This window comes from Cyrtonyx montezumae, unplaced genomic scaffold, assembly GCF_038088225.1.
Source record: "Cyrtonyx montezumae isolate F1298 unplaced genomic scaffold, pur_monq_1.0 scaffold_4, whole genome shotgun sequence".
NCBI classification, from domain to species: domain Eukaryota; kingdom Metazoa; phylum Chordata; class Aves; order Galliformes; family Odontophoridae; genus Cyrtonyx; species Cyrtonyx montezumae.
Window position 1 is genome coordinate 20,570,609 of NW_027072045.1, and position 104,361 is coordinate 20,674,969.

Here is a 104,361-nt window from a genome sequence, read left to right on the forward strand (position 1 = left end):
CTTAGATGTAGCAAACTAATGCTCAGCTATACATGCAATGGGGTTTGGAGCTTCTGCTGTGTTATGTTTAGAATTCAGGCAGGAGTATTTCTTTGAGAGGAAAGATGTTAACTCGTATCTTCTAATTATCAGCTGAACACAATGGAATAAAGACAATGTCAAGGGATGGAAGGGGTAGGAGTCCATCAGATTCTACAGCCATAAGGAATGTTTCTTCTTCTTCAGTAGCAGTTTCATGTCTTGTCATTTCTGAGATTGATAATTTACAGTATACAAGAGCGATAGGCTTGCATGGAATATAGTTAAATTTGGACCTTAAAAAGCAATACAGTAGCTGAATGTCCAATATGTTCAGTTTAGACATTGATAGAAGATTTTTATTCAGAGAAACTGTAATGCTTGGTCAAAAAATTTAACCAGAATGTGCCAACAGTACACTTCACCAAGATTGTGATGCTGGAAACTGGTATGCTCCATAGCCATAGAGCAGATTGATACATGTGGGGAAAAGAGCCACGTCTTGTCCTCAGTAGCATATTCCAACTCTGAAGCAAGATGTCCATGCCTGGAATAACAACTGTGTGCCAGCAGCATAACTGCATTTGAGGAAATATCAGTGTAAGCAAGACATTACCATTGGTGTTTACCTACTGGAGAGGTTGGAAGGCACTGTGTGCTTTGGAGCTACAAAGTCAAGGCGCTGACAGGCTGATCCCAGCTCCTTTCCACTCCCATGCAGCGCCCTGCCCTGTTCAAGGATGACTGGGGCAGGATGCTGTGGCTACTCATCAGCTCCTTGCATTGTGGCATGACCCCCAGCTTGGGCCCGTGTTCACATGTGCAGAGGAATGGGAGCACTTGCTGTCAGTGAAGGTCACCCTCCCTTAGTGAATGGCAGGTTTATTTTATCTTCTGTGCCAGCCAGATTTTCCCTACTTGTGACCAATAGCAGCAGCAGGAGTTATGGAAGCAAATCTGAAGGTGTTGAGTACTGGCCAGTCACATTCAGGGGGATGCTGTAGCCTTAGCACTGCTTCCCTTCTCGTCACCCCCCTGCATCTGAAGACCACTAATTATCGGTGTTTGCATGCACAGTATTCGAACAGTGCTGACCTGCTTTGACAACATCTTGGTTATTCTGTTTCTCTAGTACCTCAGTGGGCATGAGGCCTAAAGAAACTGTTTCAAACCAATACTGCAGGGGATTATGGAAGCACAGGAAAAGTGTAATGTGTCCAAGGGTCACGGCAGTGGTAGACAAGTTTCTTGCTACAGGGATCATCCAAAGATGATGATGTTTTGTACATAGTTAAGTCAACTTTTTAAATCCAAGGGCCAATTAAGGGGCTTTTGAAAAAAAAAAAAACCTCATAAATTAGCATGTTAGAAATTCACATGAAAGAAATGTGTTCTTGACTGTACTTTTGATCCTCTAGTGGAAGCTATGAGTTTCAAAGGGAGAACATGAGGTAAACTTCATTCTTATATTTAATATTACAGGACAGACCGAAGAAAAGTGTGGAAAAGGCATGCCAGGAAAGCATTACAACCTGCAAAAAATGTAGGAGAGTGGAAATATGTATGGAAATACATGGACAGTATCCCAAGATGGGTCTCTGAAGAAACTGCAGAGAATGCAGGCAAGTAAAAAAAACAAACACGCTAGAAAGGTTCTGCTGACTTGACTTCACTGTCAGCAACTGCTGTTTAGAGGTTACTTGTCAAGTAGAAATTACAAATTTTCCTTATTTATTCAGGTGTTCATCTAGTTTCTATCTCACCATGTTTGACGTCAGGTGCTACTGGTAAAAAAAAAAAAAAAAAAAAAAAAAAAGAGAGGAATATCAACATAACTTCCACTTCCTTTAGAGATGTAATTTCCTCCCTATTTTCTAAGTGACCTAGAGCTAGTCCTTTAAATATACTTGGCTTCAAAATGTAAGACAATTTATTTTTTCTGTCAGGATAGTGAGGGGTTTAGATATGAAGTAATGCATCCTTATACTTTGCAGCTAATACCAATTTCCAGCTTTTTCCTGATATTTTGTTACCTCTGCTTACCATGATCATCTTTGTAAGTGAGTTACAAAATACAGAAGCCACATAAAGACAAATTTTAACAGAGCACATTAGATAGAGCAAGTCACATAAACAATGCCAGACTCTGGTAAGTCTCTATTTACAGAGCCTTCCTATGATCCTTTCTGAACTGTTTAAGAGATTCTAGGGCAACAGATAAAGTTCCTTCCAACCGATACCAGCCTTTCTCTCAGTTCTGCAGCCACCCTACTATTATCTGCTTACATAATATTACCACATGTATGCACATTTACTTTACTGAAAACAACAGAATGGAGAAATAAGTTCCAAAGATTTTTAAGTAAAAATTCTAATGAGAAAATGAAGTGCTTCAGAATGGATGCAATACTATATTGTAATTCCATTGCTATTTGAATGTTTTGTTTGTTACTTGACCTTTGAAATTGTACAAAAATCTAAAAAATCTAAGATGGTTAAGAGAACGTTTCAGAAAATATTTTTTTCAGAATAAATCTATCCATAGGTCTTTGCAGGGTTTGTTATTATACGTATACATGTTATTCTATATACAAAGGCATTCAGATGTATTTCCCTTCACTTTTATCAGTGTATCAGTTTTCTAGTTAATTTGTTGTTTTCAATTAAGTGTAACACAATAAGAAGTAGAAGGTGACTTTGTTGTCTAAGTGACTAGAATGTTGGCTAAAACTGGGCAGCTGCACCATTTCTTTCTAAACCAATTCCAAATTCAATTAAGTTTCTATTTTGGGGGCACAAGTAATAATCTGTGATAATTGCATTACAGTAATTTAAACTTCATACTGTTTAATCTCATGTAATTTAAACGCATCTGAGGAAGACAGCTAGAGCTACAAATTTTGTTTCCTAATATTGCAAATAATGTATGTAAATGGAAACTAAATTATAAAACTTTGCTTCACATTACTTTTATGGCTATGTAATGCTCTCAGATTGGTATTTCTCAAACTACACTGAGAATTTACAAAATTGCCACTTAGCATATGATTAGCACCTGTTATTTGAGTCCTCATAATTCTAGAAACATTTAGGTTTTTATTTTGTCAGTCAATTAAAAAAAAGAAGAAATATTAGGGAAAATAGTGAATTTGCAATGAGATCTTGCTCAGGAAGCAGGGAGAATGATATGTTCTCAGTTCACAGGTTCCATATTCTCAGTAGGCATTACATTCCAGATCAAAGCTAGGACAAGTCTGTAGAAAGAAATAACTGCATAAAAACTGAACATGTTATTTTTGTGGTTAAACAAGCGCAGAATATTAGAAAATGATGATGGGCATACAAGAAAGTCGAGTAATTTGACCCTTTTGGCTTCTGCTAGATTGCATGCCCTTGAATAGGAATTGAAGTTGAACATCAAAAGTACATGAAAGATCTCCAAGGAGAACATGGAATCCAGCATGTTCCTCAGTCAGACAGTGCTTACCTTGAAATGGCTGTGATTAATTTGTCAGTCAGGAAATCCTGCATAACAATAATGTCATAGCAGAGCAGATCAGTTAGATTTGAGTTTCAAGGAATTGATAAAAGTCATTATTTTCCTTAATTTGTTTCTGTACCCAGCAGATTGGTTGGATTCTCAGTTTTTAACAAATGTCATTCTGATCTGTTTGAGTCTCCTTACATACAAGCAACTGGAACACTGATGTGGGGATACAGTGAGCACATAGCTGTCTCAGTCGAGTGAAACAGCTCCTGTAATAGTTTCTGATGGGTAGTTACTGGTCATCCTCAAGGTTTTTGGAGTCTGCAGCAGAGCTATGGAAAGAGCCAAGGCTTCAGCCAGCAGCCTTTTGCTGAGCTGGAAGATGTCTGTGTATGTTGCTACCTCTTTTCATTAGCTTTAATATAAAGCAACCGTGTAGCGGTGTTTTAAGTATAATGTATTCCCTCCTGCCTACCTTGGCTGAGTCTCTGAATTCCTCCTGATGCTTAACCCTACTGTTCAGATCCACTCCCTTCCTGTGCTTTTTTTTCCAAGACTTTTTCTGTAGTGTGAGGCACTTAACAATGACATTTGGACTTCAGAGTGCTGAAAAACATCTCAGATATTTTGTTTCAAGAAAATTAAACTAATACTACGAGGCTCTGTGAAAAAGTCATATCTTTTTGATGTTTAAGAGGGAAAATGCTAAACTGAATTGTATACATAATGGAACTATTTTTGTCTAGGAGTATATCCTGCATGAAATACATAGCAAGACATATAGACAATGAACCATTTATGAGCCATTTGTTTTAGATAAGTGTTGCATATATATTATCATAACTGTACAGATTTGAATTTCATAATGGACTAATTATCTGATATTCTTAAATAACTTCTGTTCACTGTACCATGTAATGTTAACATTCATATTTAGACTGATGGGTCTGCTTGGTCTTGATTAATACATATATATATACACAAACACAATTTTAAAAGTATCCAACAATATATAATCACAAGTGCTTATGTAAAAGCACCTCTGTGCAGTATGACAGGCCCAGGAAGAGCCATGGTAACAGAGAAATAACTTTCTCATTTCCTTTGTGTTAGATCATTTACTGCATGATTTGAATTTCAGGGAGTTTAGTAATGACTTTTTCCTTTCTTTCCTTGTCAACTAGAAATCCAGTTGATTACAATTACATGTTTTGAAATGCAAAATGACAATATACATTGTGACAAATACTGCAGCATTTCACATTTTTTGTACAATCTTGATCTATTTTTGTGATCAAATTGTAATATAACCTTACTTCCAGTGGATAAGTAAGAGAGGGAGGGTTCAAGGCTCTCTGTGTATTCTTCTGTTCTGCCAACTATACCTCAGAAAGTGCAGGAGCTAAAGTTTTTATATGACCCTCTATACAAATGTAGAAATGTGAAAAATGTTTCATTTAATTTTCTCAACCAAAGCCAACTTCAGTTGGTGAATGCAACAAGTCAGCCTGCACAGTAAGCACTCATCTACCAGCTAATTGAAAAGACAGCAATGTCTCCTTGGAGTTTGTGTTAGAGACAGCTGTGTTTCCTGAATTGCTGCTATTTGTACTGAAAACGTAAACACAAGTCAATGGATTTTAGATATTAGTCCTTTATTATTTCTGTTTCAGATGTAACATAGGAAAGTCACAAGATTCTGCATTCAGTTTTCTTTAGAGAATACAACAAGCAACAACTTGTTTTAAAATAAACATATATCAGAGAGTTTCTTCAGTAACTTCTAGACGTAAGTATATCTCTTTGATTAAGGAATAATCTGACTGGATCTGTGGATTGTTTTTTGTTTGTTTTTAATTCAAAATCCACAATTTTTTGAAATTTTGATTTTTTTTTTCCTCTGAAAATATAGACTCAAATTGCAAAGATATTGCGTTTACATCCATTTTATCATAGTTTCTCAGAGGACAGAATAGAAGCTGACACTCCTCATCTGAGATACCACCTTCTGTGTTTTTGGAAACAAGTTAGGTATAAAAAGCAGAAAGATAGGGAAGACATGAAAATTGAGACCCACAAGTTTGACTTCGACATTTTCAAACACGTTTGCAATGTCATTGTAATATTAAATTAAATAAATGATACTCTAGAACATCTGGCAAGATGAGCATGAGTGAGGACTGATTCTTTATCACGTAACTTCTTTAAGCTTTACTAAATCTGAAGCAAGTGTAGCTCCCTAGTGGTCATCTATGAGAGTTCATAATTAAGTGTGAGTGAAAAGGAGAATATTTTAACGTAATAATAAAAAAACACTGTGGGAGGGTAGTACAGTAACCAGAAATTCTCACCTTCTGAATTCATTGAATAAAGAACTATTACTGAGGATTATATCACACACCGAAGCTCCCCTACTGAGTTTGACTATAATCACTGATACATAATGCACAATTTTAAGGAAAAGTTAATTTTAGAATATTAGAAAAGCATGCTCCAAACAGTTGTCTCAGTATGTTTGCAGGTGTAATTGTATAGGAGAACAGTGTTTCCTTCATCTATGTTCTGTGTAATCTACATTTCTATATATAGCTTTAGTATATATGCATCTTTTGATCATCAGTGCTTACTTGTACTTCCTACTATGCAGTATATCGATTTTATTCTCTATGATCCTTTTATTCTGTCAATTTGCAAACGTACTCCATAAAGCTTTGAAGATTAATCCCATAAAGGTCATACTTAAATAGTGAAATTGTGCATTGTGGCGTGTACAATCTTCAACAATTAAAATATCTAAAAATATCTAAACATGTATTTTTGTAGAAGTGATGAAGCACAAGCTAATTTTTCAGAAGAAGGACTTAGAGCTGCTGATTCATGACACACCAGGTAAGCGTGAATATCTTATTATGTATTACACTTTGGTTGGAACAGACTTCATTTAAGAAGTTAAGTTTAATTCATCTCTGCTGATGTCATATTACACCCTTCTTGTTTATTAAACAGAAAAGGCTTAATTTTAACAGTACAGAAGAGTGATGTTCCACAACTGACTGAAGAAGCAATGATATATGCTGAATCAAAATCTAAATATCTGAAATCACAAATTACTCCAATTTCTGTTTGGTGCTTAGTCTGCCTATATATAAGCAGGTCATCAGCTCATTCTAGTGGAGTCCTATTTCTTTGGTTACTAATTTGTTCTGAAAGCTGCCTTCATTTGTGAAAGTGCTGTCCCACATTTCCTGCCATAACAAAGTCTTCCTGCTGGCTGAACAAGAATAGACTAAATAATCCTGCCTGCTGCCAGAATTCAACAAGACACAGATGGAAGTTGCAGTCATCAGATGTTTAAGCAGCAGAATACACCACTTCTAGTCATTGGTACTGAAGTGTTTCAGTGGGGGGATAAGTTTGTTTACTTGATCTCTTCAGTTGAGGCTTGAAATGGAACCCCTGGTGGTGACTTGCTGTACTTAATGGACCATCATATATCATTAGGACTTCCCTTAACTTGCAGTCATGGAGGAAAAAAATGGTGTAATAAGTATACAAAATACAAATCTTCTTTCTTAACAAAAAGCCACATCTGATAAAGTGTTATAGAAATACTGAGCAAGCTTCTGTGTCCTACAAATAAAACCCTGAGGCTAGAACTGAATGAATCATAACAAATGTTTTGCTAAATGCCAAAATATCTATGGGAAGCACAACCTTGTTGGGTAACTGAGCACATGTAACTTTGAATAAATTCAGCAGTGTCATGTATTATTTGAAAAAGATGGAATAAAATGTTGAAATCGATTGACCTTGTTCAGGCAATGATAAGTAAGGAGTTTTAAGCAAAAGTAAGGGGGAAGAAGAAACAACAGAGAAGTGTTAAGTGGAAAGGTTTTTATTGAGCCTGGGGTCTTGGCTAGATAGGAGATCACAAGACAGTTTATAAACTGCAGGAGATAAAGATGCTGAGTGACCAAAGGATTAGAGACCTCATTCAAAAGTTCTCCTCAATATCACTTATGAGCCAACACAGAATCACAGGATTGTAGGGGTTGGAGGGGACCTCTAGAGATCATCTAGTTCAACCCCTCTGCCTAAGCAGGTTCCCTAGCCCAGGTTGCACAGGTAGGTGTCCAGGAGGATCTTGAACATCTCCAGAGAAGGAGACTCCACAGCCTCTCTGGGCAGCCTGTGCCAGTGCTTCATCACTCTCACTGTGAAGAAGTTCCCACACACATTTGTGTGAAACTTCCTATGCTAATGAGATATTTCACTAGAATGAACACCCAGAAAGAAACTTCTATGGATGTTCCTTTATCTCTTTCTCTCAATCTAACTGGAAGAAAGAACAACCTTATAGTTCTCCTGTGTAATCACTTTGCTTTTGATAGTCTGTCATAAAGGAAAGTAAAGAAGCAAACAGCAGTATCCTTTCTATGCAACAGGTAGCAACAATTCTGTAATCCTTATCTGGAAGTTGGTAGCTGGAAATAAGGAATTTCTTTTTTAGTGTTTTATAAAAGGTACTGGAGTACCAGCATTAACATGTGATATTAGTATTTGCCCTCCGATGTTCCTTACAAAATATGTTTCAAGGGAATTCATGCTAGAATAAGCTCAGTTTTCTCATTTCCTAATTACTATTCATTGTGAGTTCGAGTTGTGAATTTGTTTCTTATTGGTGAAAGGATAGAATTCATTTTTCTTAAATGCTGTTGGTGGCTGAGAAGTATAGAGACTTTGGGATACATTTGACCAGAACATGCTTAAATCTGCTATTGAGTATAATCCCTTTTTATATTCTAGAATAATGAGAGTGTTGAAGAGCATAAGACTTGAAACAATTAGCTTTATATTATATATATATATATATATATATATACACATACAACTTTGCATAATCTTTATCTGTTGGCCTGTCTGAACTTGTTTCTGATCAAGTCATGTCCTCATAAAATAAACTTTGATTATTTGTTTGTTTGTTTTTATGTGTATATTTAATTTCTTTGTATTGTATTTTCTCTCTGATCTAACTTTGCCCTTATTTTGGGGCAATTCTGTGTTCTTTTTCTTGCCAAACAGCACAATATTTTTAAGCATTTAAAATGAAATTTTCAATACTCTCAGGAATAGTATTTTTCTCAGTATGGAGTTTTCTTTGCTCTTTACACAGAGAGAGCTTTTGGTTACTGGCATCCTTGGAAAATGTTCACATCCTAAGCAAGATATTTTTTATTAACTCTAAATAGAATGTGTTTTTGAAGTCTGTATTTTCTCGATTTTGTATATGTATTTTTTGCTGGAGGTGTATTAAATTATTTTGAGTCAAAGCTTTCAAGACTGTATAGTCTTACTCTCTATCATATGGTAAACAACTTCATCATCCAAAAAAAAACCAATCTAACTTGTGAAAATTAATAACTAAGCTATGCTTCATCACTCTTTCATCCAAGATAAGTGATTAGTTTTCTCTACAACAAAGCCTAGATAACCAGAACTTGGCACACATGCTTGGCTGATAACAGTGAAAAACAAACAAGAAGACAATGACTGAAGTTTGAAAAGATTAAAAACAGGAATTGGCATGAAAAATTGTTTGAGGAATATCTGTCTGATGTATGAAACTTGTGTTCTAGATTCCTAGATATTGTAATCAAAATAATTGCTGTAGTTAATCTTTTGCATATGGTGATCTAACTCATTTATTTCAATTTACCACCTTAGTAGCATATTTTTATCTAAATTATACTTTATTCAGTTCAGATTGTGAAACATCCAGTTTTTTCTTTCCAAATTACTAATTTCTTGATGCTTTACCTTCCAGCCTTTTTATTTCAGATAGAGTAGGGATGTTTGTACACATCCTTACGGGAAAATTTTCAAGTAAAAAAACTCTTACTCCAAAGTTAAGTTTCTATGGGTGTATTCAGGTTAATCCTTATTTTTAAGAATGTTTTGTACTAAATTTTATTATTTCTTTACCCTTCCAATATTTATTTCAGTACCTAAACTAATTCTCAGAGCACCTGCACCACTTTAGCACTGATCTTTAAATCTGCGATTATGAAATTGATCTCAAAACCTCCCTAGTCTGAGAAGATGCACTTGCATTGGCAACATTGAGTTCCCTGATCAGTTAGAAAGACTTCAGCGAATCTATTACAGTGTCATGGTCTAGCTGGGCTCAAGTTTCTTCCTTGTACTTGTTTGATCCACGAGTAGTCCATGTTTCATGTGGGAAGAGAATAGCAAGAAAAGAGCTCATTTAAGTGGAGAGTAGAAAAAAACCCACGCATTTTGAAGTACGTTGTACTGAGAGTTTTTGTTTTTGTTTTTAGGAGGTTATGACTAGGATGACCTGAAGCAGGTGAAGAGACAGTCAGCTCAGCTTACTTTTTCCTTACTGTGCAGGGTCCTCACAAAACTCTCCATTGTTTCTCATCTCTTGTGACCACACCATTAAGAAAGGTAGGTGCAAGTCCTGCTTATTGTAAAACTGTGCAACTAAGAAGACAAAGTTTCTGTCTTGTAATCAATAGAGTACATGTGTATGTCTAAAGTGCCAGAATCTTAATGGAAGGTTTAATATTAAAAAACCTCTGAAATGTAATTGCTAAGCAACTGATGTCTTTTAATATCATTAATTCTGTTACTTAAATATGAAGCAGTACATAAGTCAATGCTTCATTTCCCGAAAGCATTTGCTTTTTAGATATTAAATGTGGAGTTGTATCAATATTTTGAGTATGAACAGTAGTTTTTAGTTCTTATCCTTTCTTGAAAGCAGTACAAAATGCAGCTCTAAATATATGCTGTTAATGCAGAAAACTTACAGCACTTGGTACTGTAGAGTAAAAATTGCAAGAATGGTAGTTTTAAAGCATGTGTACGAGGATGCAAATACAGCAGTCCCTTTTCCTAAAAATCATTGCCCACCTGAAGATTGTGATTGCAAAAATTGCTCTGTGGCACTGAAATAACAGGATTTAGATAGTAGCAATCAAATGTTAAGCATGCAGCTACTGCAAATTGTGAATGCCTTAGAAGAAAAATTCAACAAATTGACTCTTTGTATGGATGTGAAGGATCATTCAAGCACGAGCATTTGAACATATATAATTTCATAGGCTGTGTCTGGAAGACCAAAAATTAATGTCACATATTTATGAATCCTGGAATTTATGTATGCATATATTTGTGCAACTACATTTTGTTGTAGATGTTCAGCGTGTGTTTAGGCTTTTTATAATACTGGAAAATGTGTAGTTTACTTGGCATTGAGATACTGTAATTGTAACTGAGCTGATAAACAGCTGCACCATTTTGACATCCTCCTGCTCAGGTGCAATCCCTAAATGATAGCAGCTAGCTCTACTCCAATTCACAATTTCCAAAAATAAGAACGAAATATATGTCTAATAATTCTAAAATGAATGAATGGGAAAGGTGTCCTTAAAGGAGAAAAAAATGGATCAAGATGTGCATATATTTACTTAATGTTTATTCTTGACTGCAACTTTTCAGTCAGTCCATTATACTATTTTTTATTGTGTAGCATTGAAAGTCTGCTGTAAGTGATTGCTCAAGAATGAAAGATTCATGTACACTTTAAATTACAATGTACACACAGGCACCTCTGTAGAACATCTTACACAGCAGACCATAATTAGATACCGGTTTCCTAAAGTAGACAATAAAGTGACAGCTGGGAATTTGGAAACAACGCTAGAAATTCCAGTTGTGATTTGAAGAATGAATATGAAGTCAGGAATAAAAAGTCTTTTCCTTGTGAATTTCAGATTTTGGAGTTACTAATAAGTTCAGCATTACACATATTGACTCTGACAGAGGCATGATTCAAAGTCATTATGGTCCATGGAAGTATTTTCATTGCTTTTATAAGACTTTTCATCAGTCTTTAATGTAGTATTTGCACTGGTTTAAGCACTAGCCTGCAGTAATTTGAACATTCTTTCTTTTATTACCAGATACTCTGTAAGTCAGATAATGACACACACTTAGTTTCTATTATACCATGTCGTAGCTGCATCAGTTAATTAGCTATCAGCTGAAATTCCCTTGCTTTTCCAGCATAGCTGTTCACCATTTTTAGATTACTCATTTAGATTAATTATTTAAATGTATCCAAAATAAAGTGCTGTGGGGAGAAATTTGAGCTCATTTTAATAAATGCTTATCAGGCTGATGGGATGTTGCACACAGCTCTGCTAAGGCTTCTGCAAAACAACAAAAATCGCTGAGTAAATAACCAAAAGCTCAATCTGCCTCTGGTTTTCGTTTTGTCATTTATCAGTGAAACTGCATTCAGAAAAGTTAACATGAATTTACTTTTGACTCAGTTTGTATTTATGTAGATTATTCAGTCTTCTCAAATGATGCTGAGTTTAGCATAACATATACATGTTTAATGTGGTGTAATGAAGCAAACAATATTCCTGCTCTCTTACTTTACGGAAAGTGTGTTAATGTACTACCTCTTATTACTGAGATTTTCTAATACTAAGCTTGGTTTACATTGCTGTTTTTCTCACAATACAGCTTCTCTGTGCACTTCTTGTCACAGTTAGGTAGATAAATGTATATTCGACTAATCCATCCTGTCTGTTTCTTGGCTGCTGATCACAAAGACCTAAGTTTAGTAAATTGAATGTTAGCGCAGCTTTGTCTGAACAAACTGTGAATTCAGAGCAACTGTGAGCTCAACTGCAACTGGGCATTCACTCTAGCTAATGAGTCAAACAGCAGAACAGGATATAAAGATACAGAATTAGAGGGGCTGAATTTTGCAGTTTTAATGGCTTACCAGAAATACTCCTGTAATTACCAGGCTTTTTAGCCTTTGCCAAGCCCATCACCTAACACTTGAGGAATAGAGGCTTCCAAGCATTTTGGACACCTGCCCCGTTTCTGAAGGCCTGTTATTTTCAGGGGACAGTACAGCCACCCAACTATGAGCAAGGAAGAATGCGTCTGGGAATACCTGTGTACTGAGGCTGTGACAGGGAGTTGAAATAAAGTCTACATTTGTCGTGTTTAGTTTCCAAATTTGATGTGATTTTTGAAACATGACATAAATTTTTAAAAGCGTTTCTTACTTAAAGGAATAATTTAAAAGCTGTCCAGGATGAAAAGTGGTAATCAAGCTGTCTTGATTTGGTGTAGACTCATTATGGAACATGGGCAGCTGAGGAGAGCCAACAGCTCTGGCAATGACTTTCTCGATGCCTCTTCAAGACCAGATCACTGAGCAGTGCTACTGCATTCAGTGCTGACATGGCAGCCACAGGAAAGAGAAAAAGCTTCTGGTAACAGCTCCTCCACTGTAAACCTGTGCCAGGCTGTGGGCCTGCTGAGAACAGAAAGACAAACAAAAACAGAAATACGATACGGAGGAAAAGAAGGAATCTCGGTACAGAAAAGAAAGTTCTGTAATTTCTCTTGCTTGCAACTGTGTTTGTTCTTTAAAAGAAGATGTAGTGCAGTTCTGCTCATTAATTGGAGTACGTTTAGAGGATCTGTGAGCACAGCTATTTGGAAGGTTTATAACATCTTCTCATTTGCTACGATTAACTGGTGAAAAGTTAGAGAAACACGACACCATGCAAAATGTGAGTGGTTATTCCCCCTTTAAGTATTGTTCTAAGGAGCTTTCAGTAATAGGTCACTGTATCTAAATCCATTCCAATCTGGTAGCAAATGCGGGCTGCTCCTGGTGGAGTGGTTTCAGAAAAAATTCTGAAGAATTGTTCATGCCTTTTTTTGCTTAAAGGAAAATAGTGAGGCTGTGTAATACATCACTTAGCTCAATATTTTACACTAAATCTAGAAACATCCATACACAAGTCAAGCTTTTCTTTTTCCATAATACTAACAAGCAGGAAAGAACATAAGGGAAAATGTGTAGACATAAGAACTCTTCAGTATCAATTGTTGCTAGTAATGAGGGAGAAATTTATTAACTATCTGGAAATTCTCAGCTACCATCCTTACCAGTCAAAACATCGGGGAAAGAAAGTACATTATTTTCAACTGAATGTACGGCTTAATGGCTTAAATTTGAAGAACTTTTATTTATTATTAAAACAATGTAAAGCGCTTACACTAAAACTCAAACAATTTGATATGAAAATTAAAACTTGTCTGGACTTAACTGGAAGCACTGTCATTCTGACCACTGTCAAGTTCTGCAGAAATCTGAAGTTTCTACGTGGCTAGAAGAAAGAAATTTGATTTTAACTTGAGAGAAAATCTGACAATTTCCCACTACCAAGTTGATAAAGTATTATAACTCTGATGCAAATTTGTGTAACATGAGAGATTGAGTGCTCATGAAATGAAGTTGCTCTCTGGAAAATACAAGTATTAAACCAATGAAAAAATAGCTGTACAAGAGTGGGCTGCTTGAACGTTATGAAAAGCCATATAATCCATCTCTTTGTCTGAAGAAAGGATAAGAGAATAATGCCCTTAGGGACTAATCCTTAAAACGGTGTGTTTTCACCTCTGAAATTAGGCAAAAAAAATTTAAACCTCTGTGATTCAAGCAAGGAACACCTTTCCCCCATTTGTCAGCTTTTTAACACTGGCAATGACTTAATTGCTCATCTACCCGCGGCTGAAAAGGACATAATGAAAGAGAAAAGAGCCACACTGGTCACAAACAAGAAGCCTTGTACCAGCAGCATGGCTGCAGTGGCATGAGTCAAGGCAGGCTTACATTTTCCAGACAGCAAATCATTCACTTTATTAGTCTTTACGAAAGAAAAAAAAAAGTCTCACATAATTATATACTCTTTCATCTTTCTGAATATTAGGGTTTTCTTAGAATGTCCTTTAACATACTTTTTTCCCAGATAGCTTGAGTTTCTCCATGGCTTTGCTTTGTTACTTGTCATAGTCTCACTGTAAGCAGCCTAGAGAGCATGGCAGAAATGTCTCTCATGAAACATTAAGCAAGCATACCATACTGGCATACAATTCTTTTCTTGTCATTGTCTTCTCAGGACACGTATTTAAGTATTTCTCTTGCTTTCCACATTTTGTCATTTAGAAATGTCATTGGCAAGAGCATCTAATGCCACTCTGTGCAAATGTGATAAATGATTTTTTTTTTCACTTCTGTTCCTGAGAGCAGAAGTGTCAAGGAGAATACTACAGAAAGATAGAGAGGGAGACCAAGATAAAACTAGCAATTTTCTAGCCAGAGGAGCCTTCCACTTAGCTAGTCATAAAGACAGAAGTCTAGATATATCTCTAATAAGGCCAGCATTAACACACCATAATTATTTTACCTTAAGGTAATGTCATTCTTCATCATGACACTGCTATAAATAGAATATCATCACATTTTCCAATAAATCAAATACATTCTGAAATTAGGTAAGGTAGTAAAGTTTGTGATTCCTCACAGTAACACATAGCAATTTATATTCAGAAGTTTCAGAAGAGAAATGGCATTTTCTCCTGAAATTGTAATTAATACTCTTTCAGTATACCTAAGTCAGTACAGCTGCTTAGTTGAAAAGGAGACTTGACTACTGTCTAAATTATCCTACCTGTAAAGAAGGAATCCTCTGCATAGCACAGAAATCTTTTTGTTATCATGCCTCTTCCTATCAGGTAATTTTACAAAGCCTGGTTAGGCAAATTTGCACAGAAAACAGTATCTCTTTTCCACCTAAATCATTTCATTAAAGTCAAAAGGAAGACTTAAAAAAGATATTACTCAGCTAAGTATAGGAATTTATTTAAGGTTATAAATGCACACATCCATAAGTTTTAAACATATTCGGGTTTGGAGTTCCAGTTAAGGTCGGTAAAGTTCAAATTTTGTGTTTTACATCTGTAGTAAAAGATTAGAGATACCTTTTAGTTGTTAATGGTCAATGTCTAATGGTAATAGAACAAATTTTTAATAAACCTGTAAATTTTTAATTAACCTGTAAATGTTTACTATGCCCTGGAATGATATTATAGATTCGTTTTATTTGTACTGTATCTCTTTAACCTATTCAACTTCCTTGATTCAGCTACTCATTGGGTCATGAAGTATTAACGATCTTGAAAAATACGGGCTATGTTGTCCTACAAAGACAATATTTTAACACTTTAGAGGCATTGAGCAGCCCTGCTGAGCCTTCTCTTAAAGGTAATAGAAGACAAAAGATTAGCTTATTATAGATAGATGCCTCATAGGGTAATCAAACATGTTACAAAAGTAGGAACTTTCTCTTTTCAGGGTGAGAGTCACTGATAAGGTCCTTGTTTAAATAGAAGAAATTGGTGTAGCAGATGTACAATAGCTTACACTGGTTACTTCTACCATGCAGATAAATTCTAACAGATTAATGAGGTTCAGAGATTTGGTTTGCAAGTGATGTGGGTACCCAAAGGGTTGCAGGTTTTGTTTTGTTTTGTCCACAGCTGAGCTATTCAGCCAAGTTATTGCATGGCTTATGGTGATACACTGGTGATAAGAGCTACAGAACTAGAAACCCATTTGAACTTTTCATTTGGAACAGCAGTACTCAGCTGAACTTAGATATAAGTAAATTGGCAAATTAGCTATGCATTTTTATGCTTTGCTCTCATGTGGGTCACTCAGGGAAAAAGCATGGCCTTGCTCAGCAGGTTCCTGGAAGCTGCTACTCTGCTAAGCTTTGCTGAAAGTAATCTAGATGCATTGTGTTTCTGGGTCCTCCTCATTGTCCTGTTCCCAAAAGACATGACTGCTGGTGGAAAAATATTCAAAACTGGTATTATTGAAAGTGACTTGAATCTTCAAAAGCTCTGTGTCGCCAATCTGTTGGACTGCTTGCTTCTCTGAGGAAGTCACAAAGAGCAGTGCTATAGAATAAATAGCATCTGAGCGTTACAAAACCATTACCTGGAATAAATGATATAAAGGGAGAAGAAATGCTTAGGCTTGTAAATAATAAAATCCTGTCACTCAGACTAGGAATTGGTAGAAATGAATAGAGTATTAAAAAGAGAACAATGGGCACTAGCATAAGTGAAAAGTTAGAAAGTGTTAAAATTTCTGACTGATCTGTCTGCCCCTCAGTGATTTGTCACAGGTATAAATGTGCATGTTGCTTAATATACTGTCTGCGTATCAGATTTAAGTAACATTTCAAACTGCGATACATAAGTGATGTTCCCATTGTGGTTTTACTGCAGCGTGGTAACAAATTCAGTGTCTTAGCAATCCTGCTTGGATTCCATACTGCAGTTTGTCAGCTGCGTGACTTTCTTCCATCGTTCCTTTTGTCATCAGTGAAAATTAATTTTCTTGTGTTCTGCCCTTCTTATCACTTTTAGAAAAACAGAACAACATCTGCTGTGCAGGGACTCACAAAAGGAAATGAACATTCTTTCTTACTGGAGGATGACATTAACAACAATAAATCCTCCCAATATCTTATTTATCTATCATTTAACAGTCAGTTCACAGATATGTATGAAGAGGTGTGAAGTATACTATGATTATCTAAACACTGGTTAAAAAACATTGGCAGAAAAAGATGTTTTTTAGAGCTTGTCGTGTATATATGAAGGTTTGGAGGGATCTATTCCATATTTTTCAGAATAATTTTTGCATTTAGATTTGCAATTTAAACTAATATATTAAAATTAGGCTTTTAAAAAATGGATATATTTTCCAGAATTCTGGAAACCCACAGCTCTCATTGTAATCTGTGAAAACTTTGGGGTACCAGACATTTGAAAAAGATGATATATGTCTTTAGATTCCAGTAAAAAAATGCTCTGGAGTGCAGTCATTGCTTTCCCTACTGGAACAATTATTAATAGAAAAGATACTGTGCTATTAGACCATAAGGAATACCTTCTCTAGTCTAATATATTTTTGCATGAAAGATATTCAAACCACTGGTTATATATGAGGGCTACTCCAAAAGTAATACCTTGTATTTTATTATCCTGACCCATGATGTCAGAGGCAGATGGTGGTGGTATAACAGTAGTGGCTGAACTCTCTCATTGATATCCCATTACATTTTGTGGCTGTGTGGCAGATAGCAGAAGAGGAACAGCCTGACAATATGGCATCTGACAGGGAAGTGGATAAGAAGCAAAGGTATGTCATGGAATTTCTCTGTGAGGAAAAGGTGGCAGCCACTGGAATTCATTGATGCTTGCTGAGCACTGATGGAGACCAGATAGTGGATGTGAGCACACTGAGACAGTGGGTGCCACATTTCAGTAGTAATGATAGTACAGTGGGCTGCCTCTGTTGGTGCAGATTTTAACGAACACAGCATGCAGGTTCTTATTCATGGCTGGCAAAAATACAGAGCTAATGGTGGTGACAGAGTTGAAAAGCAGTGTTTTGTAGCTCAGAATTTGTTCACAAATACTGTTTTTGTGTTCTTTCTATCTGTTGTAGTTTCCATGGAAATAAATATGAGGCATTACTTTCAGAGCAACTTACGTTATATTAATGAGACAATACAAGGAAAATGTCTAACAGAATAGCAGTCATTCTTATTATACTGAAGGCACAAAACTCTCATTTGATGAGACGTGACTAACAAGTACTTGAGAAGTTGGGGGCTCTGTCAAAATAAATGAGCCTATTTTTGTATCTGTTATCATACTGATATACATTTGGTTCACTCTCTTTGGAAATATTTAATGTTTTAAAATACTTGTTTTGAAAAATCTTCATATTTTTGGCAGCCACCTTTTAAGATCAGTTAGGATTCGTTACCAAATAATTTTCAAAGACCAAGGTGCATTTTATGGAAATGCAGCAAGTTTGATATACAATGAACAGCAATGCTACCAAAGACTAATGACAAAAGCTGATTGTTTAGCTGCTTGCATAAACTAGCCAAATTGTGAAGAGCTTTAAAAAAGAAAATCAAACATTTTGGTTTAGACAATCACGTGGGGAAACTGTATATGGCGTTTATAAAAGGGAAAACTTCAGCAGTGTCATCGTGTATTTGAGAGTAAGATCCAGAGGAGCAGCTCATTTTGAATAACTGTCCTTCCACTGCATAGCAACCAATGAGTGTGTTTCAAAGGAATGAGTACAGCCTCTCTATGCTGGTTCAATCCACAAAATGGCATCTGCCACGACAAGCCATGAGTCTATTCCAAGACGAGTCATAACTCTTTCTAATACATGAAATTATGGAATAAGTAATGGGATACCTTGTAGAACACCAAAACATGTTGAAGGAATGATTTCTAGAACTGCGTGGAAATAGATTTGGAGTGGAAATCCACATATTTTAAATCTACCTGTAAGCTCTGTAAAGATTAGGCAATTTAAAATCACTAAAAGAGACCACACAAAACTGAGAGTGATGTTAGCTCCTGTTTCATTGTATTGTTTTTATTCAAGTTGCAAAATCATTTATTATGCACTCATTAAAAAATCGTGTGTTCCCTTAATATCACTTCAGCACAACTTGTACGTGTCTGATCTAATCTAAAAGTTTAGATGAGGGTTACTGCAGAAGAACATGGAATTTGTGCAAATCAAGGCTAGGCATTGTGCTCTCCTGTAGATAGCACTGAGCACTGAGAAGCTGTGGACTGAGATGCAAGCAAAGCCACTCAGGTACATGGGCTTGTGACCATGATTTTTCTGTACCTGCATTGGAAATATTCTGCCAACCAGTTATGGGAAGGAATCGAGAGGGGAAGGGGATCCCAGATGTATAAAAAAGTCTAAAATAAATGAGACTGTATTTATTATTTGTGCTTCCATCTAACTGGTAATAATACGTCTGTTTTCTTTTTGAATTTTTACAGAAAATGACATCATGTTGTCATGGCAGGTAAGAAAAATTTTTAAGGCGTCTGATAAAAAGTATGTGAAATGTGAATTTCCCAATTGTTTGTAGTCGTTATAAGGAGTAGTGTGGTATATCAACCTGAACTGTGCAGATATGCTATGCTACATTACAATGCCTCTTAGTATAAGATATTCATTTCTCAAGTTTGTGTCCAAAGGAGCACAGCAACAATCAATGCTTTGGCAGATGAAAACAGTATGTTTTTCCTCTTTATTTGATTACTAAAAAGTGTGTAAATATTGATTCTAGATTAGAAATTTATATGCTTAGAGAAAAAACTACAGTGAGGTCATGTTACTATTGAAGATAGAACTTCTCAAATGCAATTGTTTCTTCCTCTTTTTTAGTAGAGCATCAGCAGGCATCAAGTGTTTGTCCCAATGTTACAAGGCTTAGCTGCTAATAGAAATGTTGGAATATATGCTGAAGGAAACATATGGCTTTGTAACTTAGAGAAGGATTTATTTAGTAGTAAAATTTATTTAGATTGCTCATTAATTCTTAAATCAGCTTCTGGTTACAAGTATTTACTTAAGTTTATGCGACATAAATTGCATGCAACTAATGCTCAAATTATTCACTATGAATAATGTATTTTATCAAATATAGGCCTTTAATATGTTTGCAGTTGATTTATAGTCAGTTTGTATTTTCTGTGCTTGTGCTTAGTTTTTTCCAAGTTGTTTACTAGTTTAGGTTAGGATTGGAATTTTACATAGCTGCAGGTATTCACTATGCCGTTGCAAGCTGTATGATTTATTACTACTGGTGCTTTTTTTCCTCCTCCTTGAAAGTCTCTGTGAGTACACCTGCCCAGCAGCCCCCTGGAATGTTTACTGTGCAGGTAATGGAAAAAGAATTGTAAGCTGATTTAAAAAGTTATTCTGCTTCAAATCTTCTTCTGCAAATATTAATTCATGCAATGGCTGTGCTATCATCTAATAAATTCTTGTTCATTCCACCTATATGAAAGTGTATTTGTCCAAATATTCATGATTAAATAATCTCATGCATAGATTGGCTTAGTTCATATTAGAGAATTAGAATGAACTGTGAGAAATGTTCCAGAAGAAAATCCTTTTATTGAAAAGTTTTGTTTTCTGAAATAGGATTGTTTCTTTCAGATCAGTTTCTGAGACATGGCTGGAAACACTGCTCATTGTGGACCTGTGGGTCCTGGTACAGCCCTGTTCATCCTCACCCTCATGACGGACCTTTGGAGCCTGAATGGACCCAGGTAGTTCTTCTGATTCTTTTAATGGATGAGTTTCAAACTGTGGTGGTTGAAGTTTCTTTCACTCACTGCTCAACCCCTTGCTTGTTTAATCAATGAGTGCTAAATATATACTGTGCAGATGAAAGAGCTGTAATTTAATATTGCTTGTGTTTTGTCCTAGAGTGATATTAGCTTGCAGTAATGACACTTGAGCAGAAAGCAATCAAGTGATAACGCCAGGCAGTATGCACTGTCCAAAGAACTTGCAGGTCAAACTCCTTGTGTATGTCTGATGCCTGCATCCATCTTCGGCTGAGCACAGATCTGGGGCTGCACAGCTACAAGTGCAGCTCAGCCTTCCTGGTGTAGAGCTAGCCCTAGTGAATGCTTGTGCCGCTCTCTGTGGAAGGTGTGAAATACAAAGCTATGCAGCTCTTTAAAGCTTCCACATGAATTTCTGAAGAGTTTAGGCAGAAATATGCTCTGCTGCTTCCCTCTGTACTTTGCTTAGTGCTATCATGGCTGTCTTGACTTGTATTTGAGTGTGATTTTCCAGTATAATTTTCCTCTCCTGGTGAAGAGCTAAGCCAGTCCTTCACATGACTGGAAAAATAAAAAATCCCTGTCTGGTAGAATACTGCTGCCTATTAATATTTGTTATGATTAATATGCCCTGGATCCGTAGTGAAGAGACAGAATTTCAGATAATTTCTCTAGCTTCTGGGTGTTCTCTCACAACTTGAGCTGAGGGAAAAGCCAAATGGTGGGGGGCCCTGAGCACTTTTCCCTGTGCCTCAGAAAAATGACTCATGGATTGCTTTCCATGGATCAGTGGCCATGATGCTCTGCTAGGAGACTTCGTTGCCAGGACAACTGTTGCCAAGACAGACTGGCTTTCCTTGGGAACAATTTCACTTAGTTATTTCTGTACAGCAAACCTTCTTCTGTATCCACTGTTTGAGAAGTTCAACTGTGTGAGAAGCTTTTGGGGTTCTAACTGCTGGTGGAAATTGAGAAACAGTAGGAAGGGAAAGTCATTCTAATCACCAAGATGGGGTTTGCAGTCTTATGTGGTCCTGCACAAAGTTCATGATCTCTCAGAATATGTATGCGCTCTGCAAATACAGGCCCTGAAATAGCATTGTGAGTCTCTTCAGTACATAGTATCAAGGGAATTCCAGAGTTTACAGTTCTCTTCAACAACACTTAGTTGGGAATAGATCAGGTCCTTAGGGATATTCTATATTTCAATAAATCTGTATAAAAATCTTACAATTTAGTACAGAGGCTGTGATTAACAACGTATGTATGCTGAAAGCAGCAGATTCCCTCACCTCACACTGATGTGAAAATCTCATTTTTTAGAGTTACTGACATTCTCTCAAAAGATCACTCTGTTTCCTTTGAAATTTCTTCTGAAAGGTTGCCTTTGCTTCACTTTATTAAAGGTATAGTGTTAATATGTGCAAATTCAATAATCCCTTTTTTTTACAGAGGTTTCTGAAGTTTATGATTAAAAAACTTTACCGTTCTGGTGTTAGCTTCCAATTTTTGCATTGAATAATTCAATTTCATTTGGAAAGCTTCTTTGAATATATCATAATATTAGGTCATATTAAACTCAGTGGATGTAGTGTAATTAAATGAATAAGCTATTCTCTCACGAAGTGCATATACCTACTGACCACTCTTGTTGCTGTCTGTCCACCAGAGGTCACTTCCCAGCCATTTAATCCTATGCTGTTGCCTATGCTTTCAGTTCAGATGATGAGCTTCTCTTGTTTTGCCCTGTGAAATGCTTCTGGATCAGCAGGGGAAATGAAAGTCTTTGAAATTCTGCTAATTACTTTGAATCCTTTCTAGAATCATTAAGACACAGAAAGATAAGAGGAAACAAGAGAAGTGCAGGGATTTGATTGATCCCGTAGCTGAGTGGCTAGTCTCAGTAACTGTCTCATGCTTTGCAAGATTTACTGTAGATATTAAAGAATTTTCAGCGCAACCTGATTCTACCTGGTATAATCAAGTCTATTTGGGATTGTTATCTGCTCAGTCTTCCCAAAATCCTTCTCAGTGTGCACTTCAATTGAAAAACAAAATGTATTTACTGCTTCTGAAACATCAACAGTGTTTGAGTCTCTTTCAGTGCATAGTTGGCAAGGGCTGTGTTTGACAAATATTTCTTGGGCGTATGAAGAAAGCCCTCTATAATTCTTTACTGAATAGCCAATTAAAAGACACAACTCATTCTATATTTTGGCGAAAGTGCCATTCTACATATTTTGTAGCTAAACTGAAAATCTGGAAATCTGCTGTGATGTTTCATGAGATGTTATTTTCCTCCAGAATCTCATGTTCTTAAAGCTTACATGTCTTTTAGCTCAGCTGACTATAAGTTCAACCTGCTCGTTTTCAAGGAGAAGGAGGAACTTGGTATACATATTCTTGGTATTCTGCTCTCTAAATGAGGAAACTCTGTGAATTGTGAACTTTGTTGGAAAACTCAAGCAAACCTAAACGTCCTCTAAGATAAGAAAATTTGTTGTTTTTTGTTTGGTCTTCTTTAGATCCATCTCACTCTTACAGCTTCTCTAAATTCTCCATGTTCAGTTTCAAAAACTCCAAAGTGTGGATCAGCATTTCTGCTGAGAATATTCATAACAAGAAACAGGAAATATTTTTGTTTATAAGTGTAGTTCCTGATTGAAGTGCGATCATTTAAAGTTTGAGAGAGGAGAAGGTGGTATCAGCTTTGTACCTAGTTTATCATCTGTCTGATTATTATTAACACCCATTTGTTGGGATAATCCCCCACTTCCTGGGATGTGCTTTTTAGGTCTCTTACGGACATACTTCAGTAACATAAAATCAGAGTTTTATACTTTTTGATGCTTGTACTAACTGCTACAATGAATGGCGAGACGAATAATAATTACAATATAATTTGTGTTCCTTTTTTATCAGTGTTATTTTGGCTTTTCTTTTTTACGATGGTATTTTTCCTAGCATGTTCTGCTGTAGAAATTTCCACCTCTTTCACAAGTACTGGAAAATTTTAAATTGTTCTTTATATAGACAGTGGGTACAGGAAATCCAAAGATTTTATCATTGGTGAGGATTGCTCCAAGGTAGCAGCCCAGCGCTAGAAACAACTATCCATGTAGTCTTTGTGTCTGACTGACAATTAAAAAGAAAGAGAGCTTCAGCTCTGCTCCATCCTTCTTACTGTGAAGGAGTACAGCTGCATAATAGGTTACACAGGCAAGGAATAAATCACTATTAATTCAGGAGAACAGGACAGCTTCCACTTCAGATTTTTTGTAAGGATTCTAATTATACTCACTGTATGAGTACCTACTAAGAATTGTGCTCCATAATGCCTGGTCTGAGTTTTTTTCTGAAATAAGGTTTTTCCTAGGGTCTTGTTCTTCAGAACTCTTTAATCCTACCTCTGATTGCCTCAGTGAAAGGTTTGAAATACTTTGTAAGCTCCTGGTTTGGAGATAAGAGCACACTGTTGCTCTAACATCAAAGTAAGTCAGTGAGCTGGCTGTGCATTTCTATCCATTGCTTCAGCCATACACTCCTTTGCCAAGCCCCTAGAAGCTGTCACCATGCTATGCTGTGATGAAAATAATTGGATGTAGCTTCCACTTCTATTATTGCCATACAGTGTTGCTGCTGGTGAAGAGGATGCAAAACTGATGGCTCTAAAGGCGACGTTGAGACTTCAAAAGCCAAGTCTTCTAACATGCTGGGCTGCTTGCTTCTCCAGGAAAATTTGAAGAACTGCACTGTATACCACAGAGCAGACGGACATAAGACAATTTCTACAACCAAACGACATGCAGAAAGAAAGTATATTTGAGTGTCTAAGCAGGGAGGAACTTGGTACTCAAACTAAATACTTCTAGAGGAAGGGACGGCTTTATAGAAATAAGGAGATAAAAAAATGACAAATCCAGCAAAGAAAACCTTCTAATTATTTTGATTACTGAATTACATGCCCTTAGGATTTTTATACGTCATTTGACTTAGGAATGTGTAATAGTCCTGAAGGCATGGATAATATATATAAACATGTTGACGTGTCACTGCTTTGTAAAATATCTGCATCTCAACAAGATGCTTCACATTATGTTTAGTGTTCTGAACTGGTGAGTACTAGGAGTAGAGTAGTTGCTGAGAATCCTGTCTAATTCATACTTTTGCAGGCAAGGAACAGAGAAGGGGTGGAAAAATAAACCAGAGGTTTTTATGGATTACAAGGTGACAGTATGAGCTCTGGAAGCCATGTGTTGAGAGTATGGATACCACATTCTAGTTCGTAGCCAAAATACCTAATTGATGTGGAAATTCCAAATCTTTTCTTCATGGTGTTGGCTTTTCAATGTTTTTATCAAATCATGGCTGAAAAATCGTGCTGCTTTGAACCAACATTTTCATTTTATTTTACTAATACAAAATTTATTCTAGCTCTTGAACAGAAAAGATACAGAGGCCATTGTGAAAAGGTATAATATTTCTGTCTGATTCAACTGCATCAGAGAACAGCCTCAGAAATGGGACTTGGGAACAAATCAATCCTGTCACTGCCACAGCGATGGAGAGTTTGAATTGACATTTTCTGCTGGAGATGTCTATCAGAGCTTCCTCTAGGTAAGGAAGTTTTCTGCAAGCAGATTTGCTAGAGCCATCTATTCCTTAGAACAATATTTTACATTACTTTAATTTCAAAGGAATCCATGGGGATATATCCAAAGACAAATTATTCTTATTACTGTGCTTTTCATGCAGGCTATTGAGAATTTTAGCTTAATCACTGCGTCACTATCTTTATAGGAAGAGAAGGAGTAGGTGACTTATTTAAAGGTTTTAAGATTTGTTTCTTCACACAATGTTGTCTTTTCAAATCCCACCACACAGACGTATATATTTGAGTTGGCCATTTTTTTGTCCATGGATGATTCAGAATATATTGCAGGAAAAACAGTCACTGCAATCAAGCAAGATCCAAGTCTTTATTTGAGAATTAATCCATTGACTGAATACAGGGTAAAAATGTTACGGTCAAAACCTTTCAGATATTCTGATTTTTTTTTGTTGCTCTTTTTTTTTGTCTCCTTTATTTCCTCTTTTTTTTTTTTTCGGGGGTGTTGTTTTGTTTTCTTTTTCATTTGTACTGTGACAGAGTCAATATATATCCAAGGCCAGGTAAAGAGCAAAGGGTTTACTCCCAGAATGTCATACGCAATTCCTGTAAATAGGGGTGCTAAGGTTGAAGTAGATGATCACTAGGATTGTGCAAGACAGAGATAAGCTGGTGATCCCAAAATAAAGCAAAAAATTACAGCTTTTAGTGGGGATTTTTTTTTTTCCTCTTAGCAGGCTGGTCCCTCAGATAAAAATCCAGCAATCTTCTATTTCAATTCTTCTCTATGTTCTCTCACACTGGCTGTCAGGAAAGCCAATGAAGTGATACGATTTTCACTCTGCACTAAACAGGTCTAAGTGCTGGTAAGTAAAACTCTCTTTTGCTGTGATAAGTATTTGACCATAGTGAGTCCTTGCAACCCTTGCATGTACAAGCAGACTGCTTAGAAAGTGGCTGCCCTAATGGTGAACAATAAACTGATGATGAAGACTGTTAGCAGGGTGTGATCTGTCCATTTAATCCTATTCTATCCCTTAGTATTCTCTGTACTAATGTAATATTTACTTTCGAAGAGCAGTTTCCCCAGTATTTGACTTAATAGGGCTGTCCTTTTCTGTCAAATTTAGGCTTTCAGGGCTGATGACTCAGAGCTGTCAGCTCCAAGATTAGGACTGTTTTGCCTCCTGGCTGCCTCTTCCAGAATCATTTCTCTGCTCTTTACCTTCATTGAGTGAATCATGTCATAACATACTTTTTGTGGAGGAATGGTAGAATTTTCTGAGATATATCTCTTGAAATAGGTCTTCCTATATCACTTCCAGAACTAGCTATCACCTAAGTATAAAACAAGCTTCATTTCAGGGCCTGATTCTGATCTTTCTGCTAAAATATTCTGCAGTTGTTTAAGCCTTGGACTCAAGGAGTGTTACTGCACCCACACTTGCTATGATACTCCATATTGGAATTTCCACCTTCTCTAAATTTAAATATAGATTGCAAAATCTGCGTTTCCTGTTTTGGCTCCCTAAGGTTTCCCTGATATATTGGAAATATTTTCCCTTTTTCGGTGCTTTTTTGTTTGTTTGTTTTAATCTAAACTAACATTGATACAAACTGTCATTAATTTATCTGTGAATTGATATAGCTGCCAGGAAACCCTGCCACCAATTTCTTAAAGGTAAAAGAGATGCTTTGATTCTCCTAGAGTAAAGATTTGAAGTGGTCATCTTGGAAAGCTTTAGAAATAAACACATTGTAGCTTCAGAAGGCTGGCAGCCTGAAACAGCAAAGGTCTGTGTGACAGGGACTCCATAGTGACAGTGTTCTCTGTGAGTGTTTGGTTTCAATTTTTATTTTGTTGGACCATTATTATGAACTTTTTCTTATTATCTTAGTGAGAGATAGAAGTGATATCTTCCATGGTACCAAATAATGAGCCACCAATAAAAATCCAACAGAAAAAACCCTTGGATGGATGATGAGAGCTGTCTTTTGTCCGTTTTGATGGATTAAAAAAAAAAAAAAAGGATTCAAGCTTTATTATTACTGGTTATCTAAGTAATTTCTCTTATTTTGGCTTAGGCAGTTGCTCCAGGTGTGGATATGAGCCTACAGAGAAGTATGTAGAAAAGTGGTCCTTCTTAAACTGCTTTCTTTTCCCAGTGATAATGTTCTCACAGTAATACTCCAGTGAGTGCACTTTGCATTTTACTTTATCAGATGAAACAAGACAGGGTAGGATGTTCCCCATGAGAAATTGTTCCTGAGGCTTAAAATAATAATAATTAAAAAGAAAGTGATTAGCAAAATTCATTCTGGATATGATTTTGTCTCCTTTTCCCCAAGTTTAAGACAATAGTTCCTTAAACATGTTTCCTACTTTAGGTTGACTGGTAGAACTGAGAGAAAATAAAGCCAATTGACTCAATACTCTTTTACCCTTTAAGTTTGTCAGATCATGTTTGTGGTAGCTTCATTTTGCTGTTGTTGTTTGTTTGCTTTTGTTTTTAAACACAAAATTAGATGTGTTTCCATCAAATTTAACCATCATATTAAAATTGAGGAAATTATTTTGGTGCAGCTTGTCAGAACATAGTGCAGAGGTTTATCTTATGATGTTATTGCCTGTCACAGTTCTGCTCAGAGAGGGCAGCAAAGTATTGCGATCTGGGATCCAAGAGAACTTTATCTCTGAGGCATAATGCTGAAGAAATAATATATCTTTATTAATATACAGGGTGTGCATGGAGAAACTAAGAGGCAATCAGATCATGACAGTTTAAACACATCTGAAATTTTTGTCCTTTAAGCTATCAGTTTTTGCTGGTACTGAAGATATTATCTAAAGAAATATCTTAATCACTCTAAGTTTCAATGTAAAGTAATAAGCTTTAGTAATAGCTGTGGAGAGAAGAGTCCCTGCAGAGATGAAATAGCTGTAAAGTTTAGGATTCATTACAAACTGTCATTCTGTATGAATCATTTGGCATAAAGAGAAATTATTTAAGTTCAAACTTACCGTGAAAAAAAAATACATTAAATGGATTTGCAGCATGGTGAAATGGATGATATTTTCATTATACCTTGACATTTTCAGATTTTTGTAAGCTTCTCTGTTTGTCTTGTGGTTTCCGTACATAGGGATACAATCAGAGGCTAGATGAAATGGTTCAGACACTACCTTCTGTTCTTGCTCTTTGGAACAAAGATTGAAGTATATCTCCTGGGCAATGCAGGCACCTCTTTCTTAGACAACCCTTTAAAATGATGATGTAAATGGAGAAATTCCTGATACAACTCTGCTTTATTTGTCACAGATCTGCGGACTTAGCAATGACTCTTCTTCAGCCTTTCAGTGCCTTACTACTTTGTCTATCAGTGATGATGGCAAAAAGTTCAGTTGACGCAGATAAAGCTGAAGAGAAAATGTATTCCTGTCCTATCATTCAGTGTAGTGCTCCTGCAGTCAATGGATTACCAGGTAGAGATGGAAGAGATGGTCCTAAAGGTGAAAAGGGAGATCCAGGTACAGAATATTTATCAGTAGTGTATTTTTGACACTCCTTTTCATCCCTTTAGTCTTACTTTATGCCTTTTCTATTCTTCCACTTTTCTACTTTTATTTCTGCCCTATTAACCTTCTGTTGTTCCTCTAAGTTTGCAGAAAGCTGTCTACAAAGCACTTGCTTGGATGTAATAAGTAATTAAATATAAATAAACATACAAACAAAAAATCACATTTTCACATCAGCCCATAAAACAGAGATAAAATGTGATTTTAATCTCAATGTACCATTTGTATTCTGAGCCATTTACAGAGTTTCTTATATACCACACTAAATTACGTCTGCTTTCCTTTCCAGGGGCCAGCTCGCAAAACCAGAAGTCATGCTTGCTAAAGTTGGTTACTAACTGAATGATAATAATTGGATTGCTTCAAATTAACTAAGTCCCAGCAACTGAATTCCCCCAAGACATGATTTGACAGCAGTTGCTGCAAACAAACAGATCAGGAAATTCTTTTTGTCGCACACTAGAACTAAGTCACCACCTTTCCCAAAATATCAGATTGTTTCTGAGAAAATATTTAATAAGTACGCTCAGAACTGTATATTTACTTACCACATCCTGTGCTGTAAAAAGGTTTTTCCTCATATTCATATGGAATTTCTTTTTCTTTCAGTGGGCACCACTTAAAAGAACCTGCCCCCAGTTGACTTCCCCACCTTAGATATTTATAAGCATCGATAAGACCCCCTCTTAGTTTTCTCTACTGCAGGCTGAGCAGTCCCAGGTCTTTCAGTCTTTCCTCATACGAGATGCTCCAGGCCATTAATCATCTCTGTGGTCCTTCACTGGACTCTCAAGCCAAGCTATGATTCAATGATAAGACGTAAGACATAAAATTTATGTGGAGCGTATCACTGTTCTGTATAGACGTTTTCAGTATCACATACCCTCAGTACGCTCCCTGCAGTTTCATGGCTGAAATAGGTTAAGCCAGCACTGCCTGATTAAATACTGCATCAGAGGTATGCTAAACTTCACTATGTTTTATCTAATTTTATAGATAATGTATTATAATGCACAGTTGGATTACATATAATGGTTTTCTGATTTTAGAATATGTGTACCTCTTCAATAACAAAGAATTTATTACATTGGATTTTCATTTTCATAGATACAGTAAGGAATATTGCATCACAGTGATTTTTCATCGAAGTAGTGCAGTTCCTAGCAAATGAATATTTTGACAGGAACAATTTTTGAGTGGAGGTAGGGGTGGTGTTTGACACAATGAACGTTTGAAAGGCATGGACAATGACACAATGAAATAATACTGGCCACTGAAAGTTAATATAGTGTTGTAACACCTTGAGGGTATTTTTGTTAGGTGTCTCATTCCTCTCCTTTCTGCTGAGTTAGGACTTCTGACCGTACTCCATTTCTTGGTTTGTTGCTGTTCAAGGTATATATTACAAATTATTATTATTTTGAGGTAAAATGTATTTACCATGTGAGTGATTTCTTTTTAAGCCTCCATTCTTTCTTCAAAAAGTTTTCACCTTGAATTTGAGGATATTTTGTGTTTTGTGTACAAACCTCAAATACTGAGTATTTTCTCAGAAGTATTTCATCATTCATAAAGTGCAGGGTAATCTTACAGTACATCACAGAAAACTTAAAATAACTAGTGAGTATTAGGAAATCATAGGTGACCAAGAAATCCTCTAATGCTGTCAATTATTTCCTCGATTGGTATGAATACAGGGACTTTATTTTGTTGTTGAAGTGCTTTCTCAAAGCAGAAAGACAGATAGCTCTACCAACATCATCCATTTTCTGTTCACTTAACAGTTTCATTCCTCTTTCATCTCTTTACTTCCTATCCTCAGCTGGGCTTTGCAACCATCTTTCTAAGAGAGTCTTCAGTGTTTCTGTATCTTCTGCACACTGTTGCTAGTTGTTAAACTATTCCTGAGTTTGGGACTTTCTCCAAGCACTAATGAAACATGGTGAGGGAATACTCTAAGAAAACATTTAAGCTATTTTCTCTCAAATCAAATTCTAGGAGAAGGATTGAGAGGTCTGCAGGGTTTTCCTGGGAAAGCAGGACCTCCGGGATTAAAAGGAGAGGTAGGACCACAAGGAGAGAAAGGTCAAAAAGGAGAACGTGGAAGTAAGTAGTAAAGGTCTCATGTTTCTGTAATCTATTTTTCAACCTTCTAGTGTACTATCATTAAAATATTTTTTTTAATGTCTGGTGTTCTTGTAATGTCCTTTGTGGAAAGGTGTGATTTCCAGAAGTGTAAGGAGCAAAAAGAGAAAATGCCTGTTACTTAGGAGATGAGTTGCCCAGCATAACTTGGGAAAAATAGTATGTGGAATGAGTCACTAGTTTTTCATTGTCTGTGTCAGAAATAACAGATCTTCCAACTCATGTTACAAAAGGCATTTCCCTTCATTTCTTTGTCCATGCATTTTCCTCTTTAATTCATTTTAAATGCTTAAATTCGTGTTTTGCCTTTGAGAACTGGTCTTTTCCAGATGAATTGATGAGCTTGTCAGCTCTGAGAATTCAGAGCTTCCCCAAATGTTCATCCTAGTCAGAAATGTGGTGCTCTCAGCGGCATGATTTCCCAGGCAATGATTCTGCAATGTGGCCTGTGGTTTCTGTGCTGGAAACCAAATTCTCATGTAGAATCACATTAGACGGAAGACAGCAGTGGTTATTTTTAAGATAAATCACTAAATAATACCTTAATCCCTAGTTGTTGTAACTGATGACCTGCAACGACAAATAACAGCTTTGGAAGCAAAAATCCAGGTACTGGAAGATGACTTAAATAGATATAAAAAAGGTAAGATACAATCATGTACTGCTTTTCTCTTTTGGGTGGTGATATGATGGACATATTTGTGCTGGAGAACGAACTGAGAATGTTAGTGTGAAACAAACATTGCAGATGTGTCTTGTGTTGACCATGTGATGGTCATTAATCAAATGCTTTCTCACTGCATACATCCTTTACGTCCTTCCTGAAATGACCTGCCAAACTTCAAGGATCCCTTTGACAACATATATCTCAGGGGCTTTGTTACACGAGTTGCAGCATCAACTTCTGCTCTCTGGTTGATTGTGCCCTTAGTGTAATTTCTCTTCAGGTGTAAGTTCTAGATAAATTCCTCTGAGTAGATATGGATTGGGATGCTTTCTGTGTAAACTCAGCTGTAATCTCTCAGGAGATACTGTTTGAAGAATTTCTAAGTATGTTTCATTAGTGCATTACTAATCCTGGTACAAATACCACATTCAGAAAGACGCAAGTTCTATTACTGTTCTTAAGTTAATTTTAGAAGAAATTCACAAGATTGTAGTATGTCAGCAGAATAAAGTCATATAGCTCTGCATCATCCTTCCAAGGGTATGTGTCTTCACTGTGGAACACACAACTTTGAAGTCATTATTGTGTGTATAAACTAATACAGCAGCAAAATGTTGAAGAGTGCGGAGATGATAACTAGATGATGGCAGTAATTTCTTCAGCCATCTCCCTTTCATTCTCCCATGCCAGTGTATCAACACTCTATTAAAGGGTGGTAAAAACCTGTTGTAGCTTTATCTGGCACAGGAGAGCAGGAGTGATTTCCTTGCCCGCAAGTACACTGCACTGCTACAGTTTCCATAATATCAGAGAAAGTTTAAATATGCATATGTCACAGATTTCATACAATTACTGTGAGTTGATAAAATCCCTTAACACTAGCCCTGGATACGTGTTAAAGACAATCAGGTAAAATAAATGCCTATCAGAGGAAGCAAATGTCTTTCAAAAGAGCTGTTGCAACCCCAGTCATCTACTGAATGAACAAGAGCCTCACTTTCCATTGTTTTCTTTTTTTTTTTAATTGAAATTCTGTCAGGTATGTGAATTATAGATGTATATTTCTCCTAAGATCATTTACGTTTTTAAGACAAATATTCAGTTTCCCAGGCTCACTAAAGCTGTCCCTGTATGTCTTCTCTGTGCTCTCTGGTTTTAAACCCTGAATTTCATTACTTATTTTCATATTATTATATTCTTAGCTTTAATTTCTGTGATCCCAGGATAAAGCTAATAGGTACGAAAGATCTCCTAATGGCAGCTCAGTTCCTCTGCATGAATTTTAATCAGACTCTGATTTTTGCATTGAAACCTGGCAGGTTTTTTTTTTGACATGCTTGCAATTTGATTTAGGGCGTAAGTTCCTTCAGATCTTGGTTCAGGAGCTGTAATAATATATGAACTGGGAACAAAAAAAAATAGTAAAAATGATTTGTGATCTAAGCCTTGTGAAAATCCTCTTTTATTAAAATGTGGATTTGATATATCCAGTGTTAATTCTGTTGGATTTCTGTTGGATTTCTGTTGGATTCTGTCTACTACTACAAGTAGTCCACTTGTGCTAAATAGCAAAAAAAAACCAAACAGTTATAATTGAGATATTATGGATTAATTAATTTAGTATCTTCAGTTTGTGGTGTTTGTTTTTTTTTTTTAGCCATGACTTTAAATGGCATCGTGAACGTTGGTAAGAAAATGTTTGTCTCAACTGGAAAGAAACATAATTTTGAAACTGGAAAATCCCTTTGTGCAAAAGCTGGAAGTGTACTTGCCTCTCCTAGGAATGAGGCTGAAAATACAGCTTTAAAAGACTTGGTTAATCCTTCAAAGCAAGCTTATATTGGGATATCTGATGCACAAACTGAGGGCAAATTCATGTACCTGAGTGGTGGACCTTTAACTTACAGCAACTGGAAACCTGGAGAACCAAATAATTTGAACAATGAAGACTGTGCAGTAATAGAAGAATCTGGAAAATGGAATGATTTGGACTGCTCAAATTCAAATATCTTTATTATTTGTGAATTGTGAACATTTGATAAATCTAAGAAAACTCAGCTTTCTTCGCTCAGCTATGTGGTTCATGTAAAAGTTTGTTACTATATTGGTGAACAGAATAGTCAGAACCAGATTATATTTATAATGGTTTGGGGTTTTTTTGACATGCAGTTTTGAATCTCCTAGTGAAAGAGACTTATTTGTTCACTCGTTGTGAATTAATGTGTTTATCACAAGATTTGCTGAGGACCTTATGTTTATATTACAGGCTTCAGAATTGTTTAACTCCGTGTCAGCTTCAGTATAATCCCCTGGACACAGTAGCTACTAACATTTGAAATGTATTTTCCACTTCATGTTCTAGCACAATCTGACTTCTTAGCTTTATCTGCACTTGGTGAATCGAAGAACTTAAAATGTGAGCAAAAATAAATTTTACACATTTAAACCATGGATCTCATTTAAAAGCATGGAAATGTTTAGTTAAAAGAGCATTTCAGATCTTATTTATGGAATATAATGAGCTGGTTTTTATCAAATTATTAGCTGATTAAACTAAGAAGTGGTATTTTTGCACCATTTCACTCATACGTTCGAAGCCTAACATATCAATCAAACAGTTTTTCATAATGCAGAACTGTGGTTCAGAGAGATCATGACTTGATCTGGGCCATATTATCATCACAGGTGTGGGAATATGGTTTCCTTAGAGTCTGAGAAGAAAAACATGTCATTTTTTCTTCTGCATTTCTGTCAGGGGCCTACAAAGCTGACAGCAGCTTTGTACTGGAAATAATAATAGGCAAATTCTCTTCTGCTGGTAAAAATGAAGTGTCTGTCTACAGCCAGTGTGATTTGGAATTCAGCCTTCACAGGAGACCTGTCCTGTTTCTCTCTCCCTGCAAATCTGTATGTAACTTTTCCACCTTCTGCTCCTGTGAGAAGTATTGTGACCTAGTAAGTGACCAACAACCCAACAACCTTTTCCTGAAGTGCGTCTCTCACCCTAATTGTGCTCTTGCACACCAGCAAACGCACAGAAGACACGTACTCTGGTGTGGGGTTTTTTTGTTTGTTTTGGTGATTTGTTGGTTTGGGCTTTTTTTCAGTTTTGTAGATGCAAAGCCAAATGCCGCAGTATACATCTAGATTTCTTGGTCAGCCTCACAACGGAGATGGAAATTGTTGCTACAGAGTCTGCTGATATGGAGATACATTTAACTGTGTTGTAATGCCTGCAAGTAATAAAAAATAGCTTTTTGATTTGATCAGATAGTAAGCCCTCAACCTTCTCAATACAGAGGCTCTATGTGGAGCATGAAGAAACTGCTGCTCTAATGCATTCTCCAGAAGTTGTCAAGTGTAAAATAGTCTTCACTGAGCTCAGTTTACAACAGTTCTGAAGTTAAAAAATATCATACTTTGTTGCAAGAGACATTTCAGATGGCAGAAAAGAAAAATAATTACAGATTGTTGAAGGATATGAATTTTCTAGAGCATGACATATATGCTAATTTGCATCATATTTTCCTTGTTAGTGACAGTGTCAACTGCATTCCTTTCTTTCACTAATTGGTGTCCTGCAGCTATGAAAACAATAACTTTCAACATTTTGCCTGGGAGTTTTTAATCAATTCTTATTATATGAAAATGCAGGATAAGGTTCAATATTTAAAAGACAGATTTGGGTTAATTTAGGGCAAATAAGACACATTCTAGAGACTTGAATACAGCATTGTCATGCTTCTGTGTTTAGAGATCTGTGGTAATTCAGTGTCCAGTGTATTTACTTGGAAAGAGTAAGTCAGTCTGTTTTGAGATTATCTTCAAAAACACTGTGGTATGTTTTGTGACCACTTCATTTGAAGCTGGGCTAAGAGCAGTGCCTCCAGAAGGTCAGGTGGTAAGTCACTGTGTCTTCACTGCTGATTTGAAAAAAATCTGGATGTAAATGGCTCTGTTTTCCTGTTGGTGTTTTATAAATTTAATTTCACCTCATAATGCTAAAAATGAACTGTCAAAATCTTTTGCTGTGTGAGAATTTCTCTTTTAGACTGCTTCTACAGCTTCGATTGCTTCGAGAGAAACCATTATAGAATGATGATATAAGTTTTTGGGATCTGTAGTGGTTAGGAGACAGTGGTGAGAAGAATAATAGTACTACCTGTATATAAATATATGTTTGATGTTTCTTCACACACAGTGATTTTAAAATAAAAATATTCTAAGTAATTCATGTCTTTATCAGAAAATATTTGAGAAATACTATTCCCAATTGCCATGTTAATGTTTCAAGAGTCCAGCTCTGAAATGTAGGTTATGCTAATTTTCATATGATTTTGCCCATGGAATACACCTTTTTGAACTTTGTGGTACTTCTTGCAACTTTATGTTAAGATTGTTTGTGTTTGGAGAACAGTATGCATTATTCAAATGGAATCTACACAGACTGAAAAACCGTTTTCAGGTAAGTGCAAATATATCCTTGTGCTAAAAATACTGAAAGTGAAGTGTGTGAACATTTATGTTGTAAGCTTAGGTTCATACAGTCAAAAATTTCTATATATTTTTTTTGTTCTGGTTGTGTATGTGAAAGCAAGAACAACATATAAAGGAAGTATGAACTCTTTTTCTTGAAGTAATGCATTGTCTTTTGAGTCCTTGAGATCTCTGACTTGAGTAATATTTTTTAACTCAGTGAGGTACACCTGGTGCCCAAAGTTATGACCTTTCTAACCACCCATGTTAAGGACAATATTCATTCTTTAGTGACAATATTCTTTAATAGATGAACAACAGAAAGTAAGACTGAAATTGTTTTTCAAGAGGCTTAAATTAGCATCCCTGATGACCACTTAATTTTGCATTAATTAGAAACTAATCTGTATTTGCTGTTATACCTCTGATTAGAACCTCTCATGTGGTGCTAATATGACCTTCACAGAGTGTCTGAGCAATTCAGGATGAGAGAAGCGTCTGTTAATCAGCTGCTGGATTTATCTTTCTAAAACATAGCACAATTTCAGGCTAAGTACAGGCTTAGGAAGAGCTACTATTTAGGAAGAAACCATTATTTCTGAGAAGCTCATTCCTTTTTATTTTTCAAGTGGCACTTTTCAGTGGGAACTACAAGACAGAAACAGGAAACTACTTCAATCAGTAGCAACTTGTACTTACTGTTTTATTTATTAATCATAGAATATAAATATGGGGGAGGGGTTGATAATTTATGCTTAGTGTAGGGTAGAAATTTGCCCTTTACTCTGGTTTGTTTACTGCTCTCAAAGAAGGTATTGTCTTTATGAGTGAAACTAGCAGAGAATTGTTATGTAGGGAAGACTGTGGCTCTAGTACTACCAACATGACTCTACCTTTTAGCCAAGGAAAGAAAAATAATTCTTAGGTTGTAGTTTGGCCAATAATGTCCAGGGATAAGAAGTAAGGCAGGAGACTCTGGAAACAGAAGTGCAATCTTAAATCTTTTTTAAGCTTTGCCAAATTTCTCTGTACTTGCAGCAGGATTGAATCCTCTGTCTTCTCTCTAGGGAATGACTTTATCATGAGGCACCTGCAGTTAACATCTCTTTTTATGGTGTGTGACCCTAGTGATGTTTTGGGCACGGGTAGCTTGAGCTGTTTAGATCAGTGCTTCAGGGCAAACGGTTGCAAGACCTATTTCCTGGCTCTGTTTTTTTATGGTTTGCTTATGTCTAAACCTGGCAGCACAATTTGTCCCATGGAGCTGAGCTTGTACTTTAATCCTACAAGAGGTGTCTTTGCTGTGGAAGGAAGGCCGGCATCCTCCTCCGGCCCTAAAGAGTTTCTGTACAGATAAAACTTCAGGCAGCAGCAGTTCACACACGACAAAGTAAATAAAATGTGAGAGAAATGATCAACCACCTTTTTGATGTATGGTTTCAGAGAGACTGTACTTGAAGATATTTCAGTGATGTCCCCAAAGAAGTGAGTAAGGAGCTTTCTATGCTCCCTTAGGGTCAGAGCTCTGAATCTCTCCTGTCCTTTCATCAGCGCTGTGTGACTACACTGTCTTGGCCACCTTTGCCTTGTGCCTGAGAAATGCAGCTCCACCCACTCCAAGAATTACTCCCAAGCATGTTTTTTGTTCCAACAAGAGGCGTTCAACTGCTACAAGCTACTTTAGCTGAGGTGGACACAGCACTTCACTAAATTTACTTGGAAGTCTTGAAACCTCTTAATCAAGACCAAAGTATTCCTTATTAGGTTGCTTATCTCTTACATTGCCCTTTACAGGTTCGGTGATATCTGCGCAAGGGTGTCCCACTCGGAAGTAGTTTGATCAATGCTGTTTTGCTTACAGACCACAAAAATTTAACTCTTCTATCCCCCTTATCCACTCTACCCTTCATATACAGCTAAATGTATATATATGCAAACAGATAAGCAAAGATAAGGTGGGAAAATAGTAATGTGGAAGGAAATGTGATACCTTTTAAAAACTTTTTGCTGCTTTACTTTTTATTAAAGGAGGCACACTACAACCAGAATGAAAACAAAGGTTCCTTTCAACATAAGCCATTCTATGATTGTATTCTATGATTCTATTATATGATTTCAATATTACTTCCTAACCCTGCTAAGTAAATCATACTTTTTGCATCAAAAGTTAGTAAAATTATCTTGAAGAGTCAGATTGCCCTCTGTGTGCTGCTGTTTTCAAGTACCTGCTATTTAGGTTTTTTAAGGTGAATAGCTTAAAATTGAAAAGGCTTTCAGTTGTGAAGTTTTACAAAACAACCATTTTCACCTTGCTTTTTTTTTAATCTCACATTTAAAAATATAGATTAAGGCATAATCTGTATTTTTAACAAGTAGGGATTAAGTGTCAAGAATCACAGAGCAGAATGCTGTACAGTGAGAAAAGCTGCCACTCATTGAATAATAGTGGCTGTGTATGTTGTTGAATAACTGTTTCTGGTGTCTCTAAAGTGCTTAAGTGCATTATGTGTCTGTTCACTGAAAACTGTACACTGTCCTCCATCTTGTGTTACTGGGAGCTCTCCAGTGGTTTTGAATTCTGCAGCCCTGAAGTTTCTTTGCCTATTGCACTCTGAATAGTTCTGAATTTGGTCTTTACTCTAGTAAATTGTGTGAATCATTGAAAATGTAATAATTTACATCATATATCTCTGTTACAGTGGCACAGTATGTTATTTTGGAAAGGTAAAAAGACATAAAATGTGGAAGTTAATGGACAGATGAGCCCCCACTTAACTGGAAACAGTTGGGAAAAATAGATGCTAGCGAAAAGCAGTGAACCGGTATGGTTGGAATCACAGTTGTTCTCTGCACGTTTGAAAAGATAATATTTGGAAGCTAATAGTGAAAAATCCACTTCAGCTTTAGATGATTGCTCAAGATAACAGTGGAGAGAGACTGACCACGTGAAAAGGGTACTGTGTGTGCTCAGCTGGCTGGCCCTCACACCGGGGCTGTATCACAGGAAGGAGGTTAACCTCATGCAAAGTGCCATTAAGCCTTCATGCTCAGGGGCTGCACCCTCTCTTCAGTCCAGAGAGATTTCTTCCTTTGTGCAGTACACACACAGCTGCAATTGCACAGCCCAACCTTGAGGGCATGTGAACAGACCTCTGAAAAGGCACAGTTACAAAAAGACCTGTGCTGTGCTCACTTTTCATGTGGATACCCTGAGACAGACTGGTAAGGTGGAAAAACAATGAGACTACTAGTAAGCAAGCATATTTGAAGCTCTTTTTGTAGGTTCCCACTCCTGACAAATGATCACATTCCTTCCTGACAGCTGCTGATGTTCCTGTTGTCTCTGTCAGAGTGCATTCCCTCAGAAAACAGAGGTTACCAGATATTGTAGAATCATTGAATCAGAAAGGTTGGAGAAGACCTTTAAGATCATCCTATCCAACCACTCACCTATCACCAATATTTCCCACTAAACCAAGTCCCTCAGTATGACATCTAAACACCTTCAGGGTTGGTGCCAGTCCCCTGGGCAGCTCATTCTAGTACTTGACCATTTCCTTGGAGAACAAAAACTATTTCCTAATGTCCAAACCAAATCTCCCCTGGTGCAACTGGAGGCATTCTCTGTAATTCTACTGTTAGCTAAATGGGGGAAGAGACCAACTCCCACTCCACCACAACCTCCCGTCAGATAGTTGTAGAGAGCAAGAAGGTCACCCCTGTGCCTCCTCTTCTCCAGGCTGAACAATCCCAGCTCCCTCAGCTGCTCCTCAGAAGGCTTGTGCTCCAGACCCGTCACATCATATCCTTCTTTACAGGAGGAACACTACAACCTGCTTCCCTCTCATGATCATACAGAAGAATATTTAGAAAACAAGCAAGGAAATAATTGGTGACAGATTCGAGAAACCACTGAGGACTTCAGGAGCTGGGAGAGATTTAGGAAAAAAAAACCAAACAACCTGGAAATATTCCTAGTAGGAAAGTAGCTGCTTTAGTGATTTTGTATATGCATCTGACAATACCTGCCCCCTTCCCCTCCCCCAGAAGCAGTCAAGGCCAGGCTGGATGGGAATTTGAACAACGTGGTCTAGATGGAGATGTCCCTGTCTATAGCAGGTGGTTGGAATGAGATAATCTTTAAGACTCCTTCCAACCCAAACCATTCTATGATTCTATTTTGGTCTAGGTTCCAGGTAGACTTCACTGTACTCATAGCATATGTACTAGATTACTGTGAAAAGTGTTGATTTAATTCAGCATGTGTTTGAAAGCTCCTATCTCTGCTTATATTTCCTGACCAGTTTGGGTAGGTCAGCAATCTGTAACATCTTGGCTAGTTTCTGCTGCAGAGATAATATTTGAACAAGATAATGGTTATGCAGCTGTATGTTATGTGCATAGTTTGGGATCTGAGGCAACAGAACAGAATGAACACAAATTGCTGGTTATTCTTTGCATTTCAAATGGAAAAGGTATGGAGATAAATGCAGTCTGTTGCATATTTGTCATGCTTAGTAGAATGGACCTGAACTAACTGCCTAGCAGTGTGGTGGTGTGTGGCCCCCTTCCCTGCAGTGTTTCAAAGCAAGGCTGGATGTGGGCCCTGGGGAACTTGATCTAGCTGTGGTGTCCTTTTTCATTGCAGGGGAGTTGGACTAGATGACCTTCAGAGGTCATCTCTAAGGCCTATGACTCTGTGAAATGTCCCAGGCAGGCTGTAGGTCAAATTGCCCCACTAAGAACACAACAGGTAACTGAGATGCTTATTGATAATTTCATTGCTATTCTCTTATTTTACTAAGAGAAACAATATTTAATATTCAGGATCTCATATAAAGCTGCTATACAGGCTGTAAGGAGTGACCCTCATAGAATAAAAAAATATATATGTTGTTAGTTAAGTAGTTGACATTCACGGTTATTATATTTCTCAGGGTTATTAAACATTCCCTCTAATTTGTCATGCAAGCTGAGTTCACTGTGTTTTAAGAACATACTGAGCAGTTTTAGTTTGAATTGTAATGGCCTCAAGCAATATTCAACATCTCCCATCTCTCTCTAGAGAGAATCTGAAGTTACAGGACTCTGTTCATTCCCTTTTGTTTTCTTTCTGTGTCTCTGGGTCTTCATCTGTTCTTTCTTTCTATCTACTTACTTAGATGAACTCCAGGGGGCCTTAATTAGCTTGCTAAGAAAGAAAATATACTACAGAGTTGAAAGAAAACAGATGGGAATGTGTTTTTTAATGCAGCTTGCACTACAGGTTGCAATGGCCTGTGCCTCAGCGCAAGGGAAACACTAACAGTGTCTGTTATCCTGTTCAGTGTTTGAATACCCACTTTTTCCTCTATCAGTATCTGATTAGGGAAAATAATTTTCTCCCACTGATTTCTCAGGGCTTTGACCTCTGAATTTTCCCTTTTCCTATTGTCTTTCTCCTCAGCTTGTTATATTACTAAGGAAGTTTCTAAAGGACAGTTAAGTATACAGTTCCCTTTGAAGGTCACTGGAATTTATGTACATGTGTTACATCTAGACTAAAGTTAATTTGCATATTCCTACATTATTGTATGCAAGTTGTGCTTTGAATCATTCAGTCCAGTATTTGAAAACTAAAAATTCGAGACATTGGTGCTGTTTTGCTTTGTTCAAAGGGGCTGTTTTACTGAATAGAGCAGTAAACAAGAAAATAAGTACTATTGGATGTTAAGCTGTTTAAAATATCATATTTTTAGCAGCCTGAATTTCAGTTACATTGTAGCAGTCTTCTAATCCTCACAAATGACTATATGTGGTTTCTTGTGTTAATCTTTCTGTTTCTGGGGTCAGTGTTAATGTTTTATAATCAGATAATTTATTAATAATAATTTAATGTTTTATAATCAGATATAATTTAATATTTATCCATGTCCAAAAAAATAAATTCAGTGTTTCTCTGTACTTTGGCACTATTTAGAATCTAAAATGTACAGTTACAAGAGAAACAGCAAACAGGTGCGATATATTAACTGCTATATGCTTCAAACAGCACAATTACCTAAAACATGGCTTTGCATTCAATTTCTTGCAAAGTTCTATGCAAAAATGAAAACCTGTAATACCTATTCTGTCTTCATTTTCAGCTTATAATGGAGTAACAACCGTGAAAAATGGGATTTCCTAGGAATTCATTACCAGTTGGGATCCCCTCAGTAAGGTGCAAAGCTTCATTTTACTGTGACCATCAGACCTGAGAAGCAGCTTGGTGAGTTTATTTTGTTTCATAACTCTTTATTTTCTGCCATATGCATTCAATAAGGTGTTTCTCCCAGCGACCTGGACTTTTAATTGCAATGTTTGCAATGCTTTTGGATATATACGTTGTAACACTTAACAGTGAGGCATTAGAAGGGCCATTTCCCAGAAATAATAAATGTAATAACAGCTTTAAAAGGGTTTTTTGTTATCTGCAGACAAGATTATCTTATTTTAAATTGACAACACGGGGCAGGTGGCTGCTTATAAGAGAAAGATATGAATTATGAGCATATGCTTCCAAGGCAGTCTTGGCCAGGGGCTGTTCAGGCATAAATTGCTTCCTATTACCTCTTTGCAAAGGAGGGATGAGGTATAGTTCATTTCCATGGGAACACAATGTAGCAGAACACCCCCATGATTACTCTTTGTATAATGTCCTGTAAAAAGCTGATGTTAGCTGTTATGATGGAGTAAATAACTGACACTGCCATGGGTATTTCTGTTGTGTTGCTGAACAAGGACTAGGAATTATCTTCTACACTGTAGTGCAGAATTCCCCAAGCTAGGGCCATATGCTTAGCAAGGAAAACAAGGAGGAATTATGAGGGTGCTCCAAAAGTAATGCCTCCTGTTTTATTATGTTGGTCCATGGCATCACAGGTGGATGTTGGTGGCATAGCAGTAGACCAGTGCTAGCTCCAGTGACCTTGGGGATTGCATCTCTCTAAAAGACCATTTTCACAGTTAAAGAAACAACAAAGTAAAGTCTTTCTTGAAAGATTCTTGGGTTGTGCGACGCCAACTGTAAATCTGTAGTTTAAATCAGTGTCTTCAGTTGAAAGAAAGGAAGAACCAAAAGTAATCTCTTAATTTAGGTCAAGTGGTTCTTCTGCCTAGCACAGTTTTAAACTTCTGTTTGGAAAGAACCACGCCTGCTTTTTTTCACAAAATCTGTAGAAAACCTAGTCACTCCTTTTCTTGATAATATGGTTTGAATTTGATTTTCCTACAATAGAAATTAAATTGAAAGTGATGATATATTTTTCTCTATCAAATTACTTGATGTCTTTTTTTTCTTTTCGTCTTTAGCTTTCTGTCCTTTGCAAGAATACAGTTATGCAAGATCTGCATGAGAGCTGTTCCTCCCCACAAGTTTCTTAGCCTGTGGCTGCTTTCTTGTCTTTGTGAGCCTTTCCATTTTTTTTTCAGCAGTTCTTTCTCCTCCTTCATCCACCTGCTTACTCACTTGGACATAGAAATCTCTGCCCTGAAATCTTTCCCCCCAGATGACACTGTATCACTAAGCTGACAGGATGTTTGTTCATAAATATAAATATGCCTGATCAGCAATTACACTCTTCTGTCTGATGCTTATCTAGAGTGGCATGCATCTAGAGTACACAGCAATAACACAAGTTTTAAGGCCTACCAACTGTAGAACTTGTGTTCTTTCCTTATTTAAAGATATAGTAAGTTATCATTATCTCTACTTTTTCATCTTATTCCTGTAATCAGTGCACTACAAACTAGTATAAAAATTATTTTATCAGTGTTTCTTATTTTCCTAAGGCAAGGAAACTGTTGACCTTCCCCTGTTTACTGTATGAACTTGTCTTTAAATTAAGCTGGAGGTGGAGAGACGGTAGTGCCTGCTTATTGGATTGATTCCATACTTAAATGTGGCATAAATTTAGTTCCCAGTATTTCTGATGAGGATCTATGCTGGTGTTAACAAGGCTTCTTAAAAACTGACTATGGGCACCTAAGTCTGAACTTATATAAGATCATTAGAGCAGATAGGTTGCAGTTAAAATACTAGCCAAACATCAAACATGGGTGTTTCTTTGATGAAGGCAGAGATGGAGACTACTTGCTATGCAGACTTTGTGCAAGGACAAGGTAAGGCAGATGATTTCAGGAACTTGCAGCACAGTGACATATTTAAGATAAATGTTCCACAAGTTACTAAAATAAACTACTGTGCCTATACAGCACTGCATTTTATGTGACAGTGTGCTGTATAGCTTAATGTAGATTGGACTATGATAAGGTTTTTACTAACCAGTTCACTTCCGAACAGTGAGCTGAGCAAAATGGAGAGTTCACATAATTTTCTGATTAGAAGTTTGAAGGTTATATAGAAGAAATTTGTATCAGTTTTGAAATGACCTTGGCAGTTATTAGTTATCAAACTGCTTTCTTGAGGTTTGCAAGCCCAGCTGCTACATAAAAAGCTGTTTTTCTGGCTATATAGCACCTTTGAAAACCAGATCAATCTTTTCTCAAAATTCTCCATTGCTAGCATTTGAACAGGCTGTGCTGGGGCTTGGGTTCAGTTTCTTGGTATTACCCACGTAATGCCATACCAGCATAATTCATGTGGTCAGAGAACCTCAGAAGGAATCTTTTTTGTTCTGCTTATGATACAATGAAGGATGCAGTATTAGGATTCTCCTGAAGTCACTGGGGTACCCAGGCTGGGTTTTGAGAACTTTGCCTGTTGCCACGTAGACTTACCTGTAGACTTCAGAATTCTGAGCCTTTTAGCTATTCAACAGGGTCTCCAGGCTATAGAAAAATAAAATATTTGCTTTCTTTCTTCCTTTGGTGTATTTGTTTTCCCTAATTCCTTGCTACTTCACAAAGGAAAGTAAATCTAATGGTGTGTAATGATTTAACACCTTACCAGCTTCTATTGTGCAAGTATAATCTGGCTCATGATAGAAGAATTTTTCTGAAGTGTGTATTTATTTTAAGCTTTTGGTACTAGGTAATAACTTGGCTGATAACGGCTTAAGATGTATAAAAACTTGCCACATTTTACTCTTGCTACATTTCTGTGAACAGAGAGAGTATGTAGCTGTTGATGTTTTATTGAATTCTCCGTTTAACATTTCCTATTCTATATTTAATCTTGTGAACTACAGATTGTGTTCAGTGGAAGAAGCAGTAGTAATTTGCCAAGATTTATCAAGTTTTTGCACTCTACCACTTCCTGAAGGGGGGTTGTGGTGAGGAGGGGGTAGGCCTCTTCTCCCTGATAAGTAATGACAGGACGAGAGGGAATGGCCACAAGTTGGAAGATTTAGATTAGACCTCAGGAAGCATTTCTTTTCTGAAAGAGTGGTCAGGCACTGGAATGGCCTGCCTAGGGAGGTGGTTGAGGCACCATCCCTAGCGCTGTTCAAGAAGCGTTTAGATGAGGTGCTAAAGGACTTAATTTAGTAGTTGGGTAGAGATAGTGATAGGAGGATGGTTGGACTAGATGATCTTATAGGTCCTTTCCAACCTTATGAACTTATGAACTTATGAACTTATAAGTTGCTTATAGAATAAGGTTGCATGCATATGCAAAGGGATGTATGTGGACAATGGTAACCCCAAGCAGTATTAGCTATTGCAACTGTTGTAAAATTGCCTAGAAACCGGATCTATGAGATCATGTTCTTATAAGTTAGATTCGCAAGAATGTGGACACCTAATCATATAAAATATTCCTTGACAAAATCTAAATTGAGTTTATTCTTACCTTGCAGCTGCAGAAGTTTTTCAGAGCTGTAAGTACTGTGGAAGACTGCAGCCACTTGGAAACAGAACAATTGATGTCTTTATTGCACTGACTTTCCTGCTACCTGTGTCATTCCCAAACCACAGCAGCATTAACAAGCAACCTATTTTACCTACTAATAACTAACCTACATTTTATACACTTAATACAAATTCTTTTCATCTACTTTAGTTTCTACTGGTGGGACTAGATGTTTTAAAAAATGATTAACCTGCATTCAAACACTTGCTGCATATCAAGTGGAAGGAAGAATTTTGAATATAGATCTTTGTTAACAGGCTTTAAGAGCTAATCATTGGGGCGGGAAGGGGATTGGTATCTTCTCAATTTGTTTCTTAAAAACTTTGGTGGCTGCATCTCATTTTTGGTTTTTGTAAAAACGAAAAAAGTAGTTACATTATCAAATAGATTAATTGGAGTTTTATGCCTTTGTATGAACATGCAGTTCTGGAGTTACCTGTTCAATTGTTTTTTCTGTATTAAAAAATGAAACTTGAACTTTTTCTTTTATAAGAACATACGGTTATATTTATCAGCATTTAAAATTTCTCTCAGCATTTGCATAACAAGTGTGTAAGCAAAAGTAAGAAGGCTCATTTGTGCCCTGATTATCCAATCTCTGCTTCAGCACAGCACCATTGAACAAGAACCACGCTATATAAAGGGGCCTTGTGAGAATTGCTCATTTTGACTTTGAAGCAGAAAGGTAAGTTGAATTTGACTTTTCATAAATCACAAGGAACTTCAGCTAGTAAGCAAATCTGTTCCATTCCATTTCTGTGGTCACATTTACACTTTAATGATTTTGTTTTTGCTTTAATAGTGTTACGTGTTGTTCTGTTTCTTTTTCCCACTTATATTATTAATTTTACTAGATGGCGGAGATGCCTGAAGGACATCAGATTGTAGTGACTGATGAAGATCATTAAAAGTAGATTAAAACTTAAGAGCTGTCTTTCCATTTTATTATATAACTGGTCAGAAGTCTGTCTGTGCATCATGATCCAATTATGAGCTGAGTCTAGTAGTTCATTTAAAACCAATTCCCCAAATGATCCGCATCACAGGAAAAGTACCTGTTGTAATTGCATTCTCTTATCTTGGTGACATAAGTATGCCCAGCTACCTAAGGTAGTTTCTGTTACAGCCTTTTATAATCTGCTCTCCACAGTCATTGACCAGCGATGTCAGAGGGGTCTGCTAGCCTTCAGCACAGGAAATGTTAAACAAACTGAAAGAACTCAGATTAAGTATGTTAAACGTGACAGTGCTTTAATACGGCATGCAAGTTCTCAGGTTGATTAGAAATGTACTTGTTTAAAGAGATAACCCTGGCCACAAGGAACTGATGCTATTACTTAAGCTTTTCTCAGTGCATCCATGCTAAAATTTACAACATAAATGAATATTCCTATGTTCAAGGGTATGTCTCACTGAACTCAGTTTGATGAGACATTTCTCTAAACAAGCAAGTAAACTTTGCCCTTGAAAATCCTCAGTATTAATTTATACATAGAATAATGTTAAAAGCCTTTTACAATAAAGTCAGCCTGGCAGATTAAGCTGTACTACATCTTTTTAAAGCTCAATGCAGTAGCGTATATCCATTCAATAATTGGCACTAATAATAAACTGAGATTCTAATTCTGCTCTTCACATATGTTTTGAAAGAAATTCCTCATATTAACCAGTGATTGCCCATTTGTTAGTTAAAAGAGTAGTCCATCTAATTCACGTGAATTGATAAGTGTGAAGTCATGATTTGTATGACAGTCAGCCCATCCAGGTTATCTCATTAAAACTGGATATTCATTCTGACACCTTGAACCTGCCTATCTCATTTTTAGCTGAGTAATGTCAATAGCTGAATACCTCCATGACATAGCATTTAATTTTTCATCAGTTCAGGTTTTATAACCACACGACATTGGCCAATGCTACATTGTAAAGCACTCATCTGTGGTTTGAGAGCACTTTATACTCCTGATATCTCAGCACAAAGATTATAACCTTAAAATTTTACCAGAAAGGGTAAATTAAGATGAGTGGGCCTATTGCCAACCAGTAAATGTGGGTTTTGGTTTTTATTTGGAACACTAATTCTGACATTTTCCAGCTTGTTGAATTTTGTACAAAAAAAAGATAGTAAAACACTTTAACACATCACCTATTTCAAATAATTGTGCCTAAATCATATTGTGTTTAAAGATATTGCTAACTAGCTCCAAACCATCACAACAACCTCTGTAACCAATCATTCCTTTCAGGTTAATGTCATATATGTCTATGTTTAATTGAGTGATTATAGATCTTACAGACAAGTAATGGGTTAAACTTGGTCAGTTCTACACAAGCTCATTTCTCAAGGATTAATCTAACAAATAGTCACTAATAGCAAAAATGACAATTTGCTTCCCCTACTCTCAAACGTGGAACAGTCATTCTGTAGTAAGTATGTCAGTCAGTATCAGTGTGGAAAGATTTCTGTGGATAAGATATGGTAGCAAAACAAATCATATCTCTCAAACTATATTTATTTGAACCGAGTAAAGATTATAAATTTCAAGAAGGGAACAAAATAAAAGCTAGTCAATTCTATCAGCTCATGCCTACATTTTTTTACAGAAGTACTGCCTGACAAATATGTGCATTTTCTTGCAGGTTTCCTGAACAATCATGTTGTCTTACTCATCCTTCATGACTGCAGCAGCAGTTGCTTTGCTAATGCCTTGCCATGCACAAAACTGTGCAGGAGCTCCTGACCTACCCAATATCCCTGGAGTTAGTAGACTGCCTGGCCTGGGAGGTAAGAATAGTGATGTTCTTTATGTACATGCACTAATCATTACTCTTCATTAAGGAAATAAATCTTTGTTCTCTTTTCACTCAGACCAAATAAGACAATAGTAGATGTATTAAAATGTCCAGTGACTTCAAATTCTAGTAATTGTGTGATTTTTCTGCTCTGATCTTTTGGCTCATAGTTCCAGCCCACAGCAAACTCCTTTCTTGGAAAAACTCCTTGTCCTGAAGGCTAAACAACTAAAAACGTGGAAGGTCATACATTCTTAAACAAATAGCACTGTTAGGCAATGGGAAAAACTGAATGGAGAAAACAGTTGGCTTGATATTTCTCCTAGAAGATAAAACTTCTCTCTTTGACGGGAGAAAAGGAAAAAAGCCCAGTTTATCAATATCTAAACATAGAAAAGTAATATATGTACATACAGTGTTTTTCTGTTGCCTTTCGATAGGGAATCGCTTCTTCTACACCAAAAGATTTTTTGTTGGAATAAAATATTATTCTAGTAGGTATTTACAAGTGTAACAAAAATGTGCCTTGTATTTTCTGTGGCATTCAAAAATGATACAAAGAAAGGTAGCTTTCTAAGGAATATAATTTGCATTGTGTGACTCTATTTCAATCTAGAAATACTTTGGGTCCATTACCAGGCTGAAAGCAATAAGAAAACTTATTCATAATCTCAAACTGCAGTTTGTTAGACTTAAGTTCTACTGTTTGCTGAACATCTCCAGATTTTTACACCTTAGAAATATAATTATACTTTTCTTTTCCAGGTCTCAGTAGACACGTTGGAGGCATATTGTGGCCTTACAGGAAGCAGGAACTTCCTGAACGTCAATGGCTACAAGGACAGCAAGGTGAGAAAGGAGTAAAATGGGACAACAGTGGGTTTGCAGAAGTATGTGAATGAGGCTAATCTCTATATAATTTTTTGTCAGAAAAGTGACTCCTTAATTAAGTCAAATATGTTATTTTTCACTAATGGGAACACAATCGCAAAGCACCTTGGTAATACTTTGGTATATTTTGGATCTTTGCTACCAGTGGAAATATGTGTGAAATAAATATATACCATTACAGTTAGTCCCAATCTTAAGCATCCAGTGCATTTCAAACCATCTATGTGGAAATATTCCTGTATCTGTGTTTACAGTTCCCCTTAAAATGAGGAGTAGAAACACAAAGCATCCATTCAGCAAAACAACAAGAAAATTATAATCTAAATTTTTGCTGCCACAGGAAATCAACATTATCTACAATCGCCCTTGTGGCAGTTCAGTAACGATTATGAGATTGAAACAAATTCTCTTAGCAAAGCCATGGAAAATCATTTTGTCTGAGTACCTTTACAGTCTTATAGATATGACAAACTCCAAGCTATGAAAAATATTTTATTTCTTTTATAGTTTTTAATAGGTTTTCTCTGTGTATAAGTCAATTTGTGAGCTTTTCCAAGGCTGTGGGCTTTTTGTTTGTTTGTTTTTTCTTTATTTTAGTATGGATTATCCAGAAAGTGACAAAATATTTTTAAAAGAATTGTTTTATTCTGTGTGTAGTTAAAATACACTATATATCAGTTAGTTTTGAAAAACAGTGATTGGATGCAGTGACACATGATATTTCCATAACCATAACTTAGCTTTTCCTGACTGTGTACCCTATATTTTCACCTGTTTAGGTATATTGTCTCCTTTTGATGCTGAACTCCACAATGTTTTACTGAATTTAAGACAACGACTTTTCCAACTTGAAGGAGGTATATTTTTCATTTTTTATATTTTAGCTCTCAATCATTTCAAGTGCAGTGGGCAAGATTAATGACAGAATCAAGATGTGTAAAAAAGAAATCACACTTGAAAACGTGGAACTACATTCCAAAACTAGAACTTGCTGTGAAATATCACTGAGATGTCCAAGGAATGTTGTAGAGCTAGTACTCATTTCCTGTAGGGCTACTAAGTTTTGGCCTTAGGTCAAGTAGACCTAAATCTTCAAAGATAATGTAGGTTTTATATTCCCACTGCTGACAATGTAGAAGAAGATGTACTCTGTCTATACCATCTTTAAAAAGAGAAATTGTGCAGTTGGTTATCTATTAAGACTGTTAAGAATTAATTGAATTTGCTGAGATGCTATAATAATGCTCAGTACAATTAAATGTCCAGTACACAGCACAAAGCTAGTTTGAAAGACAACCTGGAGTGATGCTTTGCACTTTACAATGTTCTGCATTTTTGAATTGTGGGGCAAGATGTACTTAGGCATATGGGACAAGGAGCAATAAAGAAACGTACTTTCACAGAAGAGAAAACTGCAGACTTCTCACAGGAGCACTGAATACGTTTATTCAAATTTGATTCATATTTTTAAAAAGTCTGAATGGCTGTGCAGTTTCAACACAGATTCATGGAAACTCTTTAACCTTTTCCTCCATGCTTTCATTTCTGTCTACCAGCAATGAAATCATCAAAGATGGTGGAAATGTACTGAGTACACAGAAAGTATTATCATTTCTTCATGTTATCTATTTGAAACGAAATTGATCCTCTTTAGGGAGTACACAACTATTTTAGAGCTGATATTGTGCCTGGCATGCTTGTATTGGAGGAGACCACGGCAGATGGTCACAAGCAGCATAAGAATAAACTTACTGAAAAATCAGTAAACTGGTAGAATTTTGTAGATCTTTTTTCCTCTTTATCCTGCTCTTCACTCTCATTCCTGCCCTTATCTGCCTCTCCTCTGTTCCTCTTACCACTTCTAATTTTCTCTGTCTCTTTATTTCTCTGCTAACTCTTTTCTTTTCATGTTTCAGCACTTGCTTTGAATGGGAAAATAACAAAAGTAGGAGAGAAAATATTTGCCAGCAATGGGAAAGAAGTCAATTTTTCATCTGCACTAGAATCCTGTGAAGAGACTGGAGGAGCTCTTGCAACTCCCATGAATGAAGAGGAGAATAAAGCTATTATGAGTATTGTGAAACAGTATAACCGATACGCTTACTTGGGCATTAAAGAGAGCGACACTGCAGGTCAATTTGAGTACATGAATGGCAAACCTCTGAATTATACCAACTGGCAACAGTATGAGCCTAATGGCAAGGGGACAGAAAAATGTGTAGAGATGTACACTGATGGAAACTGGAAAGACAGAAAATGCAACCTGTACCGCCTCTCAATCTGTGAATATTAGAGAATGACCTTTCAGGCACCTGAGAATTTGGGGTCTATAAAATACCCTGTGCTTCATTCAGACTGATGCAAATTTCTGCAATTATCCTATGTCAGAAAATCTAAAATGAATCATATTACTATATTTTTATGCTTAAAAAAATACCAAATGTAGAAGGTGATTAACTTAATTAAAATGTGCTTAATCTGATGTGTTTGTCTCTTCTTTTGGAGGGCTAAGAGCTCAGAATTCATTGGTCACAGCAGACTGCCTCTGCACTAGGTCAACATGAAAATTAGAGGAGAATTCCAAAAATGAGGTTTAGATATTGGAAAAAAAATGAAGATAAACTTACCTTTGTCTGGAAACACTATGAAAACATAGTGAAAACTTTTCCACGTAATTAATAGCTTTTACCTTAACAGACATGAACAGATTTCACTGGACCAATGGTGATCTTCAGATTTGAGTATCTTCTAAAACTATAAGGCTCTCCTAGAAAGCCTTGAGTGATCTGTCATAGTGAAGCATGCATTAATACATTTAGCATCCATATTTAATCATCTTTATTAAAATATTAACAGTACTGGTCGCAATTAGTTTTCTTTGTTAAATCAGAAGCCATTCTCTGTAAAACCCTGATAAGCATTGCCTTTATGTAAACATATAAAAACATACATAAGACACTAAAATTACATCTTATTCCTAAAACATTACAGTCACTCATAAAATTATGGCCATTGTTGTGTTAAAATGCCACTTGTCGTCTCCCACACAACTGATCAAGCATATACTATTTGAGGGGAGCAGGTAGGAGTGGAAGTTCAATCAATTCAAATACAAACTACAACTCTACTGATGTCATGCCAAGAAAACACAAAGACCATGATTCAAATCTCCTAGTATCAAGAAGGATTTTTTCAGAAAGTGCTTTTCCTGCCACTTAGTTTCAGTAGCTGGCTTGGGCAGTGGGAGCTCAGAAGAGGACTAGGAATAGAAAATTCTCACTCACTTACCCTGCAGTATGGAAGTCCTGTGCTCATACTGGTCTCATTTTTCCCACAGTCTGAGGGAGAAAAGAAAGTACTGGAATTAAATAACATGCATAATACCTTTTGCTTCACCTTTCCTCCTTTCTCACAACTTATTCTGTGAAGGGAGCCTATATGAACCTGGACTTGACACCCATGTCCCCAGGGTAGTAGCTCATGGCAAGGAGCTGCTGCAGTTCAAAAAATATCCGGGTAATGCTCTCAGACATAATCTGATGTTTGATTGGTCCTATGTGGAACTGGAGTTGGACTCCATGATCTTCCTTATGGGTCGCATCCAACTTGGGATATCCTATGTTTCTATGATGTGGAAGATGAGGGGATAGTTTTCATCAGCACAATGCTCCACTCTGAGAATCGATGTTTAAGTGGGAAAAACACAGTGGCATGCTGGATACGTTTCAAAATGTGAATGCGCTTTACAAAACAGTATTCTTGGAGACCCATAACAACAATTGGAATTTTGGGAAAAATTTCAAATGGGAAGGGAATAGATCATACTATTAAAAAAATTTGGACTGTCATGTTACCTTGAGTAAAGATAGGGTTAAAGTAATAGCTTTTACTTTTCCTATGTCTGTCTCTAACATGTTAGAACACATCTTAGAAAAATTTGAAGTCTTACTTAAAACTACCTCTACCTTTAAAATTTTAGTTATTAATATAGATGTCCCACTAACTTCTATGTATTCCATTCCTTCGGTTTATCAATTATTTGTTCTCATAATACCAGTGTATACACGATGGCTACACAGGGTCGTTATTAAAATCTTTGACATGTAAAATCTTACATAATAGCTATCTCTAAGGTAATTTCTAGTCTAGAGTGATATCATCTTTTATGACTATGTAATTTAATTGGATGTTCTATCTTAAAAATACTATTAACAATTTTGAGCACTCAAAAATCACTTCTCCCTCTCCATGTACCAATCCCTCCTACATGTAAATAAACTGATTTTAGATTACAGCAAGTAAGTACCTTTCACTATCTTCCTGATCTCTATGAACAAACAAATAAATAAATAAATAAAGGGGTTGGGGCGGGGGGAATGAAAACAAACCCCACGGTTCATCAGAAAACTGAGCTCCAATTCAATCTTGCATGAACATACTAAATGTCAGGATGTGACCTAGGGTGTCAGGGCTACCTTACCTTGTAAAAATTGTGACCAATGCCACCTTTATAAATTCTAATTTTGAAGCCAGACTTAAGGAAGATTAATTACAATATTGTTCTGTCCTTTTCCAAGAGACAAGGTGAAGAAACACCAGTGCCCTGATGCCACAAAGCCCTACCAGTGCTGCAAGTGCAAGGTAAGCTTAAGGTTAATCATACACTTCATGTTTATTTGCAGCTTTTCTTTAGAAGACTGGTAAGCGGAAGAGAAAGAAGAAATATTTGCTGGTTTTGAAATCACGCTGAAATGAGGTGGAAAGACTGATAGTCCTTTCCGGAACTCTCATGAACTAGAAGAAAACAATGTTCTTGAGAATATTGTGTAATGGTAGAACAGACATGTTTATCTGGATCTTGAATGAGAGTCAGATAGTATACTTCAACATGACATTTACTTACAATCTAAAATTGTACTAGCCTACGATTATACAAACAGACCTATTTTTAAAGCGTGATCAATACAGCATGCTTGGAAGTTAGAGCAGAATAGCACCTTTAAAAATGTTAAGGGGATTGGATTGAGTTTAAGTGCCTGTTAGGAAATCAGAGTTCGGTGGAGTTTGGCTCAAAAGCGGTAGGCCAAGTAAGGTGCTAGGTGAAACCTGAATGTAACTTTTACTCATCTCTGCTCCTGTGACTCAGGAGATATGAGCCTGTGCTGCAAGAGCACCTATGCACTTGAGGAAGTTTCAATGATTGTAATTATAGTCATAAGGACTGCAATGAACAACTGAGCTTTCAATTGCAGATAGTGGAGGACAAACGCAGGGTATACAGAAAAAGTTAGATCTATTTCATAAATATGAAGGGGGGTGTTTTTTTGTTTGTTTTTTGTTTTGTTTTAATTTTGAGCACAGACCACAGTGTGTTAAGGTAAAATGTGATTAAAGTCTTAATGCTGCTGATAAAATCAACAAAATGCTAGGTTGAAGGTTGCCTTCCCTGGTGGCTGCATCTTGCTGAATTCTTTGCTACCTAGTTCTAAAGTTCAGCAAGAACATCCTCTGTTCTCTGACAAGTGCTGCTTAACACCAGAATTGAGAGGGGAGACACTAAGTCCCACATGCTCTCTTCTCATTCCTATATTCCCAGGTATAAGGGAGCTGTTGGGGACAATCTGACAAGGATTTTGAAGAGAGAAAAGGAAATACAGAAAGCAAGGGACAAAGTGGTAGGGAGGTAGGATGGAAGCAGCAGGAGAACAGCACAAAAGCCGTGTAAACAGAAAATGTAAATGGAGTTGGGGTCATTTAAATACAAGCCAAGACAATCTTAAAATTCTCCCTCCTGATTATCTGTGGTATGAAAATCACCACGAAGGAGAAATATATAAAGCTTTCAGGAGGTTAAGTATGTAGAGGAAAGGCTAACAAACAGGCTAGTGGAAGGAACATGTACCCATTTTGGTAAACTGAAATTCAACTGTAATGTCTATATTTCTCAAAGCAGGTACAAGAAAACAGCGTTGACAGACTTCTGTTCTCAACATGTTTGATATGTATGTATACTGAACCAACTCTTAATCATCTTGATTAGTTTTATAATGATAAATGCAGAAACACTCAAGAAAATTTTTCACAATGTTCTAAAACTGTCCTCTGTTAGGTCTATATCCCTGAATCTCAGTGAGTTTCTGCGGCATGCTGCTCAAAGCAAGATCAGAAAAAAGTTTACAAGTTATTGTAGTTGTATAGAATATTAGTCTAATTGAGCATAAACAGTATAGCAAAAAAGCAAGTATTTTCAAAATAACTTGCTCCTGCTAACCAATATGCTGATGAAAAGCAAGAGAAAAAATGTTTGCCATTTATCAGATACACATCAGTTCTTGGACAGAAGTGTACCAGAAAAATTTTGTCTCCCTCCAGGTTTCCCAGGCTGTAAGTCAGTATATGAAACTCAACAACAGGGGACAAGCCTCATCTCCTCTTCACACCTGACTGACCTCTGTTTTCTCTCACATGTGGTTGAAGTTCTCAAGCTGTTCTCACCACAGATGCAAACAGTCTGCTAGTGACCTTTGCTTAAGCTCATCTGGACCCCAGGTAATTGCCTCAGTTTCTGTTTGTTTCATGAAACAACTAGAAAACCTCAGCCAAAAGAATGTTAAGAGGACTAAGTCAAACACTCAAGATATAGGAACTGTAAAATCTGACAAGAAACTTTAAGCAAAGATTACTCACACAAATTTATACTGGCTCTCTTCTGCTGGGGTACGTACAACTGGTACAGCTTGTTTATTTTTCACAGGGCTAGTGCCTTTCTCAGAACACTCAAACAATGCTGTGGGGGAATTAATCTAGTTTCTGTGGGCTCTATACCATTGACAGAGGACTCCAACTCAGCTGAGCTAAGTGTGAATGTGGAGGGTACACGGGACCAATGGAAGGGGTACTGAAGACTTGCTTCAGTATCGTCTTAGGCCAGTATGGACATTGCTTTCCATCTGTCATCTGTGTCACCTGCTAGCCTTCCTGTTACAGCTGGATGCTGCTCTAACAAACAAAGATGTACTTTTTTGAACTTGAACACAGCCTGAAACCCCCTTCCCAAAATTCCCTGTTAGATACAAATCCTCAGCTGAGAGGAACTTAGAAATGCATGGCAACATTTTCCATTGCAGTGACACTCCATGCTCTGAGGCATCTGTACAGAGCTCCTTTTTCCTTCACTAAATGGCCACTATACTGTTGAATAAAACTGTATTACTTACACTGAACAGTAGAATTGTTATTTATGATACATAAGCTTCCTCTGGAATATCCTGTCTTATTAGCTCTACCTAAGCTGCAGATGTACCATTGTTTTCTCACTTTGAGGCTATGCTACTATCTATTTAGGTGCTGTTAAATTACAAGACTTAAATTATTACACACTGAGTTCTTATCAGCAATAGTGAAAGCAATAGCACTGTAGGGGTATTCCTGGTGCATATTATACTTCAGGTTAACTGTTGATTTTACCTTATCTTCACTGATATTTACAATTTGACATTTACAGAGCAATTCTCTGGAAGTATCGGGTATTTCAAATAAGTATTGAGAAATTGCTTCATTCTGTTCCAAGGGTTTTTCTTTTCCATTTTGTTTGTTTTTTTAAATATGTAAAAATGTTCTACAAGTCAGGAAAGTACCCTCAAATATGTTCCTCACACTTTTAAGTGTGTTCAGCTCTTGAAGTAAACAAACCCCTATCATTCAAGTTAATGACATTTCTATTCATATAGAAATTCGTATCACATTACATGCTCTTGGTATTTCCCATAGACAAGAAGATGAATCTCAAGTCACTTGCACTATAAATTAGGCCATTTTAATGAGCCTACCCTGTTTCATATCAGAGCTACCAGGTAAGCTGAACATCTTTCAAGAGGTTTCTATTTCAATTATCTTAAATTGCTCACAAACCTTTCCATTTTAGAGTTTTTCTGTGTCAACGTTTTTATTAAAATTTTAGCATACTGTGACAGAAGACATCACCCTAGGTGTTGATATTTTAATAGATGGATGTTAATAACTGTTTCCTTCTTAAGTAAATTGAGAAAGACCATGTGCCCGTTCACCTTAACCTGGCTTTCTGCTATTGAAGCAGATAAAGCTGTTGCTCTTCCGAAAAATTAACACTGGGACTGTAGCTTCTTCCATGAGAAAACATGCATACAATGGTATCGGCTGTATAAAAATGGGGTGGGAACGGGGAAGTTTGAGGTTCTTTTTCCTCCATAAGCTCATAAGTAATACAACTTAGCAACTATCAGTGACATTTATATCACTATAAGATAGAAGAAACTTCAAAACCAGATAGCAGAATACAGAATTTCTTTTCTTACCTTTTTTTTTTTAAACAGGGCTCTACATTGGAGAGTAAAAGTTTGTTTTGTATTTGGATTTAAATAATGTCATCACTACAGCTGTTCCACAAATTCTTGGGAGTTACACTACTTCTGCTTCCCTACTGTGCTCAAGGAAAACCAGCAAGAGTTTTTCCAATGCCCGGTTTCAGAGGTGAAAAAGGAATATCTCAAGCTTATTTGCCAGGTGCCTGCAGTTACCAGTGCCATTTTCATCTACAAGTACTGTTTTCTACCGTTGCATTCCATTTCTATGCTTCATAAACCCAGTGCTATGTTGTATGATAAGATGTGGGCTCTAGTTGGTAGAAAATAATCAGATCTTCATATATTTCCTGTATGACATAAGAGGTTTATATCTCTCCCTCTCAACAGTTCAGCTCACATAAAGAAAAAGGTATCGTTTCCCGTAATACAAGGCACAAGAAAATTGTTGATGCTGTTAGGTTGTAACTGTGGGGAAATGCTCAAAGAACCTGAAGGATTCTTTCAGCAGTCCCAAAAGAGAATTAAAATCAAATAAGCTTACTGTGCAATTGCTAGTCTTTTGTGGGGTGCCTTAAGATTTGCAGATTAAATACTAACCCAGCCCATTCGTTTAAGTTTTCCATAAGCATCGCTGCTCTGGCAAGTAGTTACCACAGATGTATTCCTTATCCTTACAAAGCTCAATGTGTGAAAAGATTTCTAGTTTACAGCAGTAATCTAACATGGGTGAAACAAGCTTGGAAAGTTCACATTAATTTCACACAACTACCTCTGCATTATCTTAAAAGCCAAGATGCACCTCAGGTTGAATTTTTAATAACAGCTGGTTTTGTTTATAGGTTTCCCAGCGGTTGCTGGTAATGAAATGGACAATATTGTCCTTGAATTAGAGAAACGAATTTCAAAACTCGAAGGAGGTAAGTTATCTAAATCTACTTTTTACTGTAGTTCGATTAGGGAACACAAAGAAAACAAATGACTAAACATCTAAGAGAAAAGGCAGATTTTCCAGTTTCCTCCGTGTTCTCTTCATGTTGCTTGATGATATATAGAAGGGTTATAACTTACAGACTCAGGGAAGAAGAGCATGTCGGTTTCCATAACAAGTGGGAGATGCCTAGGTGATAGCTCTGAAGTATGAGGGCAAACGAGTCAAGCTTATCATATTCCTGTCTATGTAAAAGTGCTCCATGAGCCTTTCTTATGCCCCTACAAAATGAAGACTAAAAACATCTCAAAGTATTCACAATCATGTTGTATCTAGGTTTCTACTCACTCAAGGACTAACAAATATCCATATATTCTGCAGGCCATCTCAGAGGGCTTATACAGTACAGAGCTAGAGTCAAAGGCATTAATCCACATAATTGTAGGGGTTGGAAGAGACTTCAAGTACTTTACCATAATGGAAAATTCCTCCTCATTTCATTCCCTCCTTCTCCAACCTCTTGTGCTTTTCTTATTTCATTGTCTGTATAATTATGTTTCTTTTTTTTTCCCTCCCCCCTCATCTTTTCAGGTTTATTCCTGCTTTTGGGGGTCGCCTCTTTTGTCTAGTTTTAATCTTAAATTTTGTTTTCTTCTCCTTTAATTAATTCTGGATTTAATCTGAAGTTCTGAATGAAAATAGTGAGAATTGCATTGTTTTGTAGTCAACTTGCTGCCAATTGTATGAAAATTAACAACTTCCACCTGATCTTGCAGTCCTTCGCTTACAAGGGAAGATAACAACATCTGGAGGAAAAATATTTGCTACCAATGGGAAAACAGCTGATTTCCATGCTACAGTGAAAACATGCCAGGAGGCTGGAGGGTGTATTGCATCTCCAAGGAATGCAGATGAGAATGCTGCCATTCTGTACTTCGTGAAGCAGAATAATAGGTACGCCTACCTGGGGTTAAAGGAATCGCTAATCCCAGGCAAATTCCAGTTCCTGAATGGTGCTGAACTGAGCTATACCAACTGGTATTCACGTGAGCCTTCTGGTAAAGGAGAAGAAGAATGTGTGGAGATGTACACTGATGGCACTTGGAATGACAAAAAATGCAACCAGAACCGCCTTGTTGTCTGCCAGTTTTAGTGCTTCCTCCTGTTTGGCAGGGTACATGGAACAGCCATTTACATCCCTTGTTTCTTCATTTGTATCTAGTGAACTCAGCATAGCATGTAAAAATAAAAGTCACTCATTTCAGACTGATTTGGCTTTTGAATAAATATGAGCCGTAGGATTATAGGCCATTACTTATAATCAGAGCAGTGACCATTTTGTCCCATCTGTTACTGTCCCCTGACTCTCTTGATAGGGAGCCTGTATTCTCTTAATCTGCTGACTTCTTACAAGAGAAAAGAGTAGATTTCCTCAAGTGACTTGCAACCAGAAAACCTTCCTATAGCCCTGTACAGCCATGAGCTTTAAAGTTGTATTTTGTTCTCCTTAGTTCCAGAATTTTTCTCACTGAATCTACCCATATAGACACTGCTGCTACCACAGCTATTGCTCAGCCTGCGTTTCTCTACCCTTCTTCACCTGTAACGTTTCCCCTGAAAGAACAAATAAGCAGTGCTGCTAGGGTGGCACAGAGCTGTGAGCAAGATGGAGTCTTTCTCTCCTTAGATTTCCCATGGGAAAGTTTTAGAGAGATTGTCTTTAACCTTCCTATTCCTGAAGTGGTGGCCAGAAGCCACCTGGTCTCAGCACCTCTGGCAACTCCTATTCCCTTTTTCCTCTGGCAACCTTCCTATTCCCTAACTCAAAGCATTAGCAGCATAGAAAGATCAAGGTGCCACACATGGGAGCTGAGCCTGGTGACATCAGTCGAGCCATGGCAAGAGCAATTTATTTCCGGTGAAAGGTAGAGGGTTCAGATAACCCCAGCTGATTTCTAGGCATCACTGGCAATTTCATATATTCAGAAAACTTGACTGAGATTTCCCAAGGGCTAAGCTTGTTAGGGGCACCTACATCTTGGAAACAGCCAGTATTCTGTGTTTCTTGCAGAATCCACTCAGAGCTTGCCCCCTCTTGTAAAAGCTAAAGGATTTTATAAGTCAGAGCTTTCTAAGCAACTTTATTATTGGGTTCAATCACCTACCAAAGCTGGGCATTCCCACCTATGGAGTTGCACAGTGCAACAGTCATACCAAGATATGTTTATTAATTCTTCTCCTTTAGTGGTAGACTCCAGCATAGCTTATATAATGTAGGTCCTGCACAAGCTCTGCAAACCATGGGGCAAGGGCTGGCTGACTAGAAATGCTGCGATGCACATTGCACCTAATGCCTTGGTATCAGCTGCACCCACTCACATGATCATTGTTAGTCTCAATGTGGTTACAGGGAGCTGAGCAAGGAAATGTAGCTGTAGAGCCAGACCAGCACCTCCCACTCTCTGGTTGAAGGGAGACTGAACAAATGTACAAAGGTAAGCAGGGAAGGAATGCAAGACCACAGCTGGTACAAACAGGGGGGCCAGAGAGGGGGCTGCCTGCAGCCTCTTGGCTGTGCACATCACTGTAATTCCAAAGCAGCAACTGGCTGTGCATGACAGGCTGTGCATGACATTCCTGATCTGGCTTAAATTCAATTACTCAAATGTTTTGAGTACACAATCTCACCACCTGCTCAATGGAAAAGCATAGGAGACCCTGGCATCCATTCAGCCCCTTGCTTGTTGTCACGGCATGTGAACCATTCTTGCTGCTATTCTCTGCAAACTAAGTAATTTATCTTAAAGGTACTTATTTAGAATGATTAATGTTTCAGGATTAATATTACACCAACACATATTTCTGCTTGAACAATCTGGTACCTCCACAAGGTACCTAAATTAATCACTCTGGGAATATTCAGATTCTTTATCACAAAAATGCATATGACCATTTCACTGTTCCTGGAATAGTAAAATTATCCAAACATATAGAAAGATGATTTGTAAACAAAATCCTCAGTGTGCAAAATGCATCTGTTTAGCATGTAATGAGATCCACAAGCTGATGACCAGCACCTTGTTTCTAGACATCATAGCCAAAATGTAAAGTACTGAATCCTATAATGTAAGGTCTAAACAGACTGTCATGTTGAACCCAGTTTGAAACAGGTGTGCAGAGGACAAATGGGGATCCAAAAATCCATGGGCAATCTTTCACTTTCAGACTATATTCTTACTCTTTCTTACTCACAAATGTTTTACAGCTTTCCAGTATCTGTCTTCACTCATCAGCTCACCCGCCCACAGTCTTCAGCTTTGCATGACTCCTGTTGTGAAACTACCTCGGCCACCAGCACAAGGAAATCCGAACACAGGCATCACCTCACGCAGTAGTTTTCCACTCATCATATTCCAATACAGTTCAAAAGCTCACAGCGATTAACATCAGCCTGAAAATAATGTTGGACCTTTCAAACACTTAAAACCACGGTAAGTTTTTATTTATGCTATCTATCTTGGAAACGTGAGTTTTGATTATCAGAATGTCTCCCTGCCCAGCTCCAGGGTTCATAAAATCATCTCAAAATCAGAACAAATTGCAATAATGTGAGAAAAAAAATAGGGTGTTGCAAGTCTATGAACATGTGCCATAGCAGAAATGTTTGCCAGCCACACACTGTGTGGGCATATTTCCCCTATAGACTCCCAGGGAGATAGGCAAAGGACTTTGTAGATTACTCTGCAGCTGAGAATGCTAACCCTGTCTGGTCACTAACTCTTTGTGTTTACTAGACAAGGACCTAAAACTTTAAGTGAAACAAATATTTCTCACCTTGCTTTACTTTACTCCTCCCAGCAACCCTGACAAAAGTAGGTAAGTCTGGAAGCAGTAGTCTTGACCTGAGAAAGCAGTGACTGATTTTGTCCAGATCAGCCAAGCAGTTGGATGCCTACTTTGTTTTCAAAATCTGAATGAGGAGGCAGCACAGCCACCATTATAATTGTAGAAAGACAGGAGTACCCAAGGCTGGCAACAGTTTCATTAATAATTACTTCCATGTTTAATTTCAGAAACCTTTATGAACTTATTTTAAAAGCCTAATCCAGTTGGATTATAACCTTGAACACTAGCTGCACTGTTAACAGCATTATGGGTGTACATCAACGCCACCCAGCTTGCTGACAAGCCAAACTCTCTGACACAGCTCATATTTTCCAGTCAACAGAGAGCACCACTTCTAAGTGTGATAGTAATGTCATCACTACTAGGCTGATGCCCATTAAAATCTTGTTAACCTTGAGAGAGAGAAAAACTGTACGGGAAGATTTCAGGAAAAGAAAGAAAATAAGGTACTTTGTTTTTATAAGGTCACTGAAGTAACATCAAATATTGAAGGAGAGGAGTTAACAGTTTTGAGGAAGAAAAATCTTAATGATTTATTCTCCCTTTGTACAGTGAAAAACAGTCACAGAATCATGGAATCATCAAGGTTGGAAAAGACCTATAAGATCATCCAGTCCAACAATTCACCTATCACCAATAGTTCTCACTAAACCATGTTCCAGTTTATTAGGTAAAGCAAAAGTCATGCATGAGCAAAACAAAACAAGGAATACATTAAATACTTCCTATTGACAGGCAGATGTTCAACCATTTCCAGGAAACAGCTCATCAGATGTAATGATTTCTTGGGAAGACAAAGGCCATAACTCCAAAGTATCTTCTGTGCTCAACACCCCCCCCCCCAAAAAAAAAAAGTAGGTCACAAATGTTTTTATTTCTATAAAAATACTCATGACATGAAAAATCAGACCTAACAGTCACTTTTGATAAGATTTAGAAAGAAAGCTATTGTCAGTTAGGTGACCTTTAGGTCTGAAGGGATATACCTGAAGTCTGAACTTTGGTCTCAGTAGGTACAAACACATGGCTCTTCGGACAGACTGACTTGACTGTTCCTACCAGAGGGTTTCTAACCACAATGCAGTCTGGCCATCATCTCATCCCTTATCACAAGAGAAATGCCAGCTGGAGTACTATGTCTAGGGCCAGTTTTTATGGACTGTGCAGCAGTACCTTTACCACATTATGCAGCAGAGCCAGAACTGCTTAGTGAAATTTCTGCTACCATGTGTGTAGCAGAAATGCTAATTCAGAGCATAAAACAGTGATTGAGCACCTGTTAGGAAGGCAGGGCCAACCCAGGGCAGCTCAGGTGCATGCAATGTACTTGAGTGAAAGCAAGGGGTAGAGCCAGAATCCAGCCCTTTCCAGACCTCATTTAAGAGTTGGCAGTGAAGGTGAGGGTATTTCCCTGGAGATCCCTGTGTACCTGAGGCCTTCCAAAGGTAAGCAAATTTTTTCCTTCATTTCTGAGCCCATGGCTATTGCATTTGAGCAAGTCCTCACTTGCTGCAGCCAAGGACTTTGTCACTGCTGTACTTTCCATCACACTACAGCATTACAAATGTGTTTTTCTGCTTCCTGTAGTAGATCTGCTGCCACAACTTTTCAAATATTAAAATAACTACAAGCTTGTGTGTAGCAGGTGTTGAACCAAACTACCTTGTTGGGGGTCATGTGTGTGAAGAACCTTTTGAGTCGGGATAACCTTAGGGATGTCTCTGAAGGCTGCACGTGTTCCTCAGTTTATAACCCAGCTTTCAACTAGTTATTATGACAATATATTGATTTCTGAGTAAATAAGATGGTTTTCACAGAGAAAGCTCAAGTGGTTTCCTAGCACAACAGGTATCTCCCAATGACCACCTCCCGGAGCAGACTTTTTTGGTTTTATTTATCCTAAGCAGACTGTGGTCAAACAGAAGTGCTTCACCCTTGTTTTGAAAAGGATTGTGCCACTTTAAGAAGCAGCAAGTGGGAGGTATGCAGACAACACTGTACAAACAAGTACCTGGGCACACCACTGCACTCACCTCTCAGTCTCACATAGCTGAGGGAACAGCAACCTCACACTCCCTGTTCTGCCTTGCAGGCTCAGCACCGCTTTCTCCAGCATGCACTGTGGAAGCTAGACAGAGGCCAGACTGTCAGACAGAGCTACTCAGTATCATCTGTGAGACTTGCCAAATACTACCTTGAGGAGACTAAGGTAAGTGGACAAAATATCAAATCCTATGGCAACACTCAAATTGGTCGCTTCACCTGCGTTGTACTTAATTCTCATAGTCAAGATAAAAGTTGTAATTCATGTAGTCTGTGTTAGGTTCACTCATACTTAAAGTCAGTTTACTAAAAGGAGTTACCTCTACAAGAGCACTTTATATAGCAGTTATTTTCCTTTTTGAATCAAATGACCTTCAGGTTGTATGAGTTCCTTAATAAGTGTTTCAGAACAGATTTCTGAATAGGAAATGTTTAACTTAGTGCTGTAAGTAGCCCCTCTGCAATACATTCAAGGGACAGAAAACATACACACAGAGAAAGCTAAGATAACAAAGAAAGCTTGTTAGATGAAACATGGATGAATTCACACTTTCTGCATATTTTAAATGAAAGAACCTTGCTACAAGTTTGCCTGCTTACATGGAAAAAGTGAGGTGAGACATACTGCAACGAAAAGCATCATCAGCCAAATCCTAGCAGCATTCTGTGTTACTTTTGCATTGTTAAATCTGTTTGGTCTTCCTCATGTCTGTCCTCTCAAGGTCTTCTCCCAGATTACATTTCAGCAGCTAAACTTGGAACTAAAGTTGGAATAGTTCTAAAAATGAATACTTAAGTATTAACATTTTACTCAGATATTCCTTCTAGAGGCTAACCTAATCTAGAGGACAAGCCAATTCACGAAGTCTTTAATCTTATGATTCTCAGAATATTTTCAGAACATTCCTGGTTTGAAGGTCCTGGTCCTTGTGAGATCTGTGTAGTATGATCTTTCAGGATTTGCATAGTTTAAATATGGTCTTCTCTCAAAGGTACTGAACTAATGACAATTATTTTTGGACCTTTAAATGACATTTGATTTAAAGTAATAGTTCTTATGACTACCAGTCACCCTCATTTCTAGTTCATCTCCTTGCTAGAACTTTACCATACTGTCCAGAGAAGCACCATAGGAATTTATCAGTCTGCAGCTGCACACTGGTACAAGGAACAGTAGGGACACTACAGCAGTTGTGGCCACTCCAGACAACCAGCTTAGACCCATCTAATTATCATTAAGTATTAATAGTGAGTTGGCAGTTAGGATCAGGAGCTAGCAGACAGTAACCCTTGTTTGCCCCACTCCAAGTCTGATAATTTCAGACTCCAAGTTAAGGGAGCATAGAGCAGAACAAGTTCATTGCTGCTGGTTTAGCACTTTTGACTTGTTCTTCCATTAAAAGGGCATGTCTAGGAGAAGAGATGTTCAATCTGCTAAACAGGAAGCATTGTGCAGCATTTAGCTTTGCTGAAGCAAGAGTTAGTGCGTGCAAGCAGCTCTCGTGTAGGCTGTAAGACCTCTACCCACAGAGAGCTATAAGCCCCGATCATATGAAACCAGAAATACAATACCACATCTGTTTTTATCAGATATTCTGAATTGGCACTTTTTAGTATGCCAATCTATTGCTACTAAAATAGCAAAAATGTTTCAGTATGGAGATAACTAGTAGTCTGTAATACAGAGTATTTTTTTTTTGTATTATTGATCAGGGTTCGTCTTATATGCAACCAGGAAGGCAGACAAGGGATTGTGCACCATAGAAGTAGGGCTCACCTCACTTATTTTTGCAAAGCATGACCAAAGAATTCCTGAAAGTTATACTACAGCTACATTATTTAGAAGTTTTTGAACTGTCCATTAACAGTGAAAATCCACGTTCATATTTACTAAGACTATGCTTGTGGTGATTTGAAGGAAAGCAGAATGGCTGATTCTCAGATATTACTAAGTAGTACAATGAGTGGCCTAGAACCTTTATAGCTAACTGTCTGATGGCAGATAAGCTTCAAGGCAGGAAGTTTGCCTCTTCCTGCCTTCTCCCACCAATGTGAAAGGGGACAAAGAAAAGGGGATTAAACTGACATAATCCTTGTAAAATATCAGCAGGCTGCTACTTGCTCCAGGGGAATCCAGCCCCCCCATAGGAGTTTGCAACCAGGTCTTCACACATGACAGCAATACTCAAGATCCATATGTCTACATTTCTGAGTGTTTTCTTGCCTAGTAGAATGTACAGTGCAAAACCCTGATGCTACTGCCAAGACTCTCCAGTAACATTAGAAATAATCTCAGAGCATGCCATCCAGCCCCAATTTAAACATTGAATTCACCTGTTTGGATGTTAATCAAGGGTCTAATTTCCTCAGTGTGCTTCCATAAATACTCAGTCACCCAAGCTTATATCGAAGTATAAGCTTGAAGCATGTTTATCCTTGCTATACAAATAATTAGACAGATTTTTATTTAGTAAAAAGAGCTTTGAGCAGTTCATCACTTGGGGTTTTCTTTTCTGTTGTGAACCCCAAGGTTCCCCCTGCCTGAAGTTATTTATCTCCAGAAAACATCTAAGAGTAGCAGGATTTAGAGAGAATTTTCTTTCCAAAACTGTGTAATTCAACCTGTGATACTGTGTTAGAAGAGATTAAAGAATTTAAGTTTTCTCTTGGAACTGAAGATGAGGGAAGGCCAACAGCCTCTGCCCACATTCCTGTTTGTCTCCCAGTCTTTTGCTCTCAGGTGGTTGTTTTTTTTTGTTAACAATAAAATCAATCACTTTCTGGAGAAATGAGAAAACTCACTTTGCTCCTATGAAACTGGCAGTGCAGACTGATATTCTCCTTTTTGGTGGCTGTACTTACAAGTACCCCCAAGAATTCACAACTTATTTTCTTTGTTCCCAGAGGCTGGTCAGTACTACTAGAGTTTTGACACTTAACAAGTAGAGAGGAAACTACTACAAGATGGTTGAGCATTCTGAAGTTTGGAGAACAGGTTTTATAAATAGATATTTCTGATGTCAATTCAGATGCCTCCCTGAAGCATCTCACTCAGGGACCTTCTCAAATTACAGTGACCCCATGAACTTAGGAAGGCTATGTCAAAGCTTTACATTACTTCTGTAAGGTTGTTCCTTTTTTCTTTTTTTGAAAAGTGTTGCAATCTTCAGCATTTGGCCTCATCACACTAAAGAAAAATAACCTCCCACCCTGCCCCCATTGTTTTAGGCAGATAAATACACTTTGGTTTTCAAAACCCCTTTCTTACTATTAAAAAAAGAAAATGAGATAGCTGTGTAACATCTTCATTGCAGCTGAAATCAAAGACAACATGGGCACAGCAGCACCTGCAGCAGGCAGGACAAGCACTCCCTAAGTAGTTCCAGTTGGTGGGGTAGAAGTCACCAGGCAGCTCTGTCAGCTGCACCCTGCCCTCATGCCTCACTGAGAGAGAACAGCCTGACCAATTCAGTCAGCTCTTGTGCTTGCATGGATTTATTTTCTCCTAATAATAAAGAGTAAAAGTTTTAAATTATATGTCCAAACTATGTATTTTCTATATTGTAGCAGGCTGCAGAGTGGCAGCTAAATACCCAGACAGTTATGCAAGTATTTGTTTCCTGCTTAAGTAGTTGCAAGCGTTGTGTGCTGCAGTCTCAAAGATATTATCAGTCTTGAATGGATCTGTGTTAAGATAAGGGTAGCAGCAATACAATAAATGTTTTACAAGGTCTACTTCAGACTACATTAAACAGGCACTTGATGAAGTATACCAGCTTCACTTCCAGAGTTCCATCACAAAGTTATAACAGTTTTCTGTGGAGGATGTAAGAATAGAACTGATTTTTTCGTTTCCTAAGGACCAAGTCTGTCAACTGTGCTAAGAAATCTTTAAGATCCAGAGGGGTTTAAACTTCAGAAAGAAAAGCCTTTAGTGTATGTAGCTTCAGACATACCTGAAACCAAATGGGAAGTTGAAGGTGCAACCAAAAAAACCACACTTTTGATAGGCCTTCTTTCCTTCTCAAACACACTCCTTGTTTACTGCTCTAGAGAAGTAATATATTGCATTCCAGTTATTCCATTACTCTCCAACCCTCACAGAGAAGTTAAATATAGATAAATACATATATAGACCTATGTCACCCTTCATTGCAAAATGTTTTGTGGTTTAGAATCCAGATTTGATATGCTAACATGCTGGTTAAGATACTTAGTTGAGATAAACTTGCAAAGCATCAACAGCTGTGTATTTATTATGAAAGAAACAACACTTATATTCTAGAGAGGTGGTGGCTATTTTTACTTCTCATTCATAGTCTCAATCAAACCCAAGAAGTTGCTTAGAATATCAGCAAGAGTACTAGTTAGGAATGTTTTAACCACACAGCCTGTAAGAACCATCTTGTTATCTGATTGCATTTCCAGATCTTATACAGCTGTGCTGAATTAACCAGGCTACCTGACACCAGCTTCAGTACCTTCTAGATACTAAGTACTGCAGTTAAGCAGACTTGCTTCTTATTGCACCTATCTACATTTAAGAAGCATTCCAGTTATGATTTTTTTATTTATAAGTCAACTTAGAACATGATATTAATGTGTCGTATGGAGTAGGTCCTAACAGACCAAAGCAAGCTCCACATGCACCCTTGGACTGTGATGCCTTTACTCAAAAACTAAGAACACAAAGTTTTAGAAAACAGGATAAGGAGAAACATGAGTGCAGGGAAGCAGAGAATAGGCTGGTGAAGGACATACTACAAGACTTAACAGAGTTATTAATCATTAGCATCAGCTTACCTAGCTAAACCTATATAGCTGTCAGCTTCTGATGGGAGAAACAAGACCCTCAGCAAACATACTGCTAATTTTTTTAAAGCTTTTATTTCAGCCTTGACTCCCTGAAATTGTTCCATACCAAAATAGATCACTTCCCAGTTCCCAGTTGCCTCTGCAATAACATCCTCAGTACTATTTTCTAACTACAGAAAATTTCAGCCCATCAGAAGTGCCAGGGCTCAACAAAACATAGCTGGGACCTCCCAGTGAGTACTTCCTCCCAGTCTCATGCAGGATTTTCTCTAAACTTTGTTTCATTAGCAGGAGTGCTAGTGCCCCACAGCAACCACCCTGTGCAGGCATAAGGGCACACCTTCACCAGGGACCAAGCAGAGGGGGGCCTTCTCCTTGTGTCTGTATACCAAAGCACAACTCACCTTCAAGAAACAATACATCTCAGCAGGACCTACCTTCATTCTCACCATCCAGGATGCTCTCTATTTCCAACTAGCAATCACTGTAAGTTTGTTATAGGCAAGTTTACAGAAATGCTCCCCTCATATACATCATTTAATGGAGGGAGCATTCTCCCCACTATCACAAGTCTGCTTTATGAGGTCCAGCTGTGCTCTGATTTAATTTTGTCCCTTAACTATCTGTTGATGAGGGATCACTACAGGAAGTGGGGACAAGGGATTTCCCTTACAAAAACACTGATTAACAGCCTGTCCAAACAAGACAGGAAAGATGGGAAAGAAGGACCACAGTAAAATAACATAGCAAGGCTCAAAGTGGAAGTAGGAGAAGGAAACAGTGGCAAGGTGATATCAGTGCCTGAGAGAGAAACAAGATATCACGAAGTCAGATCGAGGAGAACAATGGGGCAGAGAGGGGGAGGAGAGGTCCAATTATAGTTCCCTCCCACAGCTGTGGGACTGCAAGGAAGCAGCAGGAGGCAGCTCCCCAGGCTCTCCTTCTACAGCTGCATCTTCTGGAGTTAATGGCTGCACACTTACACACTCTCATACATCCCAAGAGGGAGACCAAGAAGAAAAAATCTTAGTGCTATAAGAAAGGCCTGACTATCACAGCAGAACAAGTCTGGCAGGTGATGTTCCAGAGCTGTTCTGCCACAGATAGTTGCTCAACTGGCAGGGAGACAGCCACTCTATGTATGCTTCAGGCTCTGAGCTAGAAACTACACCCATACCCTCTGCAGCATTCCACAGCTCTCAGGAGTTGACATTAATCTGAACTGTAAACCCTGGCACAGGTTTGTAAGGGTTGAGGTTTCCGGAAAGGTCTCAGCACTGCTGCAAGGCAGGCACAGAGCCTGCACAGGTGCAGCTGAGCCTGAAGGAAAAAGTAGTTTTCCCCTTTTTCCTGAAATAGGCTGAGCTGGTACATTGAGAGATTAGGATACAAGTACAAAAAAAGTCAATACTAAAACACTAGAGAGCTAAGGCTTGCTTTCAAGTAACAGAGCCCTGCTCATTTAGCAGCTCAGTAAAGCTCCAACTAAGGCCTGCCTAACAGGCTGTTAGCCTTCCTTGAGGATACAGTTGCCCGAATTCTGCAGGATTTGATATCAAACAGCTGTTATTCTTCCTCACAGACCATAATGAGAAGTTCTTAGTGATGCTGTTATATCAGGTACAAATTTCCTGGCAGGTTTCATTTGTCCTGCTTTAGCCTTTTCTTAAATTTTTTTTGTAAGGTTCAGGATTTAAGGACAAAAGCCCACTACACCACCCTCCAAATAGCCCCAGACAAATCAACAAACCTTGGATGCTTTCTGGAAAAGCCTCTTGTCAGGATCATGGGATGAGGGAAATATGTTTCCACACAACAGCAAAAGCAAGGAGATGTGAGAAAGCTCTCTTCCCTGAGCAACGCCTTTATATGTGGGCAATCATGGCCTTCAGCTGTGTGGGGCTGTGCTGAGTAGCAGCACCTGGCCCCTGCTGAGCTAGGGCACACCTGTGAGCTGGTGTTGCTCCTTGCCTCTGAAACGTGACTGAACTCAGCTGTTCAATGGGAGGCCTTATTTATCCCCATCTGAGCGGTCCATTGGCAAAGGATTGCACCAGGGTTAGGCCTGGTATTGAAGGATGCAATTAGTGTTTTTCTTACACCAAAATCAGCCACCACCACCTAGCCAGGAGGGAAAGGTAGGCTGATGTTCTGCAGGGACTCTTGAAGTGACAGAGGCTGATGAGAAAAAGAGGGAGCACTATTCTGGGGCCCAGAGCTGGGGAAAGTGGGCCTTCCCATCAGGTGCTGGGGGCTGCATGTCTCTGGGAGGTAAAACTCCCACACCAAGAGGGTCACCGTTTTGCTCAGGAGACAGGTTGTGCTGAGCTGCACGTTACCCTGACTGATATCAGAAAAAACATGTGGTCCACCCAGCCTGATGGAGATTGTCTAAAGCTGTACTAGACTAAAGCAGGAAACTATTCCTTTTAAATGCAGGAAGGCTGTTTGAAATTCCCTTCCCAGAAGGTGCTTCACTGGACAGCTAGATGGCAAAATCCTGATGTGATCCAGTCTTCAATGACAGAACAACAGCTTTCCTCCAGTCTCTTCTCCCTCTCCTTGTTCTCAGACCCTTTATCAGCCTTACTCTATATAGTCATATTTATTTTCCTGCTTGGTGGGTACATTTTTGTCTGTACTTGTTGCATAAATGTTAAAAAATATTGGTGATATACATTTTTAAATCGTTTTCTTTAATGTGATAACTGTGGACCCTATGTTGAAGATAACCCCCAGAGGCACACTTCAGCTTACCCCAGCATACGCTGATGGGAAAACTCAGAAAAGAAAAGCCAGTGCTCCACTCTGAGAAATGAAATTGAAAACTAGATTGAAAAGTGCAAGATTTGACATTTCATAATGCTAGATAACACTGACCCAGCACATAATTGTTTGACAGCTCAATGTCACTCCTCTGTTATACAGCCCTTGGCTAAATAAAGCAAGCACATCTGTACAGTTGTAACCTCTATTTACCAAAAAAAAAAAAAAAAAAGAAAAGTAATGTGGTGTATTTTCTGCCCTTTCAGCTTCATACTCTTGGCATGGAGGAGATGATGGTGGAAACAATCCTGTCACCATGGGAAATACTGCTGGTCATTTGTGCTGCAGTTCTGATCATGAGCTTCCTTATGGTCCTGCCCCCTGCAGTAGTGGTCATCTGGAGAATGAAGCATGTGCCTCAAATCTCACTGCATGGCTCAGTGTGAGCTAGCCACACGTTTTTTGAAAGGTTGTTTCAGAACTGTGAAATCTCTCAGGTTCACTGTTACTGCTCAAGGTCCATCTCAAACTTACTGTTTTCCTACTTGGTTACTGTTAAGTCCGAGTAAAAAGAGGATGTGTCAAATTTTGTCTTCATTTGATGCAGCACTTTCCCTTCTATATTTTGGCTGCACTGTATTACTATTGGTAATATATTAATTCCTACATTGATGTCTTCCCTTTCATTATAATGAACTGAAAAGTAAGCACTATATAGTATTGTATTTCCTTAGCTAATAACTAGTACAGTCTGCCTCTCTGTAGTTACAATGCAAATATTAACAAAGCCTTTGAAATCACTGACAAGTTGTGGATGTATCAAAGTAAGCAGTACAGTCTAGGGAGCTGGTGGTTTAGTCTGATTGTACTGTGAAACCTACAAAAATGGGGAATGGTGCAACAAGAAAGCATCTCATGCTTATTTTTCTCATTTGAAATTCTTGGCATATAATATTTCTTGTTGCTTTACTGTGATATGAATGTTCTCTTTGCTAAATCCTGAGTGTCAGAATGCAAAGCCCTTCCCACTCCAGGGCTGGAACAGGAGGCTTAACCCAATGCTCGGACATGCCCACCAGATGCCAGCTCGCAGGTAATGCAAACATATGACAACTATTTCCCTGAATCACATTATGCAAACCTAGTCTGGAAAATAATGTTGTTAAATTTACTTTAGTTTTTAACTGTTGTACAAGCTTATTGGTTCAACTGCCCCTTCTCACATACAAATAGTGACTTGGATGGTGGGAATAGAACAAAACAACTTCTCTGCAATTTTATGGCAAGAATACTTTTCAGCTTAATATCAAATTCATGCAATATCATATTAAAGCCTTACAGCCCATTTCTTCCACATTAAGTGAAATTTATTAGTAAGATTTTTTATGCAAAGATTTAATAGTTTCTATTACTTTACAAGAACAATGGGCTTGAGTTCATTATTAAGTCCAATACTATGTTTCTTTTCCTTTGTTAGTTGTTTTAGAAAGTTGCTAGATTAGCTCAATAAAACACAGAGAAAATTACTTTTAGTACCAGTAGAAGAATGATGATGGAAATTGCTCAGTGCTTCAGATAGATATTGCATTTGAGCATCAGCTGATAATGAATTGGCTGGAAATGAAAGACTCGAGGACATTATAACTTTGTTTGATACAGACAATTTGTTGGTCAAAAACAAACACCTATCTCTGAAAAGCGTTTGCTTTTCTTTAAGACTACAGCATTTTTCTCACAAATGCCATGACTTAAACTACTGCCTTACAGTTCGTATGCGGCCAAAGCAGCCACTATATTCCTTGCTTGGTGTAATTGCTACACTATAATGAATAGCATTTGACTGGCTGGTTCTGAGCCCCAAAACAGCAGGTGTATTTTTGCTTGCAATAACTGCATTCTAAGCCTGAAGTGGAGTGTGTAGTTTTTCCTAAATAGTATTACATATTTGAATCATTTAATCAATTAATGTGGATAAAGATCAACTAAACGTCGTGTATACTGTAATTGCTGTCTGTGTCTGAAAGATTCACAAGAAGAGGGTGAAAGTAAAGAGAAAGCAAATGCAAACAGACAAGTTGGTTGTCTTTAGACTCATGGCTTCAGTGTTTGCTCAACAGACGAAAAGTAAAACAAAACTCCGAGCTCAGATTCCACAGAAAACCAAGCACGCAACAACTAAGCTTTCTGTTTAGATTTCATCATAATTCACATACACGTCTGCTCTGTAGCAACAGCTCCACAAATAAACTGCATTTCCAGTGCTACGTTGTATCTGGTCTTCACTTGTGCTGAATGCCAGGTGATCAAAAACCAGGGTTTTTACATTTCATTCTCTTCATCTTTGGGTCTCCAGTGTACTCACACACACTAGGGATGTGTAAGGAAGTGTCAAAGAGGGAGTACTCACAGAAGGAAGTGGAGTAGAAGCAGGAACAAATGTTTTTTATATTTCATTAAATAATAAATGACAAAAATATCATTTGATCATATGTTCATATTTTAGTTGCTACAAATTTGGATGATGAGCTAAATTTTTTGTTAACGGTGGTAGCAGTGTGTGCCTCAGTGTAGACTGGGTTTGGAAATACAGTAATGAGAGGGAGACCAAGGAGGGTGAATAGCCAGGAGCTGTGGATTTCTTGAACTAGGCCCAGGAACTGCCCCAGCACAGCTATACTCACACCAAAGCATCTTAGCCAGTCAGACTTGCACTCAGTCCAAAGCCCCAGAGCTCCACCCTGATGCAGCCTGTCCCAGCCATAATATCAGCTGGACCTCAGCTGCTTTTGTATTCCTCCTCTGAAGCTCAATCACAGCTTGCAGTAACCTCCGCCTAAGAAGACATGATGGAAATTTGTGATAATATAGAGCGATCCCATTTCTCACATATTGTGCTGGACTGAAATGTTGCATTTTTCCTGCTATTGTATCTAGATTCTGCAGCAGGAACACAGAGCGCTTTTAGAATGCTAAAAATGCTCTGAACTGTGGTTAATTGTACGTATTTGTGTGGGGCATCCTCAGGCTTATAAATACAAATGGAAAGATTTTTGAGCTGTTCTGCCAGCAAACTGCAGAGCTTCGTGTTCTTAGCTGGTGTGAGCCACAGCACCCCAAACACCTTTACACACAGTCTGATTTCACCCCCAAGCACACAGGCGCATGCATGGAGTTGTTTCCCATAGCCATGGTAGTTGTGACTTGCATGGTTTTATTGGTCACCAAAGCAACAACAGTGATTAATTGACAACTGTGAAAGCAGCTAAAAGTATAACTCTTCCTCCATAAAAGTGGTCTTTCTTTACAGAAGATGATCTTTGAAAACAATTATTGTGTTTAACTAATGACTGCATCAATTGAATGCAATTACTATGAGCATATACTAGAGCTATGTGACTAGATTTAGCGTATGCATCTGTCCCCAAGAGCTGAGATCAAATGGTGACTCTGATCTCTAATCTTTTAACTAAACCCAAGCTGTATGTTTACAGGTCTTAGAAGGGATTTTACTGCTCAGCTTTTCTTGTTAAAATACATCCAACCACAGCCAGCCACTTGGTCAGTGGTAAAAGCATGCTGTGCCTGCCAGCCCATCCTGCTAATAACCGCATATTAGACAGTCTGCCTCCTTGTCGTGGTTGGAGGTGTCTATGCCTTGCTTAGCAAGCTCTCCAAGGAAGGTGTTTGTCTGCTCAGGCTCGCTGTAGGCTAGTGTGTGCAGGCAGCTGCTGTTGTCAGGGAAATAGGCAGATTCAGCTCCACTCACGGCCCTCTCCGAGGCTGGAAAGATCAAAGTGAAAAAAAGCAGCTGAATTACTCAGCTAAACATGGGTGTATTTGTCCTGAATTTAAACAATAACCAGCATTCCCATTTTCCAGACTAGGAGGTTCAACTTGGAGTAAAAGTGGCTACAGAACTGTTTTTTTTCAAGCCTTAGGAAATAAACTGCTCTAGTAACAGTGTACAGACAACAGTAAAGTACTTCACATGAAACGCAGGAGAAAGGTTGGTCTTCTTCCGTACGTGTGTTCATGAATATTTATTTTTAAATTATGGCAATAGCAGATTCAGACAGATGTTTCGGGTCATGGACTGCTTTCTGGAAGCAATGAAAGCATACTTAGAACCCTTGGGCTGCCATGTGGCATGATCATACTGCTGGTTGGGAACAGCTGCTGGGTTTTATTGTGTGTACACAGAGCAAGTAGTGCAGGTGGTGGCCAGTTCGGCTGAGGTACTTTGAGTACAGTTGCAAGATAAACTGCAGCTTCGTCCTGATGTTGCCAGGCCAGCTGGTTACACAGTCACTGTGCCTCACAACATTTGTGTCGAGATGCAGCATCCCACAAACATAATGGGTAAAGTGCTTTTTGCTAGTCCAAATTTAAATAGCAATGCTCACCAGTGCAGACCTTTGTGGTGGTTTTAAAACTAGCAAGCTTTCTGGTCCTGTACCTGATCAGATGAGGCCAGTCCAGCGTCAGCTCTCACAGACTCACATGTGCTAAGGAGATTTTTCCTCCTTCTTTCCTCCTTTTTATCCCCTCTCTGAGCTCCGCATCCCCATGCTAAGGTGTCTGAGAACTACTCACGTTCACAGACAGCCAGTGTCTGCTCCCCAGTCAGCTGAGTAGTCCAGGTGAACCCAGTGGTACTACCACAGGTTTCATACAGCCTGCTTCTTCTGAGGAACGAGAAGTCATAACCCTTGGGGAACAGGGATGGAATAAGCACAAGTCAGCATGCATCACAGTAGCAATAAGTGAAGAAACATTCAGCCAGCAAAGGTCAATACAAACATTACAACTTCTCCCTGTCCTAAAGGGGAATAAAGTGTCACTAGAAAATAAAGCAGTACACGATAATAAGCATGTATAAATTAATGAATAAAATCAGAGAGTTAGTAGCAGTGAACTATGACTATTACCTTGTTGCACATGGGTTTGCAGTACTCAGTTTTGCCGATAGTGACGCACACTATCCCACCATTCTTAGGGGCTAGAGGCTGCGGGCACTGAGGTAGATGCTTGCAAACTTTCACACGAGTTTAAAACATGAAAAAAAAAAAAAATGAAAATGGGTAGACAGGTCTCTTCCCAACCAAACTATATGCATAGTCACTGACCTGGTGTGGGTAATAACTTTCCACTACCTGGCTTCGGCAAAGCAGGCATTTTTGTTTGCTCTAAAACATTTTTTTTTTTATTTTGTCAATCCCCAATTTTTCCATCACTCGTTGCTGTGAGAACAAGGTGCCTGACAGCCCTAGTTATGCTTTAAAGGAGGGTCAGGCCTTTGCATTCACAGCAGCAACATTCAGTGCTGTTGGAGTTAGAACTACCCAAGCATGTCCCAGAACAACAAGGCTGAGGTGCCCGCTCCCAGGCCCAGAACTACCACAGGGCTGCCCTGCCTCCCAGATGCTTGCCAGAGCACCAACAAGCAACCCATCTCTCACAATTCCCTTTTTTTTATTATTTTTTTTCACTCAAGAAATGCAGAGGCTTAGCTCATGCTGACTGCAGTTTAAAAAAAAATAAATCCCATAGTATCTTCACTGCTGCTTTGTTCAACACTCAAAAAAAAAAAAAAAAAAAGAGAAGTGTAGCTGCAGTAGGGGCCTCACATTTATCTTGAACAGGTTGAAGAAGATTAAGACTGTCTTTCAGTATCCAGATAAGGCGATTGAGTGAAACTCGTCCATCTTTTTTGGCCATTTCAGGAATGCATGTTGAATATTTCTATGGAGTTAGAAGGGAAAAAACAATATGTTGAATAGGAAAAGCCTTGGTATTAATTTAGGAATAGATAGGGTTCTTTCTTCATACTGGGACTGACAGAAGATTTCTTTGTAAACAGTTGTATTTACCTTCTTTCTGCATAATACATTGGTTTGTTATTCCTGTCTCTGGATGCTAGTGTCTCACAGACTTCCTCTGTGTGTAAGTAAATGTAGATATTTGTGAAAGTGTGTAAACAAAGAAATTTCTGTAGTTTTATCTAGCTGTTGCTCTATGTAAGTATGAGTATGTCTTTCAGTCCATATGTATGTGCCTACGCATATGTGTGGATAGAGAAAAACTGTGGGAAACTCCACAAGTGACTGCCATCTCTATAATAGACACCAATTCGTTTGTACTTAGACATAAGAGGAAGTCCAGCTCTCAGCCCTCTGTCCTCAAGCACTTGTCAACTATGTATAATGAAACTTTCAGAGACATCAGTGCAAGTGATGAACATTGGTCACATATACCTTAAAGAAATACTCTTTCTACCATTTCTGCCAAGGTTAACTGGCTGGTCTCTCCATTATGGCATACTTATCCCATAGAAGTTAGGGTACAGTCATCAAGCAGAGGCTTTCAGTGGCTTCATTTGCATTTGATATATTTAACACTACTTAAGGGTTGAAAACATTACACAAGAGATAAAAGAGATGGTTATTCATGTGCAAGCCCCTCTGTATATGTGAAGCAAAGTAAAATTGAAAAATACATGTATAATGCCATTTTTGACTAGCAGTAGTAGGATCAATGACACATCAGGTCAATACCTGTACTCATAGTTTGCTCTTCCATCTCCTCCCCTGCCCCCATGTACAGGAGCAGACAAAGAAGACGCTGGCAGTGCTCTCCCATAAGATTATCCCACCACACGGGTATACCCCACAGGGCCCTGCTGCCCCTACCACCAGCAGAAGGAGTGCATGGAACTGCACAGCTTTTGTCCTCTTACCTGAAGGCTCTGAGTCACATTGTCTATGGTTGTACTGTCACAGTCACTCTGACTGGCAAAAGCTCCAGTTTCAGACAAATCTGAAAGACATACAGATATGTGTATATGTAGTTGTTTAGTAAACCCTTATGGCGTCCACATAAATCCCAAATTTCACATAACAGTACTTGTTTATGAGAATTGTGCCACTGAGCTGCAGTTCTAACGCTGCCTTGTATTCCTGCGGCAATTGGATCTTAAATGTCACTAAACTGCACAGACAGTCAGCAATCTAATTGCATACTAGTGGCTACCTGGGGCTGGGTTCCCAAGTAGGATATTTCCTTTCCGTAAGATAGACAATTTTTAAGTAAATTTTATTCATATCGAAAAACAATATTACCTCACCTGAAAGAAACCCTGCTAAACTTACAAAAAACAGCATTCTCCAAAGCGGGAAGGAGCCGAACGGCATTTTTGCTGCAGGAGATCAGGGGCTGGCTACCTGCTGCTGGTGGAGCCTGGAAGCTTAAGTGTTGGAGCCAGGCAGACTGCTACATGTAAGTAGGTGGCTGGTTGTTTGCACTATGCCTGGCACCAGCACCGGGTGTGAATGCAGTATTGCCTAAGCTGCTGGGAAGTCACTGGCAATCGGCTGAGTGCTTTGAGGAGGGCAAGGGGAGGGTCTTGTTACAGCACTGTGATGGGCTGGCTTTGGATTAGTTACTGTTGTATTATAAACTTGGTTAGCGCATGCTTTCCTGCTCTTGTTCTCTTCCTGTCTCCCTCTGTTGATATATCCATCTCCCGAGTTAGCGGTCTAACACGTGCACATTCATCTAGAAGACATGATTGCACTGAAGGGCCTCAACCCTCTATCTCACTTTGCAAGAGAAAGCTCAGAACAGCAGACAATGTCTAAATAGATTTGGATCAAGGAGCTGTGCACTGTTATCTGGTGGCATCCCGAGTTTAGCCACTTAGGAAGGAGGGCTTCCAGTTTCCATATGTTTTCCAGCCCACGTTATATAAACAAAGCAGTGACCCATGCAGGAAAAAAACCCCACAAAATTCTGAAAACATGAACCTGTTCTCTAAGTATATCATATCAGGAGCATGGTACTTCCAGACGTAGTTTGTATTTTTTTTAACATGTCCACAAACTTTGTACATTCTTATATCCATTCGTAGAAGATGGCAATTAATTAGCAAAATTACTACTCGATCATTTGATCATTTCTACCTTTTACTAGCAGATTACTTCAGTGATCCAGATACTGCTGACATGCTACCAGTGACTGGCTGACCACCCCTTTTGCAGAGGGCAGGTGTCAGTGCCCAGCCTCTCACCCAGCGCCTGCCACACAGACCCTGCAGGCTCACCAGGCTGTCCCAGCACTCCAAACATCAAGTGTGCTCTTGGGCCTCTGAAAGTATGTAGCCAACCTACAGCTCACATTTTGTGCTTTTCATCATCTTTCCTAGGGATCACACAGACATTTTAAGAAACAACCCCTCCAGACACACCACCACCACCAAATTCCTTAATGATTCTTCTTGTTACTGTTAGCATTGAACAGTTCGTTTTCTTTCTGCAGATATTTGTTTTGGTTAAAACAGAGATTTTCTGCTTTCATGTCAGGTTGTGAAACTTATTTATTTATACAGCAGTCTTTCAGGTGTCTTTGTATTTATATTATTTCCTTGTTTGCTTCTTAGTTGCAGTATAGTCCATTAGGAGATCCTGAAGCAGTGGAAGCCAATGGCAGGGCCTCCACTGTGCTGACAAAATGTGCTGTCTTGTCTTTGTCTCAGAGAGGACTCAATAAAGGGATGCAGGTAACCATAACACAAATCCACAAGACAGTTCTATGGCAGCATGAATGGCGACAGCCTTGTTAATCATAAAAAAAAAAAAAAAAAAAAAAAAAAAAAAAAAGCCTGTTTACATTACTGATAGGCAAAAGTTCACTATCAAAACAACTTTTTAATACCAAAAACCAAAGCTTATGTTTCTAGGCAGACTGATAGGACCTAGCCCCAAGCAATTTATGTTTTTGAGGCTTATGCACCCACAACAATCTTCCTCCTTGAATGATCAGCAATATGGAGCTGGCAAATAATTATCTTGAAAATTTTTGCCAATTATTTAAGGTGCAGCTGTACATTAAGATATTTTTCTGCCAAAATGTGTACAGGGGTCTGATAAAGCCCACTGATTAATGCTCTAAGTCCTGAGGTGATAGGATGCTACACACAAATCTACTACTCATTTTGCTCATCTCACAGTTCATGTAGCACATTAGTATGATTTATGGAGTGGAAAATCTTCTAGCTTGAACATACAGTTGTGTTTGTGACAGACTGAAAGAAGAGAATAAATGACAGTTTTTCTTTAACAGTCATCACAGTCAGGTACTCTCCACCTCAACATCTGTTTGGGTGACACTATGCAACGAAAGTCAATCTGGACAGAAGCATGATTTGGCAGGACTTGTCCAGGGCAGAATACCTAACAAGCTGCTGATTAAATCATAAAGCTAGAGTGTAATGATTCTTGGGGCCGTGTGTAGGTGAACCTTGTACTGTAGCATTAAGCTCGTCCTTGTTGCCTGTTGACAAACAAAACTTGTCACAGAGGATAAAGGACCCACGTCATCCTGAACTAAACAAACCTGGGATTAATTTGTGGTCCTTCACAAACAATTTACTTACTCTGTTACTTTAAAGGACAATATAATGCAATAGCACAGCAACAACATCCATGTCATCAGTCTCACTCGTACCTAACCCACCATACTCACCAGGTACCCAGAGCTGGTACAAGGCAAAGCAGCCACCGGCTCCATCAGCAGTGGGGGTGCTGGTACCCAGATTTAGCAGCCGAGTACCTGCACAAATGTTGGAATGCTTTCAGTACAGACTTACTCCTTCAGCTGTGGAGGGATGCACAGCCATCTAGTGGTTAGTTCTTTGAGGAGAGACTGCTGGATAGTGGTCCAAATGTCAGCCTCACAGTGTATGACATTCTGCAGTTTTTTTCTCTGCATTTTTTATTTTATTTCAAATTTAGATAAAATATATTACTCTGTGCAATAAAGCTAACACTTGGGAGCAAACAGTGGAGAATACTGTCAAATGCAAACTGAAGAGTTAAAAATGTAATACATTTTCAAGTTTCTATTAATAATAAGGATTAAATAATAATCACAAATGTAGTTAAATATGAATTCATATCACAATTCCAAAAGCCATTAAAATTTAATCACGTTAATAAACTAAAATCCTACAAGATTATTAGAGGCAAGGTGGAGCGGACTGTTACACTGTAAAGCTAGAAAACAGAAAAACAGACACCCTTACATGCATGGTAGGAAAAAGCTTTTTATTGTATGATTGTTTTGTAGTAGAACACGTTTCAAAAACACAGGTAATTGAAACACAACAGTAACAGCACATACTTGGTGAAGGAGATTTAAATATGTATCTGGTAACATCTTCCACAAAAGAGGTCAAGATACACTTATGTGATATCCAGCCTTATCCCATCAAAGCAGTCCCAGCTATATGCAATGCTAGCTCCAGTAAGGAAATTGGACCCCAGAATTTTCCATTGTCTAATTATAGGCAAGAGATTTGTTAATTGTCAGTCAGTTGGGAAAGTCATCCATTCTTTTGCCCATGGAAGGTTTGAGGTTCAGCCACTGGTTTGAGTACCTGAGTCATACTTTACCTTTATCGAAGGAACCAACGGAGCAGCAATAAAAAGTAAATTCTGTTTTGTTGTCATATGTTGATTAAAAACAAGATTCTGCCTTTTATATTTTAGATAATGAATGATACTGAGGGCTAAAATATATATATATATATTTCCAAGAAAATATCCTTTTCTTTCTTCCCATTTAAAACCTAAAATTCCTTTGGTTGAATGCAAGGCTGTCAAATTTGATTTTTGGAAGCATCATTGTCTTAGTAAACTTCTCTTCCTTTCTGTTTCTAAAAATGGACTACAAGGGTCAAAACACAAGTGTTTTAGGCACCTCCCATGAGAATTCATTTCTTCCAAAGTGACCATAACATGCAGTCTTCTGGTAAATGGGCTTTTTTAGATCCAAATCCCTGTGTGAATAATTAAAAAAATAATAATAATAATTAAATTCTTTCTCTTATAATATTCATGGTATTTATTAATATAATTCTGACATAGACATCCAGTTCATATCCTCCTTCTAGGAAGCATATTTTGAAGATGTAAACATATCAGTGATTGTGTCCAAATGTAAACTAAGTCAGAGAATCACAGAATTCCAGATGTGGCCTCATCATTGCAGGGTAGAGGCTGGAGAGAACCTCCCTTGACATGCTGGCCACAGTCATCATAAGGGACCCAAACCATAAAACTTACAACAAAATATAAATGTGAACTCCTTTAGGGGCTACAGAAAATGTGAATTTCAACAGAAAAGAGGTACATTCCATTCATTTCATAAAATAAAGCCTATTTATTTTTCTTAGCAAAATAAGCTGAAATATATATATATATATATACTGTAGCAGAAATGCCAAGTCAGGGATTGAACCAGTGATGGAGCACCTGGTGGGTAGGCAGGGCCAACCCAGGGTAGTTCAGGTGCACACAACGCAGCTGAGTGACTGGAAGGGGTGGAGCCAGGATCTACTCCTTCCCAGACCTCATTTAAGGGTTGGCAGTGGTGGTAAATGCTTTCTGTTAGAGGTCCTGGTATACCTGAGAACTTTTGAAGGTAAGTGGGTTCTCACTTTTGTTTCTGTGTTCCTAACTACAATATTTGAGTATATCCTTGCTTGTTCCAGCCTAGGACTTTGCTATTGTGATGTCATTGCTGTGCTTTACCTGATGTTACAGCATTACATGTGTCAGTTCCATATAGTATGTAAGGTCAAAGGCTGAAAGTATATGATACTTGAATGCAGTGTCTATCATCTTAAAATGTGTGGTATGCTGGTGCCTCATAGAAACTATCAACTATGAAGTCTGACAAAAAGTCTCTATAGAAGTGCATGGAACAGTCCTGTGCTAGCTTAAAAGAATTAGTTTTATTCTGTAACATCTAACAGTTCTGTAAGAAATCAGCTGTAAGATGTGATCACCGAGGTGTTTCCTTATTTGTGTGCTTTCGTACCTGACAATAACTCCAGGCCGAAGATCGAAGTTTTTGTGCACAATATCCAGCAGCTCTTTTTCTGTTTTTTGAGAGGTTCCATAAGTGAATAGTGAAATTGAGAGTGGCTGAGCTACTCCGATGGCATAAGAAACCTGTGGCAAAAAATACAGCATAGTTAGCAAATAAGCATTGCACTCCGGTAGGAATGAGTGTGCAAAAGTTAAAAGCACTCATTCAAGATGCTTCTTAGGAAGACTGCCCTGTATTTGCACAGTGTGTATTTACAGAGAAAAGGAAATTTTTTTAAATGCTTGCGTCCCTGGATAATTTTCTGCCCCATTACTCATACTCATTCCCATGACAGTAAGCATCAAATAGTTTAGCTCAGAAAATGTCTGGAAGAGGAGTTAATAAAAGGAAAGCTAAGCAAAAAAGGGTTAGCTTCAAGGAGATGTAATGTGGCTATCAGAAAGTCTTGCTTCCATCTGCTGCAGTCCATCACTGAGTCTGTTGCCAGTACAGTGTCTGGTATGATGGTTATTAAAGGTAAGGCTGGAAAGGTACAACCTTTCTGAGAAGAGTAACAATAAGCAAAACTGTACCTGAACCAGAACACGGCGACAGAGTCCAGCTTTGACAAGAGATTTGGCCACCCAGCGGGCTGCATAGGCAGCTGATCTGTCCACCTTTGTATAGTCTTTGCCAGAGAAGGCACCACCTCCATGAGCTCCCCAACCACCATACGTATCCACAATGATTTTTCGTCCAGTAACGCCAGCATCACCCTGAATCAGTAAAAGAGTTGGAACATTTTACATTTTACAATTTTATAACTTTCATACAAAGTTATGCAATTTTTAGAAGACTATAGTGTGTAAGGAAGTTCTCCATTTATAGATTATTTTGTGATAGCTGAAGGGGATAAACTCATCTCACTCTGTTACAACGGTGGCTATGTGTTCTTTAAAGCCAGATTTGTAGGACAAGTCAGTTGTGAATGGTGTTTGGTAGTCAGACAAAGCATTTCACACATAAGTAGCTAGAGCATTAAGTGTTTGTTTCAAAAGCATAGGTATAATATAGAAATTTTGGTTTGCAATTGACCTATCTGCAACACTCAAACTGAATACAGAGTATTGTTCGCAAGCTACATGACATATTTGAACCAGTGGAAGATTTTATGCTCATTTGAAATCTAAGTAGACCAGGTTTTCATATCTTATGGCTGAAATCTGAAGTTGTGTGAATAATATGCAATATAGTTATTATTTACCACTAAAAGGTATGCCTATGCAACCTTATACCACATTATATGGCTGCTAGCACTCAACACGTCTGATGTGGTATCATTACAGAAACTGTCAGAAAATTATGTGCTAGAAATATGTCTAGTTTCATATTATCTACATACTTATTTAAACCCTACACAACAGGTACGGAGAAGTAGGTAGATAGAGCTATCCTGATTGCATCCTTACAAGTACCTCATATTTTTGTTCAATCTCAGTTTATTGATCAATTTCTGAGCAATTGTCTGACCTCAAACCTAATAAATACTTCAATATTTGACATTCAGCCTCCGCCTGTAGGTTTGAAATTCTTTTTGTGGAGAATATCATGCTAGTAAAATTCACCTGCTGGAATGTTTGCATAGCAAACAAGTGGAAAGTCAAAGTTCTTCATAGGAAGACTAAGCTTACATAAAGAAGAAAACCTTTGGCACTATTTTCCCATTCTGTCAAGATCTTCATATGAATACGCCTTCTAGGTTCTTATAGTTTGACTCGAACATTAATTTCTGACAGCACAGACAGGTGCAGTGAGAACACCTTATATGCCACAATGACTTGAGGACAGAACTGACTGAGAGGAAGGGAAATGGATAGGTAAAAAGGATACATTAAAAAAACCTTTTAGAAGAGTCTGGAAGTGCCCACAAAAGCATCTTCTGCACTCTATGAAGGGCTGTAATAACCTCATGCTACCATCAGATGATGCTGTTGGGAAAACCGTGATACCAGCAAAAAACGAGTACAGAGTTCAAGGTTATCACTGGACTCGGAAACAATGTGAAGATCCCAAGTGAGTCAAATTTCATCCGTAGATAACAGAGATGAAGTTTAAGATAGACTTCCATATCTTGTTTTGTTCAAAACAAAACATACTGGTACCCAGAAAGCTCCAGAGATAGCAGATGGGGAAATATTTTTTTTTTTGATTGCCACAACACTATCATAAATTGCACAAGTCCACTGATGATAGTGCTTGTAAGGCCATGGACGCACGAGCAGACTGACCCATACTAAGTAAACTTATGTAGGTTCAAAAAGCTGCAAACACGTAATGCAACATAGCTGTGTTTGTACCTGCAAACATAAGAGATACAGTTTCCCAACAAGAGATTGCTGTTTGGCTTATGGGTAATAAAACTTCCCTTTTAAGTGGGTATAGTTCAGTGCACACCTCAAACATTTTCTCTGTGTAGTTCTCTTAAGTTTGTAGCTACCGTTGTTACACAAGTAGCTTTTTTTCCTAGTTACAGTTCACTTTCAGCTGCCCACTTCTCTTTGATCCAGAACACCAACAATACATGAAGTTATGGTGATACAATTCATTTAGCTACACAAAAATGTTTTTAGTGCAATGGTTAACTTCTTCCTACCTGTTGTATGGCACTAATGTAAAGACAGCCACAGAAATATTTCTGGTAAATTTCAGAAAATGAATGAATTTAAATGACAACACCAACAAGTTTATTTGGAGTTGTTAGGAACTTGCATCTAATTTCAGGAAGGAGCTTTGGAATTTTGCTGTGACAAAGGCAAGAACTTAAAACTGTGAAACTGCTTTCAGAAACTAAATCTCAGAAGTCTCAATCCTACAGAGTGTGAAAGTTCTGTCTGACTTCTATAAGAGCATGATCAAATTATCCCTCCTTGTTCCCACACTGCCTAGATAAAGCAAAAGCAACATTAGTTTTCTCACCAGAGCAGTTTGACAGGACTGATCTTGAGAACAGATGAGCACTTCAGCACTCACTGTTGTGGGGTAGAACAGTTCAAGCCATATTGATATGAAAATCATGTACACTGTACAAGATGTAAACCTACTCTTGTCTATCTCTGTGAGGTGTACATTCAATGAGAATTATTTCATACAGTGCTGAATTCAGGCCTATGAAACCCAAAGCTGGACTGTATGTTGCAAACACTATGTTAAATTTGACCCAACTCATTTTCCTAAGTCACAACGCAGTGAATGACACGACCATGCCCTCAAAGCTTACTTTGGAGTACAGCACGTGAAACCCTGATTGCCTCTCCCATCTACAGCCACAGTTAGAACTTCCATTAGACAGCTTTCTTCTCATAATGTAGAGTGGATGTGCCAGGCAAGCTGAGCTTCTCTGTTAAGGAATAAACCCACTGGCAACAACAAGCTGATAGAAACATCAAAATAAATGCAAACCTGAGGTCCTCCAATAACGAATCGTCCACTAGGCTGAAGGTGATAAATAGTTCTCTCATCCAAGTACTTTGCAGGGACAACAGCTTTAATCACACGGTCTTTCAGGGTTCTGCGCATATTCTCCAGAGAAATGGTTTCATCATGTTGTACTGATATCACGATAGTATGGACACGCACTGGTATGACAGCTCCATTCTTCTGAATATACTGAACAGTGACCTGAACAAAGCAGGGGGAAGGGAAAAAAACAACAAAAAAAATCGCTGTAAAATGTATCCAAACTCATGCTATGCTATTTCAAAGAGAAAAAACTGTAGCAAAGTGTCTGTGCTGACATTTTAATGATCTGTACTCATCTTTTTACCACAGTAGGAGAAATTAGCCTTACTTCTTCATTCTTCCTTTATGCATTAAGGGAGGAAAAAAAGAAAATCTGCTATTGTCTATTTGGTTTACTGTGAAATTGTCCAAAAGGCATCTTCTGGTAGAGATTTCCAGCAGAATTCCTGCACCTCAGAAATCTACGTTCTTAGCAGTTCTTCAAAAAGACCGGCCTTCAGTTTTTCTGCTGCTTTTTTTCAACCAGCACTGAACGCTTAGGTCTAAAAGATTAAATGTTCCCTCACTTGTATCAGACTGCTATTAGCACTTAACTACAAGTTAACCATTTTCCAACAGTCGAGGAGAGTATTGTAAGCAGTGGAAATTCTTTACCTGCTACTTGTAGCTTATACAGTAGCAATCTTGGTACTCTAAATACCATTTACTTTTTCTTTAAGAATATCTAATGCTTTGGAAAAGAAAGATGAGATAATTTTCAAGAACTATTAGTACCTGATAGGATTGGTGCTCTGTTGGTAAAGGAGAGAAACCAGCATGACAGCAACTTTTACCTGTGTCTTGGAGTCAGGCCTCAGCCATGGAAGCTCTCCGTTGCGCCTCAGCTCTGCTAACCTGGCATTCAGCTTATGAGCAAGAATAATTGTTAGAGGCATGCATTCCTCTGTTTCATCCGTTGCATAACCAAACATTAAACCCTACAGGAGGAGAGGAGAGATTTCAATCGCTGTTAAAAAGAACCACAACCAAAGGCAGTGAGATTCTGTCTGAAACAAAAAGCAAACAGCACCCTCAGGTTTACTTTCTACTATTTTACAGCATAGTCTAAGAAGCCTAAATTCAGGTCAGGTTCCAACACGTTATAGCAAAATGAGAAACAAACTGTGCTCCAAGAATTTTTCACAGAAGTCCTGAGGGTTTACATGTTAAGTTGGAAACCCAGACAAAAACTAGGAAGATTGGGTGGAAAAAAAAATACTGAAAAAAGATCTCTCTGAGTTAAACAATTTCTGGACCACTCTGATATACAAAAGTTGTTCTTACTACTCTATAAAGATTGTAGAGGCTTAGGCTGGTACTAACTCACACTGAAGTTCACATCTGACTTTTCAGCTGAATGGAATTTGAATGGTACACAAAGGAATCACAATTCAACAGCTAAGGCACTTGAGTCAGGTTTGCACTACAGTATAATATGCTTCTGGTCACAGCTTCTACTACTGTTCATAAGTTCATAAGTTCATAAGGTTGGAAAGGACCTATAAGATCATCTAGTCCAACCATCCTCCTATCACTATCTCTACCCAACTACTAAATTAAGTCCTTTAGCACCTCATCTAAACGCTTCTTGAACAGCGCTAGGGATGGTGCCTCAACCACCTCCCTAGGCAGGCCATTCCAGTGCCTGACCACTCTTTCAGAAAAGAAATGCTTCCTGTATCACATTATTATTTGTTAAGTAGAGTTTGTATCATTTTCTTTCTCCTCACACAGTGTATGTTGTGATACAAAGCTAATGACAGGCATTCAGTTGGAATGGGAGAGGACATCATGCTAGTGCTGAAGAAAGTCAGAAATCTTTTCTTCTCGCGTAGCCCTTTGTCCCCATGACAGCATAAAAGCATTAAATATTTGTCCTCAAGCGTTTTTTTTAACAATATTAGCTTGGCTCCTCTACTCTGATATCTCCATTTATGGTTCTCAACAGCATTGTTATAAACTAGATATTACTACTAATGAGAACTACTGTAAATGTTAAATTCATTCATACAGGCATCAGTCAGATTATGGAGTTTTTATGTTAGCATCTTTCTCTTGGGAACACACTGTAATTATCTACACATGTTATTTAGCTCACAGAAATGGAGCTTGGACAACTTTAATTATGAAGAGTACCTATTATAATAAAACAGATCTTTGCCCCTGGGAAATAAAGGAGAATTATAAGTACTCTGGCACATTTGCCTTCATTTTACTAATGCTGCAGACAGTTGAAACACTGCCAAATTTTTTGCTGTGCAAAATCTCAAGAGCTTTGTGAAAGTGCTAAGGTCCTTTGCTTATTTCATCTTACAAAACAAGTCTGGCTGCAATATGAATGGTCTGAAGCATCCAAAACTAGTCAACAAAAATACAAGAAATGTAAGCAGAAATTCTTGTGAAGATCTAAAGAATGCACCCTAACTATTACAAAGTGACAGAGCTCTCCTGGCTTATGTTGAGTGCCATAATAAACACCAGCAAAAAGGCTGCCTGCAAATAACTTCTACCTGTCTTAATTAGGATATGGCTTTTTTAGTCTGGCCTAGACCAAGATGGAAGTGTGCAAATCTTCAGATGGGTTCTGCTTTAGAAAATATGGTAGTGGGATGAGGTAAGCCCTTCCCATTCAAATATTTTTGATATTTCAGGTGTGATGTCAAATCTACCTGATCTCCAGCACCAACATCCTCTTCATCCCTGTGTAAATGAACACCCTGGGCAATATCAGGTGATTGCTGTTCCAGTGCTACTAAAACATTGCAAGTCTTGTAGTCAAAACCTATTTGGAAAAAAAAAAAGAAAGAACAGTGATGTTCTTTTTTGTCACAGTTGTGTGGAGCCAGGAACTGGACTTGATGGACAGTAATATGGAACCACATAGCAAAATTTACATTCTGAAGGATACCATATTTAGAATACATAGTCTAACTTACAGTAGACTTAAATTTTGTGGCAGAGGTGGTAGGTTGTGTAGGGTTTATTTTTATTGATTGGTACTATTTGTTTTCCCTTGGATTGGCACTGTGTGCCAGTTAGGAACAGCTAACTAGAGATAAGTAGTCAAAAAAACCAAAACAAAACAAAGTAAATGATAAGCCCCTCCCAAACAAACAGTATTAAAAACCTCTTTATAAATTCCTATGAGCTGATATTTTCAGCAATTGAAGAACTTGCTTTCTGGAGTACATGTAAATCAGTGTATGTACCTAAATCTCTCATGAGATTTTGTATGACTGGAAAAAAAAAAGATTTGCACTTCACAGAAAACCTGGGGATGGGAAATTTCTTTACATTCAAAGATCAATAAGAAGATTTTAAAAAAGAAATTCAAAGACTTGAATACAATCATAGCAAATTTTTGCACCTTTGGCCTGGGGTATATTAAGAGATTTTTTTTTCCAAATTAAGCATTTCTTATAACTACTGCTAACATTCATTTAATAAAGCACGTGTACATGTCCACGTGCATATGATCCACTTGAATCCTCATCACCTTCTTTTAAGTAGGCTATACCAAGATGAAAACCATGTCAGTGTGCAATGATTTTAGCTTTATCTTTACTTTTTTATAGCATCTGTTGTTCACTATATCTGTCCTTATAATTTTGTCAATTAAGATAAAAATCAGATGTATAAAATAATAGATTAGTCAGTATATTTGGAGAATCCTGCTGCTAAGTCATGACGTAGGTAACCTGCTGATACACTGCTACAGCAGTCTCCCTGGAAATTTGACAGCTATTAAAGGATTGCAGTTGACAGCAGTTTTTAAACAAAAGCTTTGAAAAGATACATTTATTGTAACAGTACTCTTGGAATATTTGTATGATATTAAGAGGTTCGTGGCAAGTTAGGTAGTGGAATATGTTTGGTTTTTACATTGTTTCGCCTTTTTTGTCCTTTGTACAAAATAAAAATCTGACTTGGACTATATGCTCCTCATTGTAGGTATTGGTTGTAGAATGCAGAGTCTCCCAATAATTTTGTATGCCACTACAGTATCTATATGTAATTACAAACCTAAGTTTCCTCTTTTCCTCACCAAGGTGCATCAGATTGCCACATAACAGATGCAAGTTCTTGCAGGTTTAAGTCAGTGGTAGGTTCCATGGTTCATGTTCACAGTTCGAAGTATATTCTGCCCACTCCTTCTCAGTTTTAACAAATACACACTATTTTTTCTACTTACTGGGATAAAGCCAGAAAGTGTTTCATGTAGCACCACCTAAGTAGCTTTCACACAGGATATTGAGGTTTTTATCGGGCTTGCATAAGCCCACATAAGAAAGTGCTGACAGACCTGTTTGCAGTTGCCTATTGCTTGCTCTTCAAGGATTTCATGAATTTTTGTCACCAACCTTTAGCTGAATCATCATAGCCAATATGTCTAATTGCATCTCGGACCACTCGCTGGTAATCCACAATAGCACGAGATGTGATCTCCCCACAGAGCAACACCATTCCTGTTTTACATACCGTCTCTGAAAATGGAGATGGAAGCAGCGTTAACAGTAGCAGAATCACCAGCCCACTGAGACAAATGACTATGCTTGTGATTATGATGACTTAGAGAAATCTACTGGGTATAAACTGCACTGGTATTTTTATGTATATTTTTGGCAATATTAACCTCCTTCTATGACCAATTTGTTTCATCATGTCTGAAAGCATGAAAAAGGAGAGTATGCCGGACTCAAAAACGTAAAAATCAAAGCACTCAGCATAACTGAGTTATGTGTAGAGATGTTCAGGGAAATGTGGTATTAAACCAGGATTTGTGTCCATTTAATCCTTAATTATTCTAAGGCACATTGAGGTTAAATAATGCTTATCAGTGGCCAACTATTCTGACAATTTAACTCCAGCTCAAGGACGAAGTCTTTGAAGCTGGAGTTTAGTTAAAATGAGAAAATTAGGTGAGGATTGGTGATACAATTCTTTGAGGAGATAATATGAAAATAAGCAGTCATAGAGACTAAGACTACAAAATTAGTACTTTATTAAACATATGTACTGTCTAGCAAGGCATTCAAATATTCTTTCAAAAATAGACTAGATTTCATTATAGTATATTTCTCCTCAGAATGTTCAGTCTGCTCTTAATATCAGCTCTCCCACCCTTCTGGAAGTTACTACCTTCTGCTGCTTCAGCCTTTATAAGAACTTCTGCTGTTTCTTCTCATCTCTCCTTCTCTTGAAGACTGTATTTTTTAATATAGTATTTGAGAGTAAAATGATTCTACATTCGACAACGAGCTCTTTGCCAACACATTAGAAATAAGAGAGCAGTAACTTGAAAAAAGGAAGAAAGACTCAGGGTATCTAATCCTTGTCTATAAATATCTAAAGTGCAGGAGGCAAAGGGATGAAGCTGAATTCTTCTCAGTGGTGTATGGTGATAGGACAAGGGGAAATGGCCACAGATGGAAACGTAGGAAGTTCTGCACAAATGTATTTGGGAACTTCTTCACAATGAGGGTGATGGAGCATTGGCACAGGCTTCACAGGGACGTGTTGGAGTCTCCTTCTTTGGAGACATTCAAGACCCACCTGGAAGCCTACCTGTGCAACCTGGGCTAGGGAGCTGCTTTGGCAGGGGGTTGGACTAGTTGACCTCTAGAGGTCCCTTCCAACCCCTACAATTCTGTGGTTCTGTGACTTAAAGTAATGCAGCAAATAACTTACCACAAGCAACTTTGGCATTTGGATCCTGTTTAAGATGGGCATCTAGCACAGCATCACTGATTTGATCACAGATTTTATCTGCAAGACATTAAAACTGTTGTTCAAAACAGGGAACTCAATACAAAACACAGACTGTATCTGTTTGGATATATAGCAATTCTTACTTTGCTTATTGTTGAAATATTTAAGTAAACTAAATAGAAAGTTGTATGCAGTATCCTGTGTGCAAGACCAATAGATAGATGTAACAAGGAATGCACTTAATAGTTGCAAACTAACTACAACTACATGTGATGCTTTCTGCAAATCACTGTGAAACAAGTATGTTGTGCATAGAATATCTGAGAGGCTAAGAGGTTATACTCCCTCCATATTTCATAGCTGGAGATTAGGGAAGGACAGATAAAGATTTTAAAAGGCAAATCTTAAGAGTAAGGAAATGCTGAAGTTGTTCATATATAGCACTGTGAGATGCAATGTCCTTCAAAACTCTAGTTAAAAATCGGGTATCTTTTTAAACGGTAGGAATGCTATTCAACTATAGTTTAGTAGTATGTTTGAAGAACTGTTGGATGAAATTTCATTTCCTGTGTATGAACTTATACCAGAAGACCTCTCTGGCCTTTAAAGCATACGTGAGAATTCACTGAAAATGATATTCTAAATTATTCTAATTGATTATGCTGATGGTCTGATTTTTGGATTAAAGTAGGCTGAGAGAAATTGTTCTGGTAATTCATTCAAAAACTGATTTCTGGTGCAAGAACCAGCAATCCTAGTGCAATTAGAAACTGCTACTGACACATATAGATGCAACTATCATGATTCAAATGAGGAATCAAGGAGGATGATCAGCTGCTTAATGCAAATGCCTATTAGTAAAGGTCTCTAATGTAAAATAAAACCAGGCATTGCTATTTTTAGTGATGCTTAGCAGGCTTTGTGTGCTTTTCATTCTGTTATTTAAATTTATCATCTCAACTGTCACAGCTCTCTTACAGCTGCTGAATGTGACAGAATGTCTGTCCATTCTTTCCTTTTTTTTTAAATCCACATAGTGAATTACTATCCGGTAAGATCCATATTGCAAAAACAGTGTCTAGCCTAGGGATATCTTGACTGAACTGAAAAGTATTAGATAACTGTGAATTCTTATCAAGAAATCAAATCATGCCACAGAGCCAGCCTTATGGCAAATATGCCAGCTAGCCATAGAAACAGCTCCTGATATCTATAAAAGGGATTAATGGGTCTGATGATGAACATTTCAGTGAAGTTTTGTTGTCAAATTATGAAGTAAAGAAGGTATTCAACATCTAAGCTGATCACTAATTAAGAGGATTTCCAAAGTTTGGACTCAGTTGACTAGGAGTTCATTATGTGGATCTAAACTACATTAACAGCGCAACAAAGAAATGCTATATCCTTAAAAAAGAAATGCTCTGTAACTGAAGGCTGTCCTCAGGACTCTCCATACATTCATCAAAAATAAAACCTATGGACAGTAACAACTAAAACTTCAATTAAAAAAGCTCCACCCTTCAAAACTGCAAACAGGTAATACCACACTTCTAGCTTTAATCATGCAATAAATGCAATCAACATCAAATATTTCAAAAGGTAAGTTTCATTTTCTTAAAAACCTGTGATCATCAAAATAAATTTGGATAGCACAATTTTAAATGCCTTATATATGTCAAAGGCACTAGAAGGTGATATTATATATTCAAAATGAGGTAAACTGAGCAATTCTCAGGGTTTGGGTTTTTTTGTGAAAAAAATTTATAAGTTAATATCCTGAATGCTTATCTTCAGCCCATCACTGAGAAATAAGCTTTCTACCAAAACCAAGTGTAATTGGGAATATTTTGAATAGCTGAATTTCACTACCTTATATTTTTCTTCATTAAAAGACTCCTTTGAAGTGCCACTGCTGTTTTCAACAAGCACTCCTATATTAACACTGTACTGTTAAAACAGCTTTTCTCACATGTTCTCTTGTTCAGTACGCAGCTTACTGAATTATGACATCAGATATGTGAGCTTCAACTGACTGGAAAGATCTGCACTTCATGATCTTTTGAGGAAAGGGGTTTTGGGAGGTTTTCTCATTTTTCTTCTGTGAATATTCAGGTAAAGCATTTTTTTTTATTTATGTCATATAAATGCATTTAGTAAAGTTTTCTCTCATATTTTTAATGCATACTGGAAAGCTGAATGGTATTTTGTGTGCAGGCAAATCCACCTGGTCCCATGCCAGAAAGGGGAAGGAATTAATTCTAAGTAGTTTGGCACCAGTAAGACATTGTGGGTCAGAGTAACACACAAGCCTTTCAAAGCACAATGAAACCATTGTGCAGCATGGACAGACTCTTCTCCTGTATGAAGAGAGAACCTACTTTACCAGAGTGGTTGGACTAGATAATCTTCAGAGGTCCCTTCCAACACTTAAAAATCTGTGAAGCAAAGTGAGGAAATGACAAAAAACATCAAAAAAAACAATCAAAAAAAAAAAAAAAACAGCAACAAGCTGTTATTCCTGTGCTTTTATTATATCAGGAAGGAGGAGGTTAAGTGGAAGTCTGCAAAGAGTTTGGAATTTGCCCTACTAAATGTCAGGATTAAAGACCTTCTGGAAGGGAGTTCAAAAATATATACTCGAATCATTTTGAAGAAGTGGGACCCAAAATATGGGATGAACAGTCTTCTCTGGATTTCTTTGGGGAGCATACATAATGCTTGTGTATTAATTATTGCCAGCTATTACATTCACAGAACTTGGGCTTAATTACACACAGCTCAAAAGCACTGCGCAGATACAAGGCAGTTCTCTTTATGCACAAATAAATAAGCTTGTAACTTCTTCTGCTTTGTTTATCATGATGATATATATGAGAACATTCAACTCAACTAACATAATCAGAACAACTCAAATTTCTACCAGACAAGGATCTGGATCAGGATCTTCGCGTAGTGCCTTTGAGCAAAATTATGCTACTGCATGCAGAAAGGAAGTTATCAAGAACATGCAAATTATCCGCTGATAGCAAAGAGAGGTACTCAAAACTCATAATAAATATCTTCCACTACTGATAACATAATCAAATGCCCGGCTACAGCCTTGGAGACAGGTCCCAGTTTTAAGAAACAGTCAAGATTTTCCTGGCTGACAAAATGCTAATGGTATATTGTCACATCTAGTGTAAAACCACAGAAGAAGTAAAACAGCGTTTGGTCAGGTTGTGAAAGTTGATCTGCTGTTAGAAACTAGACCTATTGCCAGACTGCATTCAGAAACAAAAGTTTTGAGGATCACCCAGAGTTAGTGTTATCCTGTTCTCACTTAGTGTGGAATATCTGGATATTTCTTTCCCCATAGGTGTATACCAATGTGTATATTTTTTAGGAAAATATAACAGTGAAAAAATCAGTGTAAATTTCACCTTTGCATTCTCTCTTCACAATAAAGCTTTTGGATATATGCATCTCAAAGTACCCAGAGATCCAGCTGTCTCTGGCAGATGAGATGATGTCTGCAAATTTCATTAGTGGTGACACTTTCTCAAGGGCCTGACAGGTATTTCAGAGATGAGCAACATTCACAGGACTTAAAGAAGACCCACAGAAAGCCAATAGAGTTTTTCAAAATAAAGAACAAAATGTAAGCAACAACTGAAAACTGGACCATATTCTAACACAGGAACCAAGACAAAAATAGAAATAATAAATAAAAGAAGCTAAGGAACAAGTAAAAACCTGTGGACTAAGCTGAGTTATGTCTCTTCCTATTCTGAGACTTAACCTGTTACAGTCTCAAAGAGATTAAAAAATGATTAGAATAGCATCAGTTGTGACCAGTCAACTTCAGAAAAATCACTGTCAATTTAAAATCACCCTATAGTAGGCCACTTTTCCTATGGAGCTATGTTGTTCTGTGGTTGCTGGATGTAATTATACACAAATTTGAGATGGACCTACGGCCGAAGGACTGAATATGGTTGTCATTTTCTAATGGTGTTACATCAGAAAGAACTCTAACTTGCTTAACCTGAAATTGACAGCAATGGACTCAATTGCATCAGCCATAGATTTGACCTGCACTCATAAGTTAATATTATAGACAACTATCAGAATTACAGACGTTACATTCTCACTGCTGACCTTTATGTTCTCTATGTTAAACCACCTGTTTATGATATAATCACAAGGAAAAGAAAAATCTCACTATAGCTAAAAGTATGTGATGCCACACTACCTTCTAAAACAAACACACTTTTCAGGACAACAAACAGACTATTGTCCCTTGGACTCATTTGACAGAAAGTACATGTTTTGGGCAGATGACCATTTTTTTTTCAACAAAACTGAACTAAGCTCTGTTGACCACACATACATTTTAGCAAAAATCTGTCCACTATTCACTTAAGTAATTCCATATATTGCATTAATACTCATATGATGAAATGGGAGAAAACATATCAGCAACTTTGACGTGTACAGAACCAGGGAGTTTTCAAGTTTTTAAAATAGACTGCTTATGGGTGACAGTTTTAGAGCACAGCATATATGCAAGACAGTTTCACAGTGCACATAAAGATATGGAATTTGAGAGGCAAGCTATGTACTCTTATCCATATGTGAAACTTGAGCCTATCAGAGATACAGTAATGTCTCCGCAGTAATACTGAATAAAAAAGCAAATAAAATAAAAAGGAAGGAGTAGCAACCAGAAATCCCACTGCCTTCTGCAGTGTAACACACCCATCAAAGGCACAAAAACTCCTGTTAGAAGAACTCTAGTTGCAGTGGTTCTAGAGTCATTATGGAAAGGTCCAATGGAAATAACATAAATAGTCTTTCAGTAATAACAGTAATAGTGGATTAAGTTTTCTTCAGACTTCTAAAAACATTTTCAATGAAAGTATTTTTCCTTTAATGCATTTGCCACAGTAGCTCCTTACCTGGATGTCCTTCTCCTACTGACTCTGATGTGAACATGAAGGCTCCTTCATCATCCAGGGTGTGATCACATAAACCATCCACTGGCCCATTCATGACTGTGATGCTTTTCCCAATGGATTATTTTAAAAAGTGGTGAAGATTTCTGCCTTCGGTGCTTTCTATTAAAGATGAAGTTTCTTTCTGAGCAGGACTGTCACTGTGTTCTCTCACTACCTGTAGTACTAACTCGAATTTTAGTGTGTGAAATCAGCATGGGCTTGTATGCATGCAACAAGTACGCATGTGCCTGAAGTCTGTATCCCTACCTAGCCTGATCTGTCAGTCTCTGGGCTGCTCCTATATATGGAAAAGTGAAAGTGCCTAGAAAATCATGTGAGGAAAATGGAAGAGCCCATTTCTTGGCAGGGGAGTTAGTTATTTTGGGGATATTTCACTAATTAACTCAGTTCTTGGAAACACTCCGGATACAGTCCGTGTAAGATTAAGTATTGTAGGATTTCAAATGAGCGTAAAGTAATCAAGGAGTACTGGTGACGGTTCAGTTCAGCTGCTTCTTCAGTTTGCCTCTCCCCTAATTCTGGGATCTATGTTGTGTTTCCAAACGTGTGTTGTGGTTTCACAGGGATAGATTAAAAGAGGGTAAATGCATGCCTTTTGTAGAATAGACTGGAAGAATTTTGTTCTGCATTCTGTAACTGTATATTCCTTTTACTTTTTAATCTCTTGAAAGGTAGGATTCTTTCCTGGAATATTTTTTCATTTTCATTCATTACTCCTGCACATTTGAGATGTTAAGCATTGGATAAGATACAGCAGATGACAAATTTCTCCTCTATGCAGACCTCTTCCTTCAACCTTTGATTTCCTTTTTATCTGTCTTCTATTAAGATCCACCTTAATTCTCTTCTTGAGTGATACTCTCACATTACATTCTGTAACCCTTAGAAATAGACTGTCTGCCTTGACTGAGAACTCCGTACTCAGTTCCACTACCAAAAAGGTCTACAGTCAGATGTCTAGTATCTGGAATATGCTGATGGTATGACAGGTATGAAGACAGGCTGCATTTTGTGGATGTATGTCTGTAAGTCTGAATACAAAAAACAGTGCAAACATATCTATGAGGCAGACGCAGAACGTGCCCAGTACTACAAAAAAAATTAAAAACAATAATGTTGTTCTTAATTCATTTACGGGAATTGTTCTAGTCTCAGTTTCAGATCAAGTTATAGAACTACCTAAACTTTACTTCATTGAACACTAAATTATGCTCTCTTAATTATTCACTCTAACATTACAGTAAAGCACCTGGTATTTGGATTAAAGCAAATAACATACTGCACATTCCATAGCCCCTGCAATTTTGACAACAACGACATCCTTACTAGTCTTCAGTTTAAGAAGATAGTTTACTTCAAACTCTTTGAATTATTTTAGAATACTCCTTGGACTTAAATTTCTGCATTGCTACTTATTTATGTAATAATTCATTAGAATTTTCACTTTCTACCTACATTCCTGAAAACAATAACCAGTTTCTGTGAATGTTCACCAGTGATCTGCTGTACCATCGGTCCATTTCTAGTTATCACTGACGTGGAATAGTTTGTTTCAAAACACATTCTCTTGGTTTTTCATTGCTTCCATGTCACAGTACAAAAAGTACCAGTTGTACTTAATAATGCAGAATTCACACATCAGATAATATGAGCCACAATTTTCTCTGGAGGAAACTGTCATCATTCCACTGAAATTAAGATTCCATCTCAACCTGAATAAATCCTGCATTGATTTCACATAGAGAAATGGAAAAGAAAAAAAAAAGATCAAAGAGTAACTAATTATATTAACTCTCTAGTTAATGACTAACATTCAAAAATTATATTAACTTTTACAGTAAAATAATGTCAGCAATAAGCACGTGTTCTTAAATATAAATGTGTTTTTTTTCCTATGGAAGTATAGAATGGATGAAACATCTCTGACCAAAAAAAAAAAAAAAAAACACAAGAGTTTTTGTTCTAATTCTATAGGAATCCTCCAGCAAAAGCAGACAAGACTGAATATTCTCAAACTGCAAGTTCCATTCTCTCACACACCTCGTTTTGCTTTTTCTTGGTTTTGAGTGCCACTTAGGAACAGAAATTATTGCTTGGCACTATGTATAAGTTTGTTTTCTTGGTTGTTGTCTGTTTGTTTTTCAAAGTAACACAGCACAAAGTAGAAACAGGCCTCTCATATTCCATATAAAACTAAAAATCACAAGCTCTTAAAATGCTAATTATTGCAATTTATTGGACACATGATTAGTGAATTTGCAGGTCCATTGTTTATTCCATCTTTGCAGATCCTACTTTTGAATTCATTTCTGCCTAGTTAAACGTGTTGGTCCATGAGACCTTTGGAGGGTCAGCCTTCATTAAATAGCCTCTCTGCTAATAGTATTTTTAGAAATGCTGCACAGCTGCATTTCACATTAACTCGTGGAAAACCTTCAGTTAGAACTGCTTCTAGTTGCAATTTTACTATCAAGAGCAACACATTTGCTATATGGCCATGAAGTATCTCAGCATGCTCTTTTCCAGGACATCTTCCAGGACTCTAAATGAGCGTAGGGTTAGGTAATGTTTAATTTGGCTTCACTTCCCAGACAATTTGACTTGTTAAATATTTGTAAAAAACTAAGACAGAGCTCTAACATCATACATTTTTGGCACAGATTTTCTGCCTACAAAAAAAAAAAAAAAAAAAGTATAGTAAACAAAAGATGGATATAAGCATTTTTTCCCATTCGATTTTACAGATGGAGACTCACCTATCAGTGCTACCAATGCAAATGACTTCCAACATTTCTTACAATTTACTTGCTTTACTTTCTTTACATTTACTACAATAGTCAACAGTTTTGTGGTATCAAGCACTAGTGAAGTCAGATTCTCTACAAATCTCTTTATAAACCCTAAACCACCCATCATTGTATTAAGTATCTTTAAGACTGCATGGAATGACCTTTACTCAGAAGATACCTAATGGCAAAATTTTCACAAGTGTATAACTTCTGTGCTTTGAAATACACAGAGATAGGAAAACTAAGGCAAAAATAACACTGCCTTTCCTTTTTCCTTACCCTTTTTAGTCCTTTTTATCTCTCTACACTTCTCTACTTAAGTCTTATTTAAGTTATAAACCACTAAGAATGGATCCTACGTGGATGAATTTCTATAGAAATGAAATAAAATGGGCTTGAGTCAGATAGTTTACATGTAAAACCATCACTGTGGAAGGAGGAAGAAACATTCTCCAGATCTAGACATCCTCACTTCACCTACAAATGAACTGTGTTTTCTCTGGAAGCAAAACACGTTTAGACTCCATTCACTCATACTACTTCAGTGCAGCAGTAACTTCTAAGTGACTTCTGAGTTGCAAGGAAATTGTACCAAAGTCTCAGAAGATCTTCCACGTTATTAGAATCAGTCACGGTAAAACCATTCCTTAAACTCCATAATTTAGTTCTCTCACTGCAACTTCCAAAAGCATAGAAAAACAAATTGAATTATGGGGAGCATACACTACATAAATAAAATTCCATTATCATTAAAGGATCCAACCCATGCTTAAATTAAAAAATTTGCAGAACTACTTCATTCATGAAAATAGCATGTGAACATGTTTTTCAAAGTATTTTTGTTTTGTTCTCTTAACTTTATCGTCAGATATTACTGTGCTAAAATTAACCATTTAACAAACTTTTTAGTTTCTTATCTTCCTATTTTATCATCACTTGACAAAATTTTGCAAGGAAGTTATTTCTAACTTACATGTTATTTCTAACTTTTATGTAGAAATAAGAGAGTTTTCCAATCCTATGATAAAAGAACTCTAATATTAATTTTATTTTTTGCTGTATACTAGAGTATTTCTTATAATACAAATAGTATATTTTCAAGAAGTTCTGGCAGTCCATCTTTTTTCCTCTTAGAAATAAGCTCTAAATTACAAAAACCTCTTATTACGATGACTTTGCAGGTTTTAATTTGTAGGTGAAAAGACTTGAGTCATTCAGTATATTTGTTTTCAGGGAGATGAGTGTTTTGTTTTTGAAGCTAACATAAGGAAAATTTGTTTAGTTACGTTTATTTCTTTTGCGTGAAAAATGACAAGCAGAGCAGTAGAGCTTGCATAGCAGGATCTCAACACAGAACTCACACCTGCTTCAGAACTCTCACCTCTATCTATTTTTTTCTGAAAATGAATGTTGTTCAAGGTCTCTCAGACATGCAGGTGTAAAATTTCACTGGCCCATAAACATTTAGGAGAAAATCAAATACTATTGGACCGAAAAAAATGGATTGTCATTAAAGAAGAAGGTAATATGTATTCTGAGTTGTATATCACCTCTCCTTCCCAGACTAGAACATGGGATCTACTGTAACCTCTGCACACTAGTATAAGCTATTCAACTATTACATCTTTGAGTTTTCTTCTAACTTTTTTTGAATATCAATTCCAGTTACAGCAATTTATTAGTGTGCATTTTATCTAACTTAATCCAAAGTTGTTTTAGCTTATCAGTGATTCTCTGCAATATTTCACATCTACATCCCTCTCTATGCTCTAATAAGTCTTTTTCGGGTTCTTCCACAACTATTAGCAAAGAAAAGAATTTTCTGCCTATTCCATGTGCTTAGTCTCTTTGCACCTAGTTTGACTTCGAATTCTGTACATTCCATCACAGAATGGTTAAAGTTTCTAGTACAATCCTCTTCCCAAAACAGAACAAGCTTGAGCAGACTATTCAGTGTAATGTCACTGTGTATGAAGGCTGCTCCAGAAGAAATGCCTCCTATTTTGTGTTGACCCATAAAATCAGCAGTGTTTGTTGATTGTATGGCACTAGAGGTTGAACCTTCTCACCAATATTTGTTGCCATGTGACAGACAGCAGCAGAAGGGCAATCTGACAAAATGGTGTCTGACACGGGAGTACATATGAAGAAAAGGTGTGGAACTGTGTTTCTCCATGCAGAAAAATTTACATCCGCTGACACGCATCAATGCTTGCTGAACATTTATGAAGACCAAAGGGTAGATGTCAGCAGAGTGAGGTGGTGAGGTGATGTGTTGCAGCAGCAGTGACAGCAATGTGAAAGACTAGCCACATCCCAGATGGCCATGCAGATGATTTTAAGGGTGCAGCATACAGATCTTGTTCATCACTGGTGAGAAAGCATAGCTAATGGTGGTGACTATGTTGAAAAACAGTGTTTTGTAGCTGAAAATTTGCTCTCTCAAATAATGTTATTGTGCTCTTTGTATCTGTAGAAGTTTCCATGGAAATAAATGGTAGACGTTACTTGTGAAGTGACCACTGTAAATGATTAAGAAAATTAATTTTAGTCCTATATCAAAAGAAACATAAGTCTTTTCTGGCAGTATTTAGCTAGAAAAAAGTTAAAAGTGTCTGAGTTTAACCTAATGTTCCTTGTCAGGAAGCCAGAATGTATTCCACAACTGTGTTCCTGCAGACAGGTTTCTGCAACATGACTTCATGTACTAGAGTCAATATTTGTTTCAAAGTCCAAAGACCACCTGTTCTGTAAACATCTATGAACCACCGCAGCAAAAACTCTTGGGTAAGGGTTAACTGAATGCATCTGTCTATTTCCTGTAATACTGAGGAAATACTTACATATATATACAGTAATAATGACACGAGACATGTAAATGCAGAAGATTGTACAGATGCCAAGCTGCTAGAATACTGCTGTGTTTCCCTAGCCAAATTGTTTTTGAGATACAGATCTATGACTGTAGTGGGATTTAGTCTGGACAGGTGATTAGCCATGTCATTAACAACAGGGAGTCCTAACTATTTACTCAGA

General features: G+C 37.6%; 4 protein-coding genes and 1 long non-coding RNA gene across 5 annotated transcripts; 3 read left to right on the forward strand and 2 right to left on the reverse strand.

The window, feature by feature from the left end:
* The first annotated feature begins 28,544 nt into the window (after nucleotides 1-28,544).
* LOC136055068 (mannose-binding protein) lies at nucleotides 28,545-60,141 on the forward strand. The gene is made up of 8 exons (XM_065746673.1): nucleotides 28,545-28,752; nucleotides 30,799-30,906; nucleotides 31,499-31,588; nucleotides 33,270-33,640; nucleotides 36,008-36,077; nucleotides 57,999-58,142; nucleotides 58,783-58,860; nucleotides 59,648-60,141. Exons 1-8 carry the CDS (start codon nucleotides 28,560-28,562, stop codon nucleotides 60,022-60,024), a joined length of 1,431 nt encoding a protein of 476 aa, XP_065602745.1. The 5' UTR covers nucleotides 28,545-28,559; the 3' UTR covers nucleotides 60,025-60,141.
* LOC136055279 (pulmonary surfactant-associated protein A-like) lies at nucleotides 48,562-52,093 on the forward strand. Its single transcript, XM_065747009.1, has 4 exons — nucleotides 48,562-48,702; nucleotides 49,476-49,559; nucleotides 50,381-50,458; nucleotides 51,518-52,093. Exons 1-4 carry the CDS (start codon nucleotides 48,573-48,575, stop codon nucleotides 51,892-51,894), a joined length of 669 nt encoding a protein of 222 aa, XP_065603081.1. The 5' UTR covers nucleotides 48,562-48,572; the 3' UTR covers nucleotides 51,895-52,093.
* A 1,987-nt stretch (nucleotides 60,142-62,128) lies between the features above and the next one.
* LOC136054871 (uncharacterized) lies at nucleotides 62,129-71,405 on the forward strand. Its single transcript, XR_010622784.1, has 3 exons — nucleotides 62,129-62,362; nucleotides 64,870-64,986; nucleotides 71,320-71,405. It is a non-coding gene; the product is annotated as an uncharacterized LOC136054871 (long non-coding RNA).
* A 4,386-nt stretch (nucleotides 71,406-75,791) lies between these two features.
* Nucleotides 75,792-79,688, reverse strand: LOC136055280 (uncharacterized). The gene is made up of 6 exons (XM_065747010.1): nucleotides 79,525-79,688; nucleotides 79,138-79,217; nucleotides 78,029-78,143; nucleotides 77,330-77,436; nucleotides 76,995-77,109; nucleotides 75,792-76,181 (listed from the first exon to the last, which is right to left on the reverse strand). Exons 1-6 carry the CDS (start codon nucleotides 79,589-79,591, stop codon nucleotides 76,000-76,002), a joined length of 666 nt encoding a protein of 221 aa, XP_065603082.1. The 5' UTR covers nucleotides 79,592-79,688; the 3' UTR covers nucleotides 75,792-75,999.
* Nucleotides 79,689-82,480: 2,792 nt separating this feature from the next.
* On the reverse strand, nucleotides 82,481-98,800 carry MAT1A (methionine adenosyltransferase 1A). The gene is made up of 9 exons (XM_065747001.1): nucleotides 98,477-98,800; nucleotides 93,516-93,593; nucleotides 92,189-92,311; nucleotides 90,497-90,609; nucleotides 88,622-88,765; nucleotides 87,729-87,947; nucleotides 84,863-85,045; nucleotides 84,279-84,412; nucleotides 82,481-83,235 (listed from the first exon to the last, which is right to left on the reverse strand). The coding sequence occupies exons 1-9, from the start codon at nucleotides 98,568-98,570 to the stop codon at nucleotides 83,133-83,135; spliced, it is 1,191 nt and encodes a 396-aa protein (XP_065603073.1). The 5' UTR covers nucleotides 98,571-98,800; the 3' UTR covers nucleotides 82,481-83,132.
* Between the last annotated feature and the right edge of the window lie 5,561 nt (nucleotides 98,801-104,361).

What these genes read in the sequence shown, in the direction of transcription:
- LOC136055068 (XM_065746673.1), top strand. Translation starts at nt 28,560, where the DNA reads ATGACTCTTCTTCAGCCTTTCAGTGCCTTACTACTTTGTCTATCAGTG. An exon ending in CTTAAATAGATATAAAAAAG is followed by an intron (nt 31,589 to 33,269) that starts GTAAGATACAAT and finishes TTTTTTTTTTAG; the next exon opens with CCATGACTTTAAATGGCATC. An exon ending in TCTTTATTATTTGTGAATTG is followed by an intron (nt 33,641 to 36,007) that starts TGAACATTTGAT and finishes CTTTATGTTAAG; the next exon opens with ATTGTTTGTGTTTGGAGAAC.
- LOC136055279 (XM_065747009.1), top strand. Translation starts at nt 48,573, where the DNA reads ATGTTGTCTTACTCATCCTTCATGACTGCAGCAGCAGTTGCTTTGCTA. An exon ending in ATGGCTACAAGGACAGCAAG is followed by an intron (nt 49,560 to 50,380) that starts GTGAGAAAGGAG and finishes TCACCTGTTTAG; the next exon opens with GTATATTGTCTCCTTTTGAT. An exon ending in ACTTTTCCAACTTGAAGGAG is followed by an intron (nt 50,459 to 51,517) that starts GTATATTTTTCA and finishes TTCATGTTTCAG; the next exon opens with CACTTGCTTTGAATGGGAAA.
- LOC136055280 (XM_065747010.1), bottom strand. Translation starts at nt 79,591, where the DNA reads ATGCCGTTCGGCTCCTTCCCGCTTTGGAGAATGCTGTTTTTTGTAAGT. An exon ending in GCAAACCCATGTGCAACAAG is followed by an intron (nt 77,110 to 77,329) that starts GTAATAGTCATA and finishes CTGTTCCCCAAG; the next exon opens with GGTTATGACTTCTCGTTCCT. An exon ending in GACACTGGCTGTCTGTGAAC is followed by an intron (nt 76,182 to 76,994) that starts GTGAGTAGTTCT and finishes TGATCTTTCCAG; the next exon opens with CCTCGGAGAGGGCCGTGAGT.
- MAT1A (XM_065747001.1), bottom strand. Translation starts at nt 98,570, where the DNA reads ATGAATGGGCCAGTGGATGGTTTATGTGATCACACCCTGGATGATGAA. An exon ending in ATGTTGGTGCTGGAGATCAG is followed by an intron (nt 88,766 to 90,496) that starts GTAGATTTGACA and finishes CTCCTCCTGTAG; the next exon opens with GGTTTAATGTTTGGTTATGC. An exon ending in TCGTTATTGGAGGACCTCAG is followed by an intron (nt 85,046 to 87,728) that starts GTTTGCATTTAT and finishes TTACTGATTCAG; the next exon opens with GGTGATGCTGGCGTTACTGG.